Source organism: Lampetra fluviatilis, chromosome 26 (genome assembly GCF_964198595.1).
Source record: "Lampetra fluviatilis chromosome 26, kcLamFluv1.1, whole genome shotgun sequence".
NCBI lineage: Eukaryota > Metazoa > Chordata > Hyperoartia > Petromyzontiformes > Petromyzontidae > Lampetra > Lampetra fluviatilis.
Window position 1 is genome coordinate 10,526,315 of NC_136300.1, and position 144,179 is coordinate 10,670,493.

The window sequence follows — 144,179 nt, forward strand, 5'->3', positions numbered from 1 at the left end:
TTTCGCTTGGGAGAGCATCTCTGCCCGGTGCTTTTGACGGGCTCAGACTCTGGATCGCTTTTTGTACTTCCTCAACAGATGGCACCTCAGCCAGCCACTCACAGCGGGTGACTACTTCTTTCAATATTTGAGGCACCGCAGCCTCAGCAGGGTCACCCCCACTTTGCCCCATGATGTTTTTCAGACTGAGGGATTTCCCCTCCCCAAGACCTCACACAAATGCTGTAAAAAATCAGCAAACCTGTTCCTGGAGGTTGGAGATCGGATCACCTTTCTTTCTCCTAATGATGATGATAGGTGTGGCACTACAAGTTACTCCATCTCCTCAGCAACCCGCGACCACCACCCATCCTTGCAGCACCTCACGGCTTTCCGAACATCCGAGCGAAGGCTGCAGTAAGCCTCCTCATTCTCTAAAGTGGGATGCTGTAGACGGTGAGAGTGGGCCTGTCGCTTTTTCTCAGCCAGCCTGAACACCTCCTTTGTCAGCCAGGGTCTCTGGGGAGGTCTGGATCGTGTACCCAACGCAGCCATTGCAGCTGCATGAGCTACAGTCTTAAATCTCGCCCATTTCCCCTCGGCATCAGGAGGAGTGGGGGACGATGCCAACCCCAGCTGCAAGCGATTATGACATTCTCGCTTGCAACTTTCATCAGCTAACTGAGACCAGGCCACTGTGGGTTTGAATGGGGTCCTGGGTGTATACCCACCATCGGAGTGGAAGAATGACAGGCGCATCTTACAGATGACAAGCCGATGGTCAGTGGGCAGATCAGCTCCACGGTAGGTCCTGGTGTCAAGGACATGGGCTCGCATCTGCTGTTCCATCACTATGTAGTCCAGCAGATGTTCTTGCTTGGACCCAGCGTGCATAAAAGTCTAGCAGCCTCCTACCGTTGTTATTGAGCTGATCTGGCCCATGCCTTCCAATCACTCCAGACCAGGTGCCATAATCATAACCAAATTGGGCATTAAAGTCACCCAACAGGAATACTCTATCCGGAGGGGCCACTTTAGCTAGCACCTGTGACAGGAGGTCATAGAAGTCATCTGACTCATCGACCTTGCCTCAATCTGTTGTGTACTAGCCTTCTTCCAAAATTGATATTTTTTTTATATTATCTTTTTACTTGTTATATAATGAATGAAAACACACCAAAGCGCAGCAAACTGCAAAACACCAGGGGTTGTTAAGTAATGAACTGGAGGGAGCAAAGATACCCAAAAAGGCCAAGGAATTAAATTATTAAATAAGTGGGTCAGCTCAAGGCTGTGTACACAGGGGAGGGAGCTGATTTAAACAACCCTGCACGTCTGAACGTGAGGGGGCCTTTGACCTGAAATTAAGAATAACACTCCCAGAGCAGAAGGTTGGGTGGCCACAGTGAGACGAATAAGAGGGTTGTATATCTCTCAACCATGCAGACTCAGCAACAACAAGGCTGCGGGGGTCACCAGAAGTTCGCGTTCGCCTAGTTAAGACAAAAAGCTCAATTATTCTGTATTGCTATTAAAGTAACGTTAAAGTCGGAATTTAACAACAGGGTAGGCTAAAGTTATTGATATTCACACCCACTCCAATTAAACCAGGCCACAAGTTACGCCTACTGAACCATCACCATCATTAAGTCAATATGAAATGTTATTTCCATACTTTAATACTTTTTATACAACTCGACCCGAAGCATATGACAATCAGAACCTTCCTAAGTCAAAATTGAATCGCACCCAGACAGGAGCGAATAGTCGATATAAGGTTGAAGAGGGAAGGAAATTAAGAGCACGGCGAACTGCAAACGTAAGCAAAAAAGCCGGGAACGACACCAACCCAGCGACCCACCAGCCCAACAACAGCGAGTCGGGCTTCGACAGGCCATAAAAGTAGAAATAATAACTCCCGCGGTCAGGGGACATCAGAAGAAGCAGGCAGACAAAAACCAGAACTGACTCCAAGGTTCAACCGCCCTCACCTACAAGGAGTGACGGAAATTAATGAGGCCTTGAGTTAACGGCGTCAGCTGGACAGCAACAACAACGGCGAGCAGAGACAGAGTGGGGCAAAGAATGCGGGGCTATGAAATGCAACTTCATGTCAGTAAAGCCCTGACCAACAAGTTAAGTTAAAGACATCACAATACATAATATCGTACATAACATCAATGTTAACGCTATTCACCGTAAACTATATTCCGCTTATATAACCATGCAGACACCAAGGAATACGAATTCCTAGGATCAAGAAACTTACCCCTTAACCTAAGATATCGGAAATAAATTAATAATAATAAGCCTATGCATGAAAAGACAAAAGTAAAACTTATGAAAAGCCAGGATAACGGGATGAATCACCACCAGGTCGAATATAAAATACATAATAAAAGAGCGATGTTAAACCCAGGGTCGGAGAGAAAGGGAGATCCCGGCCGTCTTTGTATCCCCGCAGCGCGGGATAAGAGTGTGTATACGCTCGGGGAGGCACCTCCACTTGGGTCAAGCACCACGATGGGAAACGGCAGACCTTAGGTTACATACAGAATCATAACTGTGAAATGGTAAGGGACAAATGTTAACTTAAAACTTTTTAACCATTTCTTTGTGCATCGGTGAGGGTCGGAGGGAGTGTTGCCCTCCCTCCAGGTCGTGCAACACGGACAGAGACGCCTGTGAGACGATTTGTAACGTCTGTGTTTTGGTTCATGAAGAAGGCCAGACAAGAGATAATATCGCACCCAGACAGAGAGACGACTGTGAGGCAATTTGTAACATCTGATTGTTTGCTCGTGGATTTTATGGAGGGAGTATGACAACGGAATATACCGTGGGTGATGCACACAAGGACATACGGACGTACGGACACACACATGGACACACCTACCTACGGACAGATCCTGACACAGCAAAAATCGAAAGAAACCCCGCCTTGTGGGCAGGACCCAAAGGGATTTTTCGGCATAAAAGAAAGGACCCTGAGCATTGGAAACCAGCTCGACCGGGAGGGTCGACTCAGGAGCGAGCTGCGACCAGCGGGTCGGCTCGACTCATCTTCAGCTCGACCGGGAGGGTCGACTCAGGAGCGAGCTGCGACCAGCGGGTCGGCTCGACTCATCTTCAGCTCGACCGGGAGGGTCGACTCAGGAGCGAGCTGCGACCAGCGGGTCGGCTCGACTCATCTTCAGCTCGACCGGGAGGGTCGACTCAGGAGCGAGCTGCGACCAGCGGGTCGGCTCGACTCTTCAGCTCGTCTGGGACTCAGCCGAGTTCGATCGGCTCACCGGAGCCGGCTCTCGGGGCTCGACTCAAGCGGCTCCCCATCTCCTCTGCAGGCGGGCAAGACCCGCTTGACAGCTCAACTCGGCCTGCGTGGGTCAACCTCTGCCGCGTCGGAGGTCTCTGCAGCTGACGGTCGCGGTTTGGCGACGAGGCTTCGTGCTCACCCTTGGTCGACGACCCAACACTGCACGCTGCGAGCGAGCTGTGGGCGCCACCTACCGACCGGGTTCCGAACTACGACAGCGTATCAACAGGCATCCACCAGTTCACCACGGTGACAGGGGAGCGACTGATACGTATGACGCGCACCGCCCCCTCACCACACGACCACCAGGCGTCTGTTTGACATAAAGAACCGACTCCGAACACTGACTATTCAAGACAACTCTTACCACTCAAAAACACTCGAACCCATAAGCCATCCGTGGCTGTGAAGGCCTCACAACGAGACCGAGTGATGGCCATCCGTCGTTTATAAGAGTGTTCGTAATTTTTATCTTTAATATTTAGTGGGCTGTACTCTTAATCGCCTAAATTCCCAACAGATCCATCAATACGAATTGATTCTTGGCACCTCCTTCTGCCGAGCCACGCTCACGTGGGGAGTGGTGGCCCACCAGATCCTTATCAGGTGATCTGGTCCCCAATTAGTAAACTTGGTACACGATAACGATCTTCGGGAAAGGAGCACCGTCGCAGGCCCTTACTCCGAGTCATTCTGTTGTCAGATAACCTGCCGATGTATCTGTTGAGATTGGTGCCTTTAAGAATAATAACTGTTTTTGATTGTGTTTTTTTATCGCCGTATAATCTTTCAAGTATCTTTCAGTCATAATCGCTGCACGTACTCGCATCCTCTACAGAATATTAAACTGTCCCGTGACCCAAGGTGCTAACAACGTGATAAGGGTTGCATATGATCAATAAGGAGTGCGGTACTGCGTGAACAATATTGAGTAATCATTCATTAACGTTAAGGTTTTTCTTAGCATAGTATTTGCATATTTTAACGACTCTCTCTCTCACTAACAACCATCGCGTTATGCGGGATCCATGTGCCGTTGTCAAAGTGAAATCAGACAATCGTTGATGATACTGTATTGATGCCGTGTTGACGTTCCGGGATTGAGAGTTCGCATACTATATCATAGTTGAGGTTGAATTAGTAATAAATTGATTAATACAGAAGTGGTTGTGTGATTCTTTCCTGAAATCTATGCATAAGATCTGCTTCTGCGTTGAGATCTGAACTTGGTGACCTTAATAAACACACTAATACATACTCAGTAAATGTTAAAGCGATAACGGGGTGAACCGGGGACCTAAAATATAAGCGAGAATGAGACGAACCTAGACAACGATGCCGAGTTAATCTAAGTTAATCTTGCATACTTACACCACACCTGCATAACTGCATACGATTAATTGCCTTATTCCGATCGATAACCCACCCTCGTCACCGAGGCGGGGTCTGGTTATCATAACGACTTGCATTATCATAATTACACCCACTCGCATAATTATTACGATTACCTCTCGAATTGGCATAATCAAATGTGCATAATTACATAAATTAACATATTTCCGGATAATTACACATTTGGCCAAATTTCATTTGATTATTATTATTTTCACTGAATATTCATAACCCACATATACAACATAATAATTTCACCCACGCACGCATACAACATAACAAATTTTGATGACCAACATATACAACATAATGGGGGCTCGGGTCCGGGATTTCTCGCAGACAGTTTATGCATGAATTCAGGAACGAATCACTGTTGTGTTAATCAAAGTGTTGTGAACTAACGTTGCCTTGTGATTGTAAACGGGCGTAAAACAAAACAAAAAACGCCCTCTAAGGTTAAATACCAGAGTAGCAGAGTATAACAAAGACAGCTGGGCTGAGATTATTTGCTCGAGTTGAACTGACGCATCCTGTGATACAATTGTTTATATGTGCTCTGAAGGGGAATTCTAGAGTAACTCACGCCGCACATGAGATGTTAGAATTAAGATACACTCTTAAGTCTATTAACCACACTACGTAATAGAGATGGCACAGGATCCACAACGTTCTGAGTTTGACACACCAACGCATAACACTGATACAGAGTGGACCTTTGAGGAGGAGATGGAATCTATGGAAAAACAGTATCGGGAATTTGTGTTAAAACGTACTGGACGGACTGCTAGCCAGCAGACGGAGCAGAGAGATATATGGGAGGGGTGCCATACAGAAGATGTTAAGGCCCATAGAAGGAAACTACTTAAGGACGTGATGAAATGTGGCAAAGCCAAACGTGACGTAAAAATTGCAGAAATAGCGAGGGTAGACTCGTATCTCCTCGCACAGACAGACAGAGAAAGATTATGGAATGAGGAAAAATTTGAAAGGGAAAGACAAGAGAAACTGTCCTTAATGGAGCAGGTAAAGAGTCTGCACGCCCTCGTGAGAGAGAAAGAATCCGCACTAAATGCACCAGTGAAACACCCAGACGCTGATACACAGAACACATACGGGAGTAACAATTTACCACACTCCGAGCCACGTGGACGTAGCCCAGGGCCAGATCCCACAATGAGTATGACTACTGTGCAAAGCAATTTTGATAAAGAAACACCCTCGCAAATCGAGGAGAGAGAAGAGGAAATAATAATACAAACGGGAAAACATGAGGCCGACCACCCCAACGTTAGAGAGAGACAAATAATTAACCCTAAGTCATCAGGATACACTGTAATGAGAGGGCGGAAAAGGGCGGAGCTGGTGCAAGACGGGAAACATGACATAAACAGCACACCAGGCAGACGCACGCTACGCAAGTATGACCGACATGATGCAGATGACAGAGACAGCTCACCAGAGAAACGCACCTCGCACAAACACGACCAACACGACACGGGTAACAGGAGCTCACCAGAGAGACGCACATCACACAAGCATGAGCCATGGGATAAGCAGAAATCACCGAGCCAAGTTGACCCACGTTACAGGTGCAAAAGGCACTACAAAAGTTATGTTAAGCAGAGCCACCGTGATGGTGACGGCTCATCTGACACTGACTCCTCTGACGATGACCAACACGACACGGGTAACAGAGAGAGCTCACCAGAGAGACGCACCTCACGTAAACATTATCAACACGACATGGGTAACAGAGAGAGCTCACCAGAGGGACGCATGACCCGTAAAAATCACCCACGCAAAACCACCCGCACCACAGATGACAGAGACAGGAATCCCGATAACCATGAAGCATGAGACAAACATAAATACAACACCTCACCTAGCAGGCACCACACACGTAGTAGGCAGCATGAAGGTCAAGGACAAAAACACTCACCACATAGACACCGCTCAAGGAGACCACGCACACCAACCCACAAGCACGAATCACAAGACCCACGTAAGGAAAACAAGAGACACAAGCAACGGGACAGATACGAATCCTCGGACAGAGGGAGATCACGACACAGACACGGGAAACATGACAACAGTGATAGTAGAGACAAGGGTAGCTCAAGTGAGCACTCCTCAGGAACCGACACCACTGATGACGAACAACACACTTTTAACAGTAAGACACTAAAACTAATGGACAAAGCACTCGTGAGAATTCCCTATTTCGATCCACATAACAAGAACAGGGACATACACACTCACATAGCTACCGTAGAACAGGAGGCTAAGATCCGGGGTCTGGGTAAATCAGCAGAAAAGGCATGTTTATTATCAAGGAGCCTACATGAACCCGCCAGACCATGGGTAGCCTCCCTGCCAAATAGGGTGAAGAGTGACTTTAAACAATTGAGCCGAGCAGTAGTTAAGAGATTTGGGGAATACTCCACACTATCCGAAGGATTGAACGCGGCAAAGTTGATGACCCAGCGTGTAGACGAAGACCCACGAGATTATCTCCTACGCCTTAAGAAAGCATATTACGCAGGGGACGTGGACAATGCCCAGGGAGATAAGACAGTCTTAAAAGTGATGTTCTTCCAATCATTGAGACCCGAAATAGTGAGAATAGTAGGAATGATGTTGGACCCCGAGACTGCCTCCCTACGCCAGATTGAAAGCAAGGCCCACACGGCCTGGGTGAACGGACGGAAAACCACTAGCATAGCCAAAACCCACATCGTCACCAGAGATAAAGAATGCCTCGATCTGGAGGGAAGCGAATCTCCAAGGAATAATATTAGCGCCACACGGGGTGGACATGAATTCCCCCAGGAGAGGGCGCCTAACCCAATAGAATCAACACCCGTCCACAACACGCTGAATAACGTTCCACGTGGGGGGAGGAACGAGACCAGAGGAACCTGGCACCCACAGCCGCCACCACCATGGAATGCAGAAGAGGGCGGAGGCTGGAATTATGGAGGAGGAAAAGCGAGTGACGGGCCATACCTACCCCGCGGAGGCCGACGCCCACCAAACCAGTCACCATATCGTCCCCCACTGCCGCCTCCACTAGCAATAGAGCATAGACCACCGTTAGCTAACAGGAATCGATATGCTCACCACATTAGGATGGAAAAAGAGCTCCTAGGGAGTATGAAGACTCCCATGCAAATAGCGAAGGGAAGAATACCAACTATACCCACACAGGAGGAGGACACACCCAGAGCAAAGGTAGCCCAAGTGAACGTAGGGAAGACAAGAAGCCCCGAAGCAATCACCGAAGTGGTACCAGAGGGAAAAGGGTACCATCTGGGGGAATTGATTCCCGTAGGACCAGTCGGACGAGTCCACGTGGAAGTAATACTGCAAGACACCCTGACCAGCCAGGGCCTTTGTGATACTGGAGCAGAAATATCCATGATATCCAGAGAATTATTTGACGAACTCCAGACTGCCCTCCAGAGGAAGAATGAAACACTACAGATGATGCCAAGTAAACTTACCTACTCAGGATGTGAAGGGACCCACATGCGACCATTGGGCAAAATTATGACGAAGTTGACGTTCAACAAAATCAACATGAACCATCCCCTATATGTCGTACAGAACCCCGGAAAAGAGCTGATCATTGGGATAGAACTACTGAATCGCCTGAAACCCATTATGAACCTTGAATCCCGACAAATTTGGGCACAGTCAATGCCGGAGCAACAAAGGGACTCAGAAGATGAAGACGTTATGAGAGACTCCACGGGAATCCAAGTGATAACACAAGAGCTCAACGACCTATCAACGACAATCAGGAACGAAGACGAGCTCCCAGCAGGAATTCGAATCACTCAGCTAATGACTAACAGACTGAGAGAAGACCGAAAGGAAGCCGACTTAGAGTCAGTATCACCAAGTGACCGTCCCCTCATGGAGTATATACCGCCCCCTGGAGGCCAAACCGACGAACTGCAAACCGATGAAGGAGAACACAAGGGCAAGAGCGTATTACCCTCGGATGAAGCCAAGGCAACTCAACCGATAGTAACGCAAAAGGAACTTTCAACCGAGCCGCCCGAAACCACGAAGGCCTTGGACCCAGACCCAGGACAAGGAGTCTCCATAATAGAAGAACAAATCGAACAACAAATTGAAGCAGCAGACGCCCTCGAGAACGACACTCAACGAAATGAGCTTCGTCAACTGCTCCACAAATACCACTTCCTGTTCTCAGAAGACCCCTATGATTGCGGCAAAACCGACCTACACGTGGTATCTATTCCCACACTGGAAGGAGCGCCAGCGGTATATGTGAAACAATACAAGATTCCACTGGCTGCCTACGAATCAATCCAAGAAACCTTGGAGAACCTACTCAAGAAGAATATAATTCGAGAATGCAACTCAACCTACAACTCACCGATTTGGCCTGTATTGAAACCCACAGGCAAGTGGCGACTCACCATCGACTATAGGCAACTCAACAAAACGGTTCCCCTATCTCGATGGCCAATGGCAGAGATCGACCAGAATCTCAACCAAATAAAAGGCGCAAAAATTCTCACCACCATGGATCTATCAAATGGCTTCTGGACCATGCCCGTGAAAGAAGCGGATCAATACAAGTTGGCATTTACATTCAATGGAATACAGTATACTTGGAACCGATGTCCATTTGGATACTCAAATTCACCTGCGGACTTTAACATATTCCTACACAAGGCAATGGACGACGCAAAAGAGCGAGGTACCATCGTCTATGTCGACGATATACTGGTCAAGGACTCCTCATGGGAAGAACACCTCGAGAGCCTCCAGCATACCCTCGAGCAGTTAAAGGAAGCAGGCGCAAAGATTTCAATACAAAAAGGACAGTGGGCACGCAAGAGGGTGGACTACCTCGGGCTCCAGGTCGGCACTGAGGGAATGTTACCCCAAACCAAAAGACTTGGAGCCCTCCTCGCACTCAAATCGCCCACCACAGTCACGACCCTTCGGAGCTTCTTAGGGATTTGCAACTACCTTCGACAGTTTGTGGACGACTACGCAGGAATCGTTCGACCCTTAGTCAAACTACTGCAAAAAGACGAACCATGGGAGTGGGGACAGGAACAGGAAGCCGCAGAAAAAGAATTAAAACGACAGATCACAGAGGCATCCTGCCTAGCATACCCAGAGAAAGGGAAAGAATACTACCTGGAGACCGCATACTCAGATCATAGTATCAGCTCGGTACTGTACCAGAGACAGGAAGCAGAGAAACGAGTTATTGCCTATGCCAGCAAAGCCCTCCGGGGAGTGGAGATGAAGTTCTCCGAGTGTGAGAAGGCGATATTTGGAAACATCTGGGCCATACAACATTTTCGGAACTTGTTGAACGGAGAGAAGATCATCCTGGAAACGAATCATGAATCCTTGGCATACCTCAACAGTAAGAAGATTCGAGAGGGCCGCGTAACCAGCAGCCGAATAGCCAGCTGGGCACTGACACTCCAAGGCCTACCAATCACAGTGAAATACGCAAAAAACAAGAAAAGTCCAATGGCCCAAGGTCTTGCCGATTTACATGATTGTACCTTTGACAGCGTAGAAGCAGAGGACGAAAAGATACCTCCGGAGGATAACAGGTACCTGCCCTTCAGGAAGGAGACATGTGCCGACCTACCAGTGGTATACATCGATGGATGCTCCCAGATGAGGGAGAACAAGCTTCACGCTGGGTCAGGAGTCATTTGGGAAACTGGCCCACTCACAGGGATTCAAGAGGGATTTCAGCTGGGACCAAAGTCAAACCAGTATGCAGAGTTGGTCGGGGTATACATCGCGGTCCAAATGGCATCCGATAACCAAATACGGACCATGGTGGTGTGCACTGATTCCAACTACGTACAGCACAGCTTCCTGCACCACCTACCCATATGGAAAAAAAACGAGATGAAGAACCATAGGAATAAACCAATTCACCATCGAGAACTATTCGAGGCCATAGATAAGATGGTTCAGAACAAGGATATGAAGATATTTTGGAAGAAAGTCAAAGGGCACTCCAAGATACCTGGTCAAGAGAAAACTGGGAACGACCAAGCAGATGCCATAGCAAAAGTGGGAAGCCTGGAAGGCACCCCGTGGAAGCTAGAAGACCAAACCGACAGAGACGGACAACAAGAGTCGACGAACCAAGACATCGCCGTGATAAGACTGGTCACAAGAAGTGGGAAGAACCCGGCAGAAGCTGGAACCAGAGCCCAATTGAACAGTGCCCAGCCTTCCGAAGACCTGATCAGAATGCAACAAGAGGACGAAACACTAAAGACACTCGCCGATCATATCCAAGATCCAGCAGGAAAACCAATCACTACTGACAACTTGAATGACAACAAATAGCTCGAGATCATGCATAGCCAAATCAAAAGGTTCTCAATGCGGAAAGGGCTACTGGTATACACAAACGAAAAATACGGTCGACCTAGATGGGTAGTCCCCTCTCAATATCGGGAAATAATGTTACAACACGCCCACAATGAACCGTGCAGCGGCCACCGATGCGAGGTGAATACGGGACAGATGCTGCGACAGGTGGCCTACTGGCCAAAAATGGGGGAAGACATACACAAACATGTGTCCAACTGTCTCGTGTGTTGTAAGTACCAGCCAACGACCTCACAGCATAGGGCACCCCTACAGAGGAGGGGAACAAATTACCCTTGGTCCAACCTACAAATCGACTGGATAGGACCTGTCAACCGATCAACCAAAGGGAACAAGTACATGCTAACTGTGACCTGTGCATTCTCTAAATGGACAGAGTGTTTACCAGCACCCAACAACACCGCGGAAACGACCGCTATCCTACTGATCAACCAAATATTCAGTAGATGGGGCCTACCGTCAACGATCGATTCAGACAAAGGAAGCCACTTCACAGCCGAGGTCATCACAGAAGTGTGGAAGATGTTGGGAGTAAAAAGACAATTACATGTCGCATACCATCCACAATCCTCAGGACAGGTGGAAAGAGCCAACAGGACCATCGTGAGCCTCCTAAAGAAATATGTGTCTACCACGGGCCGCGACTGGGATACGAAACTACCCCTAGTCTTGATGGCCATGCGAGCCACACCCAACCGAGCTACAAGCAGGACACCCTTCGAGATCATGACAGGGAGGCTAATGACCCTCCCAGTACACCTGTTATATGTCCCAGCGGAGGACGAGACCCCGACGGCAATGACGCCAACTGAATACCTGACGGGACTCAATAGTCACCTACAGAGCACATTCGCTATGGTCAGGGACCAGTTGCAAGTAGAGGCTCAGGGGAGCAAAGCATACTATGACCAAAAAGCCAGCCACGCAGAATACCAGCTAGGAGACCAGGTGTGGTACCTCAATTACGAGAAAAGAAAACAGAAGTGCAGGAAATTCCTGCCTTCCTGGACAGGACCACACGAGGTTGTTGACAAAATGTCCCCAGTAGTATATCAGCTAAAAATCACAAAGACAGGAAGAGAGCAGCAATACAAGTGGGTGCACATCAACCAAATCAAACCGTACCCTGTGCTGGTGGAGCAAGATGAGGAATAAAGGTGGAAAAGGGGGGGGGGGACTAAACTAATGGGCATATCACACTACAATAATGTGTAACATGTTTTCCAGGAAATGGCAGCCCTCCTGCTCACGCTCCTGCTAACGTACCTTGCCAAGCTAGAAGGGAGCCAAGGCCTGATGATGCCACCCAAGAATAACCGTAGAAACTATCTTTTTAACGATATCTCCTATAACACGTAGTCAATAGAATAATTTCTCCCTCCCTTATCGTTTTACCTTCCTTTAGAATATTTTTTTTTCTTCTCTCTTGTCACATATAACCATGTTAAGTTGTGACACGTACGCGCGCGTTGTAAGGAAATAGCAGCAAAACTTGAGGACAATCGATGGTTCATGATGGAAGAAGGGTATATATTTTTTTTAAAAACAACCCGTGGCCATTTGACCACTGGTCATTTTTAAAAGGGCGGAATGTTGTGTACTAGCCTTCTTCCAAAATTGATATTTTTTTTATATTATCTTTTTACTTGTTATATAATGAATGAAAACACACCAAAGCGCAGCAAACTGCAAAACACCAGGGGTTGTTAAGTAATGAACTGGAGGGAGCAAAGATACCCAAAAAGGCCAAGGAATTAAATTATTAAATAAGTGGGTCAGCTCAAGGCTGTGTACACAGGGGAGGGAGCTGATTTAAACAACCCTGCACGTCTGAACGTGAGGGGGCCTTTGACCTGAAATTAAGAATAACACTCCCAGAGCAGAAGGTTGGGTGGCCACAGTGAGACGAATAAGAGGGTTGTATATCTCTCAACCATGCAGACTCAGCAACAACAAGGCTGCGGGGGTCACCAGAAGTTCGCGTTCGCCTAGTTAAGACAAAAAGCTCAATTATTCTGTATTGCTATTAAAGTAACGTTAAAGTCGGAATTTAACAACAGGGTAGGCTAAAGTTATTGATATTCACACCCACTCCAATTAAACCAGGCCACAAGTTACGCCTACTGAACCATCACCATCATTAAGTCAATATGAAATGTTATTTCCATACTTTAATACTTTTTATACAACTCGACCCGAAGCATATGACAATCAGAACCTTCCTAAGTCAAAATTGAATCGCACCCAGACAGGAGCGAATAGTCGATATAAGGTTGAAGAGGGAAGGAAATTAAGAGCACGGCGAACTGCAAACGTAAGCAAAAAAGCCGGGAACGACACCAACCCAGCGACCCACCAGCCCAACAACAGCGAGTCGGGCTTCGACAGGCCATAAAAGTAGAAATAATAACTCCCGGGGTCAGGGGACATCAGAAGAAGCAGGCAGACAAAAACCAGAACTGACTCCAAGGTTCAACCGCTCTCACCTACAAGGAGTGACGGAAATTAATGAGGCCTTGAGTTAACGGCGTCAGCTGGACAGCAACAACAACGGCGAGCAGAGACAGAGTGGGGCAAAGAATGCGGGGCTATGAAATGCAACTTCATGTCAGTAAAGCCCTGACCAACAAGTTAAGTTAAAGACATCACAATACATAATATCGTACATAACATCAATGTTAACGCTATTCACCGTAAACTATATTCCGCTTATATAACCATGCAGACACCAAGGAATACGAATTCCTAGGATCAAGAAACTTACCCCTTAACCTAAGATATCGGAAATAAATTAATAATAATAAGCCTATGCATGAAAAGACAAAAGTAAAACTTATGAAAAGCCAGGATAACGGGATGAATCACCACCAGGTCGAATATAAAATACATAATAAAAGAGCGATGTTAAACCCAGGGTCGGAGAGAAAGGGAGATCCCGGCCGTCTTTGTATCCCCGCAGCGCGGGATAAGAGTGTGTATACGCTCGGGGAGGCACCTCCACTTGGGTCAAGCACCACGATGGGAAACGGCAGACCTTAGGTTACATACAGAATCATAACTGTGAAATGGTAAGGGACAAATGTTAACTTAAAACTTTTTAACCATTTCTTTGTGCATCGGTGAGGGTCGGAGGGAGTGTTGCCCTCCCTCCAGGTCGTGCAACACGGACAGAGACGCCTGTGAGACGATTTGTAACGTCTGTGTTTTGGTTCATGAAGAAGGCCAGACAAGAGATAATATCGCACCCAGACAGAGAGACGACTGTGAGGCAATTTGTAACATCTGATTGTTTGCTCGTGGATTTTATGGAGGGAGTATGACAACGGAATATACCGTGGGTGATGCACACAAGGACATACGGACGTACGGACACACACATGGACACACCTACCTACGGACAGATCCTGACACAGCAAAAATCGAAAGAAACCCCGCCTTGTGGGCAGGACCCAAAGGGATTTTTCGGCATAAAAGAAAGGACCCTGAGCATTGGAAACCAGCTCGACCGGGAGGGTCGACTCAGGAGCGAGCTGCGACCAGCGGGTCGGCTCGACTCATCTTCAGCTCGACCGGGAGGGTCGACTCAGGAGCGAGCTGCGACCAGCGGGTCGGCTCGACTCATCTTCAGCTCGACCGGGAGGGTCGACTCAGGAGCGAGCTGCGACCAGCGGGTCGGCTCGACTCATCTTCAGCTCGACCGGGAGGGTCGACTCAGGAGCGAGCTGCGACCAGCGGGTCGGCTCGACTCTTCAGCTCGTCTGGGACTCAGCCGAGTTCGATCGGCTCACCGGAGCCGGCTCTCGGGGCTCGACTCAAGCGGCTCCCCATCTCCTCTGCAGGCGGGCAAGACCCGCTTGACAGCTCAACTCGGCCTGCGTGGGTCAACCTCTGCCGCGTCGGAGGTCTCTGCAGCTGACGGTCGCGGTTTGGCGACGAGGCTTCGTGCTCACCCTTGGTCGACGACCCAACACTGCACGCTGCGAGCGAGCTGTGGGCGCCACCTACCGACCGGGTTCCGAACTACGACAGCGTATCAACAGGCATCCACCAGTTCACCACGGTGACAGGGGAGCGACTGATACGTATGACGCGCACCGCCCCCTCACCACACGACCACCAGGCGTCTGTTTGACATAAAGAACCGACTCCGAACACTGACTATTCAAGACAACTCTTACCACTCAAAAACACTCGAACCCATAAGCCATCCGTGGCTGTGAAGGCCTCACAACGAGACCGAGTGATGGCCATCCGTCGTTTATAAGAGTGTTCGTAATTTTTATCTTTAATATTTAGTGGGCTGTACTCTTAATCGCCTAAATTCCCAACAGATCCATCAATACGAATTGATTCTTGGCACCTCCTTCTGCCGAGCCACGCTCACGTGGGGAGTGGTGGCCCACCAGATCCTTATCAGGTGATCTGGTCCCCAATTAGTAAACTTGGTACAAGATAACAATCTTTGGGAAAGGAGCACCGTCGCAGGCCCTTACTCCGAGTCATTCTGTTGTCAGATAACCTGCCGATGTATCTGTTGAGATTGGTGCCTTTAAGAATAATAACTGTTTTTGATTGTGTTTTTTTATCGCCGTATAATCTTTCAAGTATCTTTCAGTCATAATCGCTGCACATACTCGCATCCTCTACAGAATATCAAACTGTCCCGTGACCCAAGGTGCTAACAACGTGATAAGGGTTGCATATGATCAATAAGGAGTGCGGTACTGCGTGAACAATATTGAGTAATCATTCATTAACGTTAAGGTTTTTCTTAGCATAGTATTTGCATATTTTAACGACTCTCTCTCTCACTAACAACCATCGCGTTATGCGGGATCCATGTGCCGTTGTCAAAGTGAAATCAGACAATCGTTGATGATACTGTATTGATGCCGTGTTGACGTTCCGGGATTGAGAGTTCGCATACTATATCATAGTTGAGGTTGAATTAGTAATAAATTGATTAATACAGAAGTGGTTGTGTGATTCTTTCCTGAAATCTATGCATAAGATCTGCTTCTGCGTTGAGATCTGAACTTGGTGACCTTAATAAACACACTAATACATACTCAGTAAATGTTAAAGCGATAACGGGGTGAACCGGGGACCTAAAATATAAGCGAGAATGAGACGAACCTAGACAACGATGCCGAGTTAATCTAAGCTAATCTTGCATACTTACACCACACCTGCATAACTGCATACGATTAATTGCCTTATTCCGATCGATAACCCACCCTCGTTACCGAGGCGGGGTCTGGTTATCATAACGACTTGCATTATCATAATTACACCCACTCGCATAATTATTACGATTACCTCTCGAATTGGCATAATCAAATGTGCATAATTACATAAATTAACATATTTCCGGATAATTACACATTTGGCCAAATTTCATTTGATTATTATTATTTTCACTGAATATTCATAACCCACATACACAACATAATAATTTCACCCACGCACGCATACAACATAACAAATTTTGATGACCAACATATACAACAAATCCCTACACTGATGTTCATTTTCGGTGGAGCATAAATAACCACAACCACCACTGCTCGCCTCTGGTTTATGGGAAGACAAGCCCAAAGTAGCCTGGGGGTTACAGCTTCCCACACCTCACGACCATGTTCCCACTCCTTCATTATGAAGAAGAGCCACTCCCTGTTGTTCGGCAGTCTCCTGTCCCGAGTAGAGGACTGTACACCCCTCATGGTGGCAGGATCCAGAGCCGGTCCACCAGATCTCCTGAATACCACAGAGATCCAGGAGGTACCAGTCCAGCTCCCGACAGAGGGGTGTCAGCCTCTCCTCCGCATAGAGTTTTCGAACATTCGACGTGGCCACCCGCCGTGGCTTTTGTTGTTTCTGGAGGAGCACCAGAGGGCAAGGATTCAGCCTTCTGGCTCTGCCAAATGGGGATTGGCCAGGAAACGTAATGAACGCCTGTCCCCTTGGGGCCTCCGACACTAGATTTGTTGGATATTTTTCACGTGGTTTTGTGGTAATTAAATTGAAGGTGGATCTGCTACCAGCCCCCCGCACCCGCTACACTACCACTCCCTTCCACACACTCATCATACATACTCATCATACATTCTCATCATACACACTCATCATACACACTCATCATACACACTCATCATACACACTGATCATACACACTCATCATACACCCTCATCATACACACTCATACACACACTCATACACTGATCATACACACTCACACACACACATCATACACACTCATAAACACACTCATCATACACTCTCATCATACACACTCATCGTGCACACTCATCATGCACACTCATCATACACACTCATCATGCACACTTATCATACACACTGATCATACACACTCACACACACACATCATACACACTCATCATACACACTCATCATACACACTCATAAACACACTCATCATACACTTTCATCATACACTCTCATCGTGCACACTCATCATACACTCTCATCATACACTCTCATCATGCACACTCATCATGCACACTCATCATACACACTGATCATACACACTCACACACACACATCATATACACTCATAAACACACTCATCATACACTTTCATCATACACTCTCATCGTGCACACTCATCATACACTCTCATCATACACTCTCATCGTGCACACTCATCATGCACACTCATCATGCACACTCATCATACACACTGATCATACACACTCATAAACACACTCATCATACACACTCATAAACACACACCATCTCCTCTTTACAATCCTGAGCCCGCAGTCAGAAATTCCGCATTCCTATGACGGGCAAGAGACCATCCATAGGGCAAACACTGTTGATAACGCCCCTCATATCAGCGCTTCTCGATTTAGTCACCCCGGCGGGAGGATTGGCTGAGTCGTCCTACAACCAGGATTAGAAGTCGCAACCTTCAGATTGCGAGCCGCTCGCTCGACAATCTGAGCCACCTGGCACTCCAAAGAGCTTCATAGGTCATCGGATTCCTCCAGTATAAACACATATTCTGGTTATTCATGATACACAAAGACAAAGATCCCCCGTATAGTCGTTAACAGACTGTTGGGGAAAGTGCTGTTAGCAAACACCTTTAAAGGTGGGCACCGCATTCGAGAAGGGGAGACCCAGAACCGGTGCAGATTTTCGTCACTCAGATTGGGCGTGAGCGGGAATGGGTCGCCGGGTTCGTCGTGCAGTGCGCTAACCACCACGCTCACCGCTCCCCACACACAAAGATCCCCCGTGTGGCCCCAGTGTCGCCTTGACAGATTGTTGGAGCAAGTGCTGTCGGTGACCATACACACATAGGGTACAAACATAAGATACGCACATAGGGTACACACAGGGCTGTCCATAGGGGAGTGCGGGCCCCAGGGCAAATCACACTGGGTGAGACCCCCAGTATTACATCTGATAACGTGATGTCGAAGCGCGGGCCCCCCCAAAGCGCGGGGCCCGGGGCAGTCGCCTCGATTCTGTACCCTAGGGACGGATCTGGGTATACACGTACATTTACTCACCATACACAGGTTGTACAGGGTCACTGAGAATTCAGGCCAAGCCGCCACTCGAGAAACGAACTCGCCAAGAGCATTCGGGCTCCCGGCCAAACTTACAGCCTCCTCGATTTCTCTACAGAGAGTGGGGGGCCGAGGGGGGGCAGAGGTGGTGGGCTACTGGGGGTACGTGTTCAAGTTCTGTAGTTCATGTTGTTAAAATTGGTTTTGTTCTTGTACCGGAAACCACCGGTTTGCCGCACATCTCGACATGTTTCGCCATAAAGATGAAAGTGTGGAATGGTTCTGACGAAAAAACGAAGGCAGCCGCCACAGCGGTGAATCGGTTCGCGGCACTGGATCTGAGCGCCACTGTGGCTAGGAGATGTTAACTGCCTCGCCTGGTATGCAGGAGGTCGTGGGTTCGATTCCGACTCTGACACCTGCTGTATATTTGGAGTTTGCGTCTCTCTCCCCGTGGTCGCGTGGTTTTATCTCCGCGTCCTCCGTTTTTTTCCCCTCCACATTTAGAATCAACGTGCGTTTAGAGGATTTGGCTACTGCTAGACATTTCCACGCGACAATCCACTTTGTCGAGCTATCTTTCGCGGCCAGGTCGCTTCTGCAAAAGAGCCACATATCTCTGTGGGCCTTACCTGGTAAAATTTTATTTTAAATAGTTTAAAATCCAGAGGTCGCCGTTTTTATTCAATCTCCCAAAACGGCAGCTGTATAAATGGGCAATTTTTTTTATCTACCTCACCACCCCCACCCAACACCTTCCCGGTCCCCACACGCTCCGCCTGTGTCCACCCAGCACATGGGCTACTCCACAGTGAGTCGATCGTGTGGTGGGGTAAAGTGTGGGTACTGCCACCGCTTCCAAGACGTCTCTGGTCGCCGTGGAAGAGAGTCGTGCGCTTTGCCGCTCTGGTGGAGATCCCTCCAGTGGATGGCCCTTCCGCCAGCAGTGGTGAGAGCGAGCAGTTGCAGGACGGCGCCCTTACCCTTTAACTAAGAAACGAGGGCAATGCAATCTTGATTTGAAGTTTTCGTGACTGCAGGAATCCATACTCTTTGGTTACTTCGGTAAAGTCACGTAGAGTAGAAAAATGATAATAGATCACGACGTTTCGATCGCCACACGTGACTTTACCGAAAGAACCAATGAATATGAGGGCAATGCAGTATATATTTTACAATGGTGTGTGTGTCTTTGTATATATGCGTATAAATATACGTGTGTTGGTTTGTTAGGGGGAGCAGTAGTGTAGCGGTTAGCGCTACGCTGCGCTACAAACCCATGGACGCGACTTTGATTCCCGCTCTCGGCCAACACCAGTGACGATTATCTGAACCAGTCCTCGGCTTCCCCTAGGTCGACTCAGCCTCAATTGAGTACCTGGTGCGGTGCGTAAATATCGACACTAGGGAGACAAAGGCGGCTGAGCGTGGTGCTGGCCACCCACCCCGTCGTGTGCCGTGCCCGCCTACATAGGTGCTCGCTCACAGCACTTGCCCCAACAGTCTGTTAAAGGCTACACGGCGGATCTTTGTCTTTGTTGTGGAAATAAAAGTGTGTGTGTAAACATAATTACGTAGCTAAGGCGACGACAGGACGGGCCTGGTCGTCTCGTCACATCTGTATCTGGAGACCCTAATTGGGGTCTTCGTGTCTGGGGGCCGGGGTGATTGTGGTTGGGACTCAGCGAAGCGTCCTTCCTCCTTCACTTCACCACGCGTGGGGTCCCTCCAGATTCATTACCTCCTCTCCCGATGGGAGCCCAGGTGGGGAGAGCTACCTCCGCAGTGGGAGGGGGGGGATTAGAGGAACCGTGCGCGCGACTTCATTAAAACTCCGTGGCAGGCACGTGGCAGCGGTGGCCGCAGAAGTGGCTGTCGCACTGCGAGAGATGAAAACCCGGCGAACTGAGTGAGATGACAAGGCCACGGCCTGCGTCAGTGGCGAGTGATATCAGAGCCGGTTCTAAACTTTATTTGATCAGGTAAGGCACACTGAGCTGCGTAGTTCTTCTTTAGAAGCGACCTGGTCACAAATGATCGCTCGACAAAGTGGCGTATCACGTGTGGAAATGTATAACAGCCAAATACTCTAAACGCGTGATGTCGATTATAAATGTGGAGGGAAAAACCGAAGGAGCCGGAGAAAAATCCATGCGACCACGGGGAGAGAGACACGCAAACTCCAAATATACAGGCACCAGGGGTCGGGATCGAACCCACGGCCTCCTGTGTAGTAGGCCAGGTAGTTAACATCTCGCCATCGTGGCAATGACCCGAGTCAGATCACAAGACCACGGCCAACATCATTGGCGAGTGATATCAGAACCGGTTCTGCCCCCCCCCTCTCTCTCCAGAGCTTGAACCATCAATAAGCGATGATGAGGTTAGCAGGTTGGCTACGTACGGTGTGAAAGAAGTTCGACATGCATGCAATGTTATGGCCATCATCATGGTAACCATCAATATCATCCACAGTCCATCACAATCCAATCGTCATCGATCTATCATTTTTTTTATTTATAATCAATTACAGATTTCTTCACCAACCATCATCATCATCATCGGCAGCAACGGCAATGGCGAAACATCGAAAATCATCATCGCACAAAATCACGATCATCATTAACATCAGCCTCCCTCCCCACCCCCAACCCCTCCTCCCCTTAGAGTGTCACCACCCCCACTCACCCCCCTTTTATTAATAACCTCGCAATCTGTCCGGGCAAAGAATAACCCGTGAATCCCTTCCACAATCACAACCCCGACGACAGACGCATTCTCCCCCTCCCTCCAAACACCACCGCCTCCCCTCCCCCGCCCCCTCCCCCGCCCCCTCTCCCTCTCCCCACTCGTGGTCGTCACGGCTACTGCCAGGCTAAGTGAGACGCGTCGCCTGCGCAGGGCGCCGATAGCACCGGCAGCGATGAGAGGAGGGGAGGGGCGAGGAGGGGGGGGGGGAGCCACGGCTCTGGAGAGAGGGGGGGGCAGTTAGAGAGGGGGGAGTGAGAGAAACAGCTGGGGGGGGGGGCAAGAGAGCAACTAGGGGGTGAGCTTGACAGGGACATTGAATTGGGAGAGAAGCGATGAGAGAGAGGGGGGAGAGGGGCGAGAAGAATGGACGGAGAGAGGAGGGAGATGAGGATAGGAGGAGAGTGTGAGGGATGGAGACAGTAGCAGTGAGACTGGGACAGACTCAAGGAGTGTGAGGAGGGGGTGGAGGGGCGAAATGAGAAGGAGGGGGGCATGGGGGTCCTTGGGTGGGGCTGGGTGTGCGACGTCGGATTTGACGATTGCAGAGGTATTAAAATCCCAGCGCCGCGTGAGCGAATTGGACGAGACGGGGGTGGAGGTTGGGGATGGGGAGGCGGCGGTGGTGGGGGGGGCAGGAGTTGGGGGGCTGAATAAGTTTATGGATGGGGCACACGAGGAGGGAGGCGGTGGGATCAGAGGGCGGAGTGAAACTCGGTTTGAATAATCTCATCGCAATCCCAAATCTAGGGCTTGGGTGTTTATCTGTGGTAGTGGTGGTGATAGTGGTGGTTAGGTGGGTGGGTGGTTGGATAGTCGGGTGGTGGTTCGGTGGTTGGGTGGTTGTTTTGGGGAGGTGGCTGGGTATCGTTGAGTGAGTGGTGAGTAATTGGTAATTGGTTAGTTGGGTGCGTGGTTCAGTGGACAATTGATTGGTCGGGTGGTTTGATGATGTGAAGGGTGAGAAGGGTGGGTGTCTGGGTCTCTAATCTCCGCGCAGTATTGCGCGACCCGCACCTGGGTACAGGTAGCACCGCGCGTCCAGCCGTATCTCTCTCTCTTTCCGCCTTGTCTCAACTACGTCTCTCTCTCTCCCCCTGGTCTCAACCACGTTTCTCTCTCTCTCGTCTCTCTACTGTCTCTCGTATCCCAGCCCCGTCTCTCGCCCTCTCCCCGTCTCTCATCTCTTTCCATCTCTCTTATACCCCATCTCTCTTTCTCTCTCCTGTCTCGCTCTGCTGTGTCTCCCGTCTATCCCCGGTCTCCTTCTCCCGTCTCTCTCTCTCTCTCTCTGTCGTCCGTCGTCTCCCTCCCTGGGCCGTCGCGAGAGCGGCGAAGAGTCGCGCTGGGGCCAGAGAGGAGAGAGACAGAGAAAGAAAGTCGTTGGCTCGGGACGACACCCCAGGGTGACGCTTCCGCGCACATCGAGAGCGGCCGGTTTCAAGTCTCGGTGCGGGTCGAAGTTCGCGTTCCAGTTGGAGTCGGAGTTCCGTTCCGTGATCGGCGCCCTCTGATCGGAGTTACTTCGTCTTGAGTCGCCCATGCCCGGGATTCGGATCAACTCTCCGCGTCTCCCTCGCTGGGATCTCATGGCCCCACGACCTCGTCCCTGAGCTCACCCTCGCCACCCACTCCATCATCCCCGTCCTGTCCACCTGACCTTCTCCTTGCTTCTGACTGCCACCGTCACATCTGGACTGATGTTAGACATCATCGGATCGGACCTGGTCGGCAGATCACACCTGGACTAGTCGGACAACGTCTGGTTGGTACGAGTCGGATCGAATCAGTTCCGGATTCAAATCGACTTGCAGTTCGGTCACACTTGGTCGGCTCGGATCTGCCCCCCTTTCTCATCTCAAACCACCACATCACCACCCCCTATCCCCATCATCATCCCCATCATCATTTCCATCATCATCATCATCCCCATTCCATCTTCAATCCGCACGCACCCATGGCGACGGAGGGCGCCGCCGAGTCGGACTCGCAGTGCGCCGCGCTCGTGCAGTCGCTCAACAAGGTGACCGCGTGCCACCACCACCTCGCCGTGAGCCTCGGCGGCTCGGCCGACTGCGCGCGCCTTCGCGAGGAGCTGCGCTGCACGCGGGAGCGCGCCCACGGCGTGGCGGACGCGACGCGCGTCGCCCTCACGCTCCTCCTGCGCGACAAGGCGGTGGTGGGCGAGAGGCGAGCGGAGCTCGAGAGGCTCTGGGTCTCCTTCTCCTGCTGCCTGGAGCTGCTCGAGGGCGACATGAGGCGCGCGCTGGAGATCAGCGGCCAGTTCCCCGTGGGTGCCGCGCGCGTCCGCACGGGCATGAGCGGCACCACGGTGGCGATCGCCTCCAGGGCGCTGAGCGCCAAGGACGTGAGGAGCGCCGCTGCTGCTGCTGGAGGTGGTGGTGGGCCTGAGGACACGCAGGCTCTGGAGAAGGACGTGCAGGAGGTAACCGTTGTGTTTGCTGAACTTACTGGGACGGTGCGGTGGCGCGCTCTAGGTTAGCGCTACGCTGCGCTGTGAACTTGGCGACCCGAGTTCGATTTCTCGCTCGCGGCCAAGGCCAGTGACGATTATCTGAATCGGACCTAGGTCGGCTCAGGCTAGAATGGGTACCTAGTGCGGTGTGTAGACATCGCCGCTGGGGAGACAAAGGCGACCGGGCGTGGTATTGGCCACCCACCCCCTCGTGTGCCGCGCCAGCCTTCATAGGGGCTCGCTAACAGCACTTGCCCCGACAGTTTGTTAAAGGCTATATGGGGGATCTTTGTGCGCGCTTGTGTATGCGTGTGGCGTCAAGTTGTCTGTTAATGGCAATTCGCCAGATGTTGCATTCAATGAGACATATCCAACCAGAATTTGCATACAACCAGATAAAATATGCAACCACATGTTGCATGCAACTAGATTTACAATGCAACCCCAAACGTTGCATTCTATCCAGATGCAGCATCCACACCGTATCTAACACTGAATCCGAGATGTTGCGTGTGTGGCCAGACATCCTATCCCACCATATGTCGTTCCAATTGCTGCCAGCCAAGGTGGACGGACACACCTTGGTGGTAAGTGCCGAGTTATTTCTTCCAGGGTCAAATGTCATCACAGCCAGTGATATATCTTGCTCTCGATTCAGACATTACTGCAGAGTCGATACAGACTTCCACGGGCCGCGCATGAGGATGAGACTGTGCAGGAGGTCATGGGTTCGATACCAACTCTGACACCTGCTGCATATTTGGAGTTTGCGTGTTTCTCTCTCTCTCTCATCATCATCACGGTGGCTAGGAGATGTTAACTACCTCGCCTGGTATGCAGGAGGTCCTGGGTTCGATCCCGACTCTGACGCCTGCTGTATATTTGGAGATTGCGTGTCTCTCTCTCATCATCATCACGGTGGCTAGGAGATGTTAACTACCTCGCCTGGTATGCAGGAGGTCATGGGTTCGATCCCGACTCTGACGCCTGCTGTATATTTGGAGTTTGCGTGTCTCTCTCCCTGTGGTCGCGTGGTTTTGTCTCTCTGCGTCCTCCGGTTTTTTCTCTCCACATTTAGAATCAACATCACGCGTTTTGGAGTATTTGGCGGCTATAAATGTCCACGCGATAAGCCACTTCGCTGAGCTGTCATTGGCTGCCAGGTCGCGTCTGAAAAAGAGCTACACAGCTCAGTGGGCCTTAGCTGGTTAAATAAATAAAACGTTTCTAGTTTTATCGTTCCTCGTCTTCATCATCACCATGATCTGCTACGAGGTCCTCCCTTTGGCTACTGACAATCTGGCTGCCGATCGACTTGGATGACACGGAGGAGGATCGTCTGATGGTCAGGCGCGGTGGTTGCACTGCTGCGATCCAACGCATGTGAATGCAAGGGTTGGTGGATCACGCGGAGATGATTATGAACCTTCGAAACCCGCCGTGCCGCCGCGAGGTGACCAGGAGATGGCAGAGGGTTCGTGAACCCGTCTGTGTAGTGGGCAGGGAGTGCAGGCGTGACGTATGTTGAACTTCGTTCGCACCGTACGTAGCCAACTGTGCTAATCGGAGGTGCGGAGCAAGGACAACACATTTGAAACACTAAAAAACTGTTCTTAGAGAGACGGAATGCGTCACCATGCCTTGATTGATGATCACCATTCAACGCGAAGCTTGAATGAGATTGATGATGTTGATGACGATGATGACAATGATGATTATTTGAAATTATTATCATTATAATCATTATAAATTGTAATCAGCATGACCGAGTCAAACAGCTTGATCTCAGCTGCGCAGTAAACATGGAATGTTGGGCCAACATTGGTACGACTTTTCCAACCACGTGTTTACTGGGTGTGTATTGATGTAGAAATCATTCACTCATTGCTTCCCTCCGGTTGTGCCACTCTCGAAGCTGCTGTGTCTGTGAGCCTCCTACATTAATACTGAACCCGGCAACCCCCAAAGGTATCCCAGTGTGGCTGCATGAGGGTTTTGCATTAATAATTAAGCATACCAACCCTGTAGTAGTAGGGTTTGCCAACTCTTCCAGATTCACCGGGAGTCTCTACTAGCGATTTCCTGCCGACTATTGCAAGCAATCTGTGAGACTTTTTTTCATAGAAAATAAATAAATTCGATGAATGCACATAATTCGTCAACAAGTTAATTGTAATCAATGACACTCCTTACAGCCACATACAATAAAACGATGCCTTGGTGGTGTGAACGGGATGAACAGTCGTCCAATTAATGGCATTACGTTATGTTGGGTAAAGAAAAAAACATCCCTCGGAATAGCTTCAGTCAGAGTTGGCAGCCAGGGTGCCTTAGTCTGGCTCAATGAGCTTCTGGCACGAATACGGAACAGTGCGAATCCCTCGCTGCAGGTTCCACTGCGGTGCTGAAGAGCTGCGGTGACAAAGAGGGCAGTCTTACACGGATATCCCGAAATAAACCAAACCGCGAGGAATCTAATCCATTAGTGTGAAGACCATGGCTTAGAGACGGAATTACGCTGATAAGTCGATGGAAATGCAGCCCACAGACTCCTCACTCGCCGCCGTAACTGTGACCTCATAACGGCAGCTCTCCAACGATCTCACCCCTCCACACCCTTTGCTGGATCCAAATCTCCGGGCGCTCTAGTTTCCTCCCGCATGTTTGCACAAGTCGTTTTTAGATATATAGCGGGGACCGCAGAGCTTGGGCTATTGTTGGTGCCGGCTCACCGCGTGGTTGGTCATGACAAAAATAGAAATGTGTCGTTAACCCGCCACCAGTCGACACAGCCAACAAGTAAGGTTTGTCATGTAGACAAAATGTGGCAATTATTGACTACTTCAGCCCACCCGGTGTGTTGTGGAGTAAATCCACAACATTCACAATTTGAGTAGGACGACGTTCCGCTGGTAATGACATCCAGCGTCATCGAGCGAGTGTCGGGTGGTGGCGGGTTAACGACGCATTTATACTTACGCGATCTTAACAACAACAACAAATCCTGTGAATACTAGTGGTCGCAAAAGCCTACGCGTCAACCCGCGTGGTTGATCTTCCCGTTTGTCTGCAGTTCTTCGCGTCTTTTGAGTCGACTCGCCCTCCTCTCGCTCGCTCGACGAGGGCGAGGCGGAGGCGCGTTGCCAGCTGAGATTATGATTGTTAATCCAGCCCCGAATCGATTTCAAAATATCACTCAGCTTCTTGACGATCTTCCATGGGAACCACGCCTGCCGACCTCTAGCCTCTCATCTCACTCTACTCCCCTCCACGCACTCTCCTACCTCTCCCCTCTCATCTTACTCTACTCCCCTCCACGCACTCTCCTACCTCTCCCCTCTCATCTCACTCTACTCCCCTCCAAGCACTCTCCTACCTCTCCCCTCTCATCTTACTCTACTCCCCTCCACGCACTCTCCTACCTCTCCCCTCTCATCTCACTCTACTCCCCTCCACGCACTCTCCTACCTCTCCCCTCTCATCCCACTCTACTCCCCTCCACGCACTCTCCTACCTCTCCCCTCTCATCTTACTCTACTCCCCTCCACGCACTCTCCTACCTCTCCCCTCTCATCTTACTCTACTCCCCTCCACGCACTCTCCTACCTCTCCCCTCTCATCTCACTCTACTCCCCTCCACGCACTCTCCTACCTCTCCCCTCTCATCCCACTCTACTCCCCTCCACGCACTCTCCTATCTCTCCCCTCTCATCTTACTCTACTCCCCTCCACGCACTCTCCTACCTCTCCCCTCTCATCCCACTCTACTCCCCTCCACGCACTCTCCTACCTCTCCCCTCTCATCTCACTCTACTCCCCTCCACGCACTCTCCTACCTCTCCCCTCTTATCTCACTCTACTCCCCTCCACGCACTCTCCCACCTCTCCCCTCTCATCCCACTCTACTCCCCTCCACGCACTCTCCTACCTCTCCCCGCTCATCTCACTATACTCCCCTCCACGCACTCTCCCACCTCTCCCCTCTCATCCCACTCTACTCCCGTCCACGCACTCTCCTGCCTCTCCCCTCTCATCCAACTCTACTCCCCTCCACGCACTCTCCTACCTCTCCCCTCTCATCCCACTCTACTCCCCTCCACGCACTCTCCCACCTCTCTCCTCTCATCCCACTCTACTCCCCTCCACGCACTCTCCTGCCTCTCCCCTCTCATTCCACTGTACTCCCCTCCACGCACTCTCCCACCTCTCCCCTCTCATCCCACTCTACTCCCCTCCACGCACTCTCCTACCTCTCCCCTCTCATCCCACTCTACTCCCCTCCACGCACTCTCCTACCTCTCCCCTCTCATCCCACTCTACTCCCCTCCACGCACTCTCCTGCCTCTCCCCACTCATCCCACTCTACTCCCCTCCACGCACTCTCCTGCCTCTCCCCTCTCATCTCACTCTACTCCCCTCTACGCACTCTCCTGCCTCTCATCTCACTCTACTCCCATCCACGCACTTTCCTGCCTCTCCCCTCTCATCTCACTCTACTCCCCTCCACGCACTCTCCTACTTCTCCCCTCTTATCTCACTCTACTCCCCTCCACGCACTCTCCCACCTCTCCCCTCTCATCCCACTCTACTCCCCTCCACGCACTCTCCTACCTCTCCCCGCTCATCTCACTATACTCCCCTCCACGCACTCTCCCACCTCTCCCCTCTCATCCCACTCTACTCCCGTCCACGCACTCTCCTGCCTCTCCCCTCTCATCCAACTCTACTCCCCTCCACGCACTCTCCTACCTCTCCCCTCTCATCCCACTCTACTCCCCTCCACGCACTCTCCCACCTCTCTCCTCTCATCCCACTCTACTCCCCTCCACGCACTCTCCTGCCTCTCCCCTCTCATTCCACTGTACTCCCCTCCACGCACTCTCCAACCTCTCCCCTCTCATCCCACTCTACTCCCCTCCACGCACTCTCCTACCTCTCCCCTCTCATCCCACTCTACTCCCCTCCACGCACTCTCCTACCTCTCCCCTCTCATCCCACTCTACTCCCCTCCACGCACTCTCCTGCCTCTCCCCACTCATCCCACTCTACTCCCCTCCACGCACTCTCCTGCCTCTCCCCTCTCATCTCACTCTACTCCCCTCTACGCACTCTCCTGCCTCTCATCTCACTCTACTCCCCTCCACGCACTCTCCTACCTCTCTCCTCTCATCTCACTCTACTCCCCTCCACGCACTCTCATACCTTTCTCCTCTCATCTCACTCTACTCCCCTCCATGCACTCTCCTGCCTCTCCCCTCTCGTCTCACTCTACTCCCCTCCACGCACTGTCCTACATATCCCCTCTCATCTCACTCTACTCCCCTCCACGCACTCTCCTGCCTCTCCCCTCTCATCTCACTCTACTTCCCTCCACGCACTCCCCTGCCTCTCCCCTCTCATCTCACTTCACTCCCATCCACGCACTTTCCTGCCTCTCCCCTCTCATCTCACTCTACTCCCATATACGCACTCTCCTGCCTCTCCCTTCTCATCTCACTCTACTCCCCTCCACGCACTCTCCTGCCTCTCCCCTCTCATCTCACTCTACTCCCCTCCACGCACTCTCCTACCTCTCCCCTCTCATCTTACTCTACTCCCCTCCACGCACTCTCCTACCTCTCCCCTCTCATCTTACTCTACTCCCCTCCACGCACTCTCCTACCTCTCCCCTCTCATCTTACTCTACTCCCCTCCACGCACTCTCCTACCTCTCCCCTCTCATCTTACTCTACTCCCCTCCACGCACTCTCCTACCTCTCCCCTCTCATCTCACTCTACTCCCCTCCACGCACTCTCCTGCCTCTCCCCTCTCATCCCACTCTACTCCCCTCCACGCACTCTCCTACCTCTCCCCTCTCATCTTACTCTACTCCCCTCCACGCACTCTCCTACCTCTCCCCTCTCATCTCACTCTACTCCCCTCCATGCACTCTCCTGCCTCTCCCCTCTCGTCTCACTCTACTCCCCTCCAAGCACTGTCCTACCTCTCCCCTCTCATCCAACTCTACTCCCCTCCACGCACTCTCCTACCTCTCCCCTCTCATCCCACTCTACTCCCCTCCACGCACTCTCCCACCTCTCTCCTCTCATCCCACTCTACTCCCCTCTACGCACTCTCCTGCCTCTCCCCTCTCATTCCACTGTACTCCCCTCCACGCACTCTCCCACCTCTCCCCTCTCATCCCACTCTACTCCCCTCCACGCACTCTCCTACCTCTCCCCTCTCATCCCACTCTACTCCCCTCCACGCACTCTCCTACCTCTCCCCTCTCATCCCACTCTACTCCCCTCCACGCACTCTCCTGCCTCTCCCCACTCATCCCACTCTACTCCCCTCCACGCACTCTCCTGCCTCTCCCCTCTCATCTCACTCTACTCCCCTCTACGCACTCTCCTGCCTCTCATCTCACTCTACTCCCCTCCACGCACTCTCCTACCTCTCCCCTCTCATCTCACTCTACTCCCCTCCACGCACTCTCATACCTTTCTCCTCTCATCTCACTCTACTCCCCTCCATGCACTCTCCTGCCTCTGCCCTCTCGTCTCACTCTACTCCCCTCCACGCACTGTCCTACCTCTCCCCTCTCATCTCACTCTACTCCCCTCCACGCACTCTCCTGCCTCTCCCCTCTCATTCCACTGTACTCCCCTCCACGCACTCTCCAACCTCTCCCCTCTCATCCCACTCTACTCCCCTCCACGCACTCTCCTACCTCTCCCCTCTCATCCCACTCTACTCCCCTCCACGCACTCTCCTACCTCTCCCCTCTCATCCCACTCTACTCCCCTCCACGCACTCTCCTGCCTCTCCCCACTCATCCCACTCTACTCCCCTCCACGCACTCTCCTGCCTCTCCCCTCTCATCTCACTCTACTCCCCTCTACGCACTCTCCTGCCTCTCATCTCACTCTACTCCCCTCCACGCACTCTCCTACCTCTCTCCTCTCATCTCACTCTACTCCCCTCCACGCACTCTCATACCTTTCTCCTCTCATCTCACTCTACTCCCCTCCATGCACTCTCCTGCCTCTCCCCTCTCGTCTCACTCTACTCCCCTCCACGCACTGTCCTACATCTCCCCTCTCATCTCACTCTACTCCCCTCCACGCACTCTCCTGCCTCTCTCCTCTCATCTCACTCTACTTCCCTCCACGCACTCCCCTGCCTCTCCCCTCTCATCTCACTTCACTCCCATCCACGCACTTTCCTGCCTCTCCCCTCTCATCTCACTCTACTCCCATATACGCACTCTCCTGCCTCTCCCTTCTCATCTCACTTTACTCCCCTCCACGCACTCTCCTGCCTCTCCCCTCTCATCTCACTCTACTCCCCTCCACGCACTCTCCTACCTCTCCCCTCTCATCTTACTCTACTCCCCTCCACGCACTCTCCTACCTCTCCCCTCTCATCTTACTCTACTCCCCTCCACGCACTCTCCTACCTCTCCCCTCTCATCTTACTCTACTCCCCTCCACGCACTCTCCTACCTCTCCCTGCTCATCTTACTCTACTCCCCTCCACGCACTCTCCTACCTCTCCCCTCTCATCTCACTCTACTCCCCTCCACGCACTCTCCTGCCTCTCCCCTCTGATCTCACTCTACTCCCCTCCACGCACTCTCCTACCTCTCCCCTCTCATCTTACTCTACTCCCCTCCACGCACTCTCCTACCTCTCCCCTCTCATCTTACTCTACTCCCCTCCACGCACTCTCCTACCTCTCCCCTCTCATCTCACTCTACTCCCCTCCACGCACTCTCCTACCTCTCCCCTCTCATCCCACTCTACTCCCCTCCACGCACTCTCCTACCTCTCCCCTCTCATCTTACTCTACTCCCCTCCACGCACTCTCCTACCTCTCCCCTCTCATCTCACTCTACTCCCCTCCATGCACTCTCCTGCCTCTCCCCTCTCGTCTCACTCTACTCCCCTCCAAGCACTGTCCTACCTCTCCCCTCTCATCCAACTCTACTCCCCTCCACGCACTCTCCTACCTCTCCCCTCTCATCCCACTCTACTCCCCTCCACGCACTCTCCCACCTCTCTCCTCTCATCCCACTCTACTCCCCTCTACGCACTCTCCTGCCTCTCCCCTCTCATTCCACTGTACTCCCCTCCACGCACTCTCCCACCTCTCCCCTCTCATCCCACTCTACTCCCCTCCACGCACTCTCCTACCTCTCCCCTCTCATCCCACTCTACTCCCCTCCACGCACTCTCCTACCTCTCCCCTCTCATCCCACTCTACTCCCCTACACGCACTCTCCTGCCTCTCCCCACTCATCCCACTCTACTCCCCTCCACGCACTCTCCTGCCTCTCCCCTCTCATCTCACTCTACTCCCCTCTACGCACTCTCCTGCCTCTCATCTCACTCTACTCCCCTCCACGCACTCTCCTACCTCTCCCCTCTCATCTCACTCTACTCCCCTCCACGCACTCTCATACCTTTCTCCTCTCATCTCACTCTACTCCCCTCCATGCACTCTCCTGCCTCTCCCCTCTCGTCTCACTCTACTCCCCTCCACGCACTGTCCTACCTCTCCCCTCTCATCTCACTCTACTCCCCTCCACGCACTCTCCTGCCTCTCCCCTCTCATCTCACTCTACTTCCCTCCACGCACTCCCCTGCCTCTCCCCTCTCATCTCACTTCACTCCCATCCACGCACTTTCCTGCCTCTCCCCTCTCATCTCACTCTACTCCCATATACGCACTCTCCTGCCTCTCCCTTCTCATCTCACTCTACTCCCCTCCACGCACTCTCCTGCCTCTCCCCTCTCATCTCACTCTACTCCCCTCCACGCACTCTCCTACCTCTCCCCTCTCATCTTACTCTACTCCCCTCCACGCACTCTCCTACCTCTCCCCTCTCATCTTACTCTACTCCCCTCCACGCACTCTCCTACCTCTCCCCTCTCATCTCACTCTACTCCCCTCCACGCACTCTCCTACCTCTCCCCTCTCATCCCACTTTACTCCCCTCCACGCACTCTCCTACCTCTCCCCTCTCATCTTACTCTACTCCCCTCCACGCACTCTCCTACCTCTCCCCTCTCATCTTACTCTACTCCCCTCCACGCACTCTCCTACCTCTAACCTCTCATCTCACTCTACTCCCCTCCATGCACTCTCCTACCTCTCCCCTCTCATCTTACTCTACTCCCCTCCACGCACTCTCCTACCTCTCCCCTCTCATCCCACTCTACTCCCCTCCACGCACTCTCCTACCTCTCCCCTCTCATCTTACTCTACTCCCCTCCACGCACTCTCCTACCTCTCCCCTCTCATCTTACTCTACTCCCCTCCACGCACTCTCCTACCTCTAACCTCTCATCTCACTCTACTCCCCTCCATGCACTCTCCTGCCTCTCCCCTCTCGTCTCACTCTACTCCCCTCCACGCACTGTCCTACCTCTCCCCTCTCATCTCACTCTACTCCCCTCCACGCACTCCCATGCCTCTCCCCTCTCATCTCACTTTACTCCCATCTACGCACTCTCCTGCCTCTCCCTTCTCATCTCACTCTACTCCCCTCCACGCACTCTCCTGCCTCTCCCCTCTCATCTCACTCTACTCCACGCACTCTCCTGTCTCTCCCTTCTCATCTCACTCTACTCCCCTCCACACATTCTCTGCTCCGACAACCAATGTTTTCAGTCGAAGTCCTCCGTTCAACCTTCGGTGCGTGGCGGGGGGAGGGGTGGGGGTCACTCATTCTTCTCTGCTTCGCCCATTGTCTGTAATGCCCTTCCTACCAGCCACTCGTGCTGTGGACTCATTGCCCCCATTCAAGTTCAGGTTCAGCATCCTCACTTGTTCTCCCGCCTCTGACTGACTACCTCCCTCCTCTATCAAGTCAACGCGCCCACTATCTCTCTACAGCTTCTAGAAATGCGATCGCATTTAGTCTCTGAATCACGGCTGCCTACCTCGACAGGACAATAAAACAAAAACATGGACGGAACAGGAAAGAGAGGAATACCTAACGGACAATGCCTTGAGGACGACGTCATGAGAGAGGTCGGTGCCAGAAAGATGTGGCCACTACTTGGGCATATTGGCACAAAAGTGGAAACAAATGACGAAATGTGCAGTGGACAAGTGGGAGACGCTTTGACTTTTCGAAGCTATTAACGTACATTTGTTATCATGTTACAATGTATTATCCGTTCTTTTTCCATTAAAAACGATAGTCCCATATAAGTGTAATATCTTCAATAATGGCGGGAGACGAGTTGACGGGGCAGCACTCTTTATTCACAACGGTTGCACACGTAACAGTCCCAACTGAGATAACACCTATGTCACACGTGCCTGACTCGGCCACGCACTCCTTCTTCCCCGTGGGGTACGCGCACCTATCTCTGCCTCGACTCAGGCTCTCCTGCTACGCTCTCCCCACGGGGAGCTATCATACCCCTACGCGCACTCGGCTCGGGCCGCACTCAGTCTCTCCCGTAGGGTACGCGCGCCTATCTCTGCCTTGACTCAGGCTCTCCGGCTACGCTCTCCCCACGGGGAGCTATCAGACCCCTCTTGTCAGACTACGGGTCTCGACCACTGGGCTACACAGCCCGAGCCCTTACAAGGGCGTCGGACCGTGAATCCCAAGGCCTCGCCTCTGAGCCTCTCAGAACCCCGGCCCTTACAAGGGCAGCGGGGCTAGGGGTCCCAGGGCCTATCTCTTCCTCCGTCTTCTGTCTTCACCGGTTACCAACTCCCCGAGTGCCCGCGCGCATCGCCTTACATAGCCCTCCGCTCCCGAGGGGGCGGAGCCTATGCGGGCCGCGATGTGAGCACCCACTCGATGTAACCAATCACCACGCGCTGCCTCACGATTCCTCCTGCCAGCGCGTATCACCACTACATCACCCCCTCCCACATAGCTCGCAGCCGGCCCGGCTGTCAAAAAAACCCCACTCCACACGTGCGCCCCGTAACATGAACACAACGTAACACAACACAACGCAACACAACATAACACAATAACCGCGAACATTATCCAGTAATAACAAGGAACCTATGTACAATCCGAGGAGTAACTCAATACAAATTTTTTTATAAGACCGACGTGTCCAGAGTCTCTTTGACCCCCTGGTCCTCCCCCCCCCCGCTCGCCCCTTGAACGGAACAATAGAGCGGTAGGACGGACGGGAACGCTGTGACAGGACGATCCGGCCGACGCGTCCCTCACCCTCCCTCATTTATTCAGTCATGAAAAGTGGCGCGACCTAGCGCGAGTCTGCCTGGCCGGTCCGTCGTACGGGACGGGACGTTGCCGATCGTCCGGTGGCTCCGGCAGCCCCGGGAGGCATGGAGCAGGCCTGGAAGAGCCGCCCGTGACTTGGGGATCCGGTTGCCGCCGGTCGACAGCCGTCAGTTCCGAGACACCTGGGAGCGGATCAGGCGAAGACATGTGAGGATCAGGCGGAGACATTTCCCTCCCCGAGTCGCCGGTCACATCACATGCTCGGTCATCATGACATAAAGGAAGGCCATATGGTGGCGAGAATGGTTTCAGCCGGGAGGGGTGAACGTACCAACGTCGCTTTCCCCATTTTATCTGCACACACTGGGGTCGTGCAACCCGCACGACCTCCACGGGTCCCCGCCACGACCTCAGTAATTTAGGAGACGTAGCCAACGGCGCATGAGGGCAGTGCAGCCAGGCCCTATCGCCCGGTTTCCAATCGTGCACGTACACCTTTCATGCACGCAAGCGCTCGTTAGCGATTTGGCGAGACCTCGAATTCAGCCGTGCAGCCTCCCGTGCCTCGGCCAGTTTCGCAATGTTAAATTTAATATAGTCGGCCAACTTGGATTTAGGCCGCGGCACGGAAAGCCCCAGCTGGGTCTCTATGGGCGGATCGGCCTCCCGACCGTACATCAGATAAAATGGGGAAAATCCCGTAGCTGCATGGGGGGCCATCCTGTACGCGGCGAGGACACCCGGGACCTGCAAGTCCCAGTCAACCTGTGCCTCGCACACCTGCTGGCACAACATGGAAGTTATAGTTCTGTGGAGTCGCTCCACCATCCCATCAGTCTGTGGGTGGTACGGGGAGGTACGCACCTTTTTTGTACCCAAAAGGTCGCACACCTCATGCAGCAATTTGCTCGAAAAATTCTTCCCCTGGTCGGTCAGTAAGCGTTCGGGAGCACCTTTGTCCAAGACGTAGCCCTGGACAAAGGCGTCCGCCACGGCCGCCGCCGACTGGTTGGCAAGTGGCCACGCCATAGGCCATCGAGTGAAGTATTCCACCCCAACCAGCAGGTACTTGTTACCCCTAGGCGTCACCGGAAAAGGCCCCAAGATATCCAGCGCAACGAGCTCGTTCGTGCGCGAGACCTGAATGGACTGTAGCGGCGGATTATGCGCAACGGGCGGTGGTTTCCGTTGAGCGCAGCCCACACACCCCTTCAGTATGTTGACCACATCGCTCCCCATCCCCGGCCAATAATAGTCTCGCTGGAGCAGAGCGAGCGTTTTGTTTACCCCCAGATGCAAGAGGCGTTCGTGTGCGGCCAGAACAACTTTGCCCCGCATAGCGGAGGGCACGACGAGTGCGTGCCGCCGGGACATATTGTCCCATCTCATCAGCAGGCCCTGTTTAAGCAGCCAAGAGCTGGCTCTCTTCTGACCCTCCTCGGGACCCCCCACTCTACGACGCAACGCAAGTAGGGAGCTGTCAGCCATCTGGAGTCGGCCCCACTCAATGAGAGACAGTGAAAGTAGCGAGTCTCCGCCCGCAAGAGTAACGGGAACATTGACCAGTGGTGCATTCGCGGCCGCGACCAACTCACCCTCGGGGACAGCGACATGCGGTTTACAGCGCGCCGACCCCATAAAACACGCACATTCGGAACGAGGCGACAATCGCGACAGGGCATCAGCGTTGGTGTGGTGCAACCCCTTACGGTAAGTGGTCGTAAATTGATAGTCCTGGAGGACCTCCAACCACCGTGACAATTGGCCCGAGGGTTGGGCGACCCGCAATGCGTACTGAAGTGCCGCATGGTCAGTACGGACCGTAAAATGACGGCCGTAGAGATACGGTCTAAATTGCTGTACAAAAAGAACAATAGCCAGCAACTCGCGATGGGTCACACAGTAGCGCTGTTCGGCTGGCGATAAAACCCTGCTACCGTAGGCGACCACCCGTTCGACTCCCCCGACCACCTGTGAGAGCACCCCCCCAATGCCTGTGTTACTGGCATCCGTATCCAGCAGGAAGGGTCTCGTAAAATCAGGGTAACACAAGGGCGGGGCACCCACCAAGGCGTCCCGAAGGGAGCAGAACGCGGCCTCCTCCTCTGGCCCCCAGCGAAACCTGACCCCTTTGGCCGTCAGAGCATGCAAGGGTTTGGCTATGGTGGCGAAATGCTCAATGAATCGACGGTAGTAGGAAGCAAACCCAATGAAACTGCGGACCTCGGTCACCGACGTGGGCGTCGGCCATGAACTGACGCAGTTCGTCTTCGCGGGATCGGTGGAGATCCCCGAAGAGTCGACAATGTGGCCTAAGTACCGTACGGATTCCCGAAGCAGGTGGCATTTAGCCGGTTTAAACTTTAACTTAGCCGACCGCATCCTCAGAAACACCCCCCTTAATCGTTGGAGGTGTTCCTCGAAAGTCCTACTGAAAACAATGACGTCGTCAAGGTAAATTAGGCAGGTATCCCATTGCAGGCCTGACAGAACCAATTCCATAAGGCGCTGAAACGTCGCGGGAGCAGAATGGAGTCCCATGGGCAACCGATTAAACTGGAACAGGCCCACAGGAGTCCGGAATGCGGTCTTAGGTTTTGACTCATCATCGAGTGGCAATTGCCAGAATCCCGACAGTAAGTCTAGCGTCGAAAAATACCGCGCCCCAGCTAACGCATCCAGAGACTCATCCATTCTGGGGAGCGGATACGCATCAGCCACGGAGATCTTATTAAGGCGACGGAAATCAACGCAAAACCGCAAGAACCCGTCTTGTTTTTTAACCAGAACGATGGGTGCTCCCCACGGACTGGATGAGGGCGAAATGATGTCGGCGGTTAACATGTCATTGACGGCCGATTGAACGTGTTCCTTCTCAGTAGGACTCAACCGGAATGGATTCTGCCGAACTGGTGCCGCATCACCCGTTTCAATGTGGTGGCGTAACAGGTCCGTGCACCCAATATCATATTTGTGCCTGCTGAACACATCTGAGAATTCGATCAGCAGAGCGCGCAGTGCACCCAATTGCACCCTCGACAAATGACTGGAGCCCGCACACAGCGAATCTAACCACTGCAGGTCATCCCCTGATTGAAGTTTCTGCACCAGGATGGGATCAACGTGCGCAATAAGCCGCTCTTCCCTAGGGAGCGGTGCCGCGTGAGCAAGCACGGTACCCTGCGGAATAACGGCCGTCCGCGAACCCGCGTTCAAAACCATGACAAACGAGTCCCCGTCAGCCCGTACCAACGTCTGAGCCACCGCCAAGTCCAGACCCCCCACAGCTCTGTTCGACGGACCCAAAAGCACGCCCTGCCCCGCAGTCTCCCCACCCAACGGCTTCCTCAACCGGAGGGGTACCAACATCTGCGAACCCGGGGGTACGTGCACCGTATGGGTCGCTAGCGCTTGGACCGTCGCACAAGCTGTCCGCAATTTAGTAGGGTTAGACAAAAATGAAATACGGCGACCCGATGGCAGCTTGATACAACCCTGATCCACAAGAATATTAATGGGCATCTTAGCCAAAAAGTCTGTACCCAACAGACATGGAACCGCTAGGGAAGAAGAGGCCAAAACAGGTCCCGATAATTTAATATCCCCTATGCAAATGCTCGCCCGAATCTGGCCAACAATGCCCAACGAGCCCCCATTCGCCGCGTAACATGGCACATCTACCGGGAGCAGAGGCCGACATTGGACGGGGAGAATGTTGTAAATAAGGTCAGAGATGATAGTTGCTGACGGGCCCGTGTCCACCAGCACCCTGACTTCGATACCGTCTATAAAACCCGTAACCACAGACGCCCCGGCCGATGCGGCCACCATCCTGTGGCCCAACTCGGACCATTCAATTTCTCCCGGCCTGCGTACGAACCCCCCTTTCCGAACCGAACCCCCGGCCCCCATGTGCACCTCCTCAGCCGTGAAGCGGCGGCCTACGTGTGACGTGTATGCGGACCGAGCATGTGTAGTGCCGCGACTTGCCGGGGGTAGTTGGGACAACTTGGGGCCTTGGTCGTCGTCCAGTCGAGGTCCCGCGGCGCGCTGACGTGGAGCGCGGCACCCGGACGCCACGTGGCCGCGAAGGCCGCAGTTGTAGCACGTGACGAGGGACGTCGCAGGTCTCGGTTGCTCCAGCTTGCGGGTCGATCGCAGAGGCGAACGACCCCCCGACCTCCAATCCCCCGGTCGCGCTGTAGCGAATGCCTCCTCCCGTGGGCGGCTGACTTGAGGTTCGGTGTCCACCGGGGCAGGAGCTGAGACCGCAGCAGAAGCGCAGACGACCAGCTGTTTCCATTTTAGGACCTCATGCGCCTGGATGCTCGTTGCAACTCGCAACGAACAAACGTCCACCTCGTCAGCCGTGTTGATGGGGACCCCCAGGTCCTGAGCCAGCATCAGCAGCTGTTCCAATACCATGGCGTCCTGCCCCTCCTCGTCCATGCGAGGGAAGGCGGCGTCCGCAAGAGCCAGCAGTGCTGTGCGGTAAGCGAGCGCTGTCTCCGTGTCCCCCTTCCGTCGCCCGTAGAATTGGTGGCGACAGGCGGAGGGTGGACCATACACCTTGGCCATAAGGCCCAGCGCGGCCTTGAGCGTGGAGCAGGCCGACCTCGGGGCGGACCTGAAGGCCGCGAGCGCGTTGTCGTCCAGCATCGCAGGCAGTGCCCGTAGTGCCGTAGCGTCGGACCACTCCGACATTTCCTGATGTGCGAGGAATCTCCGCTGGAAGGCGCCCCAGTCACCCCCTTCGGCTTTGAAGGCCGTCAGCGCGGGAAGTCGCTGCTGAAAAACCATGTCGTCCTCCGACAGGTGATTATCCCGCGCCACGCCGTCGGTAAAGGAAATGGCGGCCCCCATCACGGGCGGTTGATGGCCGCCCGCAGCGCACGCTGATGACGTGAGCGGCAGAGAGTGGAGGTCCCCGGTCACGTGTTGCTCGCGGTTCCCGCCAAAAGACGACCGCTCTGTAAAAATGGCGCCATTTTCAAAGTCCTTGGCGCGCAACACATTTTGGCGGGAATCACCCACGCGACCCCTCTCGACGTCCGTCGACGTCCTCCCTCCTCCTGACGCGGTGATCTCCGCCAGGATGGACGCCGCAGCAAGCAGCAGTTCCGCCAGACGAGAGTGTGCGTCGCGGAGTCCAGTGTTGGACCCCAGCGGATCGTCGGGCGCCCGTTAAGGGTCCTGCGGCGTCGGCATCTCCTCCTCTTCTCCTCCCGATGCTCGCTGTCCCGAATCGTCGTGGTCGTCCTCCCAGTCACGCTCGTGAGTCCGATGAGTCTTCCTTGTATCCATGACTTGAAGACAGGTTCACTTCTGACGCCAGTTGTAATATCTTCAATAATGGCGGGAGACGAGTTGATGGGGCAGCAATCTTTATTCACAACGGTTGCACACGTAACAGTCCCAACCGAGATAACACCTATGTCACACGTGCCTGACTCGGCCACGCACTCCGTCTTCCCCATGGGGTATGCGCACCTTTCTCTGCCTCGACTCAGGCTCTCCGGCTACGCTCTCCCCACGGGGAGCTATCAGACCCCTACGCGCACTTGGCTCGGGCCGCACTCAGTCTCTCCCGTAGGGTACGCGCGCCTATCTCTGCCTTGACTCAGGCTCTCCGGCTACGCTCTCCCCACGGGGAGCTATCAGATCCCTCTTGTCAGACTACGGGTCTCGACCACTGGGCTACACAGCCCGAGCCCTTACAAGGGCGTCGGACCGTGAATCCCAAGGCCTCGCCTCTGAGCCTCTCAGAACCCCGGCCCTTACAAGGGCAGCGGGGCTAGGGGTCCCAGGGCCTATCTCTTCCTCCGTCTTCTGTCTTCACCGGTTACCAACTCCCCGAGTGCCCGCGCGCATCGCCTTACATAGCCCTCTGCTCCCGAGGGGGCGGAGCCTATGCGGACCGCGATGTGAGCACCCACTCGATGTAACCAATCACCATGCGCTGCCTCACGATCCCTCCTGCCAGCGCGTATCACCACTACATAAGTATAAAACATTCTTAAGCACCCTGTGTTATAGATAAGCAGACAATTAGCTGTTTTCGCAGAGCTGTGCGTCCCCAATATGAATGTATACATGTGACACATCCCATCAGCCGCACGGCCTTCTGGGAGTGTATCTCGGCAGCGGCGGCGCCATTGGTCATCAAGACGAACAAACTCTGGACCCGTTTCGACATTTAATGTCTCATCGGCAGCAGAGACAGGTTTTGCTTGAATCAACGGTGATGAACTGTCATGTGTTTACTGTATAGGGGTCCGTCCATAAATGACGTCACGCACCTGGGGGGGGGGCGTCAGACATTTGTGACGATGTGTGACGAGGGGGGGGGGGTGTTTGAGAAATGTGACGTCACATTAAAATACGCAACTTTAAATAAATATAAACAACACGTTCTACTTAATTAAATAGACTTTTTTTTATAAATGTTTTCTCCTACAACATCAGAGTACAGCGCCACGTTAAATACGCACTACAATGACAATAATTTAAAGCGATTTGAAGCATGTTTTATTTTGGGGGGGGGGCAGAGCTTTGTGACGTCATATTTGAGGGGGGGGGTCTGACTTTTTGTGACGCCCTGTGACGAGGGGGGGGGTCAAGAAGCGTCCAAAATCGCGTGATATCATTTATGGACGGCCCCGAGGCAAACAATCCAGATATATTATCAGTGGCACATTTGCCCATGATGTGACAGCTTAATTTAGCTCTGGCGGGTGGTGGAGGGTTCTGGTTAAAAATCGACATTTCACACGCGACGATTTGACCAGAAATAAAAAAAAATGAATCATAATACTGTATTGGCCGTAAAAGCAGCCCACGCATAAAAATAACGATTTCACACTATGAGACCTCCTTTACCAGTGGTAAAATATAGTAATAGGTTTTTACCCTTTGAACTGGTACAAAAACTGACACCTTTATACAAGGGATCATGTTTGCAATAACCACAACACAAGCAGTCAAAATGCAAACAAAAAGAAACAACTCTGATAATGATTATGATATGCACTGTCCTTGAAGTTGATTGGTCCACACCCGAGACAGTTTTTCTTAGAGCCTAGTCTCCATTGGTGTTGGACCAGATGACGCCAAAAGGCGTACAACTCAAAGACAGCGCACCATCAGAGTATTGAGAGCTCGGGGTAAGCATTTACACTATGAGACCTCCTTTACCAGTGGAAAAATATAGTGATAGGTTTTTACCCTTTCAACTGGTACAAAAGATGTCAGTTTTTGTACCAGTTGAAAGGGTAAAAACCTATTACTCTAACGATTTCACCTCAACATCGGCAAGTGAGATCATCCAGCCAGGTGACTCATGCGGTTGTTGACTTCAACCCATCATCCTTCCCTATTTCCGGGGTCGATAAAATTGTACAACTTTGTGGGAAAGTCCACAGTGGATATGGATAGACTTGACCCCCCCCCCCCCGCCATCGAATAAAGACGGTCACTGCATCGCGCACTTTCAGATGCGCTCTTGCGGCCGTCTGGAACGTTCTTCCTCTCGATATTAGCAAGCCACTAGAGCTATGCACTTTTAAATCGAGATTGAAAGCTAATTTCTTTAGAACTGCTTTTTGTGTTTAGTTTGTTGTCCGTCCCCCGCACCTCCGATTTGCACGGTTAGCTACGCACGGTGCGAAAAAAGGTTAACGTACATACAAAGGCTCAAAGCGTCAAGCGACCTGCAAGAAACAACACTATTATCAAAGTTGTAGTCGATAACAACTTCTGCTGCTGTGCATGTCGAGGTGAAGTCAGCAGAGTTATCTGTGTGGATACCGAGGTTATGAAGCCACTCTCTTTTGGAGGCTGGGTGAATCTCGGTGACATTGCTCGCTAATCGGCAGTGCAGGAGGCAGTGTGGGATCAGCTGATCCATGGTCTGTGAATCGGCGGTGCAGGAGGCAGTGTGGGATCAGCTGATCCATGGTCTGTGAATCGGAGGTGCAGGAGGCAGTGTGGGATCAGCTGATCCATGGTCTGTGAATCGGCGGTGCAGGAGGCAGTGTGGGATCAGCTGATCCATGGTCTGTGAATCGGCGGTGCAGGAGGCAGTGTGGGATCAGCTGATCCATGGTCTGTGAATCGGCGGTGCAAGAGGCAGTGTGGGATCAGCTGATCCATGGTCTGTGAATTGGCGGTGCAGGAGGCGGTGTGGAACAGCTGATCCATGGTCTGTGCATCGGCGGTGCAGGAGGCAGTGTGGGATCAGCTGATCCATGATCTGTGAATCGGAGGTGCAGGAGGCAGTGTGGGATCAGCTGATCCATGGTCTGGCTCTAGTGACCACATGAGTCACGTTGCGGACCGCTCTTCATTTTACGTTGACGGAGGAGGTAACCGCATCCGCCGTGCCCTGTGCTGCAGCGGTTCCGTGCTGACCACAGATCGCTGGTGTTAGGGGGTCGAACCCCGGGAGTAGTCGAATAGCTGACACAACTTGCCTTTGCTAACCTCCCCCTCGCTGTCTCCCCTGACCCCTCCGCAGCTCGGCACGATGCTCAACGAGATGGAGAACAAGGTGAACGTGCCGCGCTGGTCCGTGGTGGCCGCGCGGGAACCCGGCGCCGAACTGCACTCGACGGCCAGCGGCTCGTCCATGGCCATGCTCACGGAGGAGGGGGCCCGCGGGGAGCCGTGCTGCGACCCGGGCCGCCGACTCATGGCCGTGTTCTGCGGAGGGGCGCTGCTCCTCGCCCTCGTGCTCGCCGCAGCCGTGGTCATGTTCGCATGAGACGGCGGGGGGGGGGGGGGGGGCGCAGGGGTGGGGAGGGGGGGTCAAGAAATCGATTTCAAACTAACTAAACAAATATCCCGATTTCTGAGCACAAGACGCAAAGGCCCCCCACCCCAGGAAAAAAACGCCGAGCGGCCAGCAACAAGCGGCACTATGTAATGCACCTAGTGGTACGTACGGTTCAAAAGAAGTTCAACATACATACGTATATACGTCAGGGTGTGTGAGGTCAGCAGGAGGAGGATGAGTAGAGGAGGTCAGTAGAGCAGCGCGGTTGGATTGGACCGTCCCGGTGCAAGTACGGTCGTGACCCCCTCCGCCTCTGTCCAATCCCCCCCCCCAGCACTTTATAACCAGGAGCCTGGGCCCCGATGCAGTTGCACCGACTGCACACTCGAGAGGAGGTGTCGTGACGTCAGACGGTGCGATAAGGTCGCCACGCTGTGAGCGGATGTCACGAGGGCAAGACGTGTCGCTGAGATTGGGTTTCGGATGGTGGCCGGTTGGTTGACGAACATCAGCCATGATCTATCCACTGCTGTATGAAGACCTCCTACCCAAAGCCGTCGCCCCATTCCTCGAACGGGCTTGCGATGCGACAAACTACCTGGCTCCTTCCTGCACAATGAGCTGGTTGCATCGCTCCATCTGCGCGGCGAACGTTGCGTTTCCTCCTTTGGGGCCGTCCGTAAATGACGTCACGCACCTGGGGGTGGGGGGTCAGACATTTGTGACGATGTGTAACGGGGGGGGGGGGGTCAGACATTTGTGACAATGTGTAACGGGGAGGGGGGGTTGAGAAATGTGACGTCACATCAAAATGCGCAACTTTGAATAAATATAGACAACACGTTCTACTTAATTAAATAGACTTTTTAATAAATGCTTTCTCTTACAGTATCAGAGTGCAGCGCCACATTAAATACGAACTACAATGACAATAGTTTAAAGCGATTTGAAGCATGTTTTATTTTCAAAATGGAAATATGGTTTTGGGTGGGGGGCAGAGCTTTGTGACGTCATATTTGAGGGGGAGGGTCTGACTTTTTGTAACGCCGTGTAACGAGGGGGGGAGGGGGCGGTCAAAAATCGTCCAAAATCGCGTGACGTCATTTATGGACGGCCCCTTTCGTAAAAAAAACGAGCCAACGGGTGACTCAGTGGGGTTCGCAATGCTCCGTGTCACACAGAAGACACCGAGCCGACGCCGCTGAGTACTTGGGTTCGATTCGGGGTTTCAGCCACTGCCCGTGATGAAACCGGGTTCCCCCACGCGTGGCAAGTTGATGGTCTCAGGACGGCCACCAATGTCTCAATGTGCCCATCGCGCGCAGTCAACGTCGTGCACGAACAGCTGCTCTTGCTGCCATACCCCGATGTCTCGAGTGATTTGTTTGATCCACGCATCACGGGGGAGTAGGTGGGGGGGGGGGACCACGGGGGGGGAGGGGCGCCATTCCTTTGAGGGTCGTGGCAGTGCAAACTCCGAACGCCGACCGCACCAAGACGGGGCGACGTGTCAACAAAGTGACATCACAGCCGTCTCCTTACCAGAACTCAGCTCTCTCTCTCTCGAGATCGCTCGGAGACCGTCGCAGATGCAACGGTGACCATTTCTGACAAAGTCAAACCATCAGATGCCAAGAAGGCGTCGTCGGCATCGCACGCGGAAGAACTGCGGCTGATCCAAATCACCAAATGTCTGCACAGATTAAAGTCGCTACGTTGAACTCGGGGTGTTCACTTACAAGAGGTCGGACAGGCGTCAATGAGGTCAGAGGTCGTGGGGTCAATAGGTCAGGAGGGGCTCACATTCCAGGAGGTTTTCAATGCAAGCCTCACTCCAGCTTAGCGAAACCTGGTTTGGTGGATCACGCTGGGATTGGCGTGTGATACTCCTAAACCTGCAGGGCTACAATATCTGAAATGTGAAGCGTGGAGGACACAAATATGTCTACGATTTGGGAGGCGGGAAGATTGTTGTGTACGTACAGATGTGTGTGTGTGGATGTGTGTGCGCGTGCATACGGTTGTGTGTATAAATGTGAGTATACACGTGTGTCTGTGTGTCTGTGCGTGTGCTCTCTAGGTAGCGGTTAGCGCGCTGCGCTACGAACCCGGCGAGCCGAGTTCGATTCCAACTCACGGCCAACACCAGTGACGATTATCTGAATCGGTCCTGGGCTTCCCCTAGATCGGCTTAGCCTCAAATGAGTACCTGGTGTGGTGTGTAAACATCGCCACTAGGGAGACAAAGGCCGCCGGCCTTCAAAGGTGCTCGCGAACAGCACTTGCTCCTACAGTCTACTAAGGCTAATTGTTTTTGTACTCTCTTTGTATACTGTACATGCATGTTTTTCTGTATGTATAAATATATTCATGTAAGTGTATGTGTATTGATATGCGATGGTATATATGAGTGTGATGCGTGCTGGCACAGTGGTTAGCGCACTGTGCTACAAACCCGGCGATTCCCGCTCACAGCCCAAATTCGTTGATGAATATATGAACCCGTCCTGAGCCTCCCCTAGGTCAACTCAGCCTTAACATAAGTAACTGTTGCGGTGTGGAAACATCATCACTGAAGAGACAAAGGCGGCTGGGAGTGGTGTTGGCCAGCCCCCCCTCGTGTGCCTAGCGGGCCTTCATAGGTGCTCGCGAACAGCACTTGCCCCAGCAGTCTGTTCAAGGCTATATGGGGGACCATTGTATTTGTGCATGTATGGTGAATTGACATCACGTGTTTAATTACTGCTATGGTTTTAACTTTTACCCCGTTTAAGGCGTTGCACGAGCACAGACTGTGAGTGTATAAACAAAATAAGAATCGCTTTTACCCTTTCTGGCAATCAGACAGGGTGTTAAGATGTTCAAACAAGGAACCAAGTGCTGCATTAACCACACGCACTTGTGGTGAACACGGAAACAAAACACGCTCTGATCATTATTATAGACATTGTCTTTGGCTAAAACCTATTCTTATTTTTCATACTGTGATGTTGGCAAAAAAAGGGTCCCATGATATATGAGTGTGTCTATAAATACTGCATCGAGCCGATGTACAGCAAAACAGTACACTCTCGGTATGCCCCATGTACGCGCTGTGTGTGTGTGTGAAATACGATGTATGAATGAATCATTTACCACGTGTGCACGGGGCCGATGCATCCTGGGGCAAACGCCGCGGTTTGCGTGACGTGACGCATTGGGGTGAGCCGTTCACAGCCAACGTGTGCAGGCGCGGGCTACTGCGACGTTCTTGCTCAAGCCACCGGCGGCGAAAGGACCTCCACTACCTTGGTCTACTCTTCCACGATGACCAGACGTCTTGGAAGGATATGTGAGAGTTACCCACACTTTACTAAATCACAGGCGAACGCTGCCGATCGACGAACTGTGATGTAGCTACTGTGGAGGGGGTGGAAGGGGGTGCCCGGTTGGATTGATATCGCCCCATTGAAAGTAAGAGGCGGTGAATAGAAATGAGTGTAGTATCTATAAATGGATCGCCCTCGATGTACGCGGTTAAAATGCGTGCGGCGCGTCTGTTAATAATGACATTAGAGTTGCACTCGTGGGTATGCGTAGAACAATCAGAGGCAATTTAGCAAATATACACAGAAATATGTCGTAATAATTATTGTTATTAATGCCAAAAACTGCCAAAAAATATGTTTCGAATATTTTATCCGACGTTTCGGGCTGTCGACATCATTCAGGATCCGCGATTGGTTTGCGATGAAACCAGATGGGGCAGTTTAGTGAGTTCAAGTTGTAGTTTTGCATGAGACGTTGTCGTAATCTCTGGATTGCAAGACAGGTTGGGAGTGTAAGACGCACCCGAAAAACCTGTGCCCGGTTGTCAGTGAAGTTACACAACAATCTGGTCTCTCTCACAGCTACCGGGTTTATTAGACGCTTCGAAACATTTGCTTCCAAACGCAGGAGAAACAGTGCGTCTTATAATACGGTGATTCTGTTAATAAAGCTCCACTTTAAAATATGCGCGTCTCTCGTGTGTTTGCTGCATGTTCCATGATTTCTTTGTTGAAGAGTGAATCCACAACATTTACAGTTTTTGTGGATTCACTCTTCAACACACCGGTGGGCTAAAGTCGTGAACTATTTGTCTTTTGTCAACGTGACACTTTTTTGCTGATTGGCCATGTCGGGTGGTGGAGGATTACGACACATTTATAAATAACGCGATCTAACCCAAAAACGTTGATTATGAATAGTAGAGCTCCTTCCGCCAACAGTGGCTTGAGCGAGACATTTGCGTTACAAACCGGGCGACCTCCGTCACAAATCTCAGCCCCGGGTGTCGTGAGTGACGATGTGCATCCGGACACGATTCCGGGCCTCCCGTAGGTCGACTCAACCTTAAATGTGTACCCGGTGCAGTCTGTGAACATCAGCACAAAGGATAAGACAAAGGCAGCCGAGAGTGGTGCTGGCCACAACTTGCGCCATGCCGGCTTGATCAGTCGGTGCTACAAGGGTGGCAGTACGGTACGAAATTACGGTACGGTCGGGGATTTTTTTTTGGTGCTTAAGTACGGTACGATATTACGGTAGTATATTTATTCACCAGGTCCGGTATGAGAGTACGGTTTTTTTTGGGTCGTGCCCTTCTCGTACCCTTCTTGTACTAACTCAGGCGATTGATTAATCCGAAGCTAAGTTTCTTCATTTTTGATAATCGTTCTCCCCTCTTGCCTTTAAAGGAGGCTGCAATAATTTAACTCACAAGTTATAAAAAAAATATAAAACGGCAGGCAAAGATTCCTTTCTCAAAATGCCAATTAGCGTTGATAATGCATGATAATTTTACGCATTTTTAATCAATATTTATAAATATGCTATATTTGGAATTATATAGTTTTTTTGTCAATTCCAGTAAAAAGCAATAAAACATGTTTACAGAAAATGCGTTTTTTTAACAGTAAGGAACTTTCTACAAAACAAATGTAGAAAAAACTCTATTTCACTACAACCCTGCTTGACATCTATCCCTTATTTTCCAACATTTTCTTTGCTACGATATAAGGTGCGAAATTGTATCGTACTGGTATGGTGCGAAAACATTTTCAGAGGTACGGTATGATATTTGTTTCGAGTACCAAATACGAAACACATATCGTACTGTACCGGACCGCCACCATTGGATGGTTAATAACACTCGATGTATGCGTACAGTGCAGTCTATAACAACTGGTATGCAGCATCCAATCAGTGTCCAGGATTAACCTACTTAGCTTCCCAGATCGGGCGCATAGATGGTGATCTGTGGCTGCGTGGTGGGCAGCAGAGGGCAGTGCAGTTGTATTGTACGTCTATGCTCCCACTTGTATACACTCTCCACCTTCAAAATAACCCCTCTACCCGCACGTAGTGGGCAGGCCCTCATCCAGCAGTGGACTGACACTGCACGTAAGTAAAGCCGCGCTTGGGCAGGGCACGTGGCCCAGAGGGACGATGATGAGCGGTGGCCAAGAGGAACAGCGAAGCGGCAGCCAGGGGACGGAACGCGTCCGAGAGGGCGCCCAGCGCGGAGGAGATGGAGCGATGGAATCAGTTCGTGTGCAGCTGATGGGTAGATTGTTGCATCGCAGGATCGTGGGGGGGGGGGAGATGGCGGCTTGGGGGAGGCCTTTATCCAGCAGTGGATTGGCCATGGCTATCGCTGCTGCTACTGCTGAGACCTCAGCATAAGCAATCACCTCTCATTTCGCCACATCTTGACGCATTAGGCAATGACTCGGTATGAGAGCGCGTGTTGGCCCATTGCCTGTAGATTACGTGAGGGGGTAGTTATATTTAGATGCGCACACACACGCAATGCGTACACAGCTTCTGGCGGTGTCATCACTAATTAGCCAAGCGCCTAATGCCACCGCTAGAACCGTTAAACAATTAGATAATTGGCTACGACTTGAAGTGCATCTCGACAACCCATCAGACTTAACCCGGGGGACATCAGCTTGGAAGAGACTCATGTTTGGAATTACATTGAGAGAAAGAGGAACACGTGGATCAGAAGACATTCGCAGATCATGGAGACATTACAATGACCGCGAAGAAACGTTACGTGGCCATGTTATGCATGGATACTGAAGTTCTTTCGCACCGTAGGTAGCCAACCCTGCTAATCGGAGGCACGGGCAGGCCACGCCGCGCGGAAGGGACGACGCCCACTGGAGAGATGGAGCGATGTAATCCGCCTCCTTGCAGGGAGAACCAGATTGGGTGAACAGGCGAGATGTTAACTACCTCGCCCGGTATGCAGGAGGGCGTGGGTTCGATCCCGACCCTGACGCCTGCTGCTGTATATTTGGAGTTTGTGTCTCTCTCCCCGTGGTCGCGTAGATTTTCCTCTGGGTCCTTCGGTTTTCCCCTTAACATTTAGAATCAACGTCACGCGTTTAGAGTATTTGGCTGCAATACATTTCCACGTGGTCAGCCACTTTGTTGAGCTATCATAGCTCAGTGAGCCTTACCTGGTAAAATAAAAATAATAGTTTAATAGTTACATTCCGTGTCCATAAGAGATGGCGATGCCTTCGCCCAGCAGTGGATTGAGCATGGCTGCTGATTGATCAATACAGACGATGCATTGATTTGATGGTTGATATTTATTGTAAGGGCTCACGATAAGTGGGTCGATTCACGCGTATTGCAATAGATTAATAAAAAAACTTGTATGCAAAATAACATGCAGATGACGATAACAGGGACGAACAACACAAGTGTACAAACGAGGCATAGAAAGAAGGGGGGGACTAAATAAATAATATGTTTATTAATACACAAACGAGAAATTATACAAACGAGGCGATGGACAAACGAAACGCAAAAAAACACACGCAAAACAATTTCTTGGAACGAATCTCGAGTGAATTTTGGGTGTGCACGTGTGTGGAGCCTGCACATTTACACCCAGGATCACCACCGTTGCACACCACACTGTGGGCTTTACCGGCAATGTGGGCTCGGTCGTGTGCACGTGGCGAGGAATGTAAGCGGATTGGGCTCTTTGGTTGGGGGGGGGTTGGAAAAATTTGGTGGGGGGATGGGTTTAGTGGGGTGGAGAGCTCCATCATCTCCTGCCCTGCTCTCCTCCGTGAAAAGCGGATTTTATCCCGGCTGTGAGTGGGGGGTGGGGTGGTCAGACAGGGAGCATTAGTGCGATTAACAGATGTGATCCGAGAGAGATAGCGAGCGGCGCGCGTGATGACGCACCCGTCGCACTCAATCGCCGAGTCAATCATAACCTACATAATCATCAACCTCATCATCACCATTATCACCACCATCATCATTACCATCATCATCACCAGCACCATCAGCATCACCATCATCGTCACCATCATCATCACATCATCAGCATAATTTACCACCAACGCAACTAGTAACACCACCATTATCATATTCATCATTTGCCACCAAAACCACTACCACACCACCATCATTATCATCAATTACCACGAAGATAAAAACTCTACCACCATCATTATCATCACCAATTACGATCACCACCACCACCGCCAACACCATCACCATCACCACTACCACCTACCATCTGTATCACGATCATCGTCAGTGACCAGCACATTCATCACATGGCCCTCGAGAGTAGATCCTTCGGTCGGTCACTCGCGGTCAGCTTTGTGTGGATGCCGAGAGGCTGAACGGAATTAACCGACGGGTGAGGGTCACGGCTCCGACCTCGACCCATGAGCCCCACTTACTCAGCCACTCAGCCCTAAAAGTGCAAAGCGTGGACTCCTCTTCGTATGACTGGAGAAGCAGGTATATATTCCTATCGAGGTTAGCAGTCCATTCAATGGCTTTAGGTGAGGCATTAAACGCACCGCACGTATCCAAACGATTAGCACGGTTGGCTACGTACGGCGCCAAAGAAGTTCAACATACAGTACATACAAAGTGAGTGGTCGCGTTGCCATCGTGGGGCGATCGTCTGACTTGGGTGGTTGACCAGGGTCACAATTTGTTCCACTCCTCACGCCCCACTTGCGGAGGCATGTGACCGCATCTTCTTCCCTGGCCCTGTCCTCGAGCGCTCGAGGCTGGTCCCAAGTTTCCCGTGGAAAGTTGAACCTTGGGACTTCACCGGTCGGGTCAGTTATCGCCGGGTTGCACAATTGGTGACGTTTGCAGTCAACCCGGAGTTGCGCCATCGAGAGGTTCGGGCTGTCGTGGGTTTGTAGGGTTGGAAGTGGATTGCGGTAGGGGCTGCCTGATTTCAGGAGTGTGGCTGGAGGGATTTCGAGGTCCTTCGTCAGTGGCAGTGCTTTGTTGGCTGACAGACGGTGGTGTTCTTTTAGGGAAATCTGAATATGTATTTATTTATACTGCAGAAGGTATCCGAAGAGCTGTGCCGCTTCTTTTTTCACAGATGTCCAGTAGGGGCGGGTCAAAAAGTTACAACGACAAACAACACAACAACAACACGACAGCTGTTCAAAGTATAGCAAAGGTAAACAAATCACTGAAACAAAAGTGGGGCGACCCTTGCAGACACGAAACACTCAACTCGCACCGTATGACGAGAAGTCACCCACGTGGCTTTATTCAACAATACTTCCTCCAACGTTCAGCCCAGTACACGTGCCTACGTTAGTCCAACGTTGATGCAACGGTTCCAAGCGTTTACAATACCTGGGAGCTCGACTTGACTGTCAGCAGAGATCCGGAACATCGTTTCAGACGTCCCGCAGCCACACAAGACCCAGCACTTTGAAGTGCTGCTCCTCCGTCACGACAAGCATCTTAGCAGTACTAATCGGGCGCTAGAGAATACTATTTTCGACCTGGAAGCAATACTGCGATTGAAGATTGTGTGTATTTACTTATGTATGCACTGTTATTGGATAACGCTAAGCTCGTGTGCTGTTAACGCGTGGCTCGGCCAAAGGAAAATATTCCCCACCCCTGAATTCAAGTTCCACGATCTCTGTGAATGCGTGTATGTGCTATGTGTGAATGTATGTGTTAATGTGTCTATGTATTAATGTGGTAGTGCAATGGTTAGCACGCTGCGCTATACACCCGGTGACCCGAGTTTGATTCCCGATCATGGCCAACACAAGTGACGATTATCTGAACCGGCCCTGGGCCTCGCCTAAGTCGACTCAGCCTCAAATTAGTACCTGATGCGGTGTGTAAAAACATCGCCACTAGGGAAACAAAGGCGGTCGGGCGTGGTGTTGGCCACCCACCCTCTTGTGTATCGCGCTGGTCTTCATAGGTGCACGCTAACAGCACTTGCCCCAACAGTCTGTTAAGGCTATACGGGGAATCTTTGTCTTTGTTACGTGTGGATATTTGCATGTATGTGTCGTGACGCACTCAGAGGCACTCTATTATCAGCCTTCACAGGTTACAAGAGGTAACGACAACTCTCAGCCAGGACAGCTGGCAGACTGCCTGACTGACGATGCGAGAAGGTGAAGACGTTGACGGCGACGAAGACTCCAGCAGCACGACGAGGGGATCCCACTCCAAACGACAGCCCCGAGCCTTCACTCGGGGTCCCCTTTTATCCTCCCAGCGTGGTCTCGCTCCGCCCCGGCCACGCCCCCCTTCTAGAACCTACTAGTGGGTTCCCGGGCTTACATCACGTGCCCCCTCTATCACCTTTCCCCTACACCTCTCTCTCTGGCTTATCACCGTGACCTGCTGACAGACAGGGCTGCTGCAACTGGGTGGGTGAGTGGGTAAAGCATTCCCTTCTCTGCCAGCAAACCACGCTATGCTACGTCGTGACCCATTCCATGTCACTACGTTTGTGCCACATCCAGACCTTGCTAAAGATAAGACGCAATATTTGCTACTTCTGCTGCTGCGTTGGCAGTAGTGCATAAGCACAGATAACAAAATTCACCCTCAACATTCGACAATAACACTGTGGCCTTATACGGAAAATCTATATAATAGGTGACATTTGAGGCAATGAGCCTTGATAATAGTTTTTTTACCCTTTTATCTGGCAACAAAACTGACACCTTTTTTTTACGAGGAGTCATGTTTGCATAGACCACAATACCTGCAGTCATAATGCAAACAAAAAAGATAACTCTGATAATGTATGCACTGTCCTTGAAGTTGATTGGTCCACACCCGAGACAGCTGTCGTTAGAGCCTAGTCTCACATGGTGTTGGACCAGATGACGCCAAAAGGCGCACGACACCATGTGAAACTAGGCTCTAAGAAAAGCAGTCTCGGGTGTGGACCAATCAACTTCAAGGACAGTGCATACATTATCAGTTATGTTTTTTGTTTGCATTATGACTGCAGGTATTGTGGTCTATGCAAACGTGACTCCTTGTAAAAAAGGTGTCAGTTTTGTTGCCAGATAAAAGGGTAAAAAACAAATTATCATATTTTTCTACTGGCAAATGGGGTTCCAATGGTGCAATGAGCCTTCTTCATAAATCTATCTGCCTGGCCTTTATTTATGTACTATAAAGAAGAGCCATTGCCCGAAACGTTGCCAATTATACGTAGTATATTTTTAGTCTTACTTTTAAAGGTCACAGTGCGATTGCAGAAGCGAAAGTCTGCTGGCTCAAACGAGACCTTGCACTTGTCCACAGACAGTGGATTTTGTCCAACTCTTGAGTGTCGCTGAAAGCGATTCGACACGTTCTCAGAGAAAACGGGAGGATATACATCCTCATCTGTTCACATATTAGTTTCGTGTCTTCGTAACTTGGTTCTGTAATTGTGGGGTGATCGGTGGAAGGAAAATTATCTGCCGATTTGCGCTACAGAGGTGGTGAACGTGGACGGACGAGTGATATTGGTTTGAGGACATTCTAGTTGTGGGTGCTGTGCAAGATATGGCCCTGGAGCCAGTCCTGGCTCGAGGAATGGTCACCAGGCAATCAGAGGTGCATCTACGGTTGCTTGGATTGTTTAATGGATGGGGGATGTCGGTTAAAAAAGACGACCGAGCCGATTTGGATTTAAGAACTTTTTTAGATGAAGATCACCCACCGTAGATCCTCTGCGCAACTCCGTCGAGGCGAGATTATCTTGAGCGTAAAGTTCACCCTGATGAGTTCTATAAGGGGGTATCTAAGCCGAATCTTGGAGCCGACTAATGGAAGAGGATGTCGTTTGTTAAGGAGAATTTTTGCGACTGATCTGTATGCTACATCGCAGTAGTCAGAGGTAGGGTGGTGCAGCTTCAGGGATAGGAAAGGCGGGTGTCCTGAAAGTAGTGCTTACTTCTACAGAGAAAAAATACTTTACATTTCACTTTGTTGAACGTAAACGTCAATATGTGAGTGTAAGGTCAGATAACTCAACCTTGAGGCCAAGCGATTTGTAGCAGGTGGTCTGGACGATACACTTGCCACTCCAGAGCCATAATCAGAGTAGGCTAGACATGATACGGAAAACACAAGCGTCGTCTTGATCGCATTTAGAACAGGTTTGAGTGACATCAGTAGATCCTAGATGAAGCTAAAGTCAACGTGAAGTTTATATTGAAACATTTTCAAGTGACTTCGACATGACCGAATCATTTCGTAAACAGGGGTCATTTGTGATTGGTTGAGACCATGACCAAGATCATTAACATATAGAGAACAGAGTCGGTCGCAGAACACATCCTAGCGTGACGCCCTTTTATCATTTCCATAGGGGCAGAAGATACATCATCATTATTGTATGTACCCCTTGAGACCAATTTCAGAGGTAGCCGTCCACCCGTTTATGAGCACAAGATAAATGGATGTGGCCCAGGGCATTGGATGTCTGGATCAACAACGGTGTCCAATGCTTTGCAGAAATCCAGCAATAAGGCATCACAGAATGATATCTAGCACCGCTGAAAATGAAATTAAAGGTATCGACCACGGCTCATGTTGTGCTGTCATTTTTTCGAAAGCCAGTTCTCGCTTTCGGTTCAGAACAATATAAGCCATTATAGAATTCACAATTTGATATCTTAGATTTAGTTTAGTTTTCCAAAGATGTTGATCACTGTATAAAGAATGGAAATCGGCCAGGAATCAGATCGTGGTTTTGGTAGAACTACCTTCATGGAGTGGACAAACACAATTATTGTCCAATCTTGAGGGACAGTATCTTTCCCCGAAGGGAAACCTTGACAATTACTGTGATCAGATCTGCCGATGCCACAAGAGCGAAAGTCGCGATCTCGTCAACACTGCGTGAGGACATTGTTTCTCCTCGACGATATCCCACAAAGAATGTCCCAATTCCGAATCCAGAATGAATGAAAATTCTCACCTGGTTAAATAAAATAAACTTGCAACTTGAACTTTAAATTGGACAGGGATCATCAACCACCTAATCTCACTGCAGGACACTTTTCCTCGTCATTCCATCCTCACACTGCTCAACTTTGGAACTTAACCCTTTCCTGTTCTGAGACGTCTGCAACTTGCAGGGTGGGTGGCCCATTCACCGCTGAATCTTGGAACGCACGCACGGTTGGCGTTCATTTTATTTATAGGCATAGCGCCGTTGTTTTTAAAGACATTGTACTCACCGCAGAGAACCGCAGCGACACGACCGCACTCTACGATAGCTGTCGCCACACTGTGCCACAAGCCTTCCCGCATTGCCTTGAGGGAGCCTCGGGTACCCATGAAGTTTTTTTTATTCCGATTCCGTCCTGATAAAGTACACGTACGTCATCAAAATGTGAATAAACGGGATCTCAGAAGTAGTTCCTTCGTATTTACATCCGCGGGCCGTTTCCCCAATGGGGTAATGCACTGCTCAGTTTATACTCCTGAATAGATTCAGCTCATGGTAATGGTAGTTAAATTTTAATACAATTTCTGAAAAGGACAAGAACCTCCCCCCTCCCCATAAGTAATTGTGTGCACTGTGGCATTAAGCTGTATTCTGTTAAAATTGTGTATTGTTGTGTATGATTGACTGTTGTTTGTATGGTAGTGTTTTGCACCGTCTAGTTTTGTATTATCTTGTCCTATGGGTGTCCTTGCATGGTTCATGCTGCATTTTGCATCGTGTATGTTTGTATTGTCGTGTTCTACGGTGGTGTTGTTGTATTGTGTTGTTGGTATTGCTGTTTTGTGTTGCATTGTCGGTTTCCCCGTGCTGTGCCAACATCAGTGCTCTCCATCCCGGGCCGCTTGGCGCTCACGGAGACACCGCGCCCTCGTTCGCCACCTGCCACACAAATGAGCAGTCTCATCAGGTTCAACGCAGTCGCTCCTTCTGTGGACAGAAGTGGCCCAGACCTTTTGATATAATTCTCGCCGGTCTCAGCCCGCCCGCCCGCCCGCTTCTCGATCACTCCACGTGGCCGCGTTTGAGCGAGTCCTCGCAGCCGGGCAGAGCTCTCCTCGGCGTGCCCCGTGGACGTGCATTCTCCACCCCAACTCGAAGAGAGGCGCGAGCAGCTTTGTCCGAATCTTTATTTAACGGCCTTCTCGTTCATTTCACTATTTACAAGGGGAGCGAAAAATAACGGAACGACACAATGACGACAGGGTGTGCGGCCGCCACTCAAATGCGTGCGCGAAGATGCAGATGCCCCCCCCCTCCTCCACTACTCAAAACTCCCCCCCCGTTACAAACTCCAGTCTGCCGCAAAATCGCTCGGCGAGTTTCAAACCGCAGCAGTTTGCAAACTTAACCTCACCCAAGGTTAAAAACTGTCGAGTCCTCGAACGCTGCACTACGTATTGCGTCTGATGCAACTTGTAATGCAGAGCCTGCAAGCCCAGTATCTCAAGCCGAGTTTGCAGCTGTCAGGCCATGCGGACTGCCAGGGGTCTGGAGCATGCATCTTAGCACAATCTCGTCGCGGCAACAGCTGAACAGTTGCTGGTATGGGTGAGTGGGTTAAGCATTGTAGGGGGAAGCACAGGTAGGTGTGGTGACATTTGAATAGGGAGCGGTTGCCCTCCCCCCCTCCTGTGATTCCAAATCTGGCTCCTTGCAGCCACCCTCCGATCCATCTTTTATAACGATTCTGGTAATTCTCCACACGTTACAGAGAAAGGTGCGGATTTGCGGCGTTCAAATGGCGATTCGCCTGGGAACGAAACAAAACAAAGCAACAGAAAGCGATAAAAGACTGTACATATTTTATCTCTGAAAACTCAGCAGTTGCACACATTTTCCTGAACGACCCCCAGACTGTACGGACTGAGAATACGGAACATGCGACGACTCCGTGCAGTGACACCTCGTGGGCTTGAGACGACAAATTCCTCAACACTGGATTTTCAAATCTCTGATGACGCGTGTAGGTAGATTCATTGGTGATGGAAGCGCAATGGTAGTGAACGACAACGATGATGATGCACCAGTGCCGATCTCCCACCAGACCAGCCCTCCTGGGAAGCTGCGTGGGCTGCGCTTGCCCGTCTGCCAGAGAAAGCGCCGAGTTTGTATCCTCTTTCTACCCAGAGCTACGAACCGTCCCTGCGACCTGTATTCTTGCTTCTACGCGAGAAGGGGAAAGCTACACGCTTCACCTCCACGCCACTAAACACGCTACACCTCAACACGAGCGACGTGAAGAGACGGGTGTGGGACTGAGCAGCGATTCTTGACACTTAACTCCAGGAGAAGCAGCGGCAGGCCTCGGGTCTTGCTGTGTGAACTCACGGAGGGACCATGTGCGTTATCAAAGCCAGTTACCAAGTAGAGTTTACCGTTTAAACGTCCCCGACGGTGGCGCGCGGCCACGCAATACGTAACAAAGCCTTTAATGATTTTTCAGGGTAAGAGCGCAAACATTCACATCGTGCTACAGATGCTACTTCCGTTTTTCAGGCGCATGATTTAACCCTGGATCGTCATCATCATCATTGGTTAGACGACACAAGTCTTCTGCTGACATCTCACAGACACAGAGGAATAATTACATCGTTATAACCTGTGGACGCTGCCTGCAACTCGGCCTCCCAGAGTCGAGTTCCAAGCCAATGAATCCTGAAAGAGCGATATCCGTCTTTTTCCCTGGGCTGAGAGTCGCCCTGTGGAAAATGGGTTCCTCCTCATCTTGACAATCGGCAGCTACAGCACGTAGTACCATAGCAAACTGGTTTTACGTAAACAGCACGGACGACTAAAAACTGCCTCGTCGCAGGAGAGCCGGCACTGGCGAGAGCGTCTGCTAGCCGAGCCCTGGCGTGCGCCCGGGCGATGGAACCGGGCCAGGAGAAGCAGGACAAACAGGGCGAGCCGCCACCGCCGCCACTGCGCGTTACGTACAAAAAAGAAAGCAAAATTACGCTGTAACCATCTGTGTGTGAAAAAAAAGTAATAACAGCAATACCAAAAAAAAACAACACGAGAAAATAGCTCTACGTGTCACATGGTAACGCGTCACGACACACCAACGCGGTGCAGCCCACCGTCACCGGCGAAAGAGGGACTGGGGGGTAGGGAGGGTGGCGCCCGTACACCAAACGCAGCTTCTGCCCCCCCCCCACCTCCCATCCCCCAAAGCACCGTGACCTCCCCCACCGCACAGCATGAGCGGGCAGCCTCAAGGCTCACGACAGGGTAACCGGACGACCGACCGACCACACGCAGCGCCCATCGCGCCGCCGCAACCGCCGCCGCCGCGGTGGGTCGGCAACCGTCGGCGCGAGAGGGGCGGCCGCCGTCGTTACTGCGCTTTGCCGGGCATCTTGGCGCGCTTGCGGGCAATGGCGTCCTCCACGGCCTTGAGCTGCTTGAGCAGCTCCTCCCGCCGCGTGGACGTGCTGCTCTTGGAGGCGGCGCCTTTTGCGACGGCCGCTGCTGCGGCGCCAGCGGCGCCGACGGTGGACGAGGCGGACGAGGCAGACGAGGCAGAGCCTGGCGCTGACGAGGCGGAGCCCGGCGCCGACTTGGCAGTGCCGCTGCCCCCGCCGGAGCCGGTCGCGGACGGGCCCTGCAACTTTCCGCCGCCACCGCCGCCAGATGCCGGCGCGACTGCCGATGACGAAGACTTCGGAAGATGAGGGGGCGACGGGGGGCGCTTCCTGTGGGCATAGCGGGAACAGGCATCCCTCCGATTAGGCCAGACGTGAACCCGGACGAAGCGACAGTGGCGCTTTACTTATTGAGAAACGACTCGAAGGGGAAGATGTCCCTTGTTACATTTTTATTATTTCAGTCCTCCATGAGTGTTTTTGCATGGGAGATTATACCAGAGTTGCCCGGGGAAAACTCACGGTACGTACAAGTAGGCTACGTTCAACGGTCTGCACAGACGGGTTAATGAACGCTCTTGCTCTACACTGACATCTCTTGGTCACCTCACAAGCCCAGCAGGTGTAAAAGTTTTATAAACATCTGTATAATCCACCGAACCCTGCCTCCAAAGCACTGAATAATACAATAAACTACGGCTCGTCATGTGGCTTCTGAATGGGCACGGCCACTCAACGTGTGTGCGCGTGGATGTGTGTGCGCTTGTGCGTGTTTGTGTGTGTGCGTGCACGCGAGTCCTAAACCCAACAGCTCTGCGCAAACACAATTAGGTCAAACAAAACAACGTGTTCCTCCTAAACCAACATCAGTGGCAACAAGGGGGAACAGGAGGAGGGGAAGCACAAGGTCTGACCTGTCGGATGGTGCGGGTCCTTTGAGGGGGGAGGGTGGCCTGTTGGCATGGCGATCGCTTCGAGGTGACGGAGGGCGACCGACGGGGAACCGCCGCTCCCGGTGCGCAGCTGCCCGGCGCCACCGCAAAGCGCAAATCGGTGGAGCGCAAAAAGCGGGAGAGGAGACATGCACGTCGGTTAATGCCGGTGTGCCCCATCTCCGTTCCACAGCAATGCTTGCACGGCATTGTTCTGGATGTATTTTCTCAAGTGCTTGGTTCTCGTTTTAGTTCAGCAATTCTACTTGGCTGTAGTCCTCACTAAATATTAGTTCCAGTTGCACGCGCATTGTTCTCGAGAAACGATATTAATACTTGGTGAGATTTAACCAGGCAAGAGTAAGGTGGAGAGTGGGGTGGTGTGGGGGTTGGGGGGTGGGACGGGAGCCGGAGGGAGGGCACTGACCCCGGTCCGGTGAGATGGGGGCCCGTTTAGCTGGCGGTGAGCGAGGCCGATCCTTGTCGACCGGCTCGTAGCGCTTCCGCCCGTCCCTGTCCGTCGCTCCGCCCTGCCGACGGTGCGCACAAAACATTGCCCGACGTTATAACTCATCGTCGTCATGAAACAGTGTCTGTCCACTGCTGGATGAAAGCCTCGACGTGCTGCAATCCGTCTCCCTTTGCGCACGAGCCGATTTCATTGCTCCGTCTCCGCGGCGGATGAAATTGCATGTATGGTGTTTTCCTTTGGCTGCCATTCTGTTGTTATTCATACCTTCTAGCGATGTTAACTGCCCAATCCCACTTTTCTCAACGGTCAAGATGACGTCGGAGAACACGTATAGAGAAAATATAGGCAAAACAAGAGGTTCAAGTAACAGCAGTAGCAAGACACACCTCACAACCTGCCTCCATTCCACGACTTTATTGATATTTGTATTATTTGGGTTTTTCGGTAAAGTCACGTAGATAGGTTCAAAGAAAATAACAAAAAACTAGGACGTTTCGATTGCAACACAAGCAGTCGTGCCTTTTCCTGATGACGACCGCTTGTGTTGCGATCGAAACGTCGTAGTTTTTGTTATTTTCTTTAAACCTATCTAGGTGACCTTACCGATAAAACCCAAAGAATATCAATTCCTGCAGTCACGAAAGCCTTAAGTGAAGATTTAATTGATTATCGATTAAGTAATCAATTACCAAAAAAAAATTCACATTCGATAAACAACCCAATCAAACAGGTGACAGCGGATTCCTCAGCAAAGCCAGCATCGGCCAAGGAACAAACATCTCCCACGCACGCGTAAGCACAGCTGGCCTTGCCTTGCTGACGAGCGTGATCTTGATGTCCTTGTGGCTCGACTGCGGCAGTGGGGCCCCGGCGTGTGCCGCCTTGGTGGACATGGCCGGGGCGGCCCCCCTCCCCGTGCCGGAGGGCTGGGCGGCGGTGGGGGGCTGCAGGGCCGAGGGACCCCCCCCGCCTCCCCCGCCGCCGCCCGTGGGGGGCTTGGAGGGTGGAGGGGCGCGGCCCGTGGACAGCGGCGGCAGTGGCGGCGGCGTCGCCCGCTTGCGCTCCCGCGGCCGCTCGCGCTCTTTAACGACGACAACGCTTGGCTCCTCGCGTTTCGGTTTGGTCGCAGGGGCTTCACCGGAGATGGGCGCAGAAGACAACATGGCACGGATAGCACACGATGACATGTGGCCCAGCAGATAGCACACGATGACACGTGGCCCAGCAGATAGTACGCAACAACACGTGGCCCGGCAGATAGCACACGAGGACACGTGGCCTGGCGGCAACACGCTCGCCGCTTCGTTGCAGAGTTTCACAGGTTCGTTGGAATCTAGCGGCCGCAGCGATTAGTACAGCGGTCGTGCATTACTCGGAAAAATACGACACGCTGTCCACTTCACGGTGGATGATGTTAGAGGTGCTGTGACGTCATCTGCAAGAGTAGGTCATCGTGTCCCAGAAGCATTGTCCAAATTTGAAAAGTTACCTGCATATTACTGATGTAATTTACGTAGAAATGATCACCCCCCGACTGCGATAACTGAATAAAAGTCTTAACACTCAATGAGGCTTTTCTGGGTAAGTAAACGAGCGTAAATTTCGATTTAAAGCTTTCGTGACTGCAGGGATTCATCTTCTTGGTTCTTTCGGTAAAGTCACGTAGAAGGGAAGTAATAAAATAATAAAAATAAAACATAATAAAACAATTCTCACGACGTTTCGGCCACAACGCAAGCAGCCATCCTCAGGCGAAGAATGAAACACCCCAAGCTTGGAGCGTATATTTAAGCTGGGTTAGAGGGGGGGGAGGTGGGAAGAAGAGCGCCTAAACAAAATAATTTGCATATCAAGAGGAATTCAGCATATGGAAAATGCGTAGGAGGTGGGCGGGGGGGGTTCCAAATCAATACTATGCCCGTGCATTATGCAGGATTAGCAGCATCAAAGGGGGGGGGGAAGGGGGGGAGCATTAACAAAGGAAAGGAATGTTAATAGTATGTAGCTGTAGTTACTAAACAACCACGTAAAAAACTACAGTATAAACTGCATGACAAACTAAAGTATAAACTACATAGCATCATCAGTAAACTTACTATACTCTACAATAAGCTGAGTTACTAACAGTAAGTAATACATGAAAAATTCTACGTTGTAAAAAATTATATAATATGCTTCCATCTAAACTTTATTCTCTTACATCACACGCGTCTATACCGTACTATATACTTCCATAGGCAAAACCAACATTAAATTACATACTGTATTGCTATAAACCACCCTATACCTTATACATTTTTAATATAACACTATGTATTATTCTACCCACCCTAATGTGTATCAAAATGGTTTATTACGTCCTTCCAGTGATTGCTAAGCCAGAATCCATCTTCTCGGTTAAAATTGTCTCTGTGTTTGTAAATGTGGATCGCCTCATGTACGAATCTCTCATGATAGCCAGATGGCTTGCAGAGAACCTCTGTCTTGGAGAAGTCAATGTCATGTGAGCCCACTGAGTTGTAACAGTGATCTGCCACGGCTGAGGTGTTTGTCCTACAGTGTTTCAGGTCAGCTTTATGTTCACGGATGCGGTCCGAGACATGTCGTTTGGTTTCCCCAATGTAACTGCTACCACAGAGGCAACTTAGTTTGTAGACACCAGGGTACTGTATGTCTGGAACCACATCTTTTACAGACGGTACCAGATCACGGATTTTATGTACTGTGTTGAATCGGACCTGGATCTTGTGTTTAATCAGGATTTTGGAGATCTTTTTTTTGTGACCCCAGCAATGTAGGGTAAGGTGATGGTCTTGAAAGGCTCCTCAACAGGATCCTTCTTGGTGGTTGGAGTGATGGCTTTGCGGATTGTGTAGTCGGAGTAACCATTAGCCTTAAGAGCTTGGCGTACGTGTTTGAGTTCACTGGAAATGTGTTCATGGTCGGAGATGCATTGGGCTCTATGATATAGAGTCTTGATGAGGGAATTCTTCTGGGATGGATGGTGGTGGGAATCCGGTTTTAGATAAGCATCCGTGTGGGTGGCTTTCCTGTAGACAGAGTGGCTCATTGAACCATCAGGTCTCCTTTTGATTAGGACATCCAAAAAGGGTAGCTTGCCATCATTTTCGACTTCCATGGTGAATCTGATGGCTGGGTGTATGGAATTGATATGGTCGAGAAATTGGTCTAGAGCAGGCCGGCCATGTGGCCAGATGACAAAAGTGTCGTCTACGTACCTCTTCCATAAGGTCGGGCGTAGAGTGGCAGTCTGGATGGCGTCCGTCTCAAATTTCTCCATGAAGATGTTGGCTACAACCGGAGATAAGGGGGAGCCCATTGGGGTGCCCTCAATTTGCTTGTAGAAGGTTCCATTCCAGGTGAAGTATGTATTGGTTAAGCAGTGTCTCACCAGGGGGGGTACCCCAGCATTCAGTCCTTGATGAACCAAGTCTTCAATGATTGCGATGGTGTCAGGCACAGGCACCTTGGTGAACAAGGAAACCACATCAAAACTGACAAGTAGGTCGTCTGGGGACAGGGCAATCCCCTTGATTGTTGATACCAGGTCAGTAGAGTTTAGTACTGCAGAGGTGGTTTTTCCAGTGAAAGGCCGTAGGATTTCGGACAAAAAACGAGCCAGTTTGTAAGTCGGGGAGTTGATAGTAGAGACAATGGGACGAAGAGGTGTATCTTCTTTATGTATCTTTGGCAAGCCGTACAATCTTGGTGGCCTGGCTGCAGAAGGTTTCAACGAGAACTGTTTGGTCTGATCAATTAATGCGGTTGAAGCAGAAATGATGTTGTTGGTTTTGGAGACGAGGCTGTTGGTGGGGTCTCTTTTTATTTTTGTATAGCTGCCATCGGTGAGTAGTTCTTGAATTTTGTTGTTGTATTCTATTTTGTCCATGATGACAGTGGCATTGCCTTTGTCGGCTGAGAGGATGACAATGTCATCCCTCTTTTTTAATTGAGCTAATTCAAAACGCTCATCTTTGCTGATGTTGCTAGCTGGCATCTTAGCGTTTTTGAGGGTTACAGAGATTTCCGATCTTGCTACGTCTGCAGCGATGTGACTCAAGCCCTTGAGAGCTACATCTACTCGAGCAATTATATCATTAACTGGTATGTGTCTAGGTGTGACTGCAAAGTTTAGTCCTTTAGCTAAAACGGATTTCAAACCTTCAGAAATAGGACTGTTACTGCGATTAATTACGACTTTGTTAACATCTAGCTTTTCAATGTGTGGGTCCGGTTTCTTGTTTGAGAGGCGGTTGAATTTGGAAATCAAGTTGTCCTTACATTTAGTCGACATAGCGGCAGCTGAAGAGGCAGTCATTTTTTCCACATGTTCCCAATCCGATGTGGACATTGTTGCACTCAAGGATAAGTGTGATTTGTAGAGTGTCTTGTCTAACTGATCTAGTTCGGTGCGCGTAAGTCTGATTTTCTCTGAGATAAGAGCTAAGCTAGTTCTAGACAGAATTCGTTTCGCATTAGAAGAAGTTACAGCAGCAGATGTTAGTGTAAATGCGTTCGGTATTACCTTAGAGTCGCGGCATCTCTTCAGAAAGGTGAGAGACTCGATTAGCTGAGCCTTCTTGTCCCGGAGCTTGTTGAAGGATCTCAAAGTTATGTGGAAACCCTCCCCGTAGAGGCGGTTAAATTTCGATTTAAAGCTTTCGTGACTGCAGGGATTCATCTTCTTGGTTCTTTCGGTAAAGTCACGTAGAAGGGAAGTAATAAAATAATAAAAATAAAACATAATAAAACAATTCTCACGACGTTTCGGCCACAACGCAAGCAGCCATCCTCAGGCGAAGAATGAAACACCCCAAGCTTGGAGCGTATATTTAAGCTGGGTTAGAGGGGGGGGAGGTGGGAAGAAGAGCGCCTAAACAAAATAATTTGCATATCAAGAGGAATTCAGCATATGGAAAATGCGTAGGAGGTGGGCGGGGGGGGGTTCCAAATCAATACTATGCCCGTGCATTATGCAGGATTAGCAGCATCAAAGGGGGGGGGGGAAGGGGGGGAGCATTAACAAAGGAAAGGAATGTTAATAGTATGTAGCTGTAGTTACTAAACAACCACGTAAAAAACTACAATATAAACTGCATGACAAACTAAAGTATAAACTACATAGCATCATCAGTAAACTTACTATACTCTACAATAAGCTGAGTTACTAACAGTAAGTAATACATGAAAAATTCTACGTTGTAAAAAATTATATAATATGCTTCCATCTAAACTTTATTCTCTTACATCACACGCGTCTATACCGTACTATATACTTCCATAGGCAAAACCAACATTAAATTACATACTGTATTGCTATAAACCACCCTATACCTTATACATTTTTAATATAACACTATGTATTATTCTACCCACCCTAATGTGTATCAAAATGGTTTATTACGTCCTTCCAGTGATTGCTAAGCCAGAATCCATCTTCTCGGTTAAAATTGTCTCTGTGTTTGTAAATGTGGATCGCCTCATGTACGAATCTCTCATGATAGCCAGATGGCTTGCAGAGAACCTCTGTCTTGGAGAAGTCAATGTCATGTGAGCCCACTGAGTTGTAACAGTGATCTGCCACGGCTGAGGTGTTTGTCCTACAGTGTTTCAGGTCAGCTTTATGTTCACGGATGCGGTCCGAGACATGTCGTTTGGTTTCCCCAATGTAACTGCTACCACAGAGGCAACTTAGTTTGTAGACACCAGGGTACTGTATGTCTGGAACCACATCTTTTACAGACGGTACCAGATCACGGATTTTATGTACTGTGTTGAATCGGACCTGGATCTTGTGTTTAATCAGGATTTTGGAGATCTTTTTTGTGACCCCAGCAATGTAGGGTAAGGTGATGGTCTTGAAAGGCTCCTCAACAGGATCCTTCTTGGTGGTTGGAGTGATGGCTTTGCGGATTGTGTAGTCGGAGTAACCATTAGCCTTAAGAGCTTGGCGTACGTGTTTGAGTTCACTGGAAATGTGTTCATGGTCGGAGATGCATTGGGCTCTATGATATAGAGTCTTGATGAGGGAATTCTTCTGGGATGGATGGTGGTGGGAATCCGGTTTTAGATAAGCATCCGTGTGGGTGGCTTTCCTGTAGACAGAGTGGCTCATTGAACCATCAGGTCTCCTTTTGATTAGGACATCCAGTTCTCGTTGAAACCTTCTGCAGCCAGGCCACCAAGATTGTACGGCTTGCCAAAGATACATAAAGAAGATACACCTCTTCGTCCCATTGTCTCTACTATCAACTCCCCGACTTACAAACTGGCTCGTTTTTTGTCCGAAATCCTACGGCCTTTCACTGGAAAAACCACCTCTGCAGTACTAAACTCTACTGACCTGGTATCAACAATCAAGGGGATTGCCCTGTCCCCAGACGACCTACTTGTCAGTTTTGATGTGGTTTCCTTGTTCACCAAGGTGCCTGTGCCTGACACCATCGCAATCATTGAAGACTTGGTTCATCAAGGACTGAATGCTGGGGTACCCCCCCTGGTGAGACACTGCTTAACCAATACATACTTCACCTGGAATGGAACCTTCTACAAGCAAATTGAGGGCACCCCAATGGGCTCCCCCTTATCTCCGGTTGTAGCCAACATCTTCATGGAGAAATTTGAGACGGACGCCATCCAGACTGCCACTCTACGCCCGACCTTATGGAAGAGGTACGTAGACGACACTTTTGTCATCTGGCCACATGGCCGGCCTGCTCTAGACCAATTTCTCGACCATATCAATTCCATACACCCAGCCATCAGATTCACCATGGAAGTCGAAAATGATGGCAAGCTACCCTTTTTGGATGTCCTAATCAAAAGGAGACCTGATGGTTCAATGAGCCACTCTGTCTACAGGAAAGCCACCCACACGGATGCTTATCTAAAACCGGATTCCCACCACCATCCATCCCAGAAGAATTCCCTCATCAAGACTCTATATCATAGAGCCCAATGCATCTCCGACCATGAACACATTTCCAGTGAACTCAAACACGTACGCCAAGCTCTTAAGGCTAATGGTTACTCCGACTACACAATCCGCAAAGCCATCACTCCAACCACCAAGAAGGATCCTGTTGAGGAGCCTTTCAAGACCATCACCTTACCCTACATTGCTGGGGTCACAAAAAAGATCTCCAAAATCCTGATTAAACACAAGATCCAGGTCCGATTCAACACAGTACATAAAATCCGTGATCTGGTACCGTCTGTAAAAGATGTGGTTCCAGACATACAGTACCCTGGTGTCTACAAACTAAGTTGCCTCTGTGGTAGCAGTTACATTGGGGAAACCAAACGACATGTCTCGGACCGCATCCGTGAACATAAAGCTGACCTGAAACACTGTAGGACAAACACCTCAGCCGTGGCAGATCACTGTTACAACTCAGTGGGCTCACATGACATTGACTTCTCCAAGACAGAGGTTCTCTGCAAGCCATCTGGCTATCATGAGAGATTCGTACATGAGGCGATCCACATTTACAAACACAGAGACAATTTTAACCGAGAAGATGGATTCTGGCTTAGCAATCACTGGAAGGACGTAATAAACCATTTTGATACACATTAGGGTGGGTAGAATAATACATAGTGTTATATTAAAAATGTATAAGGTATAGGGTGGTTTATAGCAATACAGTATGTAATTTAATGTTGGTTTTGCCTATGGAAGTATATAGTACGGTATAGACGCGTGTGATGTAAGAGAATAAAGTTTAGATGGAAGCATATTATATAATTTTTTACAACGTAGAATTTTTCATGTATTACTTACTGTTAGTAACTCAGCTTATTGTAGAGTATAGTAAGTTTACTGATGATGCTATGTAGTTTATACTTTAGTTTGTCATGCAGTTTATACTGTAGTTTTTTACGTGGTTGTTTAGTAACTACAGCTACATACTATTAACATTCCTTTCCTTTGTTAATGCTCCCCCCCTTCCCCCCCCCCCTTTGATGCTGCTAATCCTGCATAATGCACGGGCATAGTATTGATTTGGAACCCCCCCCGCCCACCTCCTACGCATTTTCCATATGCTGAATTCCTCTTGATATGCAAATTATTTTGTTTAGGCGCTCTTCTTCCCACCTCCCCCCCCTCTAACCCAGCTTAAATATACGCTCCAAGCTTGGGGTGTTTCATTCTTCGCCTGAGGATGGCTGCTTGCGTTGTGGCCGAAACGTCGTGAGAATTGTTTTATTATGTTTTATTTTTATTATTTTATTACTTCCCTTCTACGTGACTTTACCGAAAGAACCAAGAAGATGAATCCCTGCAGTCACGAAAGCTTTAAATCGAAATTTAACCGCCTCTACGGGGAGGGTTTCCACATAACTTTGAGATCCTTCAACAAGCTCCGGGACAAGAAGGCTCAGCTAATCGAGTCTCTCACCTTTCTGAAGAGATGCCGCGACTCTAAGGTAATACCGAACGCATTTACACTAACATCTGCTGCTGTAACTTCTTCTAATGCGAAACGAATTCTGTCTAGAACTAGCTTAGCTCTTATCTCAGAGAAAATCAGACTTACGCGCACCGAACTAGATCAGTTAGACAAGACACTCTACAAATCACACTTATCCTTGAGTGCAACAATGTCCACATCGGATTGGGAACATGTGGAAAAAATGACTGCCTCTTCAGCTGCCGCTATGTCGACTAAATGTAAGGACAACTTGATTTCCAAATTCAACCGCCTCTCAAACAAGAAACCGGACCCACACATTGAAAAGCTAGATGTTAACAAAGTCGTAATTAATCGCAGTAACAGTCCTATTTCTGAAGGTTTGAAATCCGTTTTAGCTAAAGGACTAAACTTTGCAGTCACACCTAGACACATACCAGTTAATGATATAATTGCTCGAGTAGATGTAGCTCTCAAGGGCTTGAGTCACATCGCTGCAGACGTAGCAAGATCGGAAATCTCTGTAACCCTCAAAAACGCTAAGATGCCAGCTAGCAACATCAGCAAAGATGAGCGTTTTGAATTAGCTCAATTAAAAAAGAGGGATGACATTGTCATCCTCTCAGCCGACAAAGGCAATGCCACTGTCATCATGGACAAAATAGAATACAACAACAAAATTCAAGAACTACTCACCGATGGCAGCTATACAAAAATAAAAAGAGACCCCACCAACAGCCTCGTCTCCAAAACCAACAACATCATTTCTGCTTCAACCGCATTAATTGATCAGACCAAACAGTTCTCGTTGAAACCTTCTGCAGCCAGGCCACCAAGATTGTACGGCTTGCCAAAGATACATAAAGAAGATACACCTCTTCGTCCCATTGTCTCTACTATCAACTCCCCGACTTACAAACTGGCTCGTTTTTTGTCCGAAATCCTACGGCCTTTCACTGGAAAAACCACCTCTGCAGTACTAAACTCTACTGACCTGGTATCAACAATCAAGGGGATTGCCCTGTCCCCAGACGACCTACTTGTCAGTTTTGATGTGGTTTCCTTGTTCACCAAGGTGCCTGTGCCTGACACCATCGCAATCATTGAAGACTTGGTTCATCAAGGACTGAATGCTGGGGTACCCCCCCTGGTGAGACACTGCTTAACCAATACATACTTCACCTGGAATGGAACCTTCTACAAGCAAATTGAGGGCACCCCAATGGGCTCCCCCTTATCTCCGGTTGTAGCCAACATCTTCATGGAGAAATTTGAGACGGACGCCATCCAGACTGCCACTCTACGCCCGACCTTATGGAAGAGGTACGTAGACGACACTTTTGTCATCTGGCCACATGGCCGGCCTGCTCTAGACCAATTTCTCGACCATATCAATTCCATACACCCAGCCATCAGATTCACCATGGAAGTCGAAAATGATGGCAAGCTACCCTTTTTGGATGTCCTAATCAAAAGGAGACCTGATGGTTCAATGAGCCACTCTGTCTACAGGAAAGCCACCCACACGGATGCTTATCTAAAACCGGATTCCCACCACCATCCATCCCAGAAGAATTCCCTCATCAAGACTCTATATCATAGAGCCCAATGCATCTCCGACCATGAACACATTTCCAGTGAACTCAAACACGTACGCCAAGCTCTTAAGGCTAATGGTTACTCCGACTACACAATCCGCAAAGCCATCACTCCAACCACCAAGAAGGATCCTGTTGAGGAGCCTTTCAAGACCATCACCTTACCCTACATTGCTGGGGTCACAAAAAAGATCTCCAAAATCCTGATTAAACACAAGATCCAGGTCCGATTCAACACAGTACATAAAATCCGTGATCTGGTACCGTCTGTAAAAAGATGTGGTTCCAGACATACAGTACCCTGGTGTCTACAAACTAAGTTGCCTCTGTGGTAGCAGTTACATTGGGGAAACCAAACGACATGTCTCGGACCGCATCCGTGAACATAAAGCTGACCTGAAACACTGTAGGACAAACACCTCAGCCGTGGCAGATCACTGTTACAACTCAGTGGGCTCACATGACATTGACTTCTCCAAGACAGAGGTTCTCTGCAAGCCATCTGGCTATCATGAGAGATTCGTACATGAGGCGATCCACATTTACAAACACAGAGACAATTTTAACCGAGAAGATGGATTCTGGCTTAGCAATCACTGGAAGGACGTAATAAACCATTTTGATACACATTAGGGTGGGTAGAATAATACATAGTGTTATATTAAAAATGTATAAGGTATAGGGTGGTTTATAGCAATACAGTATGTAATTTAATGTTGGTTTTGCCTATGGAAGTATATAGTACGGTATAGACGCGTGTGATGTAAGAGAATAAAGTTTAGATGGAAGCATATTATATAATTTTTTACAACGTAGAATTTTTCATGTATTACTTACTGTTAGTAACTCAGCTTATTGTAGAGTATAGTAAGTTTACTGATGATGCTATGTAGTTTATACTTTAGTTTGTCATGCAGTTTATACTGTAGTTTTTTACGTGGTTGTTTAGTAACTACAGCTACATACTATTAACATTCCTTTCCTTTGTTAATGCTCCCCCCCTTCCCCCCCCCCTTTGATGCTGCTAATCCTGCATAATGCACGGGCATAGTATTGATTTGGAACCCCCCCCGCCCACCTCCTACGCATTTTCCATATGCTGAATTCCTCTTGATATGCAAATTATTTTGTTTAGGCGCTATTCTTCCCACCTCCCCCCCCTCTAACCCAGCTTAAATATACGCTCCAAGCTTGGGGTGTTTCATTCTTCGCCTGAGGATGGCTGCTTGCGTTGTGGCCGAAACGTCGTGAGAATTGTTTTATTATGTTTTATTTTTATTATTTTATTACTTCCCTTCTACGTGACTTTACCAAAAGAACCAAGAAGATAAACGAGCGTAGTAATAACGATTTAAAAACCCCGACAGCACACAACACAACACACATGATGCCGGCGCGCGAACACCGACGCGAGCACCCACGCCGGCGCGGACGCGACCGCACCTCTCTGCCGCGGTTTGGGAGACGCGGACGGTGAGCGCGAGCTGGCGGAGGACACGGGGCTCGCCAGGTCGGCGTACATGTTCTCCGAGTCGGCACTGTGCACCGACTGGCTCGAAGCGGCGCTGGAGGCCGATGACACGCTGCTCATGCTCAGGGACCTGCAGGCGGCGGAGAGGAGGATGAGGAGGATGAGGAGGAAAGGAGGATGAGAGGAGGGATCAGTTGGCGAGCAGCTGAACAGGGCGAGCTGCTTGTGAGCCGCTGAGGAGGTGAACAGCAGAGGTAAATGAGAAGGTGCTCTCATGAGCAGGTGCGAGCGCGAGATGAACGAGTGGGTGAGCAGTGGCCGAGTGTGCGAGTTGGTGAGTGGTGGGAAGGTGGGTGAATGGGTGCGCTGCCGAGATTAATAGGCGAGCGAGTGAGCAAGAGGAGTGGGCTAGTTGATAAATGGGCGATCAGGTGAGTAAGTGGGCAACCAGGTGACCAGTCGAACAGGTCAGCTCAAATGCTGTGTTCGAGTGAGAAGGTGAGCTGGGTGGGGGTGAGTGAACAGGTCAGCACATGAAGCAGGTGACCAAAGTAAGTAGGTGAACTTGCTCGCGAGTGGATGAGCTTGACAGCAGGTGAATGAGCTGGTGATTGAATCAGACCGTGACTTGAGCAGACAAGTGTAAGGACGCTAATGGGACAAACAGGTGAAGGAGGTGAACCGGTACCTCGAGTGTTTGGAAGTGGACGAGGATGGGGAGTGCGGAATGGAGCGCGACCGTGATCGCGAGCTCGACAGACTCACGGAGCCTCGGCCCTCCCTGAAACCACGACCGTCACACAACCATCACCGCCACATCAGCACATCACCAGACCCACCGCCGGGCCGGCCTAGTCACGGGGTACCACCTATGCACGCGTGTTCATTTGGCACGTAACGATCCATCAGTTAACATCCAGTCTGAGAGAATTGTATATTTATGACTCGCTCTGATACAAAAAGGATATGCTCTGTTAGAAAGGTGCCTCCACCCACGCCACCAGCTGCTCTCACCTCTGCGGTTGCGTCGAGTTGATCCACTCGGCGTCGCCGTAACGTTTTGGCGGCGGCCGGGCATTGGCTGCCCCGGCCCCCACGGGCGGCTGCCGCTCCTTCCTGCGGCCCATGCGCGTCTCCGCGGTGGAGCCCGCCGACGGCCTCCCCTGTCAGGGTGGCACGCGACGTCTTAGGCAACGTCTCGGCAACAAAGCTCGGCCAACCAAGGCTCGAGGGTTTAGTGAAGCGGCGATTGTCAACCTCTCTGAGTAGGCGAGGGTTTAATAAATGACGACCACCAACCTCAGAGTCCTGGGCCGCTCTGCCGTCCGCCCCACCGGGTCCCGTTGGCCCACCGGCCCCTTGCCGGGAATCCACGCCGCCCGCTCGCCCCGGCCTCTGCCCGCGGCCACCGGGAGGCGGTGCACCCGTCGTCCCCCCCGGTGGTAACCGCTTGCCGGGCGGAGACGCGCGCTTGGCAGACAGGGGGGACGCGCGCTTGCCCGCTCTGTCCCTGCGATTGGGGCGATGCGCACTGTCTGGCATGCGTCTACATGTGTATGCCGCACCTCTGCTCTGTACGTTAACGCTTGCAAGTGCATCGTGTGCTGTGTGTGTGTATAAGCGTGCATGTAAAATGGCTATAATAATTAAATTTACATAGCGTCATTCGTGCAATTGCATCCCACAACGCTGCACATAAATTAACCAGTTCCATACAAAAAATAAAAAAATAAAACCCCAATACTTAGCAAATAAATAAATAAAAGTACCTCATTAATAACGAGAAAAAAATTCACTTAACAATAAAAAATTACCGCAGAGAAAATTCATTAAAATAAGTAAATCCACGTAGGAATCAGTAAATCCGTTCGGTCTCCATACCCCCCAGACCACAATCGATAGCTTGGAGAGACCTTCACCCGGCAGTGGTTGGACTGTGGGCAATGACGACAACGACGATGATGGTACACGTGGCGTGTGTGCGCGTACGTGCTTCTCACCCAGCCGCTGGGAGCATCTGTGCAGCTTTGCCCTTGTGCTGAGGGCGGACTCGAGGGGGGGACGCGGAACCGGATGGGGAGTGAGAGAACGAGTGGGTCCTGGGGCGTGGGCAGAGATGCACGAGGGCAACGGTGAAGGCAGCGACCACCACCGGCGACACAAATATCAACAACCGACCGCTGGCATTGGTCTCCGAGTGGAAGCCAAGGTCACAGGAGAGGGTAAAATGAAAAATGTTACCATTTGTTTTACCAGGGAAGGCTATGTAGCTCTTTTTCAGAAGGCACATGGTCATAAATGATAGCTCAACGAAGTGGCTTACCTAAACGTGGAGGAAAAAACCGGAGGACCAAAGAGAGAAATCTATACAATCACGAAGAGAAAATGCCAACTCCAAACATACAGACGTCAGAGTTGGGATCGAACCCGCGACCTCCTGTATACAAGGCGAGGTAGTTAACATTTCGCCACCGTAATAAAGGCAGGGGTCCAGCCCGGCCCGTGCCAGTTAAGTCCCCTCTGTTCAGTAAACCGCAGTCGCTTGGGCATGTGGTGGCAGGATACGTGGACTACATGACCCAGCCAACACGGCCTCGCCCGCCCAAGGAACTCACCGACCGGGGGAGGGGACTGCGTCCACAAGCATCTCGATATCACCCGCACGCTCACGAGCATGGCGAAGTTGGGGGGGGAAGGAGTCGCCGAGCGATGCTGACCTGGAGCGGCTGGGAGACAGCGAGGCTGATGTGTGGCTTGAGTGTGACGAGAAGGAGGAGCGGGAGAGGGAGCGCGAGGCGGAGCGTGAGCGCGAGCGTGACGAACCGGAGCCCGAGAACGAGCTCGACCTTGAAGACCTGGGAATGCACGCACGCACGCACGGCCTTTAGCATCCATAACCACACAGGAACACGCACGTTCAAACACATATGCACACACTTGCATGTGTTTTACGTACAAAAGCACACGCGCACACAAGCACACGCAACAAACGAATACGCACACACATGTCCATTAACGTCACCAACCAACAAGAAGACAGCTCTGCGTCACAGTTAGGGAATGTAAAAGTTAAGCTATAACATCGACTGCTAATGATCAAGACGCAAGCATTGCATGGTGCGTATAAGAATCGTTTACTTCGATTTCACGTGAACTTTTAAATAAATGGCGTCTTAATGACTGCACAAAAGCTGATGACCAAAAAACCGAAAATATCTCGGAAGTCAAGCAGGCTTTTATGTCTGGATAGTGCTTGCATGGGCAACGTCCATGCAAGCCAGGTGATCACAGGCAGCTGCAAGGCTGTGCTACATGAGGGTCAGCATGCACTGCTGCTACAATGTACGTTAACAGTAGAGAGCACAAACATAATACAAATCGCTATTTCCACTGATTACGATGATGCCCATCGTCACCAGCAATGAGCAATCCTCTGTGGATGAACGTCTCCACACACCAGCCACCACGTCTCATGATCACACAATGCACACAATCTGTCTTGAGCGACTGCACGCGGGCTGAGCTCAGTGGACATCCTCCCCCCGGGCACATTGTTCCCTCCTTTAGCTGCGACTCCATCGTTAGTCTCCACCAATAATTCCAATGACGTTGTGAGTAGGCAGGCAGGTATCACTATTTTCCACAGTTTTTGCTGTGGGGGTGGGCAAAGGGCAAGTCACCCGAGTCACTCCTGGGTGTCTCTTTCCCCGTCACTCGTTTGGCCAAAGGGCGGTGGCACTGGGGAGCAGCAGCAGCTGATGGGAGCGCCGCGAGCTCGGCGCGTACCGCGACGACATGGAGGCGGAGGAACCGGGGCCGCGGTGGTGCCGCCGCCCGCGCCGGGGGTGAGTGGGCGACTCGCTCCCTCCCGGCTTCTTCTTGGGCGACTTGGAGCGCTGCCACGGGTCCTTCCAGTCGTCGGGCCGCGGGGGCAGGCTGGGCCCCACTGGGGGAGGCGGCCCTGCCCCCGGCCCTGGCCCAGGCCCCGCCCCCGGCCCCCCTACCACCACCGGCATCTCCTTCTTCTTCGGGGGTAGCTCCACCTCCATCGGCCTGCTGAGGTGGACAAAGACAATGGACGCCCCGATACAGAAGCTTCATGCTCCTGCCGAAAATTCTGAGACATACGGCCCAGGTGTTATTTTTGACATAGCTAAGAAACTATTTATTTTGTTGCTTAAATTCTCGACAATGCTAATGGTTCTTTTGGATTATACATTATACAGTTTTGAGTCCATTCATAATGGTGGGTTCGTGCCTATGAACATCTGGCAGTTCGCCAGCATTAGTTGAAGCAAAGCTGACTTCACTGATGATGTCTAAACCAGGTCCAGAGTTTGCTTGTGTTGAACCAATACTGTCGAACTGAATGCCATGTGGACGATGGAGTGTCAACCAAAAAAAAAACTTTTTTTTTATCTGGAGAGACCAATATGAGGAAACATTATCTCATTAATTGTGCTTTGTGTGCTGTGTCTTCCTTTTAACAGATTCTCGTCGGTGCTGTTTATTTAAGACGTTAAATTCTGGATGCTTTGGAGGTGGCCGGATGGTTTTTCAAGTGACGCAGTTGTTTTTGTTGAGATTTCTATTTGCTTCACTGCGGTACTTAATTTTGTTTTTCCTTTTGTCACGTTGGTGATCCAGGTCACTCTTGCAAATCAGACTCACCCTGCTATCTAAGTTCTCACCCGGTTAAACAATATACATGTCAAACTTGCTGAGATCCAAAGTTCAAATTCAGGTTTCAACTCCTCTCTGTGATTACAAGTGTAGCGAGCTGATAGTCTCAACCTGGTTACCGATGACCGCAGAAAACAACCTCACGTTAAATTGGTTTTGCACTTCGTCTGGCTAGATTCCAACTGAGAACGATAAAGAAAACAACGCTTAATTTGTCAAATACTCTAAATGCATGTTGATTCTAAATATGGAGAGAAAAACCAGAGGACCTGGAGAATAATCGACGCCACCACGGGGCGAACATGCAAAATTCAAATGGAGGCATCAGGATCACGACCTCCTGCATACCAGGCGAGGGAGTTAACATTTCTCCACCATGGCTCCTTGCGGGCTGAGGCAATGCTCTGCGAATTACAAAAAGCCTCCTTCCTCTGATGGCACGCTGCGCTATCTCGGCCGGGATCAATAACAACTGCCATCGACACTGCCATCGACACTGCCATCGACACTGCCATCGACGTAGTCAGACAGACCTGGGCAGCGGTGGAGTCTTGGGCCGCTTCTTCTCCTTTTCGCGCTCCTTCTCACGCAGCATCTTGTCCTTGTCGTCGCGCCGTGCCTTGACTTTGTCGACATCGCGCTCCCGCGTCTCCGGCTCCTTGCGTCGCTCGCGGTCTCGGGCACGCTCCCTCTCGCGCTCCCGCTCGCGCTCCCTCTCCCGTTCCCGTTCGCGCTCTCGCTCCCTCTCCCTGTCACGGTCGCGCACGCGATCCCGCTCGCGGTCCCGGAATCGATCCCGCGATCGGTCCTGCAGAAGCGGAGGGGGAAACAGTGCAGGGGAACCGCATGCGACATTCACATGGTGCGGACCTTTCGAGTCTTATCTCTCCGACGTTCCCCTCGTTACAGAGTGTTCGTGACCTCGATGATGGAGATGCGTTATTCTCCGTGACTTTGCTATACTATTGCTATGCTCTCCCGGTCACATTTACAATACTCTGTCCATCTTGTTCTCTGTGTACCTCTGATCTACCATTCCCCTCCAATTGACCAAACATTAACGGTTTATCCAGCAGTTTATCCAGATTTTCCCCATCATAGACAGAGATATGGGTCCAAAGCACATTAGTTTAGATCTTTCTATGATGATGTTCAATCTGGCTCACTTGCCAATCCGCCAGTAATACGCCTCTCCTTGCTGTCCACAGGATACGCGATAGCTTTCTGCAGCACCTCCGATTAGCACGGTCGGCTACGTACGGTGCGCAAGAAGTTCAACATAGATCCATACCATAGCTGCTATTTTCCTCCTATATGCTGCACCGATCGCCCGAGTTCCGCATGCGTGCACGAATACATTCGTGCGTGTACAAAAACTGTATGCTGTGCCGATGGGCGTGGGGGCATTTCTTCTGTACCGGGCTCGGTGGTCGGCCTGCTGTGGGTCCGACCCTGTAGCGGTAGTGTTCTGGGTCCGTCCACTGCACGCGGAAGTTCTCAAAGTGACCGCCGCGCCAATAGGGGTCCGCTTCCGGGTCATAGTAGGGGTCGCAGTAGGGGTCGTACCTGGACGGCATCAAACACCCTTCCTCTTAGCTTTTAGTCTGAAGTATCTTCAGCGTGCTGAGCAGCGCATACTCGCTCACATCACCAGACGGGAAAACTCATGAAATAAATAGTAACGCCAGACAACTATTCACAGTGCAGTGACGTCGATGCTACCGACATGTGTAACCCCGACACACTACACTCTGCAATAACATCTGAGCAGGTGACAACATGTCAAGGAAGGAAGAGATCGGACACAGCTAGTGTTAAACCACAGAAGGGTTGCGACCTATGTTAATCAAGAAGAGACAGAAGACAGCAGTGCAGGTCTCACACACGACACATCGGCTGAACATACTTCAGCATTTAAAGTAATTGCTCAGAGCGGAGGCTGCTCATGACCAAGCTTACCCGTAGTCTGGAGCCTCCTGATAGGCCATCACTTCCCTTAGCGCAGCAGTTGGGAGAGAAAGCAAAAAGCAAAAGCTCAAAATCAACGTTCAACATTCACTGGGGGACCCCATCGCCACTGAGGCCAGATGCTAGAGCTGCAGAGCGGCACGTGCCCTCCACTGGACAACACGACGGAGAGAAACAGGATGGACACGCGCTACACAAGAATACACGATGGGACACGCTCACTGCGAGCATCAATGCAAGCCACACACATAACGCCGCACAAACCTCTGCGGCCGATTTTCATTCCAACCACAGGATAACACAACCTCAAGAAAAATCGGCTCTTGCCTTGTAGATACATACGTAGGCTGCGAGCCCAGGGCTGTCTGAAAAACGTTTGAGGCTTCATTAGTGAGGAAAAAAATTCAACTTAAAAATTATGGTCAGCTGCTTCACCATAACGCTCCGCAAATGTCATTCGCAAAGGGATTAATATGTCTGTGTCGACGACTCGGAAAATATTTGAGTGGCTGGCACATTACATCCAGCATACCTCTCGCTATGGGCTGCGGTTACTGGTCATATGCTGCCTACTCAAGTGTGCCAGCATCCCAGAAATTATTCGGTGAGAAATCCAGCTACATGTGAGACTGTGGGTCTCCACGTGAGTCTGTGGGTCTCTATGCAAGTCTACATGTAAGTATATGGCTCTATGCAAGTAAAAAAAATTATTTTGATTTTAAAATAGTTTTTGACTCTATACAAGCTCTGTGTGCGATCGGGGCTTAATTTAAATCAGGTGCATCTTGCATCAGCGACCTGGAACAGGACATCACACCACATCCAGTGTCCATCTCAATAGGGATTGTGGCTATTCGTCAGGTGCTGCATATTCCGTTCTACCAGCAACCCTGAAAATATCCAGGAACAGTTTAAGCCCTGTTTGAGACTGGGTCTCGAGACGAGTCTTATAACTCTATATATGCGAGTTTATCTCAGTGTTGGGGGGTCCATGGGTGCGTATGCGAGACCAGGATGTAACTGCACCCACGTCTGCCGGGTCAGCAACCCAGAAAACTAAACTAAACTATTTTTTATTTTACCAGGTAAGGCTTACTGAGCTAAATAGCTATTTTTCAGAAGTGACCTGGCCAAAAATGATCGCTCAATGAAGTGGCTTATCACGTGGAAATTTATAGCAGCCAAATACTCTAAACACGCGATGTTGATTTCTAAATGTTGAGGGGAAAATTGAAGGACCCGGAAAAAAATCCACACGACCACGGGGAGAGAGACCGCAAACTCCAAATATACAGGAGTTAGGGTCGGGATCCAACCCATGACCTCCTGCATACCAGGCCACAGCGGTGCCCGTAAAATGAAAAAAAACATTTCCGCTCCCAGCGCAACCGCATCCAGAGCAGTGAGAGACGAAGAACCCCGCTCGGCTCGTTACCCCATGTCGCGTGGGTCACGCGACGGCGGCGGTGGCGGCGGAGGAAGGGGACCGCCCATGCGGAACATGCGCTCGCGGTAGTACTCGTTCTCCTTGTCGAAGTCCCGCTCCTCGTCGGCGCCGCCGCCCACAGTCACCGTGAAGCGCTTCTCCTCAAAGTCGGGCTCCTGCTCTTTGCGCAGGCTCGCCTTCTTCATCAGCTGCGCCGAGACAAACCATGGGGAGCGCGTGTGGTGCCACGATGGGGGGCGGGGCAGGTGTGGAGATGTCAGCAAAGCCCACTTGGGGGGTTTTAACTTATTTTTCAGAAGCAACCTGGCCACAAATGGTGACGTGGCCCCAGCGGCTGAGCTTTCGCCGATCGTCGCAAAGGTTCGCGGTTCAAATGCAGCAGTCTCCCTGGTTTAATATTAACTGTAAAAAATACCAAGAGCCGGCTGCTTCACTTAAAGCGGACGTTAAAGATCCTGTGATGTCATTCGCAAGAGCATGCCACCACGTGCGAGCGTCTCAGGATACATTTTCAAGATTACCCGTACTTTACTCAATTGGGATTAAACGTGGCAACATCTGCCCTGTACTGCCCTGTACTGCGAAAGCGTGGCAGAGACTCGGTGACAGCATTAAGCACCCATGACGCATTCTGCACAGGTTGTTGCATCGTGCTTTATTGTAGACTAGCTTTACTACCCGGCTTCGCCCGGGACTTGGATTCACCACGCCCGGCCGCCTTTGTCTCCCCAGTGGCGATGTTCACACACCACACGAGTTACTCGTTTGAGGCCAATTCGACCTAGGGGAGGCCCAGGACCGGTTCAAATAATCGTCACCGGTGGTGGCCGTGAGCGGGCATCGAACTCGGGTCGCCGGGTTCGTAGCGCAGCGCGATAACCACTACACTACCGCTCCCTCCCCACACACACGCGCGTCCATAGGTACACATACACGCGCTTGCTGCAGACACACACAACTGCGTATGGCAGCAAACGACTCAAATAATAAAGCAATGCTGCGCGAAGAAGGCCTTAAACCTGCAACACATTTGTATGGCACTTTACTCGCGGAGGGTTGGGGGGATGCGTGAAATCAGCAGACACACATATTCACAAATTTCCTTATTATTTGTTTCTTTCGGTTAAGTCACGTCTAAAGATAAAATAATAAATTAAATTAAATAATAGAATACGACGTTTCGATTGCAACACAAGCAATCATCATCAGGTATAATGAAATAGCGACATAAAATCTAACCAGAAAACTATAGACAGACATATTAGCAGACAGATATCACCAAGATACATAGCGAGAGCAACACAGGTAACAGAGAGGGGTGATCGTCTCTGTGGGGTGGCCTTAAATAGACAGAGGGGGGGGGCGGAGGCAGAGAGAGGGAGGAGGGTTAGAGAAAAAATTAGCATATCAATGAGTGATCCACAGACGTGGTGCTGCGAATGCGATGGCACGGCAAGCAAGCCTGAAAATCAGGAGGACACACTAAAATTAAATAACCTAGTAAAATATCGAAATCTAATGTAATACAACACAGAGGGTCGGTCAACACACAATTAACGCATAGCCTGGTTGATTACGTATTTCAAAGATTGCTAAGTTAGAATTTAAGTGTGAACAATCTAAAGAGAGGACACAGGCAGAGAAAACAAGTCGCCAGAGAGAGAGAAAAAAGATAAGCTTACGAAAGTTCTAAAATTAAGATTGAACCACTTCTACGGGGAAGTTTTAAGCTTATCTTTTTTTCTCTCTCTGGCGACTTGTTTTCTCTGCCTGTGTCCTCTCTTTAGATTGTTCACACTTAAATTCTAACTTAGCAATCTTTGAAATACGTAATCAACCAGGCTATGCGTTAATTGTGTGTTGACCGACCCTCTGTGTTGTATTACATTACATTTCGATATTTTACTAGGTTATTTAATTTTAGTGTGTGCTTCTCCTGATTTTCAGGCTTGCTTGCCGTGCCATCGCATTCGCAGCACCACGTCTGTGGACCACTCATTGATATGCTAATTTTTTCTCTAACCCTCCTCCCTCTCTCTGCCTCCGCCCCCCCTCTGTCTATTTAAGGCCACCCCACAGAGACGATCACCCCTCTCTGTTACCTGTGTTGCTCTCGCTATGTATCTTGGTGATATCTGTCTGCTAATATGTCTGTCTATAGTTTTCTGGTTAGATTTTATGTCGCTATTTCATTATACCTGATGATGATTGCTTGTGTTGCAATCGAAACGTCGTATTCTATTATTTAATTTAATTTATTATTTTATCTTTAGACGTGACTTAACCGAAAGAAACAAATAATAATTCCTGCAGTCACGAAAGTTCTAAAATTAAGATTGAATCACAAATTTCCCTTTTATATATATAAATAAGCGTGTATAAATATTATTTAATGAATGAATCACTGCAAACTTAGATGCAAGTCCTGCACGCGTGCGTCACCTCCTTGGCGTGCCGTAGCCCGCGCTCCCAGGCGCTCTCCACTGGAGGCTCCACGGGTGGTGGCGGCAGCAACTCCTCCATCATCGCAGTCGCCTGCAACCACCGTGCGAGACACGGAGATAGCGACGTGCTCAGCCACGGGACGAGGGACACGTGCCAGTACGAGAGAGGAAGGCAGCATGTGCCAGTACAAAAGAAACAGGCAGCACGTGCCAGTATGAGAGAAAATTAAACTAATTATTTGATGATGCTGCTGCGTTGGCAGTTGTGTACAAGCACAAATAAATACAGCTTGCCACATTGGTCAACACTGTGGCCTTAAAAGGAAAAATATATATTAGGCAATGGCCATTCTTCGCAACAAATTATTGCCCTAAAAGCCATCTTTTATATATTTTTCTTTTAAAGCCATGGCGTTATTGACGAATGCACATGAGAGCAGTGTTACGTCAATTGCATACCGTTGAATTAGTTCCGGTTGGAATTCTATTTTCTTTCCCATGCAATAGTTTAGCTCCAGTTTCAGTTCAGTTCTTAACCAAAGGAAAACATTATTTCTTGTTCTAGAATTTCAGTCTCTTATAATTCTCAATTACTAGTTCCACCTACTCTCAAACAGATATGTAAAATATATAATGTAATATCATTACATCTGTAATTGGTATCTAAATGACACACCTCCACGTAATTGATATTCTGTACATAAATTACACGAGAGTATATTAATTGGTAGTCTTCATCGACAATTCTCCAGTATTTGCCCTTCTGTGTCAGGCGTACAAGAGGCAAGCACCAGCGTATGGTTGAGTATCTCACCCACGGGTTAGGGGGCACGGCAGGGTGTGGGGGCGGCAGGTGAGGGGGGGCCCCGTTGGGGGAGAAGGGGTCGATCTTGGGCTGGATGAGGGAGTAGTTGCCCTTGTCGTTGACCCCGGGGTGGATGAAGCGGCAGGTGAAACCCCACGTGCAGTTACCTGGACCAGGAAGTGGTGTGGGTGGGGGGTTAAGGCCAGTGGTGGAACATTAAACAAAGAGAGAAGGGGCACGAGGGGGGGGCAGTGGGAGAAAGAACACCACACTTCGGGTCACATGGTTTTATCTGTAAATTTCTCTTTCGGTTTTCCAACTGTGCTCGAGCATCATGTCATGTAATGGGACTTATTCAGATACCTTTGATTGCATTTTTTCTTTATTCCTTGCTACAGAGATGGCAGACCTGATATTTTTAATTCTCAAGAGCTGGAATGAAGTAAAACATGAATTTTACGAGATGGATTTTTGGGTGCAGTCATTAGTGATCGGGCTGAGACCGTCAAATCACTACACTTGAGAACTCCGTTGAATCTGCCTGGATCTGAACCGAGGGTCTCAGCAGCAACAGCTCAGTGCTCTTAGTCTTAAGATGCCTCCGGATAGTCATATCAGACTGTTGAGGCAAGTCCTATGAAGGTCAACATGGCACACGAGGGGGTGAGAGGCCAGCACCATGCCCGTCCGCCGTTGTCTCACTAGTGGCTATGTTTACACACCGCACCAGGTTCAAATAATTGTCACTGGTGTTGGCCATGAGCAGAAATCGGACTCGGGTCGCCGGATTCGAAGCGTGGTGTGCTAACCACTGCACTACAGCTCCTCACCGTAAAAAAACACACATGCACACACACACACGAGTTTACACAGCGCGTGGCGCTCACGACAACAAGAGCACGTCACGCACCTTTTATGAAAAACCTGCACAGAGCCTTTGGCCGTGGTCTCCTATCCACCGACTCCTTCACCTCTCCCTCTTCCAGGTCATCATCCTGTAAAAACAACCTCGTTAGGGGCAGTCACCTGACCTCGATTCACACCGCTGTCATGTTCCTAAACCACTCTACACGACAACAACTTCAACTTTGCTTACTAACACCTTCACCGATCACTGAGTGGCAGCCAATGGAGTGAATGCACCCGAGAGGACACCCACAATATAATCAGCTCATACGCAGAAGCTTGGCGAATCGTTGCATGGCAGGACTTTGACAGATGGTATTGGCTGGGCCTTCTTCTAACAGTGGATTGATTGTGGATAATCATGACGATGCTAATGATGATGTTGTGACGTAAACAAGACCAACCTCAATTTCTCCATCGTCGTCCACCTCCCCATCGTCGCCCGACTTTCCCTCGAGCCTCCGGTCCCTCTCTCCCACCGAGGCCACCCTCTCCCCGAGCCGCTCCTTCACCCCGAGCCTCTTCTTCTCGCCCTCGTCCGGGGGACGCTCTGCGGTACCCGCCACGTCCCCTGGTGCCACAGCAACCACTTCCTTGGCAACTGCGCTCTTCTGCTCCTCCGGCTGAAAGATGGGGCACATTTCGTTTGTTAGCTGAGGGTAAGTAAACCCACGGAGCAGCTGCTAACACCCCAGGTCAGATATTACTTGTGCACAACACACACTGGATACACAACAACAACCACCATTCACTACTAAGCGGCGGTGACGTCACTACGGCGCTTGTGTCATGCTAGGTGCACTTTGAGGCCAAGTGATAGTGTCGTACGCCCACTGGTAAGAGGTCATGGAACAGACCCAGTTGCCATGGGTGGACTGAGATGACCGGCAGATGCATATGTATGCTTGTTAAACTTTTTTTGCACACTATGTAGCCATCCATTCTAAACAGAGACGCTTGCACCAACTATGTTTCCCACTGTGCCAACTCTCTGGGTTTTAGCCGCCCGGCGTTCCGCTCATTGTTGTGAGCATCGCTCCCCTGTCCTCACACACACACACTCATTCAATGCAAAGGCTACGTTACTTCAAGCAGTGCAAGTGCAATTCACCCACAATTTAAATGCCACCCAAAACACAAAAAGCTCTTTATTACTACTACTACAATTGCTTTGTTTACCCGGGAAAGCCCAAGTCTCAAGACTCTTTTTCCATAGATCCTTGCTTCACAGACGGGGAAAAACCTTGCTATGCGTTGTCCGATTAAGCAATATATACTCTTTGGTTCTTTCAGTAAAGTCACGTAGGTAGAAATAAAATAAAACAAATCACGACGTTTCGATCACAACACAAGCAATCTTCATCAGGTGGAAAAACCACAGCAAGATATGCTGAAGTAGGCGAGAGAGCTGCCGTGGCAAGAGGTTATATAGGTAAGAAAGGGGGAGGCAAGGGGGGAGAGAGGTGGGGAGGGTGGAGGGGAGGGTGTGGGGTAGGGGAGGGCTGCGTGAGCGCTAGGGGAAGAGGACGTGAGGCTGGGGGGGGGAAGTGGGCGGGGCTAGAAGTGGGAAGCTGAGTGTGGGACACGGGGGAAAAAAATATAAATGTACAAGTAAACGGCAGGTACGATGGAAACAACCACAACCAGTTAAGGCATTACATGGTTAATAACATCCTTCCAATGATTGTTCAATCTGTATCCATCTTCTCGGAGGAAGTTATGTCTATGTTTATACATCTGGATGGCTTCATGAACAAACTTTTGATAGTTGCCCTAAGGTTTGCAGAGTACCTTGGTCTCGGAAAAAAACAATATTATGCGAGCTCACAGCATTATAACAATGGTCAGCTATGGGAGAGGTATTGGTTCTGCCGTGTTTAAAATCTGCCTTGTGTTCGCGTACACGGTCCGAGACATGTCATTTCGTTTCCCCAATGTAACTGCTACCGCAGGCACAACTTATTTTGTAGACTCCAGGGTATTGCATGTCAGGAATGACCTCCTTCACAGATGGGATTAGATCACGGATTTTGTGTACTGTATTGAATCGGACCTGGATTATGTGTTTGTTTAAGATTTTGGAAATCTTTTTGGTAACACCTATGTATGGTAAAGTGATGGTTTTGATTTGCTTCTCAGTAAATTGTTTCTCCATGGTTGGAGAAACACCTGAGTGCCCATTAATCTTGAGGGCTTGGTGTACGTGTTCCAGTTCACTGGCTAGGTGGTGTTGGTCAGAGATGCAGTGGGCCCTATGGTGTAGTGTTTTGATGAGGGAATTCTTCTGGGCCAGATGGTGGTGGGAATCAGGTTTTAGATAGGAATGTCTGTGGGTGGCTTTCCTGTAGACAGTGTGTCCTAACAAGCCGTCAGGGCTCTTCTCAAACAAAACATCCAAGAATGGTAGCTTACCATCCTTCTCCACTTCCACGGTGAATTTTATGGATGGGTGTATGGAATTGATGTGGTTGAGAAATTGGTTCAATGCTGGCAGATCATGTGGCCGAATGACAAAAGTGTCATCCACGTATCTCTTCCACAAGGAAAGACGTAGGGTAGATGTCTGGATGGCATCTGTTTCAAATTTATCCATGAAAACATTCGCTATCACTGGTGATAAGGGGGAACCCATGGGAGTATCTTTATTTTGTTTGTAGAAAGTACCATTCCAGGTGAAGTAAGTGTTGGTAAGGCAGTGCCTAACCAAAGTTGGTACATCAGGATTCAGTCTATGTTGGACCAAGTCTTCAATTATTGCTAAGGTGTCAGGTACAGGAACCTTTGTGAACAGAGAGACTACATCAAAGCTGACAATCACATCATCTGGAGACAGTGAGATGCCCTTGATTAAAGAGACCAAGTGAGCTGAGTTACGTACTGCTGAGATAGTCTTGCCCGTGAATGGAAGCAAGGTCTCAAGACAGAAATCAGGCCAGTTTGTAGGTAGGTGAATTGGTAGTGGAAACGATGGGCCCAAGTGGAGTACCTTCTTTATGAATTTTTGGAAGACAATAGAATCTGGGTGGTCTAGCAGCATAAGGTTTTCTTTCGACCTACGTGACTTTACTGAAAGAACCAAAGAGTATGGATCCCTGCAGTCACGAAAGCTTCAAATCAAGATTAAGCAATATGGAAAAATGTATCTATATTAAGATTTGGCAAATTTGTACCATTATTCAAGCACACAATGTGGCCATCTTATCCTGCAGAGGCGCATCATCGTTGGTTGACACTCATATTTCTGGCCTTGTTAAAATTCACTGTAAAATTATAGCCCGGCACCGCTACTTTAACTACATTTACATCACAGCATAGAAATTATATTGAAACATACGGTCGGAACCTCATTCCAGCACTACGGCGCAAGCACCTCTTTCGCAATTACCTCGGGCACCTCCTCCTCATCGTAGTCCAGCTCGTGGTCGTCGAGCTCCCTCGACGCGCCGTCTTCCGGTTTTTCGGCTCCATCGCTGCCGGCGCTGGCGTCCTGGGGGCTCGCTCGGCTCATGGCGCTGGCTGCGGCTGAGTCGCCGCTGCCGCTGCCGCCGCCGGCGACTCCGCTGGGCTCATCGGATGACGCTGCCACTGCTACCGGTGTTTCTTCTTCCCCTTCTTCTTCCTCTTCCTCCTCTTGCTCGTCCTCCTCATCGGCCGGAGCTGCCTCCTCGTCGGTGGGAGTGGCTGCACGCACTAACATGAGGTCACGTACAGAACAAAGGTCACGCGACGACGTCCCGATGTTTCGAACAGCCTGCGCTCAACAATTCGCTCCAGTCACTCTATCTTGCCCTCGTTCAGTATCTTCCTTGTAATCTCTTTCATCGCTACTGCCGTGGTCATTGTTATTGTTAACTAAACGCCTTGATAACTCCACTGATGTTAATAACTTGCTTTACCAAATTGACTGTTTCCTCTCATCTAGCTGTGTTTAACCACCACCACATTGCAGGACAAGTAATAACTGTGTTCAATTTAGTACTCTAATCAGTTCTACCTGCACTATCATTATTGCCCTCTGTTGTTACATTGAAACTCTCCAACGTCATTCTTTCACCACTATTCCTCTCACCGTGACTCTACAAAATAAATCTTAGCTCCTATCTGCTGTCTTATCATTAGTGCTCTATGTTGCTGGCTAGAAAATTCCATCTCATTGTCTCTTGGCAAATTCCCATCACCTCGCTCAATACAAAAACAACATTAGTGCTTATATGCTGAACAATCAGCAGGGCTCTCTGTTGCTGGCTGCTTTGTGTTATGGGCCTTGTATTGAGCAACTAAGAAAAATAAATACACGATATGTTTGTGGTTCCGGTAGTTGGTGAAAGTTTTTCAAGGAGACACCACGCACCCTGGCCGTCGCTCTGAGTGTTGTCGTTGTCGTCAGCCGCTTCGGATGAATCCGTGTGATGTGCCGTCATTGCTTCATCGTCATCATCCTCCTCCTCGTCCCTCTCCTCCGACAGACGGGACCCCTCCTCGCTGTGCCCTGCAGGTGTCACCACAAGACAGCATCAGCTCGGTTCACCGCAAATTATGGACGGCGTGAAGCTACGGGACCAAATGCTGACTACCATCACCAATTCTCAGAAGCTAAGCAGTGCTGAGCATGGTTAGTAATAATGATACATTTACATTTTTACTTGTCACACACATAGTATTCGCTCACTCTGACAGACAGAATGACTCAAAGGCACGGTGAATCACAGACAAGCGGGAAAGGCAGCAGCTAGGCGGTAAGCAGATTGGCAAAACTTGTGCAAGCTCTGTGGTCCTCTATATATGAAGGTGTTATCGGCCAATTAATGTTTTGGCATGTAGGAGGAAATTGGAGCACCTGGAGAAAACACATATGTGCGAGGGGGCAAAACTCGATCCCATACAGATGGAACAAGTGGAGTCCACATTTTCTGTAATGTTTTCTCCTGGAAAGCGAGGGTATGGCATTTCGACACCCAAGAGAGTTTCACAACATTTGTGTGAACCATAAAACCTACTTCTACAGGGCTAGATGACAGGCATGTGCCACCACCGCAGTACCTATATCGTGTGTTGTATGCTTGGCCTGCAAGGTGTCAAGGACTGTTAAGAAAACTAAGTGGGCTTAGGTAGGAAACATCACAAGAAGTGACAATGGCTGGTGGTCAAGATTAAAGATAGTGGCAGCCAATGGATGAAACTTGTCCATGAGGACGTCCACTGCGGAGATGAAGTGATTAAATGCAGCTTGTACGCAGGTGCTAGGCAGATTATTACACCACAGGCTGGTAAGATATGGCAATGGTTTGAGAATGACTTCATCCACCAGTGGATTGATCATGGCACCACGAGCCACAGCGAAACCTCTCACCCGCATCGCTCCCGTTGTCTTCTCCTTCCGAAGAATCGGCCGGCTCCGTGGGGTCCGTGTCGCCGTTCGAGCTGGGGGAGCCTGAGTGGAGCGTGTCTGCCATGGGGGGGCTTTCTGGGAAGTCCATGGGAGCGGCAGCGGCGGCAGCAGCCCGAGGGACGTCTGCCGAGACGCGCGTCAGGACGTTAGCGCACGCATGATGACACGACGAAAGAGAGCAGCCTCTAAAGCACAGTTCAGCGGTAACTGTTGTTTGTTCTGCACGTTATCTATCCCTCGTTGTTTTTTAACATCATATTTGGTCTGCAATCACTTCCTTACTGAGAGATCAACTGAAATACCCCTTTGTTTTGATGCCTCGACATGCTCCGCATGGAAGGCATGGTAGAAATAGTAAATGATTTGATGAAAACAGCGTTCCTGAACGATCGCAACTACAGTTGTTCATTGCAATTTTCAGCGTGAGCGATAATATAATTAATCACATGCAAAAACTCCCCACAAAAAGTCGATTATTGGTTTGCCAGACATCAAATTTTTATTGATAACACTCCAAGTCCAAGCCCATGTGTGGCTTTGCATCTTTTCGAATATAATGAGTGGTGACTCATGAGCCCGACTGCTGCTGCCTTTTGATGGTTGCCACCGACCAATCATATCGCCGTGCGGTTTGACTATTCACACGTGCCAATGGGTTAACTTGCTAAAATGGACTATATTCTAAAATTGATTCCACAACTTTTACAATTGAACCTTATGGCGAGACCCCGGTGTCCCATAAGCCCCTGGCTCTCACGTAAACTGCGTTGCGACGTCATTTTATGTCTATTGGAAGGCGAACGATACGGCAATCTATTCCTCACGATGGGCTCTACACGATGCGCTAATCAAAGTTTCAAAGCTTTGTTTCTTCGGCGCATTCATCCTCGCTGCGCTTGGACGACATGCCAACAGAATGATCCGCGCCAGGTGGGTCGCGGCATTAATGTGCGCGGTGAGACGGAGTTGCCAAAAATAAATACATTTATTACGATTTTGATAATCGACTCAGAAAATGATTCCTGAAAAACCAATAATCGATTAATAACACCTAAAACCAATGAGAGTTTAAATTAGTCAGCAGGTGACCCAGCCTATCACAACACGAGAAGTGATCTAAGGAATTCCACTTTGTGGAAAATTAACAGCTTGGAGAAGATGATTCTCTCCACACTTGCTATGGGCACTCGAAAAATGCATTGGTATCGGCGCACATCTGTGATCCAGCACTCCGGGTTGGTGGATCACACAAATGTTGTCCAACTCCCTTCCAGTGGGCGTCAAGGTGCCATACCCTGGCTTGCCAGAAAATGTGGACTCCACCTGTACTATATATATGGGACAGGCCGACAGTTTCACCTCCTCACATGCTTGAGTTTCCTCTCACATGCAAGCACTCATGCATTGTTCAATAACACCTTAATATATAGAGGACCACAGAGGTTGGGGTGCAATTTTGCACTGGCTCACCACATGGCTGCCTTTCCGTTTATCCGTGGTTCTTCACGCCAGAGTCGTTCACGAATAATGTACAGCGGGTTACAAGTTGAAATTATGGAGATGAACACCACCGGCAGTTAATTTCAGATAGATTTTCAATTCATGAGAGTAATGCTGCAACAGGAATATAAATCACGTTGAGAAACCAGTTACAAAGAGTAGACTTAATGTCTTAATATGACAGGGCGCTTAACAACTGGCTCAATGCTGCATGCAGGGTGAGAATAAAGGGCGCGCACAACACTTAGATTTACAGCTACAACAAGAGTAACAGAGGCTTTAATAGCGTGCAAATAATTTTTTTTTTACTGAATTAGGAACGAGAGTGGTGCACGGAAGCAACAGGTGGCACCGTTCAGGGCCACAGCATGGAAACTATTTGCTTTTTTCTCATAATCAAAAAATCCAATTGTGCTGCTATCGATATAATCTCATGAGACAACAAATTCCAATTCATAATTATTAGAACCAGCAGTGCAAAATCATCATGTGATACAGAGGGCCCCAAATGGTGACAATAAAAAAGTACTTCAGAAGTCCCCGTCTTCAGCATCCTCCCTGTATGCACACGTACTTTTTACACCCCCCCCCCCCCACCTGCGTACATATGCTTGACGCACCCCCCCGAATCCTATAACACGCAGAAACGACGAAGGATTCATGATATTAACGTGTTTAAGCAAACAGATAGTCTACCGCCGGATTATCTAACTCATTTTAAGGCAATGTCGACAAATTATTATCAGGGCTTCAAACCCCCCCCACCCCCGTTTCCTATGCGTACGTACATTGTCAGGAGACCCCCCATACGCAAGCGTACGCATTTGGGTTAACCCCCCCCCTCCATGCGTACGTACTAAATGGATGGCCCCTATCTACACTTGGAACATGCATGTTTTGATGCCCTGCAAATGTTCACAAATATCAAAGCAAATTGAAAATTTTCCGAGCAGGAACTTGCCAATTAATTTAGGCAAATATGCAAAAAGAACAATGCTTTCTTGGGTGCAGTCATTGGCGACCAGGCTGAGATCATCAACTGGAGAACCTGGTATAATCAGTTGGCAGAAATCTGGACTCGATCCCAGGATCTCACTGGCGCTGTCTAAGTCTCAGCGCTACGCCAAGCTATTATCTGAACAAGCTACTTGGCCCTTACTGCTGACTAGAGACTATATGCATGGTGATAATGTGATAGAACAATCACAGCATCACTACAGTCATCTCTCACACACTCTAGGAGTGTTTATGATTGGAAACATTGTGAGTAATGTAGGTGTGCTGCAATATTTACAACAGTGAAGCATGCTTTCAATCTATGAACGGCACATCATTGAGACACAAGCTCCATTGCTAATTCTGAACAATTTCCCTAAAGCCCCATGTACAATACTGCATTCATTCTCATTTGGCCCTTTTGTACAACTGTAGCTACTGATCAATCCATAGCTGGAGGTGGGCCTCCCCAAACCGCACGGATCATAGAGGTTAATTGACGATACTTCTCCATGCTGATCAGTGTGTGTTCAAGATGGAGAGTATGGAATCAGGAGCATAAAGTTAAGTAAAACAATGCACTGCTCTATGCTGATCACAACGTGGACCCAGTATACTATAAAAAGCTGCTGTGCATTGCCGTCGCCCATCCAAGACTATGCAGGCTCAACTGTGCAGATTCCTAGATTTGATTAGATCGGCCACATTCCGTGTGATTTTGTCATAGGCTTGCAACCGATTTAACCATTCGATTTTACCTTTGTAAAATTGATATAAAACTGTATACAGTATATCGAATTAAAAAAATAACCCACCTCAAGGTGGTAGTTTCTTAAAACTACTGGTCAAAACTGTTGTGAAAACTCGATGTACTGTATAGTCTGGCTTTACTGCAAAATTTGCGCGATAGCAGACTTTAAAATAAATTAGTTGGTTGAGTTTTAGTGAGTGAAGCAGATTCGGAGCAAAGGTGCAGTCGTAAGCGTACAGCGTCATGAAGCCGGTTACCTAAGTTTGATTCCTCATTTACACACGTGGTATGTGATCTGATCCGGCCACTCACCCATCCCTTCACCAACCCACACTGACCATCACAGTGCAGTATGGTCAAACAACCCCCATTGCTGACACGGAGTAGGGATGCCTTCATCCAGGAGGGTTGACAAAGTAAAAAAGGAGCTGCGGATTAAACACTAAGAGCGAGGCAACAGCAGTAATTATGTATTTGTGAATTGACGCCCATGTTTAATTCGCTCCACAAATCAAAGGGACATCGACATTAAGGATGTATTCTACTGTCATCAGGGAGGTCAAATCGGCCAATGGCACACAACGCTAAAAGTTATTATTTTCCTCACCAATGCTTTTTAAAATACAACATTGATGAAGTCGCACTGAAGGTGTTTATGCAACCTAACACAACTCCAATACTTAGCAACTATTTAACACAAGCACCACAACACTGAATAAGGCCACATATCGGTGGTCATGCAATAACACGGCAGGACAGAGCACTGACCATTAGAAAGTACAAAGTTTGACTTACGCAATAAGTATCAGTTTAATTACAGTAATGAGGAGTCTTACTGTGATTGGGGAAATAAATAACTCGACGTTGCAGGCGACTGTCCTACGTTGCGTTGAGACTGGCCCCAATACAAGCAACTCGTACGCAGCACACTTACCAACTTATCATTTATTAGCAATATTGTTAACAGTAAAAAGGCAACGTATAACCACGTAACTGTCAATTATAGCCGTGGTCGCGGAGGGGAGGTTGGGTTTTGTAGGACTCGTCCTCTGCCCCCCCGAGCCTCATCCAGAGGCAGTCAGGAGGACCAGGAAACTCCGAAGGCTTAAAAATCAACGTAGGCCCGACTAGGCCTCGGCGGGGTCTTTAAGCTGGCGCGGGCGCCACTCTTGTTAAACCCGGCTGCCTGTCACGTCCACCATTCACGAGTTCACTCACTGCACTCACCGCTCGGGCTAGCAGTTTGGCGGGCTCGCGAGCCGGCAGAGAGAGCGACGAGGCTGTGGGTCGCACCGGTCAGCCGGGCTTGATGCTACCTCGCGGCGTCTAACGGCCACCATAGGCGTGCGCCGATTGGCTCGTGGTGCGTCACGTGACCCCACTCGCGAGCGCCGTCATCGCGGGTGTAGCGATGCGCGAGCGCTGCCTCCCCATCCACGTGAGGCTTCACCACCCCCCACTACCCCCCACCACCACCACCCCCCCACAACCAACAGCACCACCCCCCCCACCACCAGCCCCACCCCCACACCAACACCAGCACCACCTCCTCCACCACCACCCCCCCACCACCACAACCACCCCCCCACCACCACCACCACCAACCACCACCAGCACCACCCCCCACCACTAGCACCACCCCCCACCACCACTACCCCCACCACCCCCCACCACCACTACCCCCACCACCCCCCACCAGCACCCCCCACCACCACTACCCCCACCACCAGCACCCCCCACCACCAGCACCCCCCACCACCAGCACCCACCACCACCCCCCACCACCACCCTCCACCACCCTCCACCACCCCCCACCACCACCCTCCACCACCACCACCCCCCCACCACCACAACCACCCCCCCACCACCACCACCACCAACCACCACCAGCACCACCCCCCACCACTAGCACCACCCCCCACCACCCCCCACCACCACCCCCCACCACCACTACCCCCACCACCCCCCACCAGCACCCCCCACCACCACTACCCCCACCACCAGCACCCCCCACCACCAGCACCCCCCACCACCAGCACCCCCCACCACCAGCACCCACCACCACCCCCCACCACCACCCCCCACCACCACCCTCCACCACCCACCACCACCACCCCCCACCCCCCCACCACCACCCCCCCCCCACCACCAGCACCCCCCACCACCACCCCCCACCACCAGCACCCCCCACCACCACCACCCCCACCAGCACCCCCACCACCAGCACCCCCCATCACCCCCCCCCCCACCATCCCCCCCCACCACCCCCCACCAGCACCCCCCACCACCACCCCCCACCACCACCACCACCCCGCACCACCAGCACCACCCCCCACCACCAGCACCCCCCACCACCACCACCCCCCACCACCAGCACCCACCACCACCCCCACCACCCCCCACCACCACCCTCCACCACCCCCCACCACCACCCTCCACCACCCCCCACCACCACCCCACACCACCACCACCCACCACCACCACCCCCCACCACCACCCCACACCACCACCACCCACCACCACCACCCCCCATCACCAGCACCCCCCACCAGCACCACCACCCACCACCACCACCCCCCACCACCACCCCACACCACCACCACCCACCACCACCACCCCCCATCACCAGCACCCCTCCCCACCACCCCCCACCAGCACCCCCCACCACCAGCACCACCCCCCACCACCACCACCACCCCGCACCACCAGCACCACCCCGCACCACCAGCACCACCCCCCACCACCAGCACCCCCCACCACCACCCCCCACCACCAGCACCCCCCACCACCACCCCCTACCCCCCCCCACCACCCCACCACGAGGCTGCGTACACGTGGGGCTGGTGCGTGACCCGAAATCGACCCCCCCCCCCATACCCAGGAGCATCCCTTCGCGAGGGGGCAGCATTGTCCCCGCCGCCTCTGGTGGCCAAAGGCCAAAGCTACGAGTTACCCCCCCCCCCCCCGACAAGTGTAAAATAACACTTATTTTGCGAAGGCGGATTTCTCCACCCCTGCAGCATTAAATTATCGAGACCGTGAGCGTCATGATGTGATTAGACAAGAGGAGCCGCGATTTTTCATAGCCTAAGGTGCGACCGTGCTAGACAAATCAAATATTACTCTTTGGTTTTTTCGGTAAAGTCACGTAGGTAAAAAATTAAATAATACATATTAAATGAAAATATCTAAATTATTATTTTATTTTTTCCTACGTGACTTTACCGAAAAAACCTAAGAGTATGAATCCTTGCAGTCACGAAACATATTACACTGATAATAGGTGCTTTGGGGCCGTCCATAGATGACGATTTTTGACCCCCCCTCGTCACACGGCATCACAAAAAGTTAGACCGCCCCTCAAATATGACGTCACAAAGCTCTGCCCCCCCCCAAACCATATTTCCAATTTGAAAATAAAACATGCTTCAAATCGCTTTAAACTATTGTCATTGTAGTGCGTATTTAATGTGGCGCTGCACTGATGTTGTTATAACAATTAGTGTTGTTATAACAATTCTATATTTATTTTAAGTTGCGCATTTTGGTGTGACGTCACATTTCTCAACCCTCCCCCCCCCCTAGGTGCGTTACGTCATTTATGGACGGCCCCTTTGAAAAGGGACCAATGCCCGAAACGTTGCCCGTTATATATTTTCTTTCAATGCAGTGATATTGAGGAACGCTGCATTTATCTATGCTTGTGCACCAGTCAACGTAGCATTACCAAAACAATACACGGCATTACACTGGCGGACGATGAAAAGCGAGTTTTCAAGTTGCGACTCTTGCTATCAAAAGCAAACCCTGTTACCATATCGTTCACCTGTCCCATGCTTCGCTTATTCGCTGGCAACGTTACACGTTCACATATCACTCCCAGGGCCCTTGGACTGACTCGCCATCAACATACGTTGCCTAATCACCCCGTTTTCCGATTATGCTTTGCAGCTTAAGTATGTGATCTTGCGTGTGTAATAAAAGACTCGGACGCTTCTCTCTGTCCTGTGTCCTTTATTTGGGTTCGATCCCTTTTCCCTCACGGTACTCCCCTATATACTCTCCACTCTGCAGCCCCAGGCTGCTGTCGCTCACGTAGCCCAAACTCCCTCCTAGCAGCCCCGCCGCTGTCACGTCGTGCAGACCCCTGCTGCCGACTCCTCCCTTGCAGACTCGCTGCTCTCTGCAGCCTCCTCGCTGCTCCTCCTGCCCCGGGGTCGGTCACCGTTGGCCGACGGTGCCCTATCCTCGTGGCTCGGGTGTGTGGCGACCTCGCCACTCTCTCCTCACCCTTCGCCCTGCGTGGCCTCTCACTTCTCCCAGTCCCCGATCACTCCCGACTGCTTCCGGTTACCCCCCTTATAGACCCTTCCCCTCTCCCCCACGTGACGTAACTCCTCCCCCCATGACGTCACTTCCGGGAGGTCGTTTACGCCCGCATTACACGTGTATGTGTAGACCTGCCCTTTGATCGGTGTTCGCTAACAGCACTTGCCTCATACTCTTAGTTTTTTCGGTAAAGTCACGTAGGTAAAAAAAAAACAGTACTCTCCTTTTTCGTATTTGATTGTCAGCCAACAATGGTAAAAACAACATGGGAATTTTCGTTTTCTTCTATCAGTTGCACCAACAAGTGCTTGTGCACAAACATGTCCACGTACACCTCTAGTTCTCTTTTAGCCCCCCCCCTTCCAATGTTATCATTTACACCAGCAGGGACTTGCGCACAAACACGTACACCTCCACGTCGTGCTCTTTTAGCCCCCCCCCCCTCCAATACGTTCCATTCATTGGCTACCACATTCTGATAAGCTCCCCCCCCCCATCAACTTGTATTTAAGAAGTTGCATCTTGGAATCCCTGCCTCACTTGATACAGCAAATCTAGCTGTGACAGTCCCACCTGATGACGGAGGCTTGTGCTGCCTCCGAAACGTCGTGATTTTTTATTATTTTATTTCTATTATTACTTTTATTAATTTTAATTTTTACCTACGTGACTTTACCGAAAAAACTAAGAGTATGAATCCTTGCAGTCACGAAAGCTTCAAATCTAGAAGCACTTGCCTCAAGTCAGTTAAGGCTATACGGGGGATCTTTGTCTTTGCACTGCCCTTTTTGTCAGTGTAATGCTGGACGAGGACTTCTCTATGCTGTGTGGGTTGTGGGGGTTATTTGACCAGGCTTCAGTACTCTACTGACTTCAGGGTAGTGGTGGGGAGCATAGACGTCGGAGCTGAGTGCAGTACGATATATTTTGTTGCACACCCCCCGCCAGCCTATAACACCTGTTATATGAAGTGGTCGCTTATATTACACTGGTCAACACACTTTTTCTGGCATAAGGTATTCCAACCTTTTGAATGTAATTTTGGGGTGCTGTTTTTGTCTATCACATCAGGTTTTTGAGATATCAAATATTGCATTTTCAATTAAAAACTGCAGAAGAAAAATATTAAATAAATAGTGGATATCTACATTAAATGATATTATAAACACACTATCCTAAAAATACAGCACCATATTTTAACACTAAAGCAGTCACTGACTCGCAACAACTTGCAATCATAAGTGACAGAGTTAATTTCGGGTAAAATCAATGAAAATGGGGTATGCCGATAGCATAAAAATGAGATGTGATAGAGCAAATCTGAGATCAGATTTGGAATCAGCACCCTGAAATTAGTCTAAAACAGCTGCAAAAGTCCAGGCCAGAAAATTTTTATTATTTTTTGTTGACCAGTGTTATCAAAGCACGATCCGTCGCGATCTGGTGCATTCCTGCTGATTTGGTCATAGGCAATGTCATCTTGACATGCGTTATGGACCTGTTCTAGATTGAAAACTCATTTCTTTCGAAATGCTGTGTTGTTTGGCCTTCCCCTGCACCTCCGATTAGCACGATTGGTTATACACGGTGCGAAAGAAATTCAACGTACATAAATTCGTTGAATACTTTACAGAAGCATACACTTTCTATATTAGAGGCTATTGAACGGTTATACTTATGTCACCATTGAAAAAACACGACCACATCTGCACGCACAGCACATTTATGATAACAAATGTTCACTTTATGTACACATTACATTGACAGCTCTTTGTGAATCCACTGCTCTATAAAGGCATCTAATGCTGTATTGATCTATATAAACATTGTGCATGTCAAACCATTGCTGGATGAGGACTTTCCCATGACTTGCAGGCAGTGAGGGTTATTTTGACCAGTCAGTATTTATGTCCAATGAGTGCGGTTTGTTGAAGGTGGGAGTACAAACGGTGGATGTTGTTGGACTTGCACTCTCCTGCCCACACCACCTATTTAAACCTGTTTCATGCACGGTGGTCACACAATCAAGCACTGTCCAGGCTCAACCATGCTTAGCTTCAATTATGATGGGAACCAGGCTCATTCTGGGTGATTTAGAGATAGGCATGTACACATGTGTATAAAATTGGATACTTTACATTAACAAGTGTGTAACGCTTTGAGGCAATTATTCGTTTTCTGCTTGAGTCGCACTCTGTAGACCCAGGCTTGCAGTGAATGTGGGCTTCAGGAACCCAGCTTGGATGGGCTTCACACTCTGTGAAAAACAATTACAAGTTCCTTTACTTAACACCAAGGAACAGTCCATTGAGAACAGACGTCGCCATTTTTAAAAGGCATGTAAATGTTTAAGTGGAAAGGAAAAAGGAAGACAGAGACTAAGATGGGCAGATATTGTCAGAAATGTAACCAGGAGGCAAGAGTATACTAATGATACAGCAACATGGGGGCCCATGATGTGAGCAGTACAAGTTGAGGGGGTTCTAAAGGCTACTTAAAGGGCAAAGCGTCACATGTCACCCTCCTATGTTCTGAGGGCCATGCATGGTAGGTGAGTGGAAGATGACTCACAAAATTAAACGTTTGTTGATAATGCGTTGCAAGCGGTGTATTATCACAAATAACAAAACCACCAAGAAACACTGTGGCCATAACAGGAATTGAAACCATGCGACGTTTCAGGCAATGGTCCTTCTTCATAACAAGAGAGATCACCTGGTTGAGGTGTTCCTGGATGACGCACGCCTCTTCCAGCGCCTCCTTGGTTCCCCTGAACTCGGACACCATCTCATCTGTAAGGGCCAGTTCACAGCGGGTTTCAGTAATGAGGTGGCCGGGCAGCAAGTAATAGGGGAGATTCGTAATGGCCATGTCGGAGACACTTGGCCCAGCAATTGAGGATTCGGGAAGAGCGTCTGGGTTTCATCCTCCGGCGGTTATAAACACGCGTTTAGATTATTTTCGCTGCTATAAATGTCCACATGATAAGCCACTTTGTTGAGCTATCGTTTGTGGCCAGGTAGCTTTTGAAAAAGAAGCGAATAGCTCAATGGGCTTTACCTGGTAAGATTTAAAAAAAATTGTTTAGTTTTATTTGTATACATTTTTGTAGTGATTTGTTTACCTTTCCCATACTTTGCACTCCTATCGTGTTTTTTGTATTGTTTGTTGTTGTAACGTTCTGACCTGACCCTACTGGAAATGTGCGAAAGATTGCTTTATAGCTCATCGGATTCCCAGTGTAAAAACATTTACACTATGAGACCTCCTTTACCAGTAGCAAAATATAGTAATAGGTTTTTACCCTTTCAACTGGTACAAAAACTGACACCTTTATACAAGGGATCATGTTTGCAATAACCACAAAACAAGCAGTCAAAATGCGTCATCTGGTCTAACACCAATGGAGACGAGGCTCTAAGAAAAGCTGTCTCGGGTGTGGACCAATCAACGTTAAGGACAGTGCATATCATTATCAGAGTTGTTTCTTTTTGTTTGCATTTTGACTGCTTGTGTTGTGGTTATTGCAAACATGATCCCTTGTATAAAGGTGTCAGTTTTTGTACCAGTTGAAAGGGTAAAAACCTATTACTGTAAAAACATTGTTTAGTGATCTGGTCTCAGCTCAGTCAGAAATGTCACTCCACTGCTGGATGAGGGCCTCCCCCACGCTGCCGTTCATCGCAGTTATTGAACCACAAACTAAGGCGGGCGTACACGTGGGAGCATATACTTATTGTACAACAGCTGTTGTTGCTTCACTACCCGATGCTGCCCCACACCAGCCTATAACACCTGTGATGCACGGTGACAACGCACCCCGAGCACTAGCCAGGCTCAAGCGTATTTCGGGCCTAGGAGTTTCACGAGCACAATTATGGGACACTTCGTTATATAAAAAAATGCAATGCGTGAGTTAATGTACTCATGGATGTACTGGCCCCCGTCATGGGAACGTGGCATTGATGTCCGCTCACCAAGGGTTCCGCAAAGGGACCGCAATTCCCGCAACGCCGCCCGCGTCTCCTCCAACTCGGCGTTTCCCGCCATCTCCACCACGCGAGTAATCGATTCCTCCTCTTCGCGACGTCTTACAATTACTGCAGTGTCGGTACGCATTGAGTACATTACGATCGCGACGTGGTAGAAGTGCCATAGATGAATAGTATATATGTATTACATTTATTACGATACGTACATGGAATCGTGCGTCTTAAAATCAATAAAATCCGATTTACCTACGTTGTAAGAAAAATACATCAATCGATTCCGCACGTAAATCGATTCTAATGCTCAACAGTTCAGCCGTATCCATACGAATGCATTCTTTAACAAATAATTTACAATTACAGTATATACTCTATATTTAAACCCCAATGTATGCATATGTATGGTTCTAAATGCGAACAATGCAGTTATCTTCAAATGTAAAGGAATTGCTCGTTGGATTGGTAGTGGTACAACAAGCAAGTGTGTGGTGCTCTGCACGTGAAACATTAAGTCTCCAACTCTTGTTATCCACTCCAGTTTTCCGACTCGTTGTTTATGTGCTATGAAGGTCCATTGCGCGAAACGTCACTTATTATCTTTTTCTTGTAAGGCCAGTTATTTATTATAGAAGAAAAAAATCAACACAATTGTCAATAACAATATTGTGCTATACAGAAGGGCCATCGGCGCGAAACTTCGCTTTTTCAAATATATGTATTTTATTTTAAGACAACAGTGTTATTACAGTACTAACGAATTGTGTTGAGTGTTTTAATCATTGTGGTTATACAACGCAGCCAACGCAGCAAAAGCGGCATCGCCACCACATGGCGTACTGTACTGGCATTGATGTAAAAACTCCGCCCACTACTGGAAGCCCCGCCTTCACATTAGCGAAGCCCCGCCTTCTGCTGATTGAAGCTCCGCCTCTACTTATTGAAGCCCCGCCTCCTAGCGATTGAAGCCCCGCCTCCTAATTATTGAAGCCCCGCCTCCTAATTATTTATGCCCCGCCTCCTATCGATTGAAGCCCCGCCTCCTGCTTTTTGAAGCTCCGCCTTCTAATTATTGTAGTCCCGCCTCCTAGCGATTGAAGCCCCGCCTCCTCATTATTGAAGCCCCGCCCTAGTCCCGGAAGCACCGCCTGCCTGACATTCATCCCATCACCGCTGTGGCACTGGGCAGGAGACACTGGACCCGTGGGCAATGTGGAAGGTGCTTCAGTAACAACCTCCCCCAGACCCCGACGCGTGGCCTATGTTGTGATTATGACAGCGATAATCTTGTATGCAGTGCTGTGAACAATGTCAGATGTAACAATGGCAAGCCGCTGTGTATTGCCAACCGGTCCCGCGCTCTGACCAGCAAACACGTGCGGTCAAACCACCCCCCGCCTGCATCCAGCAGCGGGCTGATCGGCGGCCGTAAGTCGATGAACTCGAAGCATTCCGTGTAGTCGTGGACGTAGCCGGCTTTGTGCACCAGTAGGATCGATGCGACATTCTGTGCCGTGAAAGTTGTGAAAATTGCGGTTCGATTGAGGCCCCGGTTCGCCCTGTTCGTGGTTAATTCGCAAGACGTGGGAATGTGATTCGTGGAGTTCTTAAAAGTTAAAACTGTTGTTTGTGTTATGGACATCGAGACTATTGTAGTGAATGGCAAAGTTGAAATGGCAACTGGTTCATCCAAAACTCGTTTTCAATACCACCATCTATTTTTTTTATTAGAAACATAATTTAAAACGTCAACAAAAATGTTGTCATTATCACCATCATCGTCACTATAATATCAGTAATACAGTGTAACAATTATAATGTTCAACCCATTGTCAATCTGTTACTGGATAGAGACCTGCCGTGTCACAGTCACCGGGCTTGTTTGGCTATACTGTCATGTGTAATGTACTTACAACGCTGGTAAGATGTTAACTATCTCGCCTGGTATGCAGGAGTACGTGAGCTCGATCCCGACTCTGACCCCTGCACTTTTGAAGTCAGCGTGGGCACGTAGATTTTTCTCTGGCCCCTCCGGTTTTTCCGTCCACATTTAGAATCCACGCGCGTTTAGAGCATTCGACTGCTATAAATATACACGTGGATAAGCCACTTAGTTGACCTATCATTATTTGCCAGGTCGCTTTTGAAAAATATCTGTAGGTAAAAAAAATTGTTTAGTTTAAAAGTGTTTTTGAATTATGTGTGGAGGTGGTCTGAGGACCGGTTCAGATATGACTCGCGAACTGATGTTATCTGTGGTCAGGAATCGAACTCTTCTTGCCGAGTTCGTAGTGTGGTGTGTGAATGATTTTGTCATCTCTCCATAATGATAAATACTGTGTAATCACTAACCATCACTGATGTCATCTTCACCATCACTATCATTGTCACAATCGTCTTGCTCATCACACTGGACTTGTCATTGCGTGTTTGCTATGTTTCACTCGACACCCAGAAAACCCTTGCAAACGAGATGTTCCATCTCTTGGGATTATCCAGGTGAACATTGTAATGTATAACAAGAATGCAACCGTTGAAACATTAGGAATATGCAATGCTGTGCTATGTATAATGAGGATCATTAGAACGCTAACTCTTTCCAAACGCAGTATTTACACGTGGGATATGACACAGGAACCTTGAGGCCATCACTGTATTCCAAGTGGTATGAATCCATCCAACTTGAACTTGATTACCAGCCACGGCTAATGTCAGTGGCGAGTGATATCTGAAGAACTCCGAGCTCCCGCTCACGCCCCCCAAGTCCCCACCAAGTTTATTTTCTTTAACAAGATGAGTACTCAAGAGGCCAGGATTAATCTCATTTACAAGAGTTACTGAAATAAAAACACAACTGCATCACGTGACAACATATTTCAGTGTTGGTTCTAGCGATGGGACCTCTGAGCTACCCGACGACCCCTAAAACGTCCAGAGTTTAACGCAGCAAATGATCGGCACCAACGAGAATTTTTTTAGAAGGAAATTGCATTTGGACCAGTACAAACGGTTGCATAAAGTGCATGAATGTGGCCGGACCTCAAGATGCTGTACAATGAATGGGGGAAAAAAGGTATTTTCAAGGGGTCCGAGAAAGGAGAAGCATTTATTAGTGATTAATTCAATTGATACGATGCCCATTTTGCCCAACAATTGCAAATTATTGGATAAATATTTTTTATAAGTAAAAGCAAATGTTAGCCAATTTTTTTATCTCCGATCTGAAACCCCTTCGCGGAGACTAAAAAGGCCAGCGCCTCATCGCAGCGAACACGACGGCACGTGTCGCCACGACCGTAATTAACGTTCAACCTCACTCTGACCAGCATGGCGACATATTGTCAAACAACCCTCGTAACCGACACGGCTTGGGGAGGACTTAAGCAGTGGATAGACAAAGGGCTGTGAGCTATGGAAGAGTGGTCATCAGCCATGGATGGATTCCTACCATGACCTCTGTGCAGACTTGGACCTAATCAAAGGAACATAGCATGTTTGTGTTTCGTGTCCCTGTATTTTCACAGTACGTGTGGTTTGTTTCTGACTTTGATTCTGCGACTTGCTGTTTTGTCCAAAATACACTTGTCGCAAGTGAAACATGCTGTCGGAAAGCAGCACATGAATTCAATTACCTACAATCACCGCAATACAAGACCCTTTTGAAAATCGGTCTTAATCAATGGAACAATAAACGTGGAACACACGATACATACGGTAGAAATTAAACGGAACAAATGGGAGACGATAATAATTATGAGACAATGTACAACACGGACAATACACAAGATACAACAAATGAGACAACATAAAAGAGATGATACAAACGGGACTGAACAAATGAATCAGACCTTAGATAATACAATGCACCAAACTAATCACAAATCAGATCAAGAAAACTATAACTAACTTTCAGAAAAAATATATAACTGATTCTTGCGGACAGCATGACTATCCATCGTTTCTCCCCAGCTGATCCTGCTGCTAATCCCTGCCCCCGCCTGCCAGCTACGACCAAGCCTACACCAACCCCACCTTAACCTTTCTCACCTGTCCTAACTGTCACCATAACTACACCAACACTGATAATAGTTTTTTTACCCTTTTATCTGGCAACAAAACTGACACCTTTTTTACAAGTGAGGTTCCAATGGTACAACAACACTTTCAACAACCCCAATCTTTATGTCATGCACTATCACCTTATGTACAATTTTATAATTGCTGTGAAGCACCTTGGAATAAGGCGCTGTATAAATCTAAACAAGCTAAGAGGTATAGGCGGCCGGCTGTGCGCATCACCGCTAACTGCTCGTTTATTTCCCCCTTCCGCGAGACAGCAGCGGCTGTGCGAGGCGCTGCTGGTGTTGGGGGGTGGTGTCGCCATCTTCGCCGGGCACGGCACCGTCTCGGGCGATGAGCGGTTCTATCGCGAGCTGCTCATGCCGGCGCTGCGTCGAGTCGTGCCGCCTGAGGCGGCGCACACGCTCTCCATCCGCCTGCTGGCGCTGGGCCTCGGCCCTCGCCTCCGCCCCACACGGAACGACGGCCCTGCGCTGGTGAGGTCCGGCGCACGTGTGGGAGCGGTCAGTCCGTCGTCGATCTGCCGCCACACCGCCGACTCGCCGTGGTTGCGTTGAACAGGGGGGTGGGGAACCGACGGGCCAAGCGCAAACCTTCGAACCTCATTCCGTATGGCCCAAAGGGCCACAACGTGAGGTCTACCACTCGAAATGGCCCTTCAAATCATAATTGGCCTGACGAGCATGTCTTCTAATTTTAGCGTTGCACTCGGGTCACTTTTGTCACTGAAAGGGCCTCTCGTAGTCACAAGTGGCTGCGTTCATGTATGGTGGCCTGCTCAAGGTATCTTCAAAGTCCTATTTGTCTCAGTAAGGAAAAGGTTCCCTACTTCATGGCTTAGCGGCATCACAGTGGCTCTCAGTACTACGATGACCCCTTGCCATCGTGGCTTTGGCAGCACTGACTGTGGATGACCTGTGTTGACGGCGCGATGTTCGGGATGGACTCCGTGGGAAGTGCGGTATTACTGTACGACGACGACGGCGGTGGCGATGATGACTTCGCTCTGCGCCCTCGTCCCCACAGGAGACGCGCGTGTTTGGCCGCACGTTCGCGAACCCCGTGGGCATCGCGGCCGGCTTCGACAAACACGGCGAGGCAGTGGACGGCCTCTTCCACCTGGGCCTCGGCTTTGTGGAGGTCGGCAGTGTCACTCCGCTCCCGCAGCCCGGAAACCCCAAGCCCCGCGTGTTCCGGTTGAGCGAGGACAGCGCAGTCATCAACCGGTGTGTTGGGACTACTCCCCTCTAGCCACTCCCCTCCCACCCCTGCCAGCCCCTCGCTGTACGGATTTAGTGTCGATACGTCTCGTGGGAATCTTAGTCGTGGGGATCTTTTAGTTTTGATTGTAGTTGCGTATCCTCCGTCGGTCACCGAGGTTGCTGGAGCCTCTGTCGTAGTGTCACGGGATGAGAGATATTTACATTAATAAATGGAAATTTAAGAGCAGTATTTTTTTTAATGGCAAGCGGACATCTTATATATGTAGCCAACTGTGCTAATCGGAGGTACGGGCAAGGCGACGTCACAACTACTTTTGAGGTTCAATCAGTTGACTTGTTATCCACACTATGTGGTACTCCACTATAAAATGTGTTCATCACATTAAATTCTAAATTAATATTTGAGAACTTTGTTTAACCACAACTCGGTCAGTGTGAGTCGATGGGCTTCCTTGTGAGTCGTTGGGCCTCTGTGTGATTCTATTGGCCTCTATGCAAGTCATTGGTGACCAGGCTGAGATAATCAACTCACTCCACTTGAGGACCCAGTTTAATCACACAGGCAGCTGAAACCCTCAAGTGAACCCAGGATCTCAGTGGTCCAGCTGGGTGTTGGTTGCAGAGCCATTAGCTCGGTCGGTGGATCACACAAATGTTGAGAAACTTCCTTCCCGTGTGTGTCAATGTGTCATACCCTGGATAGCCAAAAGAATGCAGTACAGCAAATGTAGACACCCACCTGTTCCATTTGCATGGGATAGAGTGCTCCCTCGAATGTGTGGGTTTCTCCAGGTGCTCCTTTTTCCTCCCGCATGTAAGTACTTATAAGTTGACTGGTAACACCTCGATACACTCTTTTCTCCTATAACACCTCGTTAAGGAAAAATGGCGTTAAAATAAATAATATAAGGTAAAGAACAGTTCGCGATAACACGTGAGTTGCGTATGCAGGCTGAACAAAGACTGAGGCGCATGGGTAGCATCTAGAAGCATCCAGCAGCATCCCGCCTTGTGCGATGTTACACCTCGGCAGCCGTCCAACTGCTTATTCCTACTAGCACAGCGTAGTTCTGTTCACTCAATCGTGTTCTATCCAATTCGCGTCCGCGTTATTAAAACAATGTGCTCCCTAATACATTAACCGTGTTAGATCCAATTCACGTTATGAAGACACACGTTTTCAGAAAAGAGGCTAAGGGGGAGGAATTTGGCTCCAGTTCACCACCTGCTACTGATTTCCCTCTCGTCTCTGGTTCCTCTTCGCTCCTCCGAGTCATCTGTGCGCGGCATGTTACGAGTTCAAATGATTTATTACGAACCTCTTGAGTCGCCTCTAGCAGCACTGACACTGTCTCTGCTTTGCCATGCCCCTTACCCCGCAGGTATGGGTTCAACAGCGACGGGCACGAGGTGGTGGCGGCACGTCTGGGGGCACGGGCGGACGCGCAGAAGGAGCTGTCTCAAGGTGTGTGTGTGCGTGTGCTTGTGTGTAGGGCACTAGCGTGTGAGTGCTGCAGTATTCGTATAGTAACTATACTTTTACCCCAATTTCGTTTGAGTTTTGTGATGGACTTGCCCGTTCAGCACTCTCACAGACCAGCGCATCGCCCTGAGCTTCAGGATATCGAAAAGTAGATGTTACAGATCGACTTCTAAAAACACATAAGGTGACCTTTTAATATCGACACACTAGGGGGCGCTGCTCTTTCTAAAGTGTTGATGGTGGTGCTGCTGTTGATGGTTGTGTTTTTAATGATAAATTTGATGATAAAAGTTATTATCGTTATCATCCTGCTGCTGATGATGAGTATGGTGGTAGTAGTAGTCTTTTTGAATGATGATGATCATGGGCTAAGTCAAGCCCTGACCGCCTCCAGTTTTACACAGCCTCATACCTTCACCCTCACGCTCGCTTCCATCGCACGCTATGGTATGGTGATAGTGCTGCTGCTGCTGATGATGGTTATGCATCGGATGATGATGACGACGACGATGATGGTAACAGTGGTGGTGTTTTTGACGTGATTGTGAGGGTTTGGGTCCGTCGGGTCTGTCAGGTCATCTTTTCAACCCCTCATGCCCATCCAGCCCACGCGAGCTCCCAGCACACAACCACTCCTCAGCGTGGCCCGATCGAAACGAAGAACCACCGAATATTACTTGTAAAACTTTTAATGAAAACACAAACACAAACAAACAAATTGCAAAACAATCAACCCACTTGCGTCTAGCCCGAAAAGTGATGCAAAACGCATGTTTGGATCTCGACTCTGTAAATTCCTCCTGGCTTCGTGCCGGAGCGGCTCACAGCCTCAGACTCCTGGACTCTGATGCAGCAGCAGTTTGCAGCCTCGGACCCCTGATCTAGACTCAGGAGGAGTTTGCAGCCTCAAACTTCTGGTCTCCGGTGCAGTGAAGACACGCCTGTCACTAGTTTGCAGCAGGGTGAATGCCTGGGAGACTCGTTGACTCTGTTGGCATCGAAGGCCTAAAGGGTCAGAGTTTGTAGAAATGTGGAGAGCTGGGAGGTTCATCACCGGCGAACTCTCCCTCCTTGAAAGCGCACGGCGGTGCCGGGGCACGACCACCACCAAAACACCGCGATGGCCAGGAGTAGCCTAAATATCACTCTGTCTGAAACATTGCACCTGTTCATACACTCCCTGTACCAAACACTCTGCCTGTAACCCTGGAAACTCGTTGATACACTTCCTGTGTCAAACAATGTAGGTGAAAACTCGGCTCCAATACTCCCTCTCTGCCTGAATGACTCTGAAACTACTTGTAAAAATATTTCTCCTGGGCTGTCTTCTCTGCCTGCATGACTTTAAAACAACCTGTGAATAACGTTGCTCCAGGACTCTGTCTCTGCCTGAAAACTGAAATATAAAATATGATCACATGATGAGTGAGTAATATACCTTTGAAATTAACATCATAGAGATTACTTTATCAAGGTGCACCTGTTCAAATTTGGAAAACACCATTACCAGTTAATCATTTTATCTGAGGCCTTAAATAAACCAATGTAAAATAACTAAACATATTTAATCGATATTGCCCCAACGCATAGCTCATGTGTGCACATCTGTATTATTGAATTAACATATTTTTTAAACCTGCTTCTAACATCTCTACACTCCCGTCTATCACTTATCAGCTCCTCTGGCTCAGCAGACTTCCGCACCCCGGATATTCTCTCCAGCTCTGCAGAAGATGGCACCTCGTGCGCTTTTTCCAGCCGAGGTCGGGCTTCCACGTGGTGTCAGGTCGCAACTCTTCTGCTTGCCTCTCGCCCTCCCGCAATCCTCGAGCGCACCTCAGCCCCGAGGCACCAGCAGCTGACAGGGTGGAGTCGCCTGCCTCAAATTCCACCTCTCAACATTAACTTTGAGGCAACCACGTGGCCACGCCATGCTCCCCGATGCTCGTCTCTCTCCTCTCTCTGGGACTCCTCCCCTACTCTCACTCTCTCGGGGCTCCTTTCTGTCATGTTAGTCTCCCCATCCTGCCCACGAGACACCTACCCCTCCCGTAACATGCAGCGCTGAACCGAGGAAGGGGTGGAATGAGGGGGAGGGCAGGGACGAGGAGAAGTGGCTCACAAGGGCAACTACAGTATGTTGATAATGCATTCGATTGTATAATATTGACGGGCTTAGTTAACCTCCAGCCACTGTAGTTTCTCACGATCGTCATCCCCTCTCTCCCCCTCTCTCCCTCTGGCTCGCTCCGTCGCAGGTGGGCATCCCCTCGGCATCAACCTGGGCAAGAATAAGCTCTCGCCCAGCGCCGTGGATGACTACGTGGCGGGGGTGACGCGCTTTGGCCCGCTGGCCGACTACCTTGTGGTGAACGTGTCTTGCCCCAACACGCCGGGCCTACAGGTCCTTCAGGGATGCTCCGAACTCAGGGCCCTGCTACAGCAGGTGACGACTGGTTGGGGTCACGGAGGGAGGGTCATTCTTGAGGTCATAGTCAGGGTCACGATAGAGGTGGGGGCCATCGTCGCGGTCACTGCAGCAGTTGGAGTCGAAGTCGAGGTCAAAGTTGAGGTCGGCAGTCTGTGCGGCAACAGCACTTGCCCCAACAGTCTGTTTGGAGCGCGTGTACGTTTATGTACGTGTAATGAGCAACTTCCGTGACACGTCGTGTAGAGGGTACTTCTTTATTTACTCACACTGGGCACAACACAGGCCAACACTTGTTCTTCCTCACACTGAGTACAACTCTAGGTATTAACACACCTACTGGCTACACACACAGCCGATCACTCGGCGTGGTCCCATTGCCCCCACTCGGCTATGCCGCTGGCTGGTGGCGTAATGATGATGGCGATGGAAACCACGCAGGGGATCTTCCACGTGGCCGGACGACGGAGAGAGATGTCGGCGAGCAGCGACGCAGCCAGAACCCAGGACCCCACACACGAGCCCCGAGCTCCGGGTCCGCTCCCCCTAATATCCCCCCAGGCGTGGCTAGGCCCCGCCTCCAGCCACGCCCTCTTGTGGAACCTTCGAGCAGGTTCCCGGAGTATCTCTGCTAACCCCACCTGTTATCTTTGCCTCAGATACACCTGCTTCTCTGATTGGTTGTTACTTCTGTGCCCATACCCGTGAATCCCTTTCCAGGCCAGCAGATGTCACCCTGTCATTACATATGGAACCCGAGTTTGATTCCCGCTTAAGGGGCCAACACCGGTTGCAATGATGTGAACCTGTCCTGGGCCTCCCCTAGGTCGACTCCGCCTTAAATTGGAACCTGGTGCTGTGTGTAAACATCACCACTGGGGAGACAAAGGTGGTCGGGCATCGTGCTGCCCACCCACCCCCTCGTGTGCCATGCCAACCTTCATAGGTGCTCGCTAACAGCACTTGGCCCAATGGTCTATATAGGCTGTATGTGTTGTGTGTGCGTGTTGTGCAGGTTGTGCGTGCGCGTGACGCACTGCCCGCTCCACACAGACCGGCCTTGCTGCTCAAGATTGCGCCAGACCTCACCGACGAGACCAAGCGCGACATCGCAGCCGTTGTCACTGAGGTCAGCTTCCACAAACGTTTATTCATAGCTTTGTCCACCCGGCTGTACTCTGACTCTAAGGGCGGGGGGGGATCCACCATGCTGGTGAAGTATGGTGCGTGGTAATGTGCGACCCGTCAAAATATCTGTCCGGGTTTGGTGACCCGGAAAATGACTTCGCACCCGGCGCACCACATCCAGAATACCTCTCTTGCCTATGGCTGTGGTTACTAGTCACATGCTACCTCCTCCAGTCTACCAGCGGTCTACCAGCAACCGGAAACATATTAAGCAATAGTGCATGTGCTTAACACAATGAGGCAACTGAGACGTGCGGTGGTGCACGTGCAATCTCTGCTATTCCCCGCGTGGCACAGATGGGTGTGGACGGCCTTATTGTGAGCAACACCACTTTGAGCCGGCCGGCGGGCCTGCAGTCCGCTCACCGCACCGAGACCGGGGGGCTGAGCGGGGTGCCGCTCCGAGAGCTCTCCACGCAGACCGTGCGAGACATGTACAAACTCACCGGAGGTCGGCTCCCGTCCACGCACCCACTCGCGCACCCACTCGCGCACCCACTCGCGCACCCACTCGCGCACCCACTCGCGCACCCACTCGCGCATCCACTCGCGCACCCACTCGCGCACCCACTCGCGCACCAACTCGCGCACCCACTCACCCACGCATCCACTCACGCGCCTACTCACGCGCCCACTCACGCGCCCACTCACTCGCGCACCCACTCGCGCACCCACTCGCGTACCCACTCACGCACCCACCCACTCGCGCACCCACCCACTCGCGCACCCACCCACTCGCGCACCCACTCGCGCACCCACTCGCGCACCCACTCGCGCACCCACTCGCGCACTCACCCGCGCATCCACTCGCGCACCCACTCGCGCACCCACTCGCGCACCCACTCGCGCACCCACTCGCGCACCCACTCGCGCACCCACTCGCGCACCCACTCACCCACGCATCCACTCACGCACCTACGCACGCGCCCACTCACACGCCCACTCACTCGCGCACCCAATCGCGCACCCACTCGCGTACCCACTCACGCACCCACTCACGCACACACCCACTCGCGCACCCACCCACTCGCGCACCCACCCACTCGCGCACCCCCTCGCGCACCCACTCGCGCACCCACTCACGCACCCACTCGCGCACCCACTCGCGCACCCACTCGCGCACCCACTCACCCACGCACTCACGCACCCACTCACGCACCCACTCACGCGCCCACTCACGCGCCCACTCACGCGCCCACTCACGCGCTCACTCACGCGCCCACTCACGCGCTCACTCACGCGCCCACCCACGCGCCCACCCACGCGCCCACCCACGCGCGCACCCACTCGTGCACCCACTGACGCACCCACTCACGCACCCACTCACGCACCCACTCACTCACGCACCCACTCACGCACGCACCCACGCACTCACGCACCCACTCACGCACTCACTCACGCACCCACTCACGCACCCACTCACGCACCCACTCACTCACGCACCCACTCACGCACCCACTCATGCACCCACTCACGCACCCACTCACGCACCCACTCACGCACCCACTCACGCACGCACCCACTCACTCACGCACCCACTCACGCACGCACCCACGCACGCACGCACCCACTCACGCACCCACTCACGCACCCACTCACGCACCCACTCACGCACCCACTCACGCACCCACTCACGCACCCACTCACGCACCCACTCACGCACCCACTCACGCACCCACTCACGCACCCACTCACGCAGTCACGCACCCACTCACTCACGCACCCACTCACTCACGCACCCACTCACGCACCCACTCACGCACCCACTCACGCACCCACTCACGCACCCACTCACGCACCCACTCACGCACCCACTCACGCACCCACGCGTGCATACAACAATAGCAACTGCCGTTCAGTGGTGGTGCTGGCAGGAGGTCACAGAACAGACCCAGGTGCTATGGGTTTATTGACTGAGACAACTGTCAGATGCATCTACTGTACCAACTCTCTGAGCTTTGGCCACCTGGCGCTCTGCTCATTGTTATGAGCGTTGCTCCTCTGCCCTCCGTTGTTGCTGGAGGGCGACTGCCTCCACTCCCCAGCAGCGTTCATCGCGAACCTACTCCAATGCGGCCGATTTTGACACTGCAAGTCCACTCAGCTCCAAATCATTCTGTAGCACATCAGTCTACCTCTTCTTTAGCCCATGCCGCGCCCATTTAGCCCCCTCTATCCGGCCAAATAGAAGCTGCATGGGCACACGTGTATACGCACGGATGTGCACATGTCTGCACGCACACATTCAGAGACGGGCACGGAGAGACACGCTCAGCACATGGCTGCACACACGTGCATGCAGAGATACATGCACAGGTACACGTTTATACTCGAGCACACACAAAACCACATGGGATTGTACGCACGTGTTCACACACATGCATACATGTACACACATCAGACAAATATTCCCCAGTAGCCATAAAGAACTGTTGGGGCAAGTGCTATTAGCGCGTACCTGTAAAGGCCGGCATGGTACATAAGAGGGTGGTTGGCCATCACTACGCCTGGCCCCCAGTGCTGATGTTTATACACCACACCAGGTGCTCATTTAAGGCTGAGTCGAGCTCGGAGAGGCCCAAGATGGGGTGGGAATATGGGGTCTTTTCTGCTCTGATGTCCCAAGGTGCAGAGATACCTAAATCCACCACTGTTGAGCAATTAGTAGCTTAACGGTTGTTTGTTGTGCATTCACCAACGAACGATGCAGGCTCCGTGCCAATCGTGGGGGTCGGCGGGATAACAAACGGCGCCGACGCATTCGAGAAGATCCACGCGGGGGCCTCGCTTGTGCAGCTCTACACGGCGCTCATGTACCAGGGCCCGCCCGTCATTGCGCGCGTCAAGCGCGAGCTGCGGGACCTGCTCAGGTATATTTTGGGGCACTGTCCGCCGCTGATGCGACCGCAGAAAATTCACGCGGTTGAATCACAGTTTGCAAAAAACAACCCTTTCAAGCCGTTGGGGATGACATGAGATGTGTGTTGCTTTTCGTGTGTAAAGCGCCTTCAAGCTTTTCTGTTTTCGAGACGTCTAGAAGTTGCAGGGTGAGTGTCCTGTTCACCGCTGAATTCTTGGAACGCACGAGCAGTTATCGTTTAATTTTATTTTGAGAGGCATAGCGCAGTTGTTTTTAAAAACATTGTACTCACCGCAGAGAACTGTAGCGAGCTAACCACACTCTATGATAGCTGTCACCAAACTGTGCCACAAGCCCTCCCCACATGGCTTTTTTACTTCTGATTCTGTTCCGATGACATAAATGTATGGGACAGAATCGGCAGAAAAACTGATGACGTACACGTACGCCATTCTATGTATGTACACGTACGCCATTGGAATGGGAAAGGGCTAAGACGCCCAGGAGTAAAGGAGGGTACTTATTATGAAAAAAAAATATGGCTATTTTTATTATTATTACTTCTACAGTTCATTAAATCAGCTCAAGTGCAAGTGCTAGGTGGATTGATACATCGCAGGATGGGGAGAGATGGTGATAATTTGGGCGGGCCTTCGTCCAGCAGTGAAAGAATTCAGTCACAATTATGACATTGTGACTGACTTCTTCACCATCGTCCACCTCCCTGTTCTCAATTGTAATTACGATCACAGCAGCATCGTTAGCCATAGTTCCTTACGAATTAGAATTGTATGTGACCCCAGGTCAGTATGTTAATCGGGACGCATCATCACAAAACGAGAAATATCAACAAAAACGTCATCATTTTTCATCATCTGTCCACACGACGGGTTTACCCAACAATCGTTTTGTTTGGGCTCCATCTCTTGCAGTGAACACGGCTACAGCAGCGTGGCCGAGGCTGTCGGGGCCGAACACCGGGAACCCCGGACTGGATTGCCGCGGCAGGCGGAGCGTAATGTGGGGGGTGCGGCGGTGTGACGGGGGGGGGGGGGTGCGGCGGCGTGACGGACGCGATGCGGCTGAGCTGTGCAGTGGTGATGTCGCTGAGAACCGTAGCTGTGAGCCGGATTTTTCTGCCAAACGCTCATCACACATACGTAGGATAACACTCAATTGGTCTGTGAAGATGAGTTCAGGAGTCTTCCTTGTTCTGCTGCCATCCACTGGCACACCTCACGGCCTAGCTGGTCTAGGAGTTTAACAAATCCCTACGAAATACACCAAAACTTGCCTCTCCACAGGTGTGCGCCACTGTATCCAGATCATACGTTTGTGTTTTCCTGAATCTTTATCACCAATGAAGTTTCGCGAAAGGTTTCACGAGTATAATATATGAATTTCGATCGCTGCCTTCATATGTATTTTGGTATTGGTGCATCCCGCAAAAGTGTAATTTTAATTGTTAACACGAGCTGTGGATGTGCTGCTGCACTCGCGATAATTACGTTTCCTCTCCGCAAGCGTGCAATTTTTTTATCGCTTGTGCACGTTAACGTCAAGCGGACGCACAACACGTCCCACTCGATGGTTATTTGTATTTTTGTAAAGCTGATGTAAGAAGCGGCGGTTGCCTTTTCCCCACCACCCATCGCTCACTTGCTTGGCCAAGCAAATTTGGCGATAGTGTCGACTTTCCGACGTGTGGCCGTTGTAAAGCTGTTGCGACAGAAGAACAAATAAACCGCAGGTCAACGACCTCGATGACCTGCCGACAATCGAGCCGTCCCGCGTGGAATTGACATCACACGGCTTCTTCAAAGGGTCCCTGCTGAAGTTAGACGCCCCCAAAAAATCTAGCATCACTCCAAGACATCTCGACAAACAGTGTAATATGCAGGGTGCGGCAATATTCAGGAACAGAAGAAATTTAATTCCTATGATGTAGGAGAAGATACAAGCTGAGTGTAATATTAGTATGATAATAAGATGTACGTGGGATGATCACTGCATACATTTCCGCAGTTGTGCTCGACAGCTCTCCAATGTATTTTTGGGTTCTACCGCTGTCCGAAGTTTCACTCCACGTACAAGGAGCTTCTTCAGCAACTGACCTGAGCTCCCTCAGCTTGTACTATTTTCTCAATAGATAAAACGGGGCCCCAAAATCGCCCTACGGCATGTGAGCTTCTTTGAGGTCCTGATATTCGTGAAGAAGCTTCCAGCAAGTGGAGCAAAACATTGGACATGGTGGAAAAAAACCCGACGTGGTACAACCCCTAACATCGTCGTAGTGCTATCCGTGTGGACACGTGGGAATGTTCAGGCATCCCATGTATGAAATGGATTGAGAGGTGTGTGTGCATGCAAACGGTGCACAGTTGCAGCGTCATCATCATTGGCCATGATTGATCTGCTGCATGAAGGGCTCTGCACGCCATTGCACACAGTTTGAGCATCTCCTGCTATTTTCCTGCGCAGACGTATGGCTCCTGACATTTTCCCACACCCTGTGCAGTATTCGAAATAATTTACAGAAAAATGCCAAAAACTAAACAAAACAGGAGTCGAACATGTCCAAGTAATTACAACAGATGGTGCGTGTACGATTCGTACACGAAGTGACTGTAGGCAATACCAAAGCAATGAGATTAGTGTGTACGATGCGTGAGTGTGTTGCACACGCTATTCGTGTGTTCATGTAGCTGTACAGTTTATATGTGTGTGGTTGTGGAATGATTCGTATCTGATCACAAGTTAAATGCGTGTCGTAAACACTCCTCCACTTAAGACAGCCGATTAGTAAAATCACATGAACGAACGTTGGAAATTTACGAATAACAAATGATATTAAACATCCCGTTGGTTAAGCATCTTCCAAATGTTACGACAGCTCATGCGATCTGACCCAAAAATAAATTGTGAATCAATGTTGGTAGCGAAAACCTACGTGGTAATGTCACCAACCTCTGTGTGATTGTGTAATATTGTGTCCCATTGTATGCTTGACAAATCGGGCCAGTTGCACTTTGACCAATTGACCCGAGCAGCTTCTATATAAGAGTAGTATCCTTCATGTACTTGCTTATTTTAAGTTTTGCTGGCTGGTGTGCAGACAGGCAAGTGCGTGATGACGTCACGCCTCCCCCACTCACCCTCCACCCCAGCCATGTCGCCCGCGCAATTGCGTGGGCAGTGCTCGTATAAATAACAAAATAGATCAGCAATGTCTCCTTCACATATCCATATCTCCACGTTAAAAATATACAAAAAGGACGCAGGCGAGTTTTGTGTACGCCACTAAAACGCATGCGGCGCAGAGGGCTTTGTGTACTTTGTGAGAAATATTTTGTCAGATTTGACTTGACATTTTCACAGGGTTCAGTATTTGAGTCAACCCTGTCATGAAATGTCAAGTTTTTCTCAATTACTGGACGCATCACAACAGCCATCGCTATATTCTATTTTACAAACTATGGTACAACCATTTTCCAATCTACTGCTGCGGGAAGTCATCCCCCGTGGTGTGTGACCCATGATGGTTTAAATGTTGCCTTAAAACTGTCGTGACTGCAGCAATTCATATTCTTGGTTCTTTCGGTAAAGTCACGTAGATAGAATGATGGTTTGTTTATTTTAATCATACTGCATGGTCAGTACTGGTTGGGTGTCCAGTATTAAAGATGTCATCCAACGCTGACGTTAACTGGTGGCTCTGGTTGCTGGGTTCATAGTACAGCGCTAACTGCTGTGCCGCCACTGCTATATATAATGTACAGCAGTGGTCAGCACGGTATGTTTGTGTGAATGTGTGTGTATATATATGCTCTGTAAGCCGATATGGCTTTATACGTGACTGGTTTCGCCACCCACTGAGCCCACCAACCGAGGCTCATTGTATCGCCGGGCCACTGTCAGAACTTTCCATCATCCCCCTCGTCCCATTCATCTCCTCCCCTCCACCCTCGACAACACAACTCCAACCAGTGCCACCCTTGCACTGATGAAACTAATTATTTGGGGGGGGGGGGGGGGGATGCTGCGTTCGAAATGGTACATAAGCACAAGTAACAAAACAAACCAACACATTCGTCAGTAACACTGGCCGTAAAAGGAAATGTATATAATCGGCGACGTTTCGGGTAATGGCCCTTCATAGCACATGAATAGAGAGGTCAGAGATAATGTGGAAGATCAGAGTTGGAGACCACTTAATATCATGGGGCCTGATGATAATAAAATAACATTAATAATGTTTTCTGATGACCAGTTTTTTTATTGGAATATGAATAGTTACCTAATAGTAGCTACTGGGTAACAGACAGACCTTTAAGTAATAAAACATTATTACTAAATAAACTCATTTAAAAGTAACATGGCATTGTGGGACAATTTCTTCTCGTGAGCACAAGGTAGTCGTTTAGGAACTTGAGTATTGAGTGGGATTTAGCCAGCAGTCGGTTCTCCGAATACTTTTCAGGAGAAATCCGACATTTAGCTGTTTGGGCAATGCCATTAATTAGTTTGGGTTCGTGTGGAAAAAACCCGGGGGACTCGGGGAGAAAACCCCACGCGACTACGGGAAGAGAGGCACCCCTTAGGGTCGGGATCGACCTACGATCTCCTATAATCGAGGCAAGGTAGTTAACATCTTTCCACCGTGGCACCACCACTCTCATCCAGCAATGGATTGACAAACATGCTGCACATATAACAATTGTTTGTACCCTTTCTGGCAATAAAACAGGTTTCGAGATGTTAAAAGCCCGAACAGAATCCTTATACTGGTAGGAACCACCTGGTTCCACCAGCCCACAGTGGATTATTGTGTGCGTCCGTCGTGCATCAAAAAATGGGAGGGGTGGGGCTGGGTGGAGAGGGCTGGGCTGGGTGGGGAGGGAGGGGTGGGGAGGGGGTGGGGAGGGGCAGGGTGGGGCTGGGTGGGGGGGCTGGTCACCCCGTGGTGCCCTTATAAAACTCAACGTTTAACCTACTCACGCCGGCTTGTGCCCGCCCTCACAGTCGGGCATATTTGCGGAATACACCACGCCGCCGTTGACCCTGGCCATTGACCGAGCAACCCAACGTTCCTACCAGCTCCCTCCGCAGCAGGAATGTGTTTCAAGGACTTCTGTCTGAACTAACCACACGTACTTGTGGTGAACATGCAAACAAAAACATGTTCTGGTAATACAGTATATGCATTGTCTTTTAAACGAATTGGTCCACACCAGAGACAGCTTTCTTTAAAGCCTAGTCTCAAACATGCTCACCACAAGTATGTGTGGTTAATGCAGACATGATTCCATGCTAAAGGTTTATATTGGTGTTTTAACATCTTCACACCTGTTTTATTGCCGAAATGGGTAAAACCAATTCCTAGATGGTGCAGTTCAGCAGCTCGCTGTTTTTTTTGTATAATGCACAGACTGTGTGTGCTTTGTTACACGTCTCTTGTATAAAACGTCTGTGTTGGTCATTGCGGGAAAGGGGGGTCTCCTTGTCACGGATCGTGGCGTGATTAGAAGCGACAATGGAGAGAGACTCAGAGCCAAGTTCGACCTCGGGGCGGTCACCTCCATCAGCCAATGTGCGTGCGCTCTCACGTCCACACCTCTCTCTCATCATCATTCTCTCGTCTCCTCCTCCTCCTGTTTGCTGCAATCGCTGCTGCTACTGCTGTTTGCATTACAATCTACACATTTTGTGTGCTCTTCCGACAGTCTCATTTGATGTCGTAGCGGCCAGATCGGGTCTAGGTTGGATCAGGTCGGCGAAGGGGGTCTGACCGAGACGTTCGTGCCCGACACGTGCGAGTGCATCCAGGGAGGGGGAAAGGGGGTGGGAAGAGCCGAGGAAGGAGGAGGGAGGAGGAGGTCGAGAGACCAGCCGGGCAAAGGGACGCACACAACGCGCACGTGTTGAGCCCTGCGAGACAGCCGCCATTCGCCACTTGCCGGCGACGTGGCCGCACCAGCGCTCGTGCCAGGCTAGGTGCACTTTGAGACACACACACAGAGACACACACAGACATGTCGCTGTCGGCGGTTCGTGGAGCGCGGCTGCTGCTGCTGGGCGGCCTGAAGGTCTCGGCGTGCCGGGGTCACCCCCGCGTCGTGGGGGTCTCGCCGGGCCCCAGGGCGGCGGCGCGGGGTCTCCATTCCACCGGCTTCGTGGCCGCAGGTGAGAGGGTCCCGGTGGGTCTGGGGGTAGAGGGGGGCAGGGGTAGGGGATCCGAGGGTGTCAAGCACACCCCTGAGGCTCGCAGGGGGTCTGGGAATTGGGGTGAGCTCCGGGGTGTGCGAGAGCCGCGTGTGGAGCGGCTGTCAAGAGAACCCGCGGGCACTCGAAGGGGTCTAAAGGGTCGGGACGACACAAGTCTGGGAACACGCGACGGGGTCGACAGGGGTGCAGGACCCTGGGGCTCGTGGGGGTGCAGAGATTAGGGGGCACGGGGATCAAGATCGGGGGTTATGGGGAGACGCAATGCACCAGGACCCTGGGGTCCATGAGCCAGAGACTCGGGGAAAGCGGTGATCCCAAAGGGATTTAGGGGTTGAGGGGTGCACAGGGATACGGAGACACAAGGGGCTTGAGGGATCCGAGGTCTGAGGCATTTGAGGACTTTGGGGGGCGCAAGCGACCGGGCCTTGCCGCTGCCCTTCTCGGGGCTGACCGACATGGCCTAGCCGGCCTGCCCGGAAAGGAGGAGGCTTGCCCGGCGTGAACCGCTAGGCCATCCCGGTGGGCGAGGCCACTATCGTCTTGGTTTTTTTTAAATGTTGTTGTTATTACTGCGGTTATTTGTATGCCAATTGTTTTGGGTGGTTATTCTGGTCATAGTCCTGGTTGTAGTGTGTCGTATGTCGTTACGGCCGATTGCATTAACTGTTTTGGCTGTTTTCTACCTTGGTTATTGAAGTTAATGCAGGTTAAGAGAGCTGCATCAGTGAAAAATAAGTTGCTGAAGTGGACAATTTGTATGTTTGACGATATAGGTCGTTGTGTTTACAGACATGCAATTTCTATTAGACTACTTAAACAAATGCACTTTAAAAAAGAAAACGTACTGCGTATAGTCTGTACAAATAATTCTACATTCGAAGCTTTCGTGACTGCAAGGATTCATACTCTTAGGTGTTTTCAATAAAGTCACGTTGGTAAAAAAATAAAAATAATAGAAATAATAATATGAATACAATTATAAATCACGACTTGTGTTGCCTCCGAAACGTCGTGATTTAGAATTCTATTTATTTAATTATTAATATTATTTTTATTATTTCGTTTTACCTACGTGACTTTACCGAAAAAACCTAAGAGTATGAATCTGTACAAATAGCCTCCTAAATTGTCGACCCAGTATAAGAATGCATCTATTGCACGCTTTCCAGGAAAGCCTCTTTTCGGACGGTCGTGTATTCGGATTTTTTGCCGTTTCCTTTTTAAAGCGCAGTACTACGATGCATTCATTTGCATGTGGGAGGAATTGTCTGCAGAGATGAGTTTGCGAACCCACTTTGCTTACAGCCACGTGGGTTTTCACACCTCTCATCCTCTTATTAGTGCCTACCTAATGACAGATCAATTCACATCTTATTGGTCACCCCGTGCCCTTATAAATCTCAACGTTTATCCTACAACGTCCCATCACAAGGGAGAATCACAAACATTTTGCCCGTAATGAAATATTTGGACCGGGTTGTATCAGCGTGAAATTGGTTTTCCTGGCCTCTCCCACATTGCATTGTGACTCGAATTCAACAGAAAATCTGCTTAAGCACCAAACACCAACTTCAAGATGTGTGCCATTCCTGAGGTTGTAAACAAAGTGGAACCTCCCTTGGGGTAGGGCATACATAACTGGGGGACGGTTCTTAATCTGGAACACAATGATTGTGTTTTACTTGCCACGCAAGACTTCGCAAGAAAGGACAAATGCCGCCTCGAGGCATCGAACACCCACGTAATCGTCCCACACTTAGCTCAGCTCTTGAACCACTTCGAGGGGAAATCGTCAATGCGGTGCATAGCCAATGTTTTGTAAAAAAAAAGGTTGCTTTCCAATGCAGTCCAACAAGTAAAACAGGGCATTAGGTCTCAAGGCCCCTGTCGGTACATTACCATAATCTATTTACCGAGTTGTCATCCACGTAAGTGAGATTGATTTCTATGACCGATGCTTTCCACCGTCTACAATGTTCAACGCCTGTCGTGTAGAGAGTCTCATCCTGACTGCTCTCATTGTCCCACAGAACGATCCGTTTCCTTCCTCTCCCCCTCCTCTCTTCCATTTTCCCCTTGCAAAATCATCTTCGTCATAAAATTAATATATCCAGCTAATCCCCTTAATAATACGTTCAACTTGTAAGACGCACATAGTTATATCCCACATATGCAGCCTTTCTTCTCATCAGCCCTCTCAGTAATTCTTGCTTGTAGCTGTCATCTCTCAGCAGATCTTGATCCTTCTTTGTGAAGAGTCTCCTATGGCTATATTAGTGAGATTAACTCTTCACCAGGAAGGACACCGTTCAGAAGTGATTCACCCTGATCGCCCACTGTTCATTGCTGTGATATAGTGCAAACACACCAGGTGAGTTGGGCAACTGCTTTTACCAGATATTTGTTCCTTGTTTTATGTAATTGTTTTTTTTATTATAATATTAATCTGGCCATGTGGCTAAGCAGCAGAGTGAGCGGCTCGCAAGTGAAAAGTTGCGAGTCGAAATCCTGGTTGGGGGGGGGGGGGTTCACTCGGCCCATCATCCCTCTGGGGTGAATAAAATTTATTTTACTTTAAGGGGAATTCAACAGTGGTTGTTATCCTGTGTATAGACTCGCCTCTAATGTAGGATAGGGGAGTTTCCACCACTGCCTTAAGAATGTAAACTAAGATGAGCACCTACTCAATACTGATTTGAGCAGGACGGTAATATAAGCTTGTTTTATTTTTTACTTATTCTACCTGGAATACATTGCCTCGTTATTTGAAGCGAAATGTCTTGTATGCCGTATATTCCAAGTGTTGGCTTTTCATGTACATGTTATTTCATGTCAAGTGCTCTCTCAGATGCCTTGGTTATGTGAAGTGTGCTACATAAATAAAGATTGAGTGATTGATTGATTGCTCCCTGGGTCTTCGCTCCCTGCTTCTCCCTGGTCCCCGCAGCCCGCAAATACTCAGATAAGCACGAGTGGATCCTGGTGGAAGGTGGAGTGGGCACCGTGGGCATCAGCAACTATGCCCAGGTGAGTGGCACCAGTGACATGTGGCCCTCGCCTGCTCGTTTTAATCACCTCTGTAACGACGTGGATGCGTCACTCAAGATTACACCTAGCCTGGTACAAGTGATCTGATGACGTCATTGTCACTCCATGGCGAATGGAAGCTGTTGCTGTCGTATCACTTGCCCCTGTCAGTAATGTTCAAGCGAGCACCTATCATCATCATCGTTAGCCATGATCTATCCACTTCGATGAAGGCCTCCTCAATAAGCTGCCAACTTACACCAGGCAAGAATCCACTGATATCCGGCACACAAGTTGATTTAATGCGCTCCATTTCCAAAGTGGACCAACTCTTGGGCGTGTTCCCTCTGCGCACTCGTAATAACCTATGTTATAAGAGTTGTGCATAAACAAATTTCAGAATCAGAATTTTTATTTAGACTGGGAGAATCCGATGAGCTATGAAGCTATTTTTCACAGATGTCCAAATAAATGGACAAACTCTTCTGGCTGCATCTCCATCATTAGACTCGATCACCGACAGTCATCCCTTCTGGTGATGTATCCTTCCAAAGCCCACTTATTTTTCTGAACACTCAATATGATGTGTCCAACGTGCATATGTTCTCTAATGCACGTGTTTCCCTTCCTGTTTCTTAGTGAAAATTAAAGGGGCACCTTTCTCTCTGTGCTTCTTTGCTCACTTTTCAGCGTTTCTTCTCTGTATCCCCCACCTGTGTACCAGCTGCTGAGTTCGTGCCCTGAAGGCACAAGACTCTGAAGTGATACCAATATTATCAACACTGCACGGTGTTGTAATAATTCTTGCTTTTAAGATCTCGGAGGTGGGTGAGCTCAGCAACTGTATGCCGGTCTTGTTCTACTTGTCTGCACATGCGAATGGGTTGCATAACAGGATTGACTACAAACACAGATGTGAGCCACTCTAAGCTATGCCTCCTCCAGTTTAGGCTGTGCCAGTCCAGACTGAACTGTTGGGTTTACAGCTGTGCTCAGTTTAAGGGCAGACAGGTATAAACCTGTCTGCTCAACAATGATTGTGGGAACAAGCGCATAATACAGACACCCAAACACCAATTCACGTTTCATCGAGCCTGCAGAAGATCTGGTAACTCCATCGTGCGCATTGAACTCAACAAGATGATATGATATATATGGGACCCTTTTTGCCAGGTAGTCCTCTACTTACGATGGAGATGCGTTACGACGACCCTATCGTAAGTCAAAAATGTCGTTAGTCAAAGATGGCCTCGCCTACCCAGGAGTCTTAAAGAATGGTGATAGTTTAGCAAAACAGAGCAATTTACAGTAGCGTACTGTATAAACTATATACTGTATGTATTTATTAATTACAATAATGTATTGCACAGTAAAATGTAAAGTATAAAAAACAAGCTAAATTCTTAGCCTACCTATATGAACTGCAATTTAATAGAAAGTATTTTTCAGGAAACAATCCTATCTGCTATAAAAAAAACTTTTAACATGCATTGAACGTATCGTATCGCCATCGTAAGATCGAAATATCGTAAGTCGGACCATCGTAACTCGGGGACTATCTGTATATGCCAAAAAGGGTAAAGACAATATCAATTACTATTGTGTAGGGTTTTGTGGTTGCACTGTATAGGTTCTGCCATGTGTTTTCGGGTTGTACCACTTGTTGTTTGGGACGATGTCCCGACGTTTCCCTCCACATGCTGGGAGCTTCTTCAGGTAGCTTTTTGTGGAAGTTCCCACCCAGCACGTGGAGCATCGGGCTAAGTGCAGTACAGCCTGAAAACACATCGGACAGCTAAGTTAATATGAGCTCAACAAGTTAATGTGCACATTTTTATAGTTGCTTCTCTGGCCAAGAGTTAATGTGTGCGTGTGTCATGGGCGCACGTGTGTTTTGCGAAGTTAACCTGTAAAAGTTGGGAAATGTTCAGCCCCTTCAACAGCAGTTGTTTTTTAACATAACAAATTTGGCTACTGTCTCCACTGTTTATCGTTTACTGCCTTTCTCCCCCAACCCCAATGTCTCACCCTGTAAACCCCTACTCCCATCCCAGGAGGCACTGGGTGATGTGGTGTACTGCGGATTGCCCGAAGTAGGCACCAAGTTAGCTCAGTTGGGTGAGTGGCCTGAATCTTCCCAACGTCCCGGTTTGTTTCAGACAGTCCCGGTTTCAGAAAGGCTGTCCCGGTCTCCCAAAGTTTTTGCAAAAAACATTATTTTGTCCTCTGTTTAAAACGCTCTAAGCTCATGCTCGACTCCTGATATGGGCAAAGGCTGGGGCTACTTGATTAGTAACCGGGGCTGGTGGAGGAATAGGCAGGGCCTAAGAGCGAGGCCACTAACTGTTTGGGTGGAGCTCGTGATTGGGTGGGCAGACGGAGGGCTCGCCAGCTCACCAACTGGTTCTGCTCGAGTCTCCCAGAAAAGTTGTAACTCTACTGTGGCCACCTACACTCTGCTTCAAGGTTGCTTTTGTGAGAATCACTCACAGGCTGTGGACTCATGCGAATACAGCCAGCTTCAACTGGTACCTCCTTTTTGCATGGACATTCAACTCGATTCGATCCGATTTGGCTTAATTTCTGTCAGAACTTAAATTGATGGATAAGTCAAGGTGAATATAAATAATTGGCATTTCCAAGGTTACAGAGTTGTGACACGAGTTGAGCAGCTCTTACCGTTCGGCACGAATTCTAACATACAATTCAGGTCAGCTGCACAATATGCAAAATCGTCTATGAGAATTCTGGATATGTCTCTAGACAACTCGAGTTATTTAGAGAAATAGAAAACGAGTTGTGGAGGGGGGGGGATCTTGAGGCACCACGATGGTGAAATGTTCACTACCTTGCCTGGTATACAGGAGGTCATGGGTTTGATCCCGAACCTGATGCCTGTATATTTGGAGTTTTTATGTTCTCCCTGTGGTTGAGTGGATTTTTCTCCGGGTCCTCTGGTTTTTCCCTGCACATTTAGAAACATGCTTCTAGAGTGTTTGGCTGCTATACATTTAAACATAAGCCACTTCGTTGAGCTATCATTTGTGGCCAGGTCACTTCTGAAAAAGAGCTAAATAAATCAGTGGGCCTTGCCTGGTAAAATTTAAATAGTTTAGTTTAGTTTGTATACTCGAGTTCTGCGGGTTCATGCAAAGCGGGATTAATTGTACCGATTCTGCCATGCATAAGCCAACCTTTCATGCCTCGGTGAAATAATTAAAAGATGGCTGTGGAAATTGAGTAAATATTTTATACACTGCAGGCGCTTGCTGCTGAAGCGGATTGCGTGGAGCGATAGGGGCACAGGGCTGGTGTAGTCAGGGTTTCCAAGCGGATGGAGTGAGGATCAATGCCACGGGCGGTGGTTGTGTGTTTATTCAGGCTGGAAGGGTTAAGGGTGGAATGTAGAACCCACACAAGACGTTTCGTTTGTCTATAAGCCACGTCAAGGCACCTTACACGAAGCCTGCGCCATATGTGGTCGGAGTGGTGGCGCAACGGATAACGCACTGTCAAATGAACCTGGTGACCTGAGTTCGATTCCTGGCCATAGTCAACATCAATAGCGAGTGATATCTGAACAGGCCCCATGCACCCCTTTTCACCAAACCACACAGACCAGCGTTGTGAAGTATGGTCAAACAACCCCCATAACTGACGCCTTGGGGAAACCTTCATCCACCAGTGGATTGGCAGGAAGCTGCGAATTATATATTTTTATTTTATAAATCTTAAACTGCACATTCAAGAGTCAAGTCTGTGTCTACATTCTCAATCCAGAAATGTGGTGCCACTCATCTCCATTGACAAGTGGTGGAAATTCAATAATCGCATGACAAGGCTATGTATCTCCATAGGATGACCACTGTTGATGTGACACTGCCCAGTGCTTTTTTTCCAGTGGTGTCAGAGCAGCCAACAGATTCTCAGGACCGGTTTATAATTGCTCTCCTAGTCTGTGGGAGCTGGAAAATTAGGAACCAATCCTCACGCTTTATTGTAAATGATAAGAAACTCATCGGGCAGATAAGCGAATGCAATCTGGAAACGAGTAAGAGTGATAATATGTAATGACAGACACGGGGAGCTCGCTCCAATGTCGCGGGACTTTGTACAGATGGGAAGGGTCGTTATCAGTGTCCATGTGAGGGGCAGAGTTCGTGGAGCAAAAGATCTTTGGCAGCACAGTAACCTGCCTGAGAAAAGGCGATTTCAACAATAATCGGTGCATTAACAGCAGCTTAGAGCGAGAGAGACGTTTCATTTGAATTGTATTAGCAGTTGCGGAGGCTGGGCGGGATAAGACCATAAGCTGTGACCACCTGGCGGTGAGCTCGGCATGCAGCCTAGAGCCCTGCTCCTGGCATCGGCACGTTTGCGTGCAGGTGTGCGTTTACTGCTTTGAACGTGTGGCCTGAGGCGGGGTGACCTGGAGTGTGCTCATGTGCGCGGGCGTGTAGATCAGTGGTGCAGCGGCGAGCGCGCACCGCACTATGAACCCGGCCGCCTGAGTTTGATTCTCGGCCCACGGCTAACATTAGTGCTGAGTGAGATCTCAACCGGTCCTGTGCCTCTCCTAAGTCGGGCCCCACCTTGAATGAGTACCTCGTCTGGCTTATAAACCTCAGCATTGGGAAGACAAAGGCGGATGAGTATAGTGCTGGGCACACCATCCCCTCGTGCATCTTACTAGCTTTAATAAAGTGCTCACTAACAGCACGTGCACCAACAGCCTCTTAAGGCTATATGGAGGATTTTTGTCAATATGGCAGTATAGCAAGTTTATTCATTTCCATCTGTATTTTATCGGTATATGGATTAAATCCATGCATGAGTTTTCTCCGGGTACTCAGGTTGCCTCCTGCATGTGTAAATACTCATTAAAAGAGTTGGCCAAACATCCCAATATAGGATCACAGAGCTGACGCAATTGTGGGTACCAGTTTTGGCTGCCTTCCCATTTGTCTGCGTTTTCCAGTGCCTCCATGTGCACAACTGCGCGCATCACAGAATGTGTGCGTACCGTGTGTGTCTGTGGTTCGTGTGCAGAGGAGTTTGGTTCGCTGGAGAGCGTGAAGGCGGCTAGCGAGCTCTACTCGCCCATAACGGGCTGCGTGACCGAGGTGAATGCCGCCCTTGCTGAGAATCCTGGCCTCGTAAACAAGTCCTGCTACGATGACGGTGAGGAACTCTTCTCTACCAACGTCGCCTTCCATTGCTCGCTGTAATAATTATTTCTCTTGTAAGGCTGGGTGCCGTGGAACACGCACGCTGTTGGGATAGAGTGACGGGGAGCTTTTGAATCGTGCCGGGCTTTTCCCCAGCAATTTTAGACCTTTTTGCAAAAATGCACAAAATATTAAAGTCATTGTAATATTTTATGGTGATGCAAAATTTCAAAACTAAACTGTGAAGAAGCCCATTAAGTGTGCGCGCGTGTTGAAGCGTCTGTGCAAAAGCGTGTTGTGTAAAGTGCAGACATTTTGAGATAAGCGTCCGTGGCATGACTTTGGATAACACTCGTAGATGAATTATGAAAAGCAAAAACAAAATTAGGTTTTTGGATTGATGGGATTTTAAGATCCAAATGAACCCCCCCAAATGTGTTGACATTTTTGTTCAATTAATTCACAGCAGTCATATAAATAATATCAGTCCACCACAGCGTGTGTGACGCACAATGGGCACGTGTTTCCCCTGCTGTGCTTGCAGGGTGGCTGATCAAGTTGAAGGTGGAGCAGCCTGCCGAGCTGGATGGCCTCATGGACGAGAAGGGCTATGAGGCCTTCCTCAAATCCATGGAGGAGTGATGGGGGAGCCCTCACTTAGCCGCACACCCAGCTCCCATTCCCGTCCACCCATACCGCAGCCCTCCCAGGTCAATTAGGGAAACCTTGATGAAGTTGCCCCCATGGGTAAAATCCCTGGGGTGGATCGAAATGTGGTGTGGAAAAGGAATTAAATTAAATGATGCTGTGCCTTCTTTATAGAGCTATATTTTGGTTTGGAAATAAGTAGTGTTTTAGACGAGAGTCTCTTAGAGAAAGCTTTGGGAATTTGAGGCGGCGATGTTGTAGGCGAAGAGGTTGATCCGGGAGGGCGGCGCTTCCACATAGCCGATTATGCCGGGTGGTGCTCACGAAAGTTGTGAGGTTCCCTCCACCCCACCCTGCACATTGTAGACATGCATATGGAGCTACCATGACACTAACAAGCTATACACTAGCACGTCGAACGTAGCTAAAAGTGCTTTAACTCGTAAATGTAGCATGCGAGCCATCAGCCGGTCAGCAGCCACGTCCCGAGTGATAGCGTGCTTTCGCCTAGGCACTCGGGGCTGCTATAGCTGCCCCGTGCGTTGATCAGAGCACTTGTTGACCCCCGTGTGCTTTTCCGCGTGTGTCATGGTTTGTGTTCTAGCATTACCGTTAGTGGCATGATTCGTGTGATGGTCGTGATGGATGTAAAATGATCAGCCGCTCAAGTCTCGGCCACCTTGACCCAGTAGGTCCAAATCGTAATTCATGCAACTGATGTTTACTTACGTTGACCTGTCATAAATCCAATCCTCAGTTACTATTGCACAAAAGATAAACCCAGTCCTATCGCCTAAACAATCGACATTGACCCTTCAGGCGACGCTTAACCTTAAATCTGGCAGTAAATGCAAAACTGAACTTTTAAATGTTCAATTTTGCCAGTAGACAATCTTAAGCATGACACTAATGTCTAACCCAACCTCATGGTTAAACACAGCCTTAAGCTCAATGAGCACGACCATAGTTATACACTTCTCACTGCCTTTTGCCCTATGCCACGAGGGTCATGGTATTTTATGAGCTCCACACAGCATGAGCATAATGCCCTCAGCCACGTGGCGTGAACTCCATTATCTGAGGGCTGCTGGGGTCAAAAACCTACCTGGTGCATGCCTCCCGAATGCCCTAATTACCCCATGCCCCGTACTGCTTGTGCATTGGCCCATACTCTGTGAAATTTCACTGATGTGCACTGTCAGTTATTGAGTGAATTGGACATCACTGTTAACTCGGTGTTTTTATCAGAGTGATAAAAAAAACCTTGCGTTGGGCAGCTTTGGTGAACAGTGTGGTACCTGCAAATGCGAGTGTTTGTGACTGAGCCGTGGTTTCAATGCGTGGGAGCACCGGGACAGAGACACGGTAACCCTGTGAGATTGCCTCTTTTCTCCATGAGAACTTTCCACAGGACCTGCCATGATGACTGCATCACCTGGGCCCATGAATAATAGGGGGCAAGGGGAGCAGCTGTACGTAAATTTGGACAGGAAGGGGCAGGCCAGTTATGCTGTACCCCCTTGATTGCTGTATTTCCCCCGTTAGCTTCCCAAATATAGCCCCCTCTCATGGGCCTATGTGGCAGTAATCCACATTTTACATTAACACTGGGCAGACTCTTGCCCATGTCTTCCGTTTCAGTTTGCTGACCTTTTGAGAAAAAGGGTACTAATATGCGTTTCGGGAGGATTTAGTGATGAGTTTAAAATAACTAATAAAACGAGACGACCACGCTGTGCATGTGCATTGTGACTTGATGTGCGTCGTGTTATTGTTGGTCCTGAACCCAAGAGAGCCCAATTGAGTTGCAAGACTTGTTTTTCAACTCAATTGCAAAACAAGTCTTGGGTGGGGGGGGGTGTTTGTCCTTGTTAGGTGGCGTTGTGTGTTGGAGGATACTGCATTGTCTGGTGAAAACTCATCACAAGTAAGAGGGGAAACCACCTAACATTTGAAGCATTGTTAAGGAGGCATATGACCAGTGACGGACTGGGACGAAAAAATCGGACCAGGCGTTGGTAAACACACCGGCCCAAATTGCCGTGCGATCTCATTGGCCCATTTGGGCTGGTTAAAAAAACAAATGGGCTGGTGAGTTAAGAGTCTTTGGGGTTGTCGAATATGGGACTTAATGCCAACTGAGAGCAGAAATAAGCAATGAAGTGTACACAAAGGTAATACATTTTAAAACATTGTAAATGGTTTTTTTACTCGAATCACATTATGAGACATCTCCTTTACCAGTGGCAAAATATAGTAATAGGTTTTTACCCTTTCAACTGGTACAACAACTGACACCTTTATACAAGGCATCATGTTTGCAATAACCACAACACAAGCAGTCAAAATGCAAACAAAAATAAACAACTGATGATGATAATGATATGCACTGTCTTATGCAGACAGTGCATATCATCAGAGTTGTTTATTTTTGTTTGCATTTTGACTGCTTGTGCTGTACCAGTTGAAAGGGTTAAAACCTATTACTCGAATCACATTTGCAATGTTTTCCACAGACCGGCCTTCGAAATGTGGTCCATGACTCGGTTCGGGTTCACTCATGAGTACTGTAGTCAATGCGGTGGTATTGTAGCGATGTTTATGATGACCATGGTTATGGTGATGATTATGATAAGTTGATTTCTATAGTGATTATGTTTAGAGAAAGTATGTTCCGAAAATGATCGTGTAATTAATTCAACAAAGCCTCACCGAGCCTTAAGACAATTTAGCAGAAGAACCCTGAGTTGGGATGTTTGGCTAATTGTATACAGTATATAGAACTGAAGTACCTGAATAAAATCCACAGTGCTCGGGCAGTGGCATGGTTCAGCAATAACGCTGCTTGTTGTGAAGGTTTGCAGCTCGAATCTGGCAGGCTACCATGGTTAATACTGCGGGTGTATTGGCATAAGAACCCCTGATGTCATTTGAAAATAGGCCATTGTGTACCGGCATCGTGGGATACATTTTTAACTACTATACCCACAAATGACCTAATTGGGATTACATATAGGGACATCGCCCCCTACTGCAGACTATGTGAAACGCAATGCCTTCGTGAATAATATTGCGCTTCTAGAATGGCGCGAATACCAACGTGTAGCAAATTCGTATTGAGCACTCAAAAAGGTTGTCGTACTCAAATTGTAAATGTTGTGACTTTGCTCTCCAACACACCGGTGTGTTTCAAGTTTAAGTTTAATTTATTAGGTTATGTGATGTGCTAGTAACGAATTGGCACGTTCTGTTTACGTGACAAACCTTACTAATTGACTGTGTCGGGTGGTGGCGGGTTTAACGACACATTGAAATATTTACGCGATCTAACCGAAAAAACCCCATGCATTATGGACTCAAAAGGGCTTTTAAGAAGGTGCTCACACCACTTTTGGCTGTACTGCCATCTGCTGGCCACTGTGCAAAATATTCGGGTTTGGGAGTTTCTTCAAATCTGTGTGATCCACCGACCCTGGCCTTTCAAATAATCTAATCGCGGGGGTGTGCCACCATCATCACAACAACAACAAGCACCATTCGCCACTAAGTGGCGGTGACGTTACCACGACGCTTGTGCCAGGCCATGTGCACCTTGAGGCCACGTGAAGTGTCGAACGCCCGCTGGCAGGAGGTCACGGGGCAGACCCAGGTGCTACGGGTCGACTGACCGAGATGACCGAGATGACTGGCTGATGCACCACCTGTGCCCCCTACTGTGCCAACTTGCTGTGTTTTAATCACCCGGCGCTCCGCTCGTTGTTGTGAGCGTCGCTCCTCCGCCCTCCGTTGTTGTTGGAGGGCGACTGCCTCCAACTGCCCTGTAGAATCCTTCACGAGTCTCCTCCACAGAGGCCAATCTTGACACCGCTGGTACCAGTCATCGGCAAGTCCACTCAGCTCCACGTCCTCCTGTACCACATCACTCCATCTCTTCTCTAGCCCATGCCGCGCCCGTTTAGCCCCCTCGATCCGGCCGAACAAAAGCTGTTTAGGCATGCGGTGGCTGGGCATGCGGGCTACATGACCCAGCCAATGCAGCCTTGCCTGCCGGAGGAGCTCACCGATGGGACTTTGCCCAGATCTTTCAAGGATGTGTGAGCTCACACAATCCAGCCTGGTTAAACCCAGGATGGATCGTAGGCAGGCCAGCCTAAATGTTTCTAACCGGCAAAGATGCTCCATTAGGGGGGCCCACGTTTCGCAAGAGAAGGGAGGGAATGAATGTGGCCGAGAAGACTTGAAGCTTCGTGCGGAGCGACAGACCAGGTAGCTTCGACACAGCGTTACGCAACCGATGAAAAGATATTGCTGCTCGACTGATTCGGAATGAGATCTCTGCTGTTAAACCGGAGCTGGTCATGAGCGCACTGCCCAGGTATGGGAATCTCTCCACTCTCTCCACTACTGCCCTATCACCACCACTATCACCACCGCCCACAACGATGGGTGGTGGTGATGATGGTGATGCTGTTTGTACTGCAGTGATAACGGTTGTTGTGATGATGATAGTAAAATTGTCTGTGGTGTTTCGTAAACAGGATTGTAATGCACGGCTAAGCTTCTGGCAGTAGAGGGCAGCAAATCCATTGTTCATAATAGAGGTTTGTCACGTTAACAAAATATGCCAATTAGTTACTAGTTCAGCACATCGGTGTTTTGGAGAGCAAATCCACAACATTTACAATCTTAGTACGACGTTTCACCAGTAATTACAACCGGCATCATCAGGCGGCAGCCAGACCAATTGTTTTTATAACTTTCGCGTCTATGCTCCCACGTTTTCACGTAATCCGCAATGACGCGCGTGGCGAAACTAAACGAAACAATGTTTTTTATTAGTAGTAGGTTTTTACCCTTTAAACTGGTACAAAACTGACACCTTTATACAAGGCATCATGTTTGCAATAACCACAACACAAGCAGTCAAAATCCAAACAGAAAGAAACAACTCTGATAACGGTAATGATATGCACTGTCCTTGAAGTTGATTGGTCCACACCCGAAACAGCTTTCCTTAGAGCCTGTTAACAGGTAAGGCCCATTGAGCTATGTAGCTCTTTTTCAGAAGCAATCTGGTTTTCACAAATGAGAGCTCAAAGAACTGGTGGCTTACGTGGAAATTGATAACAGCCAACATCATCTAAACGCATGTTTTTAAACGTGGAAGGAAAAATCGGAGGACCCCGAGAAAAATCCACGCGAGCACGGGGAGAGAGAGGCACGCAAACTCCAAATATACAGCAGCACGTGTCAGGCTCGGGATCGAACCCACGACGTCCTGCGTACCAGGCGAGGTAGTTAACATCTCCTAGCCACCGTGGCACCGCGTATGGTAAGACAAGAGACAAAGAGCCCCCGTATAGCCTAAACTGACTTTTGGGACAAGTGCTGTTAGCATTGAAAGGAGGCCCTCTTGACAGCAGTGAATTGCGATGATTAATCAGTAATTAACAATATAAATATGCTGATAATGTGTATATCAATGAATTCGTCTCTTCCACGTAATTTGTGCTATGTATCAGGGTCATTGCCCGAAACGTCACAAATTATATCTTGACGTAAAGCTTTCGTGACTGCAGGAATTCATATTCTTTGGGTCTTTCGGTAAAGTCACGTAGATAGAAAAAAATCACGACGTTTTGATCGCAACACAAGCCGTCGTCAACCTGATAACGAATATGTCACAAATTATATTCATCTTTAATTTCAGGCCACAATGTTAATGACAAACGTGTTGAGTTTGTGTTGTTTGTTAAGTGTGATTGTGCACCAATTGCCAACGCAGCATCACCAAACCACGTGTTTACACAACAGAAGCTGCTGTACACTAAAGCTCTCTGCTTGGGTGATGATGACCCCGTGATGGATTTTTTTATTTGCTCGATCGAGTTCGCCTGCGTCGTCACGCTCATCTCTCCAACCATATTACAGACTAATTCAGACCTTGCTGGTCACCCAGTGCCCCTTATAATCTCAACGTCCATCCTACAAAGACCCATCAAAAGGGAGAAACACAAACAAATTGACAAAAAATTATAGAACTATACAAAAAAACTGTTTTATGCAGTAATTTTGATAATTGGTGTCAATGCAGCTACTTATTATGCTGTCTGTGATCTTGAATGCTGCTGCTTGCTTGATATGTGGATGCACACACTCATGTTGTAAATGTAAAACAATAAACACAAGACAATTATGAAGGGTTAAACAGTACATTATAATTTCATTTGGCCGCATGAATGTTTTTGTTGTTGCCCGTATTAAAACGGCTGTACGCCGTATGGACCTGGGTAACCCGTATGGGTTGACAAGCTATGGGATTTCCGTTCCGTGCAACAAGTAAAGCATCTGAATGGACCCTAAAATGTGCCTCTATTTTAAGCCCACGTTGTGTAACTCTTTGAGTATCATGAGACGGTGACGTCACGAACCATGACGTCACACCCGCCTCACCCGCGCGTGACACGGGGCGCGGCGTTACGTCGCCTCAACAACACTCGCCCCACCCCCTCCACCTCCCTCAACCAATGGGAAGCGTGGATCAGCGTCGTCACTTCACGCACCCGCGGAAGTAAAAGTCTCGACATCGCCTGGGAGACTGCGTCGAGAATTTGATTTTTTTTTCTCTCTCTCGGCGAGTCTAACCCCCGTGAAAGCGACTCCAGAGCGCCGTCAGGAAGAAAAAAAGCTCACCGCCGTCTCTTCCAGCGAAGCGGTGAGTTGGCGCCCAGCCGTTCGTGCTGTCCGCAAAGGATTAAACAGACTTGAGGCCTTAGTCGGGTCCCAACGGGCCCCCGCTGTGATCCTGGAACCTCTGCCGGCTCGGGGTGGGGTTTTCTGGCGGAGATGCAAGAGCGACCGGGGTCTGGCTTCCCCAAGCGGCTTGCGGCGTCTTCTTACCCACGACGAAAATGTTGTTGTTAATTGTACACCGCTGCCAACGCACTAAATACTTTGTTTATCTTGCTCCTGATCTTAATTGGTGTTGACTGCTGCTGCGTTTTGTGTTATATATTGACGAGATGACATGATAACGCTCCTATTAATAACAGGGTAATGGTGCTGGGCGTGGTGGTGCAGCCTGTGGTCTCGCGGTTTGGAGATGGGGGTCGGTAGATCGCGTCGAAGAGAGATGTCAAACTCTAAAACCCGCTGTTCTGTGGGATAGACCACAAGTGGTATTACATCGACTGGGTTCGTGATGAACTTCGACGAATATTCCCCCGTAAGGAATAGGCCAAACATCCAAACGCGGCGCCCTTGTGATCAAATCTAACCACTCCGTGAGTTTCTATTAAAATCGGATTATTGTAATCTTAAAAAGCTGTTTCCAGATTCGTAACCGCGTTGGGCTGTGCTTATTTGCTGCTTACAGTCAAATTCCTAATGTGGTGGTGAGTTAATTCGTCGAGGAACAAATGTTGACTTTGCATCAAGTGTTTCATTTTTGTATCGACCCGGAGCAGTCCACAGTTACATTATTTCGCTAATTACTAAACACTAGCACTCTAACCACAATTAAGACGAGTGGTACAATAGTTAACTTGAATCATTTTCAATATTTGTCCAATTCCATTTGAATGAGTAACATACGGGAAGAAACCGGAGTATCCGGTTATAACCGCACCATCCATACGATGTTAACAATGCTCAACGGCTGCATTGAAAGCTCTTGCTTTCTGTACTGCCATCTACTGGCCAAGACACATCTTTGCAGGTTGATCACGAAGTTCGCTTCGCAGTGGACGATGGTAAATCAACGCCCGTGTTTTGTCTTGTGGTCGTCACCAGTGCGGACGGCCAAGATGTTCGGATCCGGATACAAGTGCGAACGGCTACGCGTCAACCTGCGCCTCGTCATCAACCGCCTGAAGCTTCTGCAGAAGAAGAAAAGTGAGTGTCTGGGGCGATGATCAAAACTGATATGCGAACTGAGAAAAGGGGCCTTGGCAAAGGTGGGCTTAGATCGTAGGGTAAGTGGAATGGATAGTACTGTACTACCGGCTGGTTGGCTCCTTATTGTCGGAGAGAACATTAACAAATTGGGCGCCATGGTGGCGAGATGCTAACTACCTTGCCTGGTATACAGGAGGTTATTAGTTCAATCCCGACTCGGACACCTGTATATTTGGAGTTTTAATGTTCTTCCTGTGGTTGTGTGGATTTTTCTCTGGGTCCTCCGGTTTTCCCTCAACATTTAGAAGCATACGTTTAGCGTATTTGGCCACTATACAATTTCCACACGATAATCCACTTCGTTGCGCTATCATTTGTAGCCAGGTTGCGTCTGAAAAAGAGCTATATAGCCGAGTGGGCCTTACTTGGTAAAAGATAAAGTTAAATAGTTAGAATAGCCTGAATTGAGTGAACAAAAAAAGAGTCGCAAGCAGAGTTTCATTTTTCAGTTCTTTTTGCACTCATTTGTCCGTGTAAATTTTTATTTTTATTTTGTTTGCAATTGCTTCCTTACTGAGTGATTCTCTTAGTATTATTATCATCTCAAATACCCCTTTATTTTGGCACCTTGAGATGTACTGCACAGGGGAGTGCAACATATGTATTAAAATTATGTCTGATGATCATGTAGCCGTGTTGGGGCTAATGCTTGTCGTGCCGGCGTGATGTTGTCACGTGCAGCGGAGTTGGCTCAGAAGGCACGAAAGGAGATTGCGGACTACCTCGGCAGTGGCAAGGATGAGCGGGCGCGCATCCGCGTGGAGCACATCATCCGCGAGGACTACCTCGTGGAGGCCATGGAGATCCTGGAGCTGCTGTGTGACCTTCTGCTCGCACGATTCGGCCTTATCCAGTCCATGAAGTGAGCACCTCCCCGTCGCACGTTCACTGCTGAGACCCCAAACCACCACCCCTGGTCTCCCTTGCACATACCTAATTCACTCATCCTCAACTTGGCCACTTGCACACATCAATAGGCCGAACCCAGTGGTTGGCAATCTGCAGCTCCGAAGCCGCATGCGGCTCTTTACAGACTGCTTTGTGATTAATGTATATGTGGTATGTATGTATGCATTCAAATGGCATTGCAGCTCTTGTAATGTTGAGTTCTGTACCTAATTCGAAAAAAATGGTTCCTCTTGTTATTTTGGTTGCCAACCCCTGCCATAACCTTTACACAGACCTCAACCTCTCATTGTAGCGTCTACCTTTTGCGCACACTCATCTGACCCCATAACCAGCCACAACACCCCATAACTCTTATCCTTATCCTCTGGCACACTATTTTCAACTTATAACTCTAACCCATAGCTTCTCACACACATGAACCCCAGGCCAAGAATGAATGGGACATAGTCTTTTTCTGAAAATGTACTTGATACAATATAATTTGGATTAACTGTGACCATATCTCAGGAGGATGTAAAGAGTTGGGTATATTTATTTTCTAAATAGCGGCGTCAGTTGTAGGCTAAGGGAAAACAAAGGGAGGTCTTGATCCTTTAATTGCACAGGCAGTCTACAGCACGCACGGTTGGATGGCTGGCAGGAGGGAGTTCCAGCCTCCGGGGGCAGCAGAGTAGCATGAGTCACCTCCCATTGAGCAAAGGTTTCCTGGGGGATATTTACTACCGTTCCACATTAACCAATCACGTGCTTTTAAAGGTGGATTGCGTCCTATGTGTCACATGCGTTCTGAAGTCGCCTTTCCCTGCTTTAATCCATGAGAATGAGAGTGCGTGGTTAGTGATGACTCCAAAGTCATGCCTACCCTTTGTCAGTACGATGTTGGAGTTTAGCCGTTTAGAAGGCGTAGGATTGAACTAACGCACTGTTGTGTTGGGGCGTGCAGAGAGATGGACCCGGGCCTCGAGGAAGCCATCTCCACACTCATTTGGGCTGCGCCGCGGCTGCAGGCCGAGGTGCAGGAGCTGAAGGTGGTGAGTGGCGCATGCGGTCTCCACTCGCGACGAGGGCAGTGTCACCGCAACGGGCGGCACGCGCATAGTACACCACGTGGTTGACTTGTTCACTGTAGATGATGTCGTTTCCGTCGTGATCATTGCTTGTTTGTGTGAGCTCATTCACAAAAACGTGTGAGTACAGAGAATTTTTTAGTTTTTATCCAATTTTTCAACCACGTCATAAAAGTGTCTAAATCGTAGATGGCACATGACTTGCATAACAGATCACAAATTAAAATAAATAAATAAAAATTGCCAAAGTATTACTTTCAAGGGGAACTTAAGTCTTTGTACATCCAGGGCTCCACTTAATGGCATTTGAGAAGTCCTTTGGAGTTACAACTGTCTATGGATGGCTGTGTGTGCCATATCAGCTGGCTAGCTGTGACTCTCTTTTTGCTTGCACCCATGCCAGGTGTCTGATCAGCTGTGTGCCAAGTACAGCAAGGAGTATGGGAAGCTGTGTCGAACCAACCAGACTGGCACCGTCAACGAGCGGGTACGACTGCTCTCCTACGCAAACTTCCCCTACTGCTCCATGAAGCCTTTCAAAGCCACTGAGCCATACATTTATTATGTACCCTATTTACCGAAGTTTGTTTGGTTTTCAAATTTTGTTATGTCTTTTACTGGTAATAATATGTGTACATGTACAGCTCTTTTTGTAAGTCCACTGCTGGGTGAGATTTTCAGCTTTGAAGGATGACCTAAGTGACAAATGTCACGAAAATGTCGCTGTTGCTACGGTACACTGTTTACGACAGATTATATGACGCTGATGAATCCTTGCACAGTCATGGATCACTGGCCCTGGTTTCCACGTTGGTGAAAGTGCATAGAATATGACGTATAAAATAGACGAATGATAATAGGATTCCCAATGATTAATATGTAACTCTAAACGTAGGCTCATAGAAAAGTTTGTGAAAGTAAAAAAAAGAAAATGCATTCATTTTAAGGCGTGTCAGTAGAGGAATTCAATAAAGTCCATTGTCCTGTACGATGCTCAAATTGTCCAGCTTGGTGACGTTTGGTCACATTATCCCTCCCATGGATGGACTCATCCAGCAGTGGATTGACAATAGGGTTTTACATGTACTTTTTGGGCATCCCTTGTAAAATGTATTTTTCATGGCTGTGTGCACGTGTTTTGTCACGTTGCTGACGACTGCTACTGCTGTGTTTTTGTGTGTTCGTGGCCCTGCGTGTCAGAGTAGCTGATGCATAAACTGGGGGTGGAGGCGCCGCCTAAAATGCTGGTGGAACGCTACCTCATTGAGATTGCCAAGAACTACAACGTGGGCTTCGAACCCGATGCCATCGTGCTGGTGGGTTTCATGATGACATCGCAGCTCTTCGGGTTAATCCCACAGGAAGCCAAATGCACTTTAATGGATACGTCCAAATCAGAATCAAAAGCAGTATAATTATTTATACTGGAGGAATCCGCTGAGTTGTAAAGCTCCTTTTCACAGATATCCAGTAAGGGGTGGGTCAGAAGGTTACAACAACAACAAAAAATACGAACATCCAGATGTAACCAGGACCCCCTTGAAAAAGTCTCGAGACTCGGCAAGGCTTTCCGATATAAATATATGGTTTTGTTATACTGTATGGCATAGTAATGTTCGGTATACTGCCCTGCCTATGGCTAAATCATCTGGCATGCGTTCCATCTCCTCAAATCTTAAGCGTTAAACACGGTGCGCCCTGGTGGTGAGATGTTAACTCCCTTGCCTGGTATTCAGGAGGTCATGGGTTTGATACCAACCCTCACGTTTGCTGTATATTTTGAGTTTGCATTTTCTCCCTGTGTTCGCGTGGATTTTTCTCCAGTTCTTCCGGTTTTTCCTTCCACATTTAGAAATATGCATTTAGAGTATTTGACTGCTATACATTTCCATATGATAATCCACTTCGTTGAGATATCATTTGTGGCCAGGTCGCTTCTGAAAAGTAGCTATATAGCTCAGTGGGCCTTACCTCGTAAATAACAAAAAAAATATTGTTTGAGTCTTGGTGGTGCTTGGATAGGTGTTCACCAATCAGCTGAGTTGTCAGAGGCGGCTGTGGGCAGCAGACCGCATTGCAGCAAAAGTCCCCTTATTTACTATGGTGCTAAGGTGGTTTGCGTACTGCATGAAGAAATTGGAAAGCGGAGTTTTAGTTCTGCCCCCTATGTCGACTCAGCCTTAAATGAGTCTCTGGTGCCATCTGTAAACATCAACGCTGGAGAGACAAAGGAGGCTGGGTTTGGTGCTAGCCACTACCCACTCGTGCGGTATGCCGGCCTCTATAGGTGTTTGCTGATAACACTTGGTGTTGCTTAATGCTACTGTTAGTCTCACTTGTCTGTGCCACTGTTGGAACCGGTGTTGTTGCTGTTTTCAGTGCTGCTGTTGATCTCATTCAGGCTTTAAGTGGGGTGGGGTATCTTTGTTCACTAGGGCGAGGTCCCCATTGCTGACGAGGCAGACCTGATCGGGGTCTACGGAGAAGTCGATGACTACAAGTGGGGGGGTGGAAGTCCTGCTGGCGGTCACGGTGGCGGTCACGGTGGCGGTCACGGTGGCGGTCCTGCTGGCGGTCACGGTGGCGGTCACGGTGGCGGTTATGGTGGCGGTTATGGCGGCGGTGGCGGTCACGGCGGTCACGGCGGTGGTGGTGGTGGCGGCGGTGGCGGCGGTGGCGGCGGTGGCGGCGGCGGCGGTGGCGGTGGCTGCGTTGGGCCTCTGCCATTCGGGAATGCGGCAATGCCTCCTCCTCTGCCCAGCGGCATGCACCCCAATATGATGCCCATCCCCACCATGCCAACAATACCAACTGTGCCACCAGTGACTCCGTTCTCATACCCGCCAGGAAATTCCCAGGTGAGTGTGCAGTATAGGAGGTGGTATCTGTGCATCACTTCTTATTTGGCAGACATGCTATACCAAAGTAAAATGCTACTTAATGATAATAATGATGATTATCCACATATTGGAAATTGTGCCTATAAATAGGCAATTGTTAATTACTAAATAACGTATATCTTATATAATGATTGAGCTGACGCGCATGACTTCAATTTTGCATTTTCTTGTAGAATTCCAGTGGCCTGTATGAAGACGTCGGTGATCAGAAGTGCAAGCGTAAGTGTCCTGCGCTGCGTGGATAATGTTCAGTTGAACTTTTTATTTCTAGAGGTTGGGTGTCAACTGTAATAGTTGAGGGATCTAGCAGAAAGAAGGGAACAATGGCAAAATGTGGTGGTATTAATGTGCAAATCAGTGAAAACCGAATTTGAAGTCCTGTATGATAATGGTTCTGAATTGACATTTGTCTTATATAGATGTATAAAGTGCCTAATTCCAAGGTGCTTCACAGTAATTGTAAAATTTAACGTAAGATATTGGTTAAAAAAAAGTGGAGTTATTAAAAGTGACGGTGTAGCTATGTGACAGGAGAACAGGAGGGGGAGCTTAAGGAGGCATTAGGGTAGGCCTTTCACAGTTCCAATGTATTGTATGCATAGCGTCTAAATGTGACTGCATGTCAAGACACTAGAAACTGGGTATCGTGAGCCTGGATCTGAACAAGAACCAGAGATTTGACATGGAATGGCTGTGGGGATGGAATTCCAGACTATCGAGGGGCAGCAGAAGAGAGTGAGTGACTTCCCACTGAGTGCAGGTTGACTGGAGGTTTCAACCTAAAGCCTCGGTGGCTTGAGCATTTTTTGTGTGCGCTTGCTTGATTTTGTACATGTGCGTTTGTGTTTTACTGTGTGCATGTCTGTTGTTGGTTTCTTTGCGTCCATACAGCACCCATGCCTGGGGGCTTTCCCGTCTTCCCCGGTGCCCCGGTTGCCCAGCCCCCTCCCGCCTACGACAACCTGGCCCCCCATTTCGACCTGCCAGACCTGCCTACCGTGCCAGACTCGTTGCCGCAACCGGCCCCCCGCCGTCGCCCTCCCAACTCGTCTGGCCCGCCGCCTCCATCCGACGAGGTCGATTTTGACGACTTGACGCGGCGCTTCGAGGAGCTCAAGAAGAAGAAGTAAAATGGGGAGACGCTCCCACCTCCCCCATTCCTCGCCCTGTTTCCCTTCGTCAGCAGCATCTTCAATCTCTGTCCTTTTTCTCTGCCTTCCACTCTTACCTTTATTGATCTCATCTCACTCATTTCTTTCTCCCTTCTCTCTCTTCCTGAATGATTTCCCTCCCTCCTTCCCCATCTTCCATCTCCCTCTCTCCCTCCCAGGCACTCTGGCAGACACTTTAGGGGGGGGGGTCATCTTGACACGAGGC

General features: G+C 49.8%; 5 protein-coding genes and 1 long non-coding RNA gene across 10 annotated transcripts in view; 4 read left to right on the forward strand and 2 right to left on the reverse strand.

Moving 5' to 3' along the window:
• The first annotated feature begins 23,351 nt into the window (after positions 1–23,351).
• On the forward strand, positions 23,352–43,841 carry RGS9BP (regulator of G protein signaling 9 binding protein). The gene is made up of 4 exons (XM_078868909.1): positions 23,352–23,840; positions 39,615–39,716; positions 40,175–40,354; positions 43,596–43,841. The coding sequence occupies exons 1-4, from the start codon at positions 23,352–23,354 to the stop codon at positions 43,839–43,841; spliced, it is 1,017 nt and encodes a 338-aa protein (XP_078725035.1).
• A 12,644-nt stretch (positions 43,842–56,485) lies between these two features.
• Positions 56,486–94,761, reverse strand: ZC3H18 (zinc finger CCCH-type containing 18). Of its 4 annotated transcripts, none has more exons than XM_078868750.1 (23): positions 94,544–94,761; positions 90,040–90,201; positions 89,041–89,178; positions 88,075–88,379; positions 85,094–85,312; positions 84,694–84,778; positions 83,793–83,950; positions 82,977–83,069; positions 80,523–80,722; positions 79,079–79,114; positions 78,538–78,685; positions 77,653–77,927; positions 76,223–76,492; positions 75,154–75,291; positions 74,437–74,535; positions 73,736–73,946; positions 73,451–73,599; positions 73,125–73,217; positions 72,409–72,566; positions 61,745–62,064; positions 60,888–60,990; positions 60,443–60,551; positions 56,486–59,858 (listed from the first exon to the last, which is right to left on the reverse strand). In XM_078868750.1, the coding sequence occupies exons 2-23, from the start codon at positions 90,164–90,166 to the stop codon at positions 59,501–59,503; spliced, it is 3,792 nt and encodes a 1,263-aa protein (XP_078724876.1). In that variant the 5' UTR covers positions 90,167–90,201; positions 94,544–94,761; the 3' UTR covers positions 56,486–59,500. The 4 variants fall into 4 exon arrangements, with proteins under 4 accessions (XP_078724876.1, XP_078724877.1, XP_078724875.1 ...); XM_078868751.1 differs by having other exon boundaries at positions 90,040–90,153; positions 94,553–94,760; XM_078868749.1 differs by having other exon boundaries at positions 94,553–94,760.
• A 4,480-nt stretch (positions 94,762–99,241) lies between these two features.
• LOC144942206 (uncharacterized) lies at positions 99,242–101,725 on the reverse strand. Its single transcript, XR_013639333.1, has 3 exons — positions 101,632–101,725; positions 100,370–100,446; positions 99,242–99,911 (listed from the first exon to the last, which is right to left on the reverse strand). It is a non-coding gene; the product is annotated as an uncharacterized LOC144942206 (long non-coding RNA).
• A 1,052-nt stretch (positions 101,726–102,777) lies between these two features.
• Positions 102,778–118,638, forward strand: DHODH (dihydroorotate dehydrogenase (quinone)). 2 transcript variants are annotated; one of them, XM_078868753.1, is made up of 9 exons: positions 102,778–102,859; positions 105,978–106,196; positions 106,747–106,946; positions 108,326–108,408; positions 110,685–110,872; positions 111,870–111,983; positions 112,340–112,493; positions 114,753–114,912; positions 115,835–118,638. In XM_078868753.1, exons 1-9 carry the CDS (start codon positions 102,851–102,853, stop codon positions 115,941–115,943), a joined length of 1,236 nt encoding a protein of 411 aa, XP_078724879.1. In that variant the 5' UTR covers positions 102,778–102,850; the 3' UTR covers positions 115,944–118,638. The 2 variants fall into 2 exon arrangements, with proteins under 2 accessions (XP_078724879.1, XP_078724880.1); XM_078868754.1 differs by having other exon boundaries at positions 102,843–102,859; positions 105,981–106,196.
• Positions 118,639–120,547: 1,909 nt separating this feature from the next.
• On the forward strand, positions 120,548–131,702 carry GCSH (glycine cleavage system protein H). The gene is made up of 5 exons (XM_078868755.1): positions 120,548–121,085; positions 124,075–124,154; positions 126,209–126,272; positions 129,204–129,335; positions 129,867–131,702. The coding sequence occupies exons 1-5, from the start codon at positions 120,935–120,937 to the stop codon at positions 129,962–129,964; spliced, it is 525 nt and encodes a 174-aa protein (XP_078724881.1). The 5' UTR covers positions 120,548–120,934; the 3' UTR covers positions 129,965–131,702.
• Positions 131,703–136,513: 4,811 nt separating this feature from the next.
• Positions 136,514–144,179, forward strand: part of IST1 (IST1 factor associated with ESCRT-III) — a 9,303-nt gene continuing 1,637 nt past the window's right edge. The window contains exons 1-9 of the mRNA XM_078868757.1: positions 136,514–136,685; positions 137,762–137,863; positions 138,608–138,788; positions 139,779–139,866; positions 140,306–140,389; positions 141,108–141,218; positions 142,338–142,760; positions 142,976–143,021; positions 143,694–144,179. The exon at positions 143,694–144,179 is cut by the window's right edge and continues 1,637 nt beyond it. Coding sequence (XP_078724883.1) covers positions 137,776–137,863; positions 138,608–138,788; positions 139,779–139,866; positions 140,306–140,389; positions 141,108–141,218; positions 142,338–142,760; positions 142,976–143,021; positions 143,694–143,932 — 1,260 coding nt within the window. The 5' untranslated portion in view covers positions 136,514–136,685; positions 137,762–137,775 and the 3' untranslated portion in view covers positions 143,933–144,179. The remainder of the gene's footprint in view (positions 136,686–137,761; positions 137,864–138,607; positions 138,789–139,778; positions 139,867–140,305; positions 140,390–141,107; positions 141,219–142,337; positions 142,761–142,975; positions 143,022–143,693) is intronic.

What these genes read in the sequence shown, in the direction of transcription:
- RGS9BP (XM_078868909.1), top strand. Translation starts at nt 23,352, where the DNA reads ATGGCGACGGAGGGCGCCGCCGAGTCGGACTCGCAGTGCGCCGCGCTC. An exon ending in TGGAGAAGGACGTGCAGGAG is followed by an intron (nt 23,841 to 39,614) that starts GTAACCGTTGTG and finishes CGTCGCCCGTAG; the next exon opens with AATTGGTGGCGACAGGCGGA. An exon ending in TCGGGGCGGACCTGAAGGCC is followed by an intron (nt 39,717 to 40,174) that starts GCGAGCGCGTTG and finishes GATCTCCGCCAG; the next exon opens with GATGGACGCCGCAGCAAGCA.
- ZC3H18 (XM_078868750.1), bottom strand. Translation starts at nt 90,166, where the DNA reads ATGGACTTCCCAGAAAGCCCCCCCATGGCAGACACGCTCCACTCAGGC. An exon ending in AGACAACGGGAGCGATGCGG is followed by an intron (nt 89,179 to 90,039) that starts GTGAGAGGTTTC and finishes TGACACCTGCAG; the next exon opens with GGCACAGCGAGGAGGGGTCC. An exon ending in AAGACTCCACCGCTGCCCAG is followed by an intron (nt 76,493 to 77,652) that starts GTCTGTCTGACT and finishes TGTCCACCTCAG; the next exon opens with CAGGCCGATGGAGGTGGAGC.
- DHODH (XM_078868753.1), top strand. An exon ending in GGAACGACGGCCCTGCGCTG is followed by an intron (nt 106,197 to 106,746) that starts GTGAGGTCCGGC and finishes TCGTCCCCACAG; the next exon opens with GAGACGCGCGTGTTTGGCCG. An exon ending in GACAGCGCAGTCATCAACCG is followed by an intron (nt 106,947 to 108,325) that starts GTGTGTTGGGAC and finishes CTTACCCCGCAG; the next exon opens with GTATGGGTTCAACAGCGACG.
- GCSH (XM_078868755.1), top strand. Translation starts at nt 120,935, where the DNA reads ATGTCGCTGTCGGCGGTTCGTGGAGCGCGGCTGCTGCTGCTGGGCGGC. An exon ending in GCATCAGCAACTATGCCCAG is followed by an intron (nt 124,155 to 126,208) that starts GTGAGTGGCACC and finishes CTCCCATCCCAG; the next exon opens with GAGGCACTGGGTGATGTGGT. An exon ending in CACCAAGTTAGCTCAGTTGG is followed by an intron (nt 126,273 to 129,203) that starts GTGAGTGGCCTG and finishes GTTCGTGTGCAG; the next exon opens with AGGAGTTTGGTTCGCTGGAG.